Source organism: Cornus florida, unplaced genomic scaffold (assembly GCF_030987335.1).
Source record: "Cornus florida cultivar Cherokee Brave unplaced genomic scaffold, ASM3098733v1 CherokeeBrave_3.0.0_Hap2_Chr03, whole genome shotgun sequence".
In the NCBI taxonomy this organism is placed as follows: Eukaryota; Viridiplantae; Streptophyta; class Magnoliopsida; order Cornales; family Cornaceae; genus Cornus; species Cornus florida.
In genome coordinates, this window is record NW_026775573.1 from 15061764 (window position 1) to 15205942 (window position 144179).

Genomic DNA, 144179 nt, shown 5'->3' on the forward strand with positions numbered 1-144179 from the left:
AGATTTTCATAACGTGTATTGCAGCTGTGGTTGGGAAGGGTTTTGTTGCCATAAACATAACCTTCCGCAACACAGCCGGGGCAATCAAGCACCAAGCACCGGCAGTGAGAAACGGTGCAGATCTCTCCACATTTTTCCGATGTAGCTTCGAAGGCTACCAAGACACCTTGTATGCCCATTCTCAAAGACAATTCTACAGAGAATGTGACATCTATGGAACTGTGGACTTCATCTTCGGAAATGCAGCAGCTGTCTTCCAAAATTGCAACATTTTCCTGCGACTTGGAATGCCAACCAACGTCATCACTGCACAAGGCAGGACACACGCAAACCAGAACACTGGCATATCAATCCACAACTGCAACATCAGAGCAGCTAGTGACTCGGCTAGTTCGAGCAAAGGCAAGACGAAATCGTACTTAGGGAGGCCGTGGAAGAAGTACGCTAGGGTGGTTTTTATGCAGAGTTCCATTGATGGGTTGATTGATGCTGCCGGTTGGTTGGAATGGAATGGGGAGGTGCCGCCCGCAACGTTGTATTATGGTGAGTATGGTAATAGGGGAGCGGGCTCGGCGACCGGCGGGAGAGTGGCATGGCCTGGTTTCCATGTGATGAGTGCAGCGGATGCGGCTAAATTCACTGTGGGCAGCTTCATTTCAGGGGATGAGTGGTTGGCTGCAACTGGCGTTCCTTTTGCTGCTGGTTTATTGTGAACACAAACCATCTCGAGCTGAGTTAACCATCTGGAGCGGATGCGGCTATAATAAGAGCGCAAACATAGCAAAATTTAAGTTACACCGAGGAAGTGTGCGGGAAGCGCGAGAATAACACTCTTTCAAACGAAAATTGTGTGACTTAGATCTTTAAAACTCTCCAATTTTTATTTATTTCTTTTATTAGTTGTGGAAATTTTGTTGATGATTTATATTTTCAAATTATATCACGGTAGTAGAATGACAAGCAAATGTGGTATTTGTGAATTTTTTTTTTAAACAATTTTTTATTGTCAGGATTCATATCTAAATCTGATTCTAAAAGGGATTCAATGGACATGGCTCTTATGAGATCATATAATTTGAATATCATGCTAAAATAAATTCCATAATAGATTTAAGTGGAGTCTCAATATTTAAGAATCACTCGTATATTTATATTCAATCATAATTTACATCTGATTCAAGGAGAATTTATATCCGACTCACTTTTTATATTTTGGATTTAAATTGAAATTTCAAACGTGCTTAAAATAAACTTCGAATTTAATTAGATCTAAGTCAAACTCGTTATATCTCAAACCCTGTTCTTTGATTTAAAAATAAGATAGGAGGACTTTGGCTCGGCTTTCAGTAAGCATCAATATCAACATTAATACTTTTATATGGTTATTTATGGAGGATTTTTTCTTTAGTTCATAAAAAAATAATTTGTTCCACTCTTGGACTAATTCGAGTATTTTATGAGTGGTGAATGAGTCATACAATCATTCTCAAAGACATCGCTCTCACGTTACGAGTATGTTCTTACTCTCACGCTCTACGCATGCTCTTGCTTAAATTCTCACTGATTACGACTTAATTTTGTTGCTTTTCAATTTCTGCTATCGTTTTATATGACTTAGGAAATAACTTTATTATTCTCCGCTTACAGTAGTATCACACTAACAGTAGTATTACTTTGCGACCCTAGATCTCCAACTCTAATTCATATTATTATAGGCCATCAATCTATCCACTTGTGAAGATTGATATGTTGTCCAAAGTCTGAAGAACTCTCAATCCCTCTCTCTTCTTACTATTTAAATTTAGGACAAAAGATAATTATCCTTGTGAATAAGGACTAATTATAATTAGGACCACAAATAAATCAATCCATTCACAAAAATAAAGTTTGTGCATTAAAACGAGTTTGTTTCTTAAACAAGTTAAACTTGAACAAGTTCCAAATTTTAATATGAATTTGTTTGTTGAATTAAACTTGAATAAGTTTTAATATAAATTTGTTTATTAAGCAAGTTAATCTGGAACAAATTTTAATATAAATTTGTTTGTTTAACAAGTTAAACTTGAACAATGAGTTAAACATGTCTAATAAATTTACTTTTTTTTTTTTTTAATTTCAAAATATTTTGTCATCGTTAAAAGTGTAATAAAATATATTTTCCTCCACAAACTTAATTCATATAAATTAATTCGTCTTAAATTAAGAAAAATACCTTCTTTGAAATATCAATAACATGATTTGACAATTAAATAAAGTGCTCGGTTCTATTCGATTTATTTGCACATACTCCGTATTTAATTTTTCAATCGCATTATTGCATGATGTTTTTTACATTTTTTTCTTAGAAATTTTCATTAATTTCTGAAATATCTAAAAAAAAAATCAATATTTGGAGTCACTCTCATTCCATAATTTTTCAAACAATATCAGGAGATATTTGAACCATCCGATCTCACTCTCTCCCTCACACACACAAAAACACACACATCCATGGCGGCCTCCTCGTCCTCTGCGTCACTTTCCTCATCCTCCGACTCATCATCTCGCCGAGACCGACGTCAACGTCGCCGACGCCGCCGAGACAAAGACTCTCTGAAAGTCCACAAAAATAGTCGCTCACACACGAAGCGTCGACGCAGGCGTCACTCTTCCGACAGTCACTCTTCATCATCCGACGATCGCAGGTCTAATCGAAATCTCTCCATCTCAATTCCACTCTAGATATATGTTTATATTCTGCATATCGTGTGAGATACATCGTTCATGGATCTTTGAAGTTAGGGTTTGATTTATTTTTTTCTTTTAATTCTTCGAATTTAGATTTTGGGATTTGTCATTCTAGTTTGAAATTTAGCGTTTATTATGTCTAGTTATTTGATTTATGCTCGTTTAGGTGGTCAATTGTGTGTTCTGCTTCAACTAATTTCACAAAAGTGACTAAATGGGTTCTTGTGTGCAAATCACAAAAGTAATTAAAAAAAATTTTTAGATGAAATTGTTGGGCCTCAAAGAGTTTAGGTTGTTTTGATATTTTTAAATAGATGTTCTTATATTTGTTGCTTGTTCTGATCCTAACAAGTACTTACATATGCAGATATTTTATGTGTTCTCTTTCCAGCTAAAAAATTTGAGGCGATAACGAGTTTTTGCTCAATTGATGAGCCCTGGGACTTCAAAAATTAGTTATATTAGGTTGACCATGCTAGTCTTACAAGACATTTAAAACGATAGAATAATCAAATTGGAATCTGAGTACTGCAATATGCTGAAATTATTACAAAGTCTTAATCAATTCACAAATGTTTTGAAAGCTTAATCAATTCACAAACTTTTAGAACCTCTTAAACAGCCTATTGAATATCTCGTGTAAGATGTTGGTGCTGTCATGTAATTGTTTTTGCTGTCTTTTTGTCTTTGAGATGTATTGGAAGTGGTACTTCTCTGTTTTCTTGTTCTTCTCTGTTTTGTGAGGGTATGCCCTTACCTCTCAATTGTAGTGATTGCCATATCCTTTGAGATTAATAGAATACCTGCTTATGAAAAAAAAAACAAAAAAACAAAAAAATAGCCTATTGAATATGTCAAAATAAAGAAAACATCCCATAGTTGTTAAAGGCGTGCTTAGGCTCTGAAAAAACCCTAGGCTTGTCAAGGCTCAGGTAGAGCGCCTCAACCTAGTACAAGCTAAGCCCCTTCAATCAGGCTCACGTTTTGTAGTAGGCTCCAGTCTCAAAATGGCATGACTTTTATGTTTTAATCATTTATTCACACTACTTTATTTTTTACTTAATGACTACTAAATTAAAATGTTCTATATCATATATAGTATTGCTTAACCTTATGAAATATCTGAAAAAATTTATGGTTCACTACTTACATTAATTGCAGTTAGTGATTGATTCTGAATATATATTATTATATATGTTTCACTATGCATTATTATTACACGTGCCTTACTTGAATCAGGTCTGCACCTTATATTGCGCTTAAGCTCAAGAAGACCTTTGGCGCCTTATTGCGCCTTGAGCCTTTAACAACTATGAAACATCCTATGTATAAAAAGTCAAGGACTAGTTATAATAGTGATTTTAGGCATAATTAACACTTGACAGAAAGTGTTCAAGGGCCTCAAGCACCAATTCCTCAAAGAGGCAAGATTAAGTATATAAAGGATATTCCCAGTATAAGGGGGCGGATTATTGTCTAAATATTGGTGACAACTAGAAACGAAAGGGTTTGTAATGATGTTAGAAAGCATATGGATTTAGGGCAAAAATAAAGTCAGGAAAGACAACTTTGGGGTTAATTTGGGCTGTGAATAGTAACTGGAGGACCAGTCAGTGTTCTTTAGGTGCTAGAGTATTGTTAAAGCAAATGGTTGAGGTTATAAAATAGGATTTTTTAGTGGTTGGGTTGGGGTAAACTATTGGTGATAAATTTTTGGGTTTAAAAGCTAATAGAGATGGAAAATCAAACAGAATAAAAGTGGATAAAGATGCTTGGCACTGCTTGTAGTTTTTCTTAGGCATTGTATGTAAGATTAGAAGTGCATACAATGCCTAAGAAAACTCTTATAGAGAGTTGCAAAACCATTTATGGAGGGTTGCTTATGAATTGAGCTATTTTAGAACAATTTGGGTTCAGCTTGATAATGGGCTGATTTGATTGCATTCATTTTATAAACTAGCGCGTACATTTTTTCAAACTCTTATAGTAATTTAGGGACACCTGAATAAGACCCAAATTGCCTTGTTAAATGGGAGGATCCAGTCTATAATTTTGTACTAAGTTTTATGGCTATTTACTATTAGTTGGTCTCGAATCAACCGTTTACTCGTGTGCTGGCTTTTATATTAAAATATTGTACCTGTTCATTGGAAATGTCACCAATCATACCACCCAGTAACGTCTCTCTTTACGTTGCATCGATGATCAATTCATTGCTGATCTAATCAATGGTAGGAATGATTCTTGTAACTAGTACTAGATGATGAGCTACTTTAATTTAAAAAGTTGATTCTAGGAAAGGGATGTGTTGTAACTTGTAAATATTTTGAAGCACAAAATTTGGGGGAAAAAAGGTTGTGGTAATATAAAGAAAGCATGAATTGTGAGGTATCCAGACGTAGCAGGCTTCCTGCATCTGAAATGTTCCTTAAAAGCTTTTCAAATTTATTGATTCGTGCTTTCAAGGACAGAAGAGAGGTTCTGTTGTGAAAGGAGCTTCTTGTAACCTTGCCTTCGAAAATTCTGCTCCATATCCTCTAATTATCGGAACACCTGGAGGTATCGATTATATAGTATCCCTGGCCAATCATAAATTATCATTTTCTATTATTAAGGGAAATGGGGACTCTTGGTTGGGCGGGGGTACTGCATAGTAGATACCCCCGGGGTATTAATTTTTTTTCCATATTACTATTGATTGTAATATTAGCAGAACTATATTTTGCATATCTAACCTAGTCATGTTCCATTACACAATGTTCTTGGGTGTATTTTCTACAATATATTTACTCAACAAAAAATATGATTTATGAACCATAACAGACACACACACACACACACCCAATAAATAAATAAAATATATCTAGCCTAGAGTAGAATTTGAGGATTATTCGATTACTAACATCTTGTGTCTTATGGATTAATGTTGGAGCAACAGTTCTTCTGACAGTGAGCACGAAGTATCTACGCATGAACAGAGACGTAAATCAAATGACAGACCGAAGAAGGTTATTTTCGAACGTTCTTACTTCTTATTACATCTTATGCCTGTTTGTTAATGCTATGTTACTGGCCTTTTGCTTTTCAGAACAAGGAAAAAGACAAAGGGAAGAGTCATCGACATAAACGGCATAAGCATAAATCTAAAGAGGTAACTTTCATTTTCTTGCTTTGTCTGGCCTCAAATTATTATTATACACCTATATATTCCAACAATCTGGTATTAGTAGGAACTGAGTTATTTCAACTCAACACGTCCTTTTCCTAATAATCTGGGGCGGGTTACATAAATCATGTCTTCCACTCTATCCAAGGCTATAACCTTAGTCAAACTATGTAAAAAAGTCACTAAGCTGCACGTGGACGTCAATAATTTAATTCAAGAAACAAGTCACTGAACTGTCTTCCACTCAAAAATTTAATTCTACTAATGCCGAGTAAAATTTGTGAAGAGAACTGTTAATTTTTATATTCATTTTGAAGCTGTGGAAATTTCATGTGTGATTTGCCTAAAAAGTATTATCATTAGTCTACGAGATGCTTATATTTTTTTCTGCCTGTTTGTGAAATGGCTCTTCGAAATTGGAGCTGGGGTCTGTGACATGATGTCTGGGCGCTTGATTGAATTGTCTGGATGATGATTCTGGATTGGGGTTATTCCTGGCAATGTGAGCCACATACAGAAGCAGCAGGACAAAAGATGTAGCAGCCCTGTACAGCTTTCCAAGGTTTTTTTCATTTTACTTTAATTGATAAAAAAATTGCAGTTATCAACTTTCCCCTCTTTTCAGTAATTTTTATTATGCATATTATCCAGTTTTTGGGGCGTGACAAGGATGACGGTGCCCGTCGCAGTGTTGTCTCTGGAAAAAAGGTGAGTCTTTCTGGAAATTGACCAATGACCATGTGTAGTCAGTATGGAAATGATCGGCATGCATAGGTTGTTATTTCTCTTTCTATTTGTTTGTAGATTCTATTGAAGGTTGAGAAATCAAAGGAAGACAAAATGGCAGAAAATAAGCGAAACGAATTGCTGAAGTTCTTGAATGCTAGCTATGATTAATTATGTGAAGCTTGAGGTTTCTATACGATTGGAGTGAATGGATTGGGTGAAGTACTGCATCTCTAATGAAATTTTCACAGTTCTGTGGCGTACTTTTGACGGAGTTTTCTTGCTTGGAATCACATTTTGTGAGATGCACCGGTTCTTTGCAGTTTTCAGTTTATGTAACGATTGGATAGTTTGGTGTTGTGTTATGTACGATGAACTTTATCATCATTGTGTTAAACTTAAAATTTTCGATTTTCTTAGTTATCATTGATCAGAACAATATATAGGTTTTTTTTAGTCTCCGTGATATATCTGGTTTGGCTTGCCATCATCAGCTTCTTTTAATACAATGGAAAGCTTTATATGTGTATGTGTTTGGGTGTGTTGCTACTCAAATTTTCCATTTGGTGGTAGCATTCTCTAGGATGAAAACTGGTCTTCATTTTCAATTGAAATGACGACTAGAGAATTTGGTTGTATACCCAGCACCGATATACAACATAACTATTTATTAAATTCTGAAACCTAAACTGCATTTGAAAATCATTTTTTTGTTTTGGGTAATTATTTGAAAAGCAATTGGTGACCTAGAGTTTTTTTTTTTTTTTGGTCACCTAGAGTTTATTAATTGCTTTTGGTTTTTGCCAGTCTTGAAAACATATTTACCCTTCCTTTTAATCAGGCAACCAGAAATAGAAAATAGTTTGAAATTGGTGTGAAATTCTTTTATAATCTGAAAATCAAATTACAAATATACTTGGGCTCCGTTTGTAAAATATTTTTTTTTTTTAGGTAAAATAATTTCTTTTATTTTTAATTTTAGGTGTTTGGCAAAGGTTTAGGCCAAATCTATTAGCCGGCCAAAAATTGATGATGGATATCTTATTTTTGTTATGTTGATGGATAGGTTATTTTTATTAGGTTTTATTATTATTGTTATTATTTTTATGACAACTGGACTCGGAGCCTTCATATAATTGTACACGATTTTTAAAAAAAAAATTATAAACAAAGAATCAATCCACTCGTTGCCCATTATGAACTAAATCACCCAATATTAATTAAATTTTTTTCTCTCCCCCACTATTTTATAGTTTTAGTTTACCATTAGTGGCCACTATTGTATCCTGTCATCAATAGGAAATAAAAAGGAAAAATTACGTATAAGTGGTCTTAGCATAGTTATGTTACCATTACATGAACGTAGTTTGCGTATTTACGAAAATATGAACTAAAAGTCAAGGCACTTTATTTGACCCTTTTAGTAAGTTTAAATTATATTTTCACCCCTAAACGTTTACTCTATGCACGATTTCCCCAAAGAACAACTTGTTCAAGTCTTATAATTTTGTCAAACAACACTTAGGAACTACTATATAGCACTAGAATTGGGAGACACAACACGTGGTCTACAAAGAAGAATCGAAGAACTTAGATCTAGAATTCTATTAATACAAAATATTTTAGAACTTAGACGGCAACGACTTTAGTTTATGAATAGACTCGACTTTAATAATTTAGATACTTCTATAAAACGACTCGGAGAAAATCTTGATTATATTAAGAACAAGTAGTACAAAATTCTAGTCCAAATAATTTAGATAATAAGATAATATTAGTCGCTATTAAAGATATCAATAGTGATATTAAAAATATTGCTGAAAATTAAAATCCCTTAAAACCGATATCCAAAGGTCATTACAATAGTTTTATGAGCACTAGTAGTCCTGATTATTTAACTGCGTTAGCTGAACTTTACAAAATTGATAAAGAACCCATAGGATTTACAAGTTTTAAAACAGATGTACAATCAACTAATACACATATTAGACAAAATAATTTTTTAATCCAGTTATTACTCTAGTTATTTGATAAAGTTAATAAACTTGAAGAGAAATTAGAAGTGATACAAGAAAGTATTCCCAAAGAATCTTCTAAAGAATTATTTGAATTATCAGAAAAAATAAAAGAAATAAAATTGTCAACTAATAACCAGTCCTCTCCTGCAATAACCAAGCGTGTAAATCTACTACAACCTCAACCTCATAAGCGAATACCACAATGGCCATTATCCTTAGAAAAGCTAAAGAAATAATGAGAGTAGAAGATTTATATGATAATGAACATAATGCTAAAAAATATACAGAACAAAGAATAAAGAAGGTAAAAAATAAAGTTAATCTTTATTCCAATAATTTATTAGACTTCCAGAGCAAGATATATAATCATTTTAGTCAAAGAAAAATAAATACAGTTAACAATCAAGTTATTTTAGACCTTATAACACCTGAAACATGTCAAGAATTAAATGATAATAATTTAGAACCCATGCATTTAGGTGTCATAATGATAGGATTAGTAGGATTAAACAGAACAGAAATAGGAACTAGAGCACTTGCTTATATTTATGATGATCGATGGAATAACCATCAACAAGCACAAATAGCCAGCACCGAAGTAGATTTATCTGACAATGCAGCAATAGTAGGATGTATTCCCAATTACACGATGACTACTAGAGAATTCAGTAAACATATTAAGATAGCTATATCTACAAAAGGATACAATAGGATAGAACAATTTGAAAATCTATTAGTTAATACTTTATTTATGGGAAAGGCAGTTAATCAGTACAACTTAAAATTTAAAGCCCAATTTAGTGAAATAGTTAAACCTTTTAGTAGCAAATATGTCCAGATAATAGAAGCTAGAAAAGTAAGTAGTATTACTCATGAAGGAACAGAATGGAAATTACCTAAACTTACTACTACACCTAAAAAGATTCCCGAAAATAATATGATATATGTTTCAAATAGTGGAGAAGCTAGCATAAGGTTTAGTAATTATAAAAGACAAGACAATTTAGTAGATGATACCCAAGAAGATTTTTTAACTACACTGATAGAGATTTAATCTCCTGAAGATATAAATGTCCTTTATATTAGATTAGAGGATGAAATCCTAGATAAAATAACGTACGATTTTGATAATTTAGAGTTAGAAGCGTTGTAAGACAAGTATCCAGAACCTAGATACAAACTCTTAGAAAGTATTTACTTAGGGCAAGGAAATAATGATGATATTAAGAAAAATATTCTAAGTGTAGGATTTGAATCTTTCTATACAGCATCAGAGTTAAACACAGTAAAAGAAGAGTTAAATGTAATAGAGCATAGAGAAGAAAAAGCACCAGAAGGATCAGAATCTCAGTCAATTAACCAAGAAATGACTAATCAAAGAAAGACTAACGCCTCAGGTAATAATACCATAAATGACGACTATACTACTGGATAAAGATTAAACCCCTCACGTGAAACTTATGTAGAAAATCGAAATATACCAGATATGTATTCATGGACACAATATCGTAGAAATTATGAGAATGTACCAGCACAACAAGCAGGTACAATATTAGACATAGCAAGGCACGATCCCCAAGATTGGGCAAAAGTAATTAAAAATTGGGAACAAAATTGTATTCGGCAATCTATTTTGACAAATTTTGACAATAGAACTCAAGCCTTAACCTATTGTGAAACCTTATTAAGAGGAACTATTCATGACTGGTGGCAGGCTTATAAAGTAACTTATCCCAATGATTATGCCTTCTTACGAGATAATTTTACAATTCAAGGCTTTACCAGCCTAATTAAAAAGGTATTAGTTAGCGAAAATAGATTATTAGATGACACCTTAATAAAACAAAACCAAACTTTACGTAATTTAGAATTATTGCAGATTTGTGATTTTATATACATAAAAGACTACACCAATAAGTTTTTTTAGTATTTTGCAGCCACTGGTAAAACACGAGATAAAACATTACTGAATAGATATCTTCAGAAGTTACCCGGAAGCGTAGGAACTAAAATATAGGACAAATGGTTAGAAAATCCTAGACGCGATACGCTAACCATAGAAGATAGAGTTAATAATGTGTATAACATATTAAAAGCAGAATATCGACAACGTAAAGAATCTAAACAAATCAAAAAACAATTTTATTATACGTGTAGACAAATAGATTTCCACCCCAGTATGGTTGTATGCTTCAGAAAAATTATAATTATAAGCACAATAAACCTAAAAAATATAATTTACGCAGAAGTAGGACCTACAAGAACTTTTGTAATAAAAAACCTTATGTCAAAACTAACCCTAGGCAATTCAGAAAGCGGCCTTGGTATAAAAAATAAAAAATAAATAAAGATAAAAAGGATAATAAAGATAATGATAATAAGGTAAACACTTTATCCACAAAAGAAAGACACTGCAAATGTTTTATTTGTGGAGATTCAGGACACATTAGATCAAATTGCCCTGATCGATACAAGCAGAATCCTATCAAAAGGATACAATAAAAAATCAACATACTTGAAGATATTGAAGAACAGATAAAAGAATTATATGAACTATAAAGTATTTATGACTCTGACGATGATAATGAAAGTATATATAGTATTGAGAGCTTAGATAGCAACTTTGATAATGATGAAGACTTTGAACAAGGGCTTCATTCAATAGAAGATTTCGTTCACACTATAAGTAATTCATCATGTCAGTATAACTTAGTTAATTTTCAATTTTCTTCTTATAATTGTAAACAATGCAATACATTTATTACAAAAGGTCATTACTGTGAAAACCATTGTAAAACTTTATTATATTATAATTGTTATACAAAATATTAAGATAAGCAAGAAGATATTTTAGTCGAATCTATAAATTCAATATATAAATCATCTAGTTTAATTCAATTCCCAGTAACATTAGAATTTAGAGAAAAATTAGTTCAAATCTCAGCTATGCTTGATACTGGAGCATCCAAAAGTATAATTCAAAAGCATTTAGTACCAGACGAAGCCGTAGTAAAGTTAAACTATAATGTTAACATGAGCCAGTATAATAATGAAAAACTTTCAATAACCCATCGTGTTCAAAACATTCCTATATTAATTAATAATGAAAAGTTTATTTTACCTCAGACTTATGTAGTTAATAATATTCCTAGTACCTATGATTTTATCTTAGAATTAAATTTTATAAACTCACTCACCGGAGGATTTACGTATACCTTTAAGAAAGGAACCTTTATTTCATCTAGAGATCCTTATATTCCTCAAAAAGAAAAAGAGTCATTACATATGTTAATACTTTACCTATGACAGAAGAAACTATAGAAAATTTATTTGATGTATCCGAATTTTTGGAAGACGTTTCTAAAGCCTTAATGTTTTTTAGTCATCTAGATGAACAAAATATTTTCCTTAATAATAAAGTTATGTTAAAAAACCCCAAACTAAACATTGATAATCTTATAAGACTAGCTGAAACCATAGAGATTCTAGGCGAAGATCTCCAGAAACACTGGTATAAAAATAAAATTAAAAATAATAAATCCTTTTATAACTATAAAGACACAAGATAATCCTCATACCCTAGATGATCAAGACGAATTCCAAAAACAAATTAAAGAACTTTTATTACTAAAAGTAATACCAAAAAGTAATAGTAGATATAGGAGTTCAACTTTTATGATTAGAAATCATGCATAAATAAAAAGGGGGAAAACTCGTATGGTTATAAATTATAAACAATTAAATGATAACACATATGTTGACAGTTATACGATTCCTAATAAAGATGTGTTACTAAATCGAATACAATATAGAAAATGGTTTTCTAAATTTGACTGTAAATCAGGATTTTGGCAAATCCGTATGGCTGACGAATCCATCGAATGTACTGCCTTTACATGTCCCGAAAGACATTATGAATGGTTTGTTATGCCATTTGGATTAAAAAATGCCCCACAAGAATTTCAGCGCAAAATGGATATTATATTTAATAAACACTCAAAATTTTGTTGTTTTTACATCGACGATATTTTAGTCTTCAGTCAAACTAAAGAAGAGTATAGAAAACATCTTGAACTTATATTCAACGACTTTATAACACAATGACTCATTATAAGTAGTAAAAAGATGATATTAGAAAAACAAGATATTGAGTTTTTAGGTTTATACATAAAGGACGGAAAAGTTGAATTACAATCTCATATTGTCAAAAAGATTTTAAACTTTCCTGATAAATTAGAAGAAACCAAGTTGTTACAAGAATTTTTAGGATTATTAAACCATGGTCGCAATTTTATTCCAAAATTAAAACAATTAGTAGGACATTTGTATTCAAAATTAGGAAAACATGGTCAAAAATATTTCAATACCCAAGACATAGAGTTAGTTAAGAAAATTAAATCTTTAGTCTCTCAATTAGAACCTTTACAACTCCCCCTTGAAAATAGTTATAAAATAATTTAAACAGATGCATCAACTCAAGGATGGGCAGGTTTACTTCTTCAAAGACCTACAAAAGAATCTTCTAGAGATGGAGAATAAATTTGTCGCCATACTAGTGGAATTTTTAATAAAGCACAATCTACTTTACCTTCAACAGATCTAGAAATTCTAGGAGTAACCAACTCTATCGACAAATTTAAGATATTTCTTGACAAAGAATTTCTTATAAGAACAGATTGTGATAACATAGTTAAATTTGCAAACAAAGCAAAGCAACAACAGATGTCTGCAAAATGATGGATTTCCTTTATTGACTGTATTACTGGAAGAGGTTTTAAACCCATATTTGAACATGTTAAAGAAAAAGACAATTATTTAGCAAATATTCTATCCCGTTTACTAATTGATTGTTAAATTTTGCAAGAATGGAAATCAAAAGCAACAACAGCTATAGCCTTATACCAGACACTTCTAATCCTCTTTTGATTATCCAAAACCCAGCTCAACAGTTCCGCGCTAAACATAATCTTTTTCCTGACCAAAAACTTATTTTAAATAATATTTGGTTTTCTAGAAACAACCCCAATAGAACCCTCGTTAGAAATCTAAATACTTTAAGTGAATATTTTGTATTATCTAATAAAGCATATCCGAATTTACAGTAAGAACATGAGACGCTTATATCTCATTATAAAAAGTTAAATTTAGCTTATCAAAAAACGACAACAAATCCCACAGAGCTAACAATTTCTGAGCAACGGACTGATGAAGATGAAAATCTTCAGAAGGTTCAATTTCTGTAGGTATAAACCAAGTATGCCAAATTATTACCTATGTTTTCTCCCACATACATAAAAATCCTGAGACAACAAGTTGAGCTATTTCCTGAAGACATCAAAGAACTCATCCTTGAAGAAATTAAGTCAGATGGGCTCAAGGAATGGGTTGATATCCAAAATTACCTCAGAAACAACAGTCCACCCAAAGGAACCCGTTATAACTGTTTTTTCCTACGATTTATATAGACAGGCAACCTTACACCTATGGCCATTATCTTGTTAGATGTAGACCCTATTTTCTTTATTCATTTTGAAATAACTAGAAAACATTTTTCTCTACTAAAATAACCATTTGTTATTTAAGTAAACTGTTAGAATTAGGAATGATCTACAGTGTCACCATACCAAAGGACACACCCTTAGAATATCTAGATTCTTTATGTAATTTTCCCAACCGTTTAAACCAAGCCATTACCTTCAAACAGAAACTAACCCAAAATTTTATGCCAGAAAGTCTTATTCTCCTTCAAATCCACAGTATTCCCCCAGAATGGGTAAAAGTTGGAGCTATAATTCTGGGACAGCATAGAATTTACATTCACTCTGATCCCACAGAAGTCAAAGTTTTTACCCGACACATTGATTTTGTAAATAACTTTTGAAATAAGATAGAATCAGCTACCTTTAACCATCTGGTATACTACAAAGCCTATCATCAAGTTAACCTAAGCTACAATATTAGTTTCAGACTCTATGATCATAATATCAACATGAAAATTTTTGTTAAAGCAAGAATTCCTCATGTCCTTAAGTCTCCTCCAGAGATTAAAATAGCCCTAGAAGTTGAAGAAAAAATAAATGAAGAAAAAATGTTATTGGAACAGTTCGATCTCGCCAACAGAAATGAAGAACTAGCTCACTAGACAGTACTGATGAATACTTGGCCCGCAGGCATGCAAAAGCACGAGTTGACAGTCTAACAGATAGCACTACTGACAGAAATTTATCCAATATGCAAGATTTCTAGAGGAAAAACAGATTCTCCACAATGAACAGGAAAAAACAACCTCAGCATTCAAGAAAGTAGATTCTTAACAGCGTACAGTTAAAAACAGATCCACCGAAAACAGATTCTCAATAGTAAAAGTAGATATAATTCTCCAGAAGACAACATCAACAATTCAGCAATAATTCATGTCATCTTATCTCTAAAGTATCTTGAATCTTAACCATCTATGCAGCATCTTCAAGCTTAGCCGACTATTCATCCATCTCTTCTTCTATAAAAGGAACTTCTCTGCTCAAATAATGATCATTGAGTTTTAGAACAATCAAGTCTAGAACCATCAAGCATTTCTTCAGTTTCCAGTGTGTTTCTTTTGTGACTTCTTTCAGTTTTCTTTATTTCAGAGTGTTCTCTTTCTGTAAAATATTGTGTGAGTAAATATCCATGTACAAACAGTGTGTATCTATGTATATATTTCTTATGAAATAAATCATCCAATCTGCTTTCATTCCAAGAATTTTCTTATCCCTATTTAGTATTTTAAGTACTTTCGAGCAAAAGACTTCTGTCAACAAAAGATCAAATATATAGTTTTATTTAGCCAGACAGTGTAGATCCTAGAATTTTCTTGAATCCAACTAGTACAAACAGCCTTAGTTTTAATTTAACAATTTCTTCTGTGAGTTGACTCGAACTGTTGGCTTGTTAGCCTGTTCTTTGCCGGTGTTCAGGCGTTTCTACAGGGCGTTATTAGAGCGATATCAGGTTCGGCAGTCATTTCTGTGACTTAATTGTTATTTTATTTCTATGTTATTTTGCTTGCTTCTATCTAGTTAGATTCAACTCAATTTTGGTACCAATCCGACTCAATTTTGGTATCAGAGCCTATACTATTTCGTTAAATTTAATTTATATATAAGATTTTTTGTCTAAAGAAGTCTCTAAGCACATATTAATATATTGTGAAATTTTACTTTATTTCTTAAAGTAAAGGATCTTTTAGCAAGTTTATTCCAAAATCTAAGGTCAATATAATATAAAAGTATTGTTAGGGTCTCTTATAATAATATAAGTTGTTGTGTGGTTTAAAATAAAACGTAGTCATTTTAGAGAAATATTGTGTTGGTGAAACCAATAATTGAAACTATAAAACCTTGCTTTCATTTTAAAGTAACATTTGAGCTTAAGCCCATGAATTTATAAAAATCCCAAATAAAAACTGAAAAGCAGAGGATCCATGTCCAATTTAAAGATTACCAAGCAAAACAAGGCTTTAATGAAGCGAACAAGGGCATTATCGTCATTTTAAAACTAGACTACAGAACAAAAGAGGCATAAATTAGGTCACCCAGGCGGCCCTTCCTCTATATAAGTGGAGAGTTATGGGCTTTAGGGTTTCGTAATACTACTACGATTTAGGGTTTTGGGGGCTCTTCTTCTCTCTTTCATTTCGTTGGCGGGTCTTATTGGTTTTTCTTTATGCATTTTTTGATTTGATTTTTCAATTTTTGTTGGTGTTTGATTTGATACTCAGAATGATCGCACAAAGTTCTTCTTGGGAATCTTCTTTATCATATAAATTGATGAGAAAATGATATTCAGGATTTTATTTGTGCGTATATCGAAACAAATATTAATCCTTTCTGCTTGAGACCTCTCCACTTTTCACATGGAGTTGCTCTCCAATGTAATTGGATGACATTTACCTCCCTGAGGATTTTCATTTTTAGGGGGCGTTTGTTGATTTCATAGTGTATTTTCTTTTTCTTTCTTTTTTTTTTTAAAAAAAAAAAAGATTGCAGAAAAAAGAGTGAAAAAATTTGTAGATTTGAGAGATGTTTGCAAATCTGTTCCCTAAGACAAATTTAAGAAAAAAAAAAAAAACTTTATGATAATTGTTTCTTATGTGGGTTAGAATGGATTTATTTGATTGATAAAGTACAATTTTCCATCCGGTGGATTTCGTGTTTCATATAATATAGTAGTATAATAGTTTTAAAAAATTCAGAAAACAAAAATTCATTTAAAAATTAGGGGTCTGAAAAATAATTTTTCTAATAGAGAATTGGAAGTTAAAAAAGTATATAAAAATTATGTTTGGTTTCATATTGTGAAATTTTCAGTTTTGGTCTGAAAAGCACGAACACTCTAGGGAAAAAAAATCCGATAGTTGTATTACAATCGGACTTTGATAATCATATGAATAAAATTATATATATATATACATATATATATTAATATTCCTATCAAATTTGTATTAGAGATAATTAAAAAAAAAACATAATGTTACTTATTCATGTACTAATAATCTATTAATATGAATAATAGTATCATGCTCTTTATTCATTAACAAGATTAAATAAATTTTTTTTTTTCCTTTTATATTTTACTTATTTATTGTTTTCTAATTTTTTTTCATATAATTATTATTTTTTTTATTCTCTTTTGACATTAATTTATTATTATTTTATAAAAAAATTATATTTTTGTCTGATCGAATATTTGTTTAAAAATAAATTACATTCAAATTTATTTATAAAATATTTATCAAATTATCGGATCCAATCAACTAAAATATTTATCAAATCAGATTTGATTATGCCTGAATCCGATCAATTTACCATTCTACTTTCAAAATACGGTGGGATGATATTATAATTTACGAGGACAAAGATAACAAACATTTGACTCCAAATTTCAAGCCTGTGATTTTATTAATAATTTTATGGATAAAAGGAGTAAAAATGCCGTATCCCGTGTCCATAGGTTATTGTCTTATTGTACGCGTGTCCATAGGCTATGGTTAACTTTTTTTTTTTTGTTTCCTTAAAAGATCGGTTGGAATATTAGGAAAAAAATACTCATGAATGCTATTAAAGCTAGGTTAATTTTATGAAATTTGTCTTATTGTACGCGTGTCCATAGATTATGGTTAACTTTTTTTTCTGTTTCCCTAAAAGATCGGTTGGAATATTAGTAAAAAAACATACTCATGAATGCTATTAAAGCTTTGTGACAGCTGTAAACCTAGTACACTCGATCTCTTAGATAACCTAAGTATCAAAAAAGAAAAAGACAGAAAAAGGGAGAAGTAATGGTGATCAGAGTCTCTTCAATGCTAGTATCAAAGCTTCTTCTTATCAAGGATAGGAAAGTTAATGGAACAGTTTTACCTTAAAAAAAAAAAAAAAAAAAGTTAATGGAACAGTTGTATCCAATTACCAAACAACCTAAAACAGGGGGAATTAATGGTGTGGGGTTCCACTGTGAAAAAAGGGTAGAAGCAACCTAGTGTAGATATTATTGTCCAGTTGGACGATGTGGATTGACCCATCACCATCGGGTTAATCTATACCGTTTGCGGACTCAAGTACATCGAACACACCAAATATGTATCACAGTGTCAGTAAATAACGCCAACAACGTTGACATGTATTATTAAAGTACTGGTGAAAAAGATTACTATAATGAGGTCGCCATTTGATCAAGAGTGTGGAATGACAAGTTCTTGATCCAAATGTTAATAAGTGTGACAATTACAGTGTACTTTATGGACATGGTACTTTGAGAGTTGCGACTGGACTTGTAATGGGTTTTAAACTTTAGGGTGCCAATTTATTTTGGGTGGGATTTGGAAAAAAGTTTTATTAACACGAAATATCATAAATTTGGGGGGGGAAAAAAAAAAAAATCTACTTGTAAAATGATACGAGTAGTTTTTATTCCAGATCAAATCAAATCAAATGTATTTAGCTTATTTGTTAGTGAGTTATTAAAATTTAGACTACCCGAGAAATTCAAAAAACACATGAAATTTATGCAATATGGTTAGGGATGGCAACGGGGGTGGGTTTGGGCGGGTGTAGTCTCCCCTGCCCCTGCTACCGTTTAAAAACTCTGCCCTTGTCCCCGCCCAAACTTGCAAAAACGGGGGAACTTTTCATCCCATCCCCGTAACAGTTTAACATTTTTATTCCAGCGAGTACCCGCTCCGCCCCGTTTAAAACTATAATTTAATTATTGTTGAAATGAATTTACTCTTCTTTTTTTTCCCCTCATCTTCAATTCTTCACCATTGCAACTTTTCTTTTAATAAAATTCATTTGTTACTTTTAATATTGTTATACAGGTACTTGATGTATAATGAGAAATATATATACTAATGAAATAAGGGTACTTAAGTAATTTGTCTATCTAAACGGGGCGGGACGGTGCGGGACAACTTCCCCCCGTCCCCGCACCAAACCCGCGCGAGTTTTTATTGCATCAAACTAATCCCGTCCAAATAAGTAAAACGGTTCCCCAAAATTACTAAAAACGGAGCGGGATGGGGTGGGTCAAATTACGATCCCTAAATATGATGCTTGTTAAAATGCGATATATTTTTAAACATTTAAATTTGGTGCAGACCGAGATATTAAAAACTTAGATTTGACATGGCTAATCATTCATCCTGTCCAACCAAGTCACACCCCTAGTAATAATTGTATACTTGACATATATGCATAAAAGGATCAAATTTTGCGAAAGTTTGCCAAAATGAACATAATACAATCATTTTAACAATTTTAAAATTTGCAGCCCTTATGATAAAAGAACATAAATAAATAATAATTACTGTGCATTTTGTTGCATTCTTATTTTGTTATATTTTACATTTTAATTCCAACGCTCTCTAAATGATTCTGGGCAATATCCGTTTGCAAAAAAGATTACAATCTCCCTTATTAGAGGGGTTTTCACAAAAGTTAGAAACATATATTTCCTTATTAAAGGATGAACTTATGAAGCTTAGATTAAATAATTAATCCCTTATTAAAGAGCGAGCTAAGTAAAATCGTAAAATTTATTCCCTTATTAAAGGGCGAGCTAAGTAAAACTTATAAAATTTCTCTTATTTAAGGGTGAAAACAATACCCAATACATGTTTTTGTGAGCCTGTAAATATGTGACAATCTACAATATACTCGTCGACAAATAAATAAAAAAAACTCCCCTTTAAAAGGGAGAAAAAAATAACTTCTCACATTCTCAATATCCCACAAGCAACCAGGAGAATAGGGGGCAAATGATGAAAAATGGGAGGCTAGTATGAGTCAATCCAAGATTGACGAGGTCTTTCAGTGACAGAGGTCTTTGCACGTTGTTATATTAATTTATATATAACCATGATCGGTGAAATGTACATGGTGATGAGATAGCGGTGGTATTCACAAACATGGGGTGAGTCGACTATTTACCAATTATATTTGGTAGTTTGAGTTGGTGAACGCAATCAATATTGGCATTTACAATTTCTGCCAATTGTTGGTGAAAACCATTAATGAGTGGTAGTTCCAACATACAATTAACTTACATTTATCAACACTCTTAAGTCGAAGTCTGCTACCTAATTAATTTGTACATTTATTTTATTTTTATTTGTGGTGTCACGCATGTGATAGTGAGTCACATGCACCTGTGTGTCAATGACTCACTTTCATTTGATTGTCGAGTTGGTAGACCAAATGAATGTTATTTAATACATCTGTCACCTTCAAAAAAGCCATTTTGTGTTTTTCCATCTGACTTATGCTAGAATTGGGGAAACCTGACTTATAAATTTATAATACTGTGTGACACAGAATTAATTAAGTGTAGTCTTATTTAGAGATAAAATTAGGTACATCTAATCTTACTTAAATCTTTGTAATAGTGGGAATCTATGGAATTTATTCTACAGCTTTGTGTATATTGAATCTTTTCGACCAAAAAGAAGGAAAAAGAGGAAATGGATCTTACTTATTAAAGGTGGTAATATTTGACATAACACGAGATAAGAGGGTTTAAGTTTAGGCTAATTGTGTTTATGTTTGACCTTACTAACACGATTAACTAGACGTGTCAGATAAATGTGTCGTATGTGTGTCAAAAATGACCTACTTAGCTAAACGTATAGAATAAATGTATCGTATTTGTGTCAAAAATGACTTAAACATCTCTTTTCGTATTATTTCGTATCGCGTCAAGTTTTGATCCATTTATTGAACAGGTTACGCGTGTCGTGTCGTATTATACGTATACTAATCGTGTCATATTCGTGTCAAGAGGTCTTGACTCGATTAATAATCGTGTTATATTCATGTTAACTCTAACGAATGCGACCCATCAACCTGAATTGTCACCCCTAACTGAATCTGAGTGTACAAATAACGTTAATTTTTGAAAAATAATAGATATAATAAATATTTCTATAAATCTTTTCGACCAAAAAGAAGGAAAAAGGGGAAATGAGTCTTACTTATTAGGGGTGGCAATATTTAACACAACACGAGATAAGAGGGTTTAAATTTAGGTTAATTGTGTTCGCGTTTGACCCTACTAATACGATTAACTAAACGTGTCAGATAAACGTATCATATGTTTGTCAAAAATGACTTATTTAACTAAACGTGTAAAATAAATATATATAATTGTATTGTATTCGTGTTAATTTTAACGAATGCGACCTATCAACCTGAATTGTCACCCCTAACTGAATCTACGTGTACAAATAACGTTAATTTTTTAAAAATAATAGATATAATAAATATTTTTTTTGTAGTTTTAATTTAAAGTTTTGCTATTGTTACATAAGTCTTTCATCAACAACAAAATAATGACTTCGACATTTTGCTGTCATGGACCCATGGTGCCTAGCCCATATTATAGGTTCCACGTCAGCTCACACAAGGTTGAACAGTCCTATACCCTTTAAGTAATGGTGCTGACCAAAAAGGTAACTGAGGAAGTTTCACATTTATGTCTACCTCAGCGTAGGACACAAAACTAATCATTCTTAACACAAAAGAAACAGAAATAACAAATGAAAACACACAACTATGAGTTAAGAGTACTTCTACTGTGCGATTGATCTCATGACAATGACAATTGTCATGAGTTCTTTAATTTGATTGAATTTTTTTTAAAAAAAATATATAGAAATTTGATTAATTGGTATAGAATTCTATCGATAATTCTTATATCAATAGTTGTATATCATCACGAAAAAAAAAAAAAGTAAGCTTATGGCAACTCACATGAGATCTACCTCAGGGTAACATTACTTATTAAATAATTGCTAAAACCATGTTATTTTTATTTCTTTAGGAATAAATAGTCTGTCCTTTGTTTGTCAGAAGCCCATGTTCAGGTGTCATGAATCATTTACTATAGGTTCCACTCCACCTCACTGGTATAATTGGTATTACCAGTATTATTATTATTATTATTATTATTTTATTTTCATCTCGAAAGGGATTCATAATTAAGAGAGAAGATTCATTTTTGTGCATGGCACAATGCTGTCCATATGTGAGGGTGAAAATTGGACAAAGTCCACCTCCAGTTATACAGTAATTTATTTTTTTTTATTTTTATAAATAAAAATATATTCTAATATTTTTGTAAAATACATTTCAATATTTTTCATGCATCTGAATATTTTTCTACTATACATCTCAAATATGGATGACTTGACAATTTTTAAACCACTCATTTTAAAATGAAATAAATAATACATTATTTCACTAGAGGTGATTTCAAATAGAGTGTAATTTTTATCGGGTAATTTTTACTTTATATGGGATGACCTCCCTCAACTTTTATACAAAATTCTATTTCATTTGGGATGATCACTACACTCTCTCCGCATAACATCTAAGTCGCATTATTAAATATATATTTGTCAGAAGCCTATATTCAAAAGTCACCCTAATCATTTATTTCACTTTCTTATCAAAATTTATTTAATATTTATATTACGTAAACACTATTTCATGTGAGATGATTTTCATTCAACCTCTGGACCACTTATTTCAAAATAAAATAAATAACACACTATTTCACTAGAGGTGATTTTTATTTCAAATAGAGTGTAATTTTTATCGCATAATTTTTACTTTATATGGGATGAACTCACGTTTATACAAAATTCTATTTCATTTGGGATGATCGCACTACGCTCTTACCACATAACATCCAAGTCGCATTATTAAATATATATTTGTCAGCAGTTTATATTCAAAAGTCACCTGAATCATTTATTTCACTTTCTTATCAAAATTTATTTAATATTTATATCCCGTAAACCCTATTTCATGTGAGATGATTTTCATTCAACCTCTGTATAAATTTAATCACACTTAATGAAAGTGGTCACCACACCCTCCTACCATAGCATCCAAGTCGCATTATTAAATAGATATTTACCAGAAGTCAGCCGAATCATTTATTTCACTTTAGCTCAATTAGTTATCAATAAAGAGTGTTGGAAAATAAGCCAATTTTATTAATGAGCATTTAAGCGAATAACTTACTCATTTTACATATCAAAACAATAATTTATTTCAATTAAAAATTTTAAAAAAATTTGTTCGGCTAAAATTTTGGACCAAGTCTTAACATACTGGTGACAAATTCGAAACAAAAAAATAATCTCTATGTAAGGTCAGTCTGAACATTTGACCTGACCTCTTCAAAAATTCGAAACGGTGAGAACCAGTTGCACTAAATTTGCCCCCTGCAGTATACATAATGTGTTCAAATATTTCGATTGTCAAGAAATAAAAAACAATGATTTTGTCTTGAGAATCCAAAGAATACGATTCCCAAAGCACTGAAACTACACACCGTTCGAATTGAATGAGCTCCATCAATTAAATTTCCCATCCATCACTTTTTAAAGGAGTTAAGTTTGGTAGTTGTCATCAACTCAAATATTTTTATAAATTAACACATTTTGAACATGTAAAATAGTGCAGGTTAAGTTATCACCTAGCCCAAATTAAAAATGGTCTTGTTAAAAATACAAATTAATTCAAAATATCTTAAAATAAGATTATACTAACCCAACAAAATTAATTAGTGCCTCGTGAAATATTTTTTCTCAAATTCGAATCCTTTCGAGTGCGAACGATCAATTCTTTAGAGACCACAACCCCAAACATAATTCAAACTTTATTCGATTCATATAAAGATGTTGTTTTGCAAGGTCCCGTTGATTAGTCAAGGCGAACCCCCCGACACCCCGTTTATCAAAAAAAAATAAAAATCTTTTAGGGTTTGAATATTGTGCAAGATCAGAGCAAAAAAGCATGGAGCCCTCTCATAACAATTGTAATGAAATGCTGCAGTTCGTTGTATGTTTTCCCTTCTAAAACCCTAATCTGGCTTCTCTATCTTATAGTTAATAACTAAAGGGTTTTAACCTAATAATATTTTTAAAAAAAATTATTATATGGTTCCAGCCAATGATAACTTGACACATTAGCAAATATGACAACTTTATCGAGTTGTGATTGCCGAGAATCTCAAATCCAGACCATGTAATAATTTATCGTATTTTCTCTATTTCATTTTGAGAGGTGAGGGTTTAAGTTTCAATAAAATGGTGTGAGCCTTTTTTTTTTTTTTTTTCTTTCTTTTTCTTGGAAAAAAAGAGAGATTAAAAAATGAGTGAAGAGAAAAATATACTAGTAAAAAATGGAAGGCCAAAGCATAGGTCCCAAGTTCCCATCATCACACTTTATATATAGTGACCACCTTCTAGTACATTTTGCAAGTAAGTTCACAGAGAGATAGTGTGTTTGTGTGTGTGAGACTCGTGAGAGAGAGAGATGAATGGAATAGGGCACAAGATGATGAACGGCAATGGGAAAACTACAGAGATGGATGGAATAGAGCACAAGATGGTAAACGTGAACGGCATAACCATGCACGTAGCCGAGAAAGGCCAAGGCCCAGTGCTGCTCTTCCTCCACGGCTTCCCTGAGCTGTGGTACACCTGGCGCCACCAGATTCTAGCCTTCGCCGCCCTCGGCTTCCGTGCCGTTGCTCCGGACCTCCGCGGCTTCGGAGACACCGACGCTCCAGCCTCCGCCGCCGCCTACACGAGCCACCACGTGGTCGGCGACATCGTCGGCCTCATCGACACTCTGGGAGTGGATCAAGTGTTTGTGGTGGGACATGACTGGGGCTGTATGGTTGCATGGTACTTGTGCTTGTTTCGGCCTGATAGAGTCAAGGCCTTGGTGTCACTCACCTTGCCATTTCGGCCTAGGCATCCTAAGATGAAGCCCATAGAGGGCATGAAAGCTTTCTTTGGAGATGATTATTATATGTGCAGATTTCAGGTTAATTTTGTTTCTAAATTTCTAGGCATTTAACTAACTTTGGTCATGTTTAGTTTTAATTAATTAGTTGAATGAAGTTGCATTCCTCTTGCTCTGCAACAGAGACGGCCGCAGTCACTCACACGTCTGACACGATCACACGTTTGAGTGATCCTGGTCGTAACAAAGGGGAAGTGGTTATTAACTAATTATGGTGAAGGGATGTGATTGGTTGATTGTGTTCTTTCCTAAATTTTGGGTTGCAAAACTCTAAATCTAATTACCATTTTACACCAATCCTACTTTTTTTAAGGAAATTAAATACTTTTGTTTGTTGCTGTTTGATGGGGGAGGGGGCCAACAATGAAAGACCCTTCGAAGGCTTACGTGGATTAAAATCCTCTCCATTCACGTTTTTTTTCAATTTTTTATTATACTTACTACTGATTTAATTTTGTTTATAATAGTGAGATTCACCAAATCGTCGTGGTGAATTTCTAGGAAACTATCGGGGAGAATTTAAGTCTTTCTTTACTTATTCGTACTCATTTGTTTCATTGGGAAGTTAAATTCTCAATCTTTTATCTTGTAAGAGGACGTACAACTTGAACCTAATTATGATTATAATATAGTGAAAATTGTTTCAACTAATCTAACATTTTATGGTTTTAGAGTTTCCCCATATATAGGAATAATAATTTCCACTACATTTTTGTTTTACTTGCTGTTTGTTATAAGATCTACAACATGAACTACTAAATTGAATTACATAGCTTGAGTTTTCAATTATCTATCAATTGGTGCACATGAAAATAGTTATGTAATATTGTAGGAACCTGGAGAGATTGAAGATGAGATAGCAAAGTGTGGAACAGCAGAAGTGATCAAGAAAATCTTAACAGATCGAAAACCAGGTCCACCATGCTTGCTGCCTAAAGGGAACGCTTTCGGAATCTCTCCCAACACTCCTACTAAGTTGCCATTCTGGTTTTCAGAATCAGACCTCAAATATTACACCAACAAATATGATCACAAGGGCTTCACCGGAGGGTTGAACTACTACCGAGCTCTCGATTTGTAAGTACTGCCTGTCCTTAATCTTATTGTCTTACCTCCGCGTACAGAGACGCTATTTTTTTATAGCACTGGTGCGTGTCACATCAGGGTTGTCAGTTGCGTGCATAGTTATACATGACTGCCCTCTAAAAAAAAAACTTTTTGTAACTCCAATGGTCTGACCGAATCACTTATAAACTTACACCCAGAGACATGCTTTAATACATCTGGTGGTAGTAATAGGTCAGACAATTCGGCCAAACTAATACGCCTAAAAGTATTGTCTAACAAGATCTTCTAAAACAGTTTTATGTCTGCCACTATTTTCTTTTTTTCTTGTGTTTGAATCCATGATCTCCGGGTCAAAATTGAGCAGCCTTACCGTTGTACCAAGGCTCGTCTCAACACTTATTTTTGCATTAAATGAAACGAAAGAACTATGACAAAGAAATCTTATACATTGTTCTTTTCTATTCATTGCAGAAATTGGGAGCTCACGGCACCATGGACAGGAGTGCAAGTTGAAGTGCCAGTGAAATTTATTGTGGGTGATGTAGACATGATATATACCACACCAGGGATGAAGGAATACATACACAATGGTGGTTTCAAGAAAGATGTGCCATTGTTGGAGGAAGTTGTCATAATAGAAGGAGCTGGTCACTTCATCAACCAGGAAAGAGCAAAGGAAGTTAACAATCACATTCATGATTTCATCAAGAAGTTTTGAACTGCCCATTTGAACTTCTTGTGCTGTGTGTTTCCGTTCCTATCAAGTCTAGTGTGAATTCGTACGTCGATTGTGTCTCGATGAAGAGTGTCTGTTAGTGTAAACTGGCTGTAGATAACATCTCAGATCCTTGGAAGGCTAAGAAATAAAGGATGTAGTTTTTGCAACTTCTGTTGAATCAATGTTGGAACATGTGTATGGTTGTGTTTTACAGTGAAAAAAAAACCTCCTTTTCTTTCAATATCAGTAGTCATTGGAACATTAGAAATGCACAGATGCAGTATTCACTCCGACCATCATTACAAATTGGTGAAATAATACATTTGGTAACGAAATTATAGCTGATAAACTACACTTGTGATACCATAGTAGCAGAGGTTCAGACCTATATGGAATCAGAATTGTTAGATACCATCCATGGCAAAAACAAGTTTTGGAAGATCCTTTGAATCCAATATCCTTTGTGCATGTGGTTTTTGTTTTGGATGATTTAGGACCTCCCATAGGTTTGACCTAATTAATTACTCTATTGGTTTATATGGGACAAGGACCATCTCCAGTGAATTCAGTGGTTAAAATTGCATAGCACTAATAGGTTCTATTTATCAATTCAATCTCAGCTATTAGATTCTGTGTGTAGGATCTCCCCTGCGCAGGAGAGAATCCTTATCCGTTTCTATGAGATTTGGTCAGTGTACCTCTACTTAATTAAAGGTCATAACCATTAATTTTTTTATTTTTTTTTATTTTGCTTCTTTGTATAATGACATAGTTGCCATAATTCTGCTATGGCATGACCACCATCCTATTCACACATTCACTTAAATATCATTGACTTGATTCATAATACTAACATGTACTCTCTCTAATATACAACTACTTCATTGCCTCTCATTTCATTCTTCAACACATCAAGAACCCCAATTCCCATTTTCGTCTCCACAAACCCATATCCATGACCTCAATTTGCAGGGCAAACACAGATCAAGTGACACAATGGACCTCAAAGAAACCACCATGGATGGTGTCACAAAGGTTCAGAATTTTCACCTTATTCTGGCACTTGGTCACACAAAGGTTAATTGAAAGGCACAAGAGACAAGGCACACACTTGATTTCCAACCTTCTTTTGGCTCACAAAATGGTACAAGGAACAAACTTAGTGTCTGCCCAAGCTCAGAGGAGAGTATTTTACCTAATAATTTAACATCCTTTCACACTTCATCCACTTGACAAGTAAAAACTTATACTTCCTCACCTTCTAAAATAAACAGTTGACCATTCAAGTTTCCATGGGAGCAAAATAAACGAGAGTTTGTGACCAGTAAAAAACTTAAAACCTTGGCATTTTTCAATGTGGCAGATAACCGTTGCAAGTCAATAACCTTCCTGCTCAAAAACCACAAAAATGATTCTGCCGCAGATTGATAACCTATTCAGTTCAATGACTCCATGAATTACTAGTAATTCATCTGCAACATCCTCACAATAGTCCCTCCAACCATTATTCAATCACAACGATATGCAACATACGGATATAAAAATAAACCAAACATACCACTTTCTAACAATAGATAATCTTCTTGCTTCTTAAAGCCACACGTTGATTAATCCAAGTTACTATTAGTTCAAGAAAATCTCAGAGAAACAAAAAACAAACATAAGCAACTGATACAGATATCTATGTGTCTTGCAAAATTTGGATTGCCAACATTGTAACAATAAATCTGCCTCAAAATAAAGCATGCAAATAACTCAAACCCTAAATCCCCTGCTGTTCCTCCTTCCTCGAGCCCTCTCAAACTTCCTCCCCTTTGACCTCACATATGGTTTGGTGTGACTGTGTGGCACACCAGGAGCCTTGCCGAAGTGCTTCACAGCCTCACGAGCATTCTTTGGACCTCTGAGGAGAACCTGCATTATTCACCCAGCAGAACATATCAAAATTAGACCTCTCATCCTTCTGTATGATTTCTTTTTGACAAACAATACGTTACATTTGCAGGCAAATCTGCATTTCATGACAGTTATTCACAAATTTGTGAAATATTTGTCACCACCTTCAGGAAAGAAAAAATTAGCATAATCTAATTTAATATCACTATAAACAATCAACATAGATTCAGAAGGAACATTCCGCAATGCATGCTCCTCCAAAATATATGTGAAGTAACAGAAAGATATTTTCATACACTTCAAACAATCCAATCCCTTTTCTTTTGCTACTATTTGTAGACATATACAATCATTCTAGAACCTTCCTCCTAAAACTCTCTCTACTGGGGCTGATTTCGAGTCAGTCTTTCATTTGGGCCGTATATTGAGGAGGATTCTTTCAAACCTCCTCTTGTGGTTGGGCTTTAACGTAGTCTTAATGACTATTGGGCTCACTGGTCCATTCTGCGTGTGGGCTGATGACCTTTCCCAGCTTTGGGCCCATTGAATTAGTCCATACAAGGCCCGGTTTATTTTTGGTAACTTCAATATGCACATCCTAAAGTTTTACTCTACTAAAGAGATATCTCGAGCATCAAATGAATATTCAAGGAGACATCCAATTTGCATCAATGCACCAACAATAACCTTTAACACAGCTAGGTTAAATAAACTTCTCAAATGTTCTCAGTCAGTCCAAAATATCTTGATAAAGACTAGTATTGACCTATGCTACCGGACTAGCCAGAACCGGTGAAGTGTCCGTGTCGACACGACACGATGCTGACACAGACACCGGATACGAGTGGGACTCCTCACTTGTCTACCGGACACGGCTGCCATTGATGATGGTGCTAGAAAGCTGGTTCAAAAAACGAAAGGGGTAGGCTGCCATTGACGATGGTGTTAGTTCTTCAAAGGTTGAAGATGCGTCTCCGCCAGCTATCTCTTAATGCTTTTTCTATTTTTACGGTGCCACTTGTCCATGGTGGACATAACATTTTAGTTAATGGGATCCAGCTGTGTAATGGGTTACAGCTGTAAGCCAATAATTACTGCTCTAACTAATAAAAAGTAATAGTATATATTTACTTACAAAAATACAATACTCATTAGCTGTAACTAATGGTTACTTTTTCTTAAACAAATTTAAAAAACATCTGGCATATTTCTTTCAAATGGTATTCAAAAGGTATAGCTAACATAAATAAGAGATACAGCTATGGCATGAAAGCTGGTTAATATTTATTTTTTATTCACCTTCCGAAAAAAAATATATATATATTTATTAGAAAAATGATGACTCATGCATTAAAATTTTATACAATTTTCATTTATAGAAGTGTCCAAGTACCCGTGTCTAGATATTGGACACTTTTTAACCGAGTCCCTGTGTCCCTTAATTTGATGAACTGATGAATCCGACCTCTAGACACGCACCCGTGTCCGACACCCATACCCGAGTCTGGGTAACACAGGTATTGACATCGTTTTTAAAAACCAAAAACTCACAAACAAGAGCCAATGTATCATCAGTAAATCTATATATATGTGAAGATGAAAGGAGAACTGGAAAATCATCAACTCCATGAATTAATTACATACAAGAAAGATAAGAATCATAAGATAATGAAAAAAAGAATAGCCACCGCTCCTCCATCTGACATGCATTGTAAGAATACAAAACATATCAAATAAACCATGAGTCACATAGTAAATATGAGTTCCTCTTTGAATGTATCATAACATGCAAGATGCTCAAGACACATCCATGGTATTGTCTACATGCACAATTTATCAATTTTGGCAATTTGATAATGAAAAAATTATTTGTTATTTCATCAACTAAACTATTCAAATATTTTTTTTCACTAGTAAGATTATTCAAATAATTTGGAAGCCATTGCTTAGTAAAGCAAGCTGCCAAGGGTGAGAATGCAAGTTCAAATTTGAGAGTATCCACTTCGTGCAAATAACACCAAAAGTTAGGTTTGTACCCAATCGTACTCCCTCAATATTTCTACACACTGCGTGTATCAGCCTTTATTTAAATATTCTTAAAACAATTTAGAATACACAAAGTTTGCAAGAGATATGAGAAACTCATTTACTTTTTCCTTTAATTTTTCACTCCGGGATGCAAATAAAAAGGTTTTTCACCCTTCATTTATCAATTCCCTAATCCATCATTTTATACATCCTACCAGGGCACCCTTTAAAAAAAAAAAAAAAAAAAGTCACTAAAGGCAATTAAATATTAATTAAAGGTTTAAAATTTAAATGTTGCAATTTTAATAATTTGTTATAATTTGATGGCTGTCAAAGGAACATGCTCATTTGCTTAAATCATGTAATGGAACTTATAATTCCCCATCTGCAACACTTAGCCAACCAATTAATGCCTGTGTAAAACACGCAACAACCATCCGATTGAGTCCACTCTGCTCAGTTAACCTTGATCAAGTTACCAATTAACTCACCGTGCCAGATAAGGCAAGGATAGCCAGCCATACAACTGATCCCACCATTCCAAAAGATTCTTCACCCACTCTACAATTTGAAATTGGGACAAATCTCACAAGGTCAGTTTATTTTAGTGGCAAAAGGATATGAATCAAGACCCAGAACCCTTCAATATTGATATTTTAAATTTTAACAAGTGGCTTCCTCATATTTTGGGGGCTCACGAGTTCTTCGCTCATCTTCTCAAACATCAATTTCTGAATACAATTATTTAGGTATACATAAATTCCTTTCAATATTTTAAATACATAATATATTTACTCATTGTCAAAACTCTCCCACCTTGTGTAGATATTGTATGCTTAGAACATTGTCCGTGCCAACGGTTTTCAAAACGTATCTAAACAATTGGAGATGTCCACACATGTAACAACCTCTTCCACCAGGTGATGCGGGGTGTCACAATCACCCCCTCCATCTTGGGACCCAACGTCCTCACTAGCGTGGCCCTTATGGACTTGTGCACGCTTCCCCCATTTCTAGTGCCTCTAATACCATATGTCAGGACCCTTGTGCACGCTTCCCCCATTTCTAGTGCCTTTGATACCATATGTCAGGACCCACCCACCATGTGTAAATATTGTCCGCTTTGCGCACTCTTCATACCCAAGGTTTTCTAACGCTCCTTTCATTTTATCCACAACTCGGAGATGCCTCAATCCAACTCCACACCTCACAAAATTATCAATAAAAATCTCATTATCATTTCAGAACAAGCAACAAAGCAGAAAAATTGACTTCGCATCAACAGGCTCTAGATAGTTGGAACTCAATTCTGTATGTGAATAGAGTTCCCCAAGCATTCTTGCAATGTTATCTGCTGTGAAATTTCTCAATTGTGTAAGTGCATTTTCCCATACCTGCTTACTCTTTGGTGTTCCTCTAACAAGTATTACCAAGGGTAAACGTGCACATTCTTTCCACACTGCTTTTGTTACAGAACGCATTTCATGATGTTTGATTGAATCTCCCACATTCTTCTCGAATAGAGACCATGTGTCAGATTCCGATAAGATTCCAATTTGAAAGCTTTCATCTTCAGGAACCCTCATCTCTTTGCGCGTCTCTTGTCACCGGGAGGTCAGTAAAATTTTGCAACCCCTAATATGATCATTCATAACTGGAAATCCTATGCCTCCAACTTAATTTGATCATTACAAACGTCATCTACCATTACAAGAATTGTCTTAACATTTTTCAACCTATTGCGTAGCAAGACTTTCTCGCATCTTCAATCTCTTTATCTAATGTCAGATTCATAACTTCTGTAAGTCTTTAAAATTTAAATTCTCGGTCTCAGCGATCTCATAAAAAAAGATTATAAGCTTAGTAACATCAATCAATCTTCTTTTCCCCTTCCTTGGCCAACCAATACCATGAGCAAACATCAAGACACTTGAGATTTTCTTTGCCTTCATGTAATCTATTCTTGTTTTCTTGTTCTTTTTTGATCTAATAGGGAAACTTGCAAGTGTTGCCCCTTTCATAGACACCCTCCTAGCTTGTCTAGGCACCATTTTCCATGGTTGTCCATGCTCTAGATATTCGTCAGCCACTCCGAAACATCATCCTGAATGAATTCAGCATTGTCCAAGGCTGCACATTGTCTCAACACTTCCCTTCGCAAGAACAAGTCTGTCAATTTCATCTACAAAATCTTTAATGTTTTTCTTTAGTGAACCATATAACCAAATTGACAACCGATGGATGCGTACAAGTGGTGTCTGATCAGCTCCAACACCGTTCCCACAACATTACTAGCAATATCGTCACCCAATTGAAAGAAGGAATTTTTAAAGAGATTGTTGAGACTGTTATCGCCACAAATCCAAATTTGAAATAAATTCAATAAAAACTTACAGAAGCTTTGCATCTGACATTAGATAAAGAGGCTGATGCAAGAAAGGGTCAACTATGCAATAGATTGAAAAATTATATGAAGATCCTTGTAATGGTAGATGACGTTTGGAATGATCAAATTAACTTGGAGGACATAGGATCATCAGCTATCAATGATCGTACCAATGGTTATAAAATTTTACTGACCTTTCGGCAACAAGATGTGCGCAAAGAAAGGAGGATTCCTAAAAGTGAGAACTTCCAAATTGGAGTCTTATCGGAAGCCGAAGCATAGCCACTATTCAAGAAGGTGAGAGATTATATTGAACATCATGAAATGCATTCTATAGCGAAAGTGGTGTAAAAAGAATGTGCATGTTTGCCTTGACAATAATTGCAATTGGAAGGAAAGATGCACTTACACAATGAGAAATTTCACAACATATAACATTGCAGGAATGCCCAAGAAATTCTAGAGCATGTTGATGCGAAGTCATTTTTTTTTGCCTTCTTGTTTGTTTTGAGAAGAAGATACTAAGTTTTCTATTGATGATTTGGTGAGGTGTGGAGTTGGATTTAGACTTCTCAGGACGTGGATAAAATAAAAGGTGCGTTTTGAAAATCGAGAGTACGGGGGGAGTGCAATGTGAACAATACCTGCACGAAGTTAGCAGGTTTGCGTTTACCTTAAAGCTCCATTTGGCATGCGTTTTGTTTATGCTATTTTTTTTTTTTTTTTTTTTGGCTGCAACGATGTCGATTTTGGCAACAGAAGAATGTTTGGTGCGACCTTATTTTATTTTATACAATGCTAAAAACACTTCATGAATAATGGCCCAAAATCAAAACGCCAAAAAGATGTTTTTTCTTGTTTTGACAACTGTTCATGGCCTAAAACCATAACTGTGCATGTTTCTGTTTCCGACATTTCCACAGCAAAACATTTTTCCCAAGCGCGCTTCAGATTTTTTCCCAAAACACTCATACAGCAAAAACACTGTTTTTGTTTAGCCAAAAACAAAGCACATGCCAAACGGGTCCTAAACATGTTTGTGTCATAATTGTGCCAACCCGTTTAACTAATCGTGTCATGTTCGTGTTTTGGAGTTGAACCCGTTTTACTCGATTAGAGCCATTTAATTAATCATGTCATATTCATGTGCCGTCAACCCGATTAACTCATAATCTATTTTAACCAATAACTATTGACATTTCTATAATTTCAATATAAATCAAATATGGATTTTGTGTTTGGCCTTTTTTGTAATTGTATTATTCTATTTTCAAGAATTTAGTAATCCATTATCTCAATTTTTTCCATTATATTTGCAATTTATACTAGGGGTGACCACGGATCGGATGGGATCGGATCGGATCGGATTAGATATAAATTCTAATCTGATCCGCTCGCAACGGATTGGGAGATTTTGAATCCGCCACCAATCTGTTAGCCTACGGATCGGATCGGATCGGATCGAATCCGTGAAATAACGGATCGGATCGGATCCAATCCACGGATCTCATCTTCATCTCCATCTCCATTTTCTTCTCCAATCTCCTCTTAGGGTTCATGTGGTTACGCAGTCTTTTCGCATGCGTCTAATCCACCGATTTTCTTCTTCTCCGATCTCTTCTTAGGGTCATTCTTTCTTCTTCGACTCTCTCTCATCATCATCATCATCACCAAATGAGACCCAGACCTTTCCATCACATTGATTTTCTTCTTCAAATCATTCTCAATCTCATCGATTCATCATCAACGAGAACAAGAACAATCAACTGTTGGTAGTCTCTGATTTCTTCGGTCGCAACCGAACCCTAAATCCGAAAGAAATTCAAACCGATGCGACGGACTCTTCACTAGCCATGTGACCTTGGTTCGCTGTGATCTCCCTCTCGAGAGAGGACTTGTTCAATTCCAAGCAACACTGTGGTCTCCAGATGCTTATTTTAGATCCAGATGCTTAAAGATTATATCAGATTCAATTCCTAGGGACTTGTTCTAACACTGAAAAGATGAAGCTAATAGCTAGGCTAATAGCTATGTGTGCTTAATGAATTGTTTTTCTGATTTCTCTTTGCTCTACAAATCTGTCGGTGATCCACTGGTCAACTCCCAAAGTAATAAATAATTAATTATATTGTATAATATATATATATATATATATATATATATATACGGATTAGCCACGGATCGGATCGAATTTTTGACAGGATAATCCGTAATCTGATCCGTGAACTACGGATTCACATTTTTTGAACCCACCACCGATCCGTGGGTTTAGCAATCTGATCCGATCCGTAAGGATCAGATCGGATCGGATCGGATTCACGGATTCACAAATTTTTTGCCCAGCCCTAGTTTATACTTGAGTTGATAAATGGGTCATATGGCCCATTTAAGTTCAGCGGGTTATATAGATAGTGAAACGAGTTGTGTCATTACTTGACCCGTTTATTAGACAAGTTACACAGGTAATATTCTGTCACCCATTTAATAAACGGGTTGTGATCATGTTGAGGGTCCCTTAAACGAGTCGTCGGGTCATGTTCAGATTGACCTATTTGGCAGAATACTCATAGGTGGACTCGACACGGTTATGACCGCCAACACGAATTGCCAGACCGCCAACACGAATTGCTAGATTAGATACATATACCTGTTGTACCAGACTGCCAACTCTAAAAACCTATTATTGCGACATCAAAATTACAGTTTTAAATATATTTTAATTAACCAATTCAAATTCATTTCATTCTGAATAGACAAACCCACATAAGTCACTTCCAAAGCATTTCCATTTTAAAAAATTTAAGGTGATACACTAGCAATTTTATATAAACAATTGCTAACTATGTCCAGCTAATACTTATAATGAGCTGAGCATATGACAAACAATTAATAGATAACAAAAAATAATTAGCTGAGCATATGACAAGCAATTAATAGATAACAAAAAAACTTTTCAACTTTGCACAAAGCTGCACTGTTTCTAGTATAATCTTTTCAGATCTATACAGTGCTAACACTATGTATACCCTACACAAGACAGTTCAAACAATCAATTCATCAAACTAGTCACAACTAGTTCATGACAGATTTAGAAACACACCAATCACTCAATTAGAAAGCATTAAAATTTAACAACCAAAACAAGTAATGGTGTTAGAACCCAATACCGTGTTCTGTCCCAGTGGAGCTCTGAGAGCAAGCTGGTCAAACGTCAGGCACTCTCCGCCAGCCTTCTCAATCCTCGCCCTTGCGGTTTCAGTAAACCGCAGCGCAGTCACCTTCAACGCCGGAACTTTGTCAATCCGAATATCATCAGTAACAGTCCCCACAACCACAGCAATTTTTCCCTCCTAAACACATCAAACCACACAGAATTCAAACAAATCCACAATTCAAAAACAAAAATCTCATGTACAGAGACAATCACTGACCTTTCCCTTTGTGAAGCGGATCAATCTCGACAGAGAAAGTGGAGCCTTGTTGACCTTGCTCATGAACAGACGCTTCAGTATCACTGCGTTGAACTTGCTTCCAGTCCTCCGCACCAGAAAACGGTACAACTGTTCATGATACAACCATCAATTCAAGCCATCAATAATATATATCTATATATACATATATATAGTGAGAGGAAGAAGATTATTCAGACCTTAACGAGAAGTTTGAGGTAAATATCATCAGATTTGGGTGCTGTACGCTTGGTCTTCTTGCTCTTCCCACCAGCGACAAGATCGATCCCCTTTTGGAAGTGAAAATGAATGAAGTTTTAGACAGAGAAAGAGAGAATAGATACATATAGATAAGGTATATACGTATAGAGAGAGAGAGAGAGAGAGAGAGAGAGAGAGAACCATTGTTGATGAGTAGTTGTTGTAGCTGCGCCTGCCTCCTCGATTATCGATGAAAGAGGTGCACTGGTCTCTGTGACGACGCTCTGCAGCCAAATGCGATTAGGGTTTTTAGAGAATTTAGAGGACTACTTTCTGTTTCTGAGGTCTATTGTCTCTCATGGATCTAAATCTCAGGACGTACACGTGTTTCGTCTGATGATGGGTCCAATACCTCTAAGTAGTTGGGTTGGGCTCAGCCCATGTCTCGGCTTTAATAATCGTGAAATTGGACTCGAAATATATATATATATATATATTTATTTGCCAAATATATACATCAAACTTAAAGAACTTGTACTTTTTACTCAACTCTTACTCACAAGAACAAAGATTATTTGTAACTTATTCAGATTTATAATCAGTTTTTATCCATCTCAATAATAATCTGAATCTTAATCTCAGATTGAGTTTAAATTCGAATTTAATTTCAAGAACAAGTTTAAAATCAATTAAATGAATTAAATGAGTTGAATTGTGTTTAACAATTAAAGGGTTTTCACTGTTCCATTTTGCAAATTTTATTTCTTTGGCTCATAATAAATTATTCACTTTTTATTTTGGCCGCTGAAATTATTTACTTCCAAATTCCAAACTCAACTCAAAAGTTGTGTAAGGAATGAGAAATTTAAAGTCAATTTACAACACATGAAATGGTTGCAACACTATCAATGTGACATCAAATGAACAAAGATGTAATCACTATGACTTTGTTTCTGTATACCCTTTTTTATAAAAGTAATGATTCAGTGATACACTGTCCGAAAATAAGACGCATCCGACTGTTTTTATGTTCCCACTCACATAACACAGTCAGCCCGAATTTCGGATTCTATATCCAACCTTGATGAAACTGGTGTACGGATTCTGTAAGTAAAGTTAGGTAATTGCATTGCTTCTAACAAATTATATCAAGACTGGACCAATTTACAAGATAAACAAAATCCAGTTTGAACTATCAAATTTCATTACCCATATGGTTCAAATGCTTAGTATCTTACATATTGAATGTAACACAAAATACCCAGAAACTCAACTTGAATGATTGTCAAGTGCCCTCCATATAAAAATGAAGGAACGGAAAGAGAAAATGTTGCTTGTAGAAAAAGGATGAGGAAAGGACCGGGTGGAAATCCTTTAGCTCGAAAACTGTTGCACGAGGATGAGAATATATTTCCGGCGATATCTTCTTCTTTATATTGCACGAATTGTACTGCAGTTGCTCAAGGCACCTATTCAATCTAGACGCTCCATCTACAAATGAAGACACAAGTTACTCAGAGAGGTGAAATATTCATGAATTGCACTGTTTCTAGGGATACCTTGTGAATAATATCCAATATGATACACAAACATGTCTGAATAAATGAAAAGACATCCCAAAGGACACCAAGTGTCTTTCACACACTATGAACATGCTTGTTAAGCAATCTATTAAAAAGAAAAAGGAAATTGAACGCTTCAAGAGAAACAAATAAGCAATGAATTAAATAAAAAATAATAGTAAAAAAGAGGCAAAAGGATTGAGCATGAAATACCTTCCAAAGGCCATCATTAAGATAATGCATGTTATCCACACCAATTCCCTTGTTGATTGCCCTTCTGCAATGAGGAAATTATTTATGTGGTTACAAAGAAGCATATATTTACATCGTACATGATTTAATCGGTATTGAAGGAGAACGAAGTCATACATGCAAAATGAAGAAGATATTAATAAAATCCACAAGCTGTTAGTTCCATTTTTGAAATTTCTATTGCAATTAATCACGTGAAACCACTAAACTAAAGAATCTTTAACAGGATGAGCTGATGATGTGCTTATGCCATCACCTTAATGAAATTCTTTTCTAATAGAATTTTAATCATAATCCTTGATGTTTAGTATTACTTATCGGGGGAAAAAAATCCTGGATATATGGTCTTGTAAAGACAAATTGTTCCTTATTTAAGTCACCAAAGAAAATGTTAACCTTGTTTAAATGATAATGAAAAAAAAAAAAAAAAACTAATTCATGTATATTTGAGGAGCATAATGAACAATGTCCACCAAGAAGGTAATTTATGATAAATCAGAAAATATCAACTATTTATAAATGAAGGTACTTACATATCTTTTGCTGACATTTTTGTAAAACCAATAGCAAGGGCATGTTGCTTTCCTTCAGCCATGATGGCCTGATAAAATTTAGGTCTACATCAGACAATGAAGTGGTAAAATGAACTACAACAATTTCATCCCATACTATTTTAAGAACATATTAGAACAGGAAAGGAACTAATACTCCAATAATGGCACTATATCACAATAACACAATAACTTTATAAAACAAATTGTAAGTACAGCAGTATGATATGGTAGTGGTTATAATTCGTACCACGGGAGTTTCTTCAGCCACTTCATCATCCAAGACACCACCAGGAGAAGTAAGCCCAGGACACATTATGTTAGCACCAGCAAGGACAAATTTTATTGCACCCCTATCAACTTGCAGTTTTTTCATTATATTCGGATCTGAAAATTGCAAAAGAGATAAATGCATGGCATACATATAGAATTTTAAGAATTAGATTTCAAAAGGATCTGGTTCACTCAAAAGATGGAAAATTGTGGGCAATGAAATAAATAACTGAAGAACTTCTAATCTTAATAACGTCTTCACAAACCTAAACATCATAGAAGGCATCCCACCCCTAAAACAAAATCTTGTGAAGTCCTTTATTCATCTGGGAAGAGCTTCAAAATACCTCTCTATGCTGTTTTGCATGGACAGAAAAGCTAGACACAGATTTGATACAAGACATACCTATTCTTACACCTTTCATGTGTCAACAACTTTCTGTAGGACTCATATTTTGCCAAGCACACTGTTGTATTAAATAAACTTTCCATCTTTGTCATGTAGAAATGTACGATAAATATCAGATTTCTTTCAATGAAAAATTAATATGGAGCTACGGTTTGGACAATGGTATGAAAGTGAGCAACCAGGCAGGTTTGGGACAGGGACACTATGAAGCATGGACAACACGACAACTCTTAAAGAAGTTGGTCACGGAGATGGTGAAGTCACAACAACAAATAAATATAAAAAATATATTATGTAGAACACTATTTTATGATAGTTGACAGCTAAATCTAATATTCAATGACTACTAAATTTATAATATATGAATCATAATAATCATTTTTTTTTATAAGTAATAATCAATTATTTCCCTGTCACAATGAAAATAAACAGGACATAGCATGTGTATGTCCGATTGCATGTGGATATATACATGTATATGTACATATAAAATTAAGACGAATCTTCTCCTAGTCATATAACTTAATTGATAAAAAGTTCCTATATCATGTTTTTTTAAATAAAAGCCTTGCATTTATATTTTCTTGCAATTGTACATTTTTCCATGCTACAAGAAAGTCAAATCCAACGTCCGAGTTTCATACATCACAAATCGGTAGTGTTCAATAAGAAGAGCGCATTTTCCCGAAACTAAAATTAAAATTTTAATTTTAACTAGACATATCCAGATCATGTAGGGTATTTGTCTGGAAGCATCTAAGACATACTCTGTCAAAGACATGTCAGATATTGACGAGTCAACTTGTAACTGTTCCTACTTCCAAACCTCATATCCCTTCATAGTAGAAAGACTCCCAGCTCGTGCCATCCCTTTTAATTATAATTGACGATGAATGTTAGGTTGATTCCTTGCTGACCAGTTTCCATCATTGTACTACTTTATCAAATATTATATTGTAATTCACACATTTGCTACATATTTTATCTACTGCACCTGCACCAACATATCCCATAACAGTAGCACCTTATTTTCTTTTTCCAGTTCTCACACCCTCTTATATACCTCATCAATAGCGGCCCCTACCCTTAGTTCGAGTCAAGGGACTGCTACTATCATAGTTCTTAAATGCTGCCCAACCATACATATAAAAGAATCACGCCCCCATGTAATGCCTGATTTTGTCCATACACATTTATTTATGTGTTGATATTGTATAGTTGCATTAATCTATTAGTGTTTATAATCAATATATCAATCATAGAAGGGAAATGCATGTTTAGGAGTCGAGTCCTCGCATCGATCTTATAAGTTCAAGACTCTTTACTTACAACTGCAATTTTTTTTCCTACCAAAAAAAAAAAAAGAGGTAAATTAAGAGGACCACTCTTACAAGTTCAAGACTCTTTATGTACAACTCTTATTTTTATAAAAATGTTGGTACTTTTTCTTCTTCTTTCTCAACCCCCTCCCCCCACCCCCTTTTTTTTTTTTTTTTTAATTCTTTTGCAAGTTTATAATTATCACATGAGAGTAGAAAAAATAATCCAGAGAATGCATCGCATCATAACATAAAAACCACAAGAATCAATTTAAACACACGCCAGTGCATGTGGAAACATACACACAGACACTTTGAGATGATGTTGCATAAATAAGGCAAGACATAAACCATCAAACAATACTTACATTGATGAAGAAGTCGAAGTGTAGGCATATAAGGTCCATCACGTACATTGAAAAACAGAGGCACGTTGTTAACCACGACCATATTTAGATGGTTTTGACTAAAAAGACAGGGAAAAAAAAAAAGTTTGTCAAAAGCATAATTAAGATATTATTAAAGTATACCACTGTGAAAAATTACAGGTAAATATCAAATACAATAAAATTTGGAAGCAGTAGAGAAAACATCAAAGCAAATAAATCATTGAGAACCATTTCACAACAATGAGAGGGGACTTTTTTGGAAGCAAATCCTCCAATACTGGTTCCAGTCCTGGGTACTGCAACAGAAGCAAAGATGTATCAAATACCAAATAATTCCAGACTAAAAGCTCTCATTTATAAAGTGAACAAGAATAAAGAAAATAGAATTGCTACTAGTAATTGAAACCTCTTCTGCAATACTTTGCCGAATTTTTCGTTGCACAGATGCCTTGACTTGATTATGTGCAGACACATCTTCGGAAGAGAACCTACAAAATATTTTTGTTAAAAAACATTAAATTCTAAAGTAAATTCAATAAATATAAATCTATAGTTAAATATATATTAAAAAAAAAAAAAAAAAAAAAAAAAAAAAAAAAAAACAAAAAAACAGTATACAAAATTGAAGGGAGCGCTAGGTAGGTAGAGTAGCTGGCAAAATTCAATAAATATGTCCATCAATGAAAGCTAGCATACAACAAGATCCCAAGCTTAGCATTATGCACAAAAAATTCTTACAATAGGAAAAGTACAGTATTTCCACTTCAAATATCACAGAATAGATAAAACAACAGACTCACTACGAATGTGGCCCTCCAAGCATTGACCTTCATGCAGTAAAGACCTTAATCACTTATGGATTGCTAACAAAAAGCCAGCATTAACCAAGAATAAACATACAAATAAAGCAGGCATGGCACCAACACATAATATTAAACACGCAAATAAAGCAGGCATGGCACCAACACATAATATTTACTTCGATTTTGCTGCATCTAAGCTACAAAGGGTTTCGATAGGGATGGCGTTGGAGTTGCTTGCTACGATAGCCGATTGGTAGATGTAGCAGGTGAGCCAAGCCCAGGCTTAGCAAAGGGTACAAGGTAGAGAAAGAAAAATGACACTCAAAAAATAATATTCGAGACACTAAGGAAGATTTCTGAAGCCAACTGCCCAACAAAAAAAAAATTGTGCATGCCTTCAAATGAGCATTTGAAGCTAGAGGGTGCAAAGTCAAGCACTTAACTGGCAGATGAGAAGAATATTTCGCGAGGATGGTGGGGCAAGTTCAGAACTAGCTTCTGTCAATGCCTGGATGTCTCTAGATATTCAAATAGGCATCAAAACTAAATACTAGAAAGTCAGGTCTTTGGGCCTGTGATGGCCTAAATGTCATTTCATATGAAAAGTGGAAATTATGTTATTTTGACCATCAGAGGTCTTCAAATAGTAGCTCAATGTTAGTTTTGAAAAAGTCAATATTTGTACTCATAAAGGGACCTAATGTTATCCTAGGTAGGAGTGTAAGGCCTCTTCAGAACACATACCAGTTTGGAGTTTAGCTGTCTTGATGTTTGCAAATAGACGGTGAAAACTGAATTTTGAAAACAAATCCAATAAATTAAATAATTGAACATGGTGGTTAAGGTTCCAACTTTACTATTTAAATCCTAGTCGTCCTGGTTAGGGTGGTCTATGAGAGTTAAGGGCAAAATGGGATGTCTACACGTGTCTCCAAAGTGGTAGCCTACATAGGACTTCGCATTTGGCCACATGACAACGTCACAATGATCATGTGACAGTCATACAACTAACCACATGGCACTCTTCCAAGAGACAATTCTCTATTCCCCAATTGGCATGTGGACACAGCCAAATGAAGCACATGTTCCATTAAATCATGATGCATGTTGGATCTTCATGCACGTCAATTCTATGGTCAACAAGTGTGGTGTGTTAACGTCGGATTCAACAAATGGGAAAGCAAGGGCTATCTCCACCACAACAAATTATTTGACTTCATGCAAGGAAATCCTAGATCGATCATTACGCACTCTAATTGCATGGCTCTATATCCGTATGTGGTTCAACTGCGCACTCTTTAACCGCATAGTCAATTTTCTCAAAATGATATTTACCTTACTCCGCCTATCAAGGAACTCTTTAAGCTCAGCTGAAGCCTAAGTTCACCAAGTTGTCTTTCTCGCGGCCTACATATATCAAGGCACACTAAGACACGTTATTTTAGCAAGAAAGACTCATATGTGATCTTCAGATCCTTGATTTCTTACATTAATGCCACTTCCCTATACCATTGGAACTCCATTTTACTTGTAGTTCTTCCATCACCCACAATCCACACAACCTATATATCTACGTATTCTTTCAATTCCAGAAATCATTTAAAATATATATATATATCAGAAGCACCGAAAGCACCCCCATAATTCCTATTCTTTTAGCTAAATGAAGTCCAAAATTCTTACATTCACTACACCTTTTTAAAAAACCCTAAACTTAATGCCTCCACCAACCTTTAGTCAAACCAACAAACAGTCCCGAAAACCACTCATCCCCGATGTCCACATCAAAGTTAATGTCATAGCTTGTAGGAAAGTGTTGATAATCACTTGTCCCACAGCACCAAACTAAGTTCAGTTCTGAGGCTTGGAAGTTGTTTCATGTTTGTAATATCTTGGAATTGCATATTTGTACTGACATGAAGAGAGAAATGCATGAAAAGAAGGTTAGATTGATTTGAGTGGCATAAAAATGGTAATTGATGTATCTGTATCGAGAGATTCAATTTTTAGTGCAGTCATTATTTTTCACTTTTTTAAAGTGGCTACAACGGATTTTAGTGTGGTCATTATTGAAAGTTATTCATGGATAATATCACAATAAGCAAGTTGTATGGAATGTGACACGACAAATATGCTAAAATGACAAAATGTCAGCTAGTAACAAAACAAAATAAAAAATCTCCATCAAATTGTTAAAGCCAAAAGAACTGTGAATGATATACACCAACTGTGGTCCTTAATTATTTCAGGAAAAGTTGGCAATAATTTCACCTACAAATGAATGGTACAGTTTGTGGAGAGTACGCTTGGATCCCCTAAGCAGAGGAGAATTGACTCGACTATATGATCTTCATGAAACTGCAAAGTACGTGTCGTGAAATTTAGAGAATACATGAGGTATTAAAGTTCCACAATGCAAGGTTGAGAAGGTTGATTGTTCATTGTTAACACATAATTTGAATTTACAATTTGAATTAAGCAGATAGACCTAGTACCGAAACCATGTGAAGCTCAAAATACTGCTCATAGAACAAGAATAACAGGTCAAGGTGTTGGACAAACTGATGATGCCAATAAAGGCCATTTCAAAATGTCAGAAAACGAATTAGTTCTGATCACTGGAGGGAGTGTAGAGAATGGATGTCTCTATGAAAAAATAAAATGCTTGTAGGAGAGTGGAAAGATTTAATTTAAGCAAGATGGTAAACTAGAAAAGTGAGTGGTAACAAAGCCACTGTATTGGGAAAGGAAGAGAATGATTTTTACGTTTTGCCAAGGATAAATAAAACGAATTAGTTTATTTATTTTAAGTTTCGTCAAGGATAAAGAAAACTGCAAAAACTAGGGGTTTCAACAAGTTTGGCCTGATAGTAAAAGAAACCGATTCAATCCTGGACGGGGATGAATCTGATTATCTAGAAGAAAATATAAGTAACAATTATCAACTAGTGGAGAAAAATAGTCAAATTTTAGATAAGCAAGCCTCTGCGAAAGTTGTTGAATTTATGGCCAAGTCCGAAGAGGATTTTGATAAGGTGGATGTGATGGAAAGTGAATAAGATTCAACACACCGAAGACACTGATCCAAACTCCGAAGGGTCCTCAAATAGGTATTAAGAATAGAACAACATTAAAATATACAGGGGGTGAAAAGAGATCTAGTATCAAGAAGATGGTTAGGTCTGAAAGCAAAGACATGGTACAAGGATGAAGGGTTTCGAGAGTACAAGATGATGGGTGAATGACACAACAATACTTCCACTATTCATTTTTTACGTATTAGAGAGGGCTATCAGATAGCAAGGTTGCCATAGTTTAGGACTTACAAAGTATATTTTGCTTTAGATCAATTTATGAGTTGAGTGATTGATTGCCAGGTTATGAAGCATGTAGATAGATACGAAATACAGACATGGCCCTATACTGACATCACAATACTACAAATTCTTTTAAAATAGAATATAGTTATGGCAAGGACACTTCGCGTAAATATATATTATATTAATGTACATATGTATAGCAATGAATAAATTAGTCATGATATGTATCTCAATACCTCTTTTTTGAAGAAATTCCGAACTTTTCTTAACAATTATATTATGATATTATAGTTGTAAAAGTTACATTTTAATGTTCGAAATTTGTTAAATATGTGATCAATGTATCCTAGAAGTATCATATATGTGGTTGAAGTATTAGAGAAGTATCAGATACATGGTTGAAAAAAGAAATAATTTTTAAAAAATAAAAATTATGGATGCGTTTACAAAGTATTGGAGTGTTGGTATCCGACATTGGATATGCCCCACTCCTCTTAAAAGCCTTCACGCTTCATAGTTTTTAGGACTATGTTTAGCTTTCCATCTTCCAGCCCTAGGAACAGCAATAACTTTATTTAACAGTACATGATTGGTTCATTTACTTCCAACCCAGAATTATAGTGTCATAATGCCACTAGTAAAAGTCTATGTAAAGAGTGATTGCCAGCGTAGTTATACTGCTCTAACCGGAGGTTTAATGCATGAGAATCGACTGTTTTTACCATGACTTAAGCGAATGCAATACTGTAGAGAGATGAGCATCACAAAACAAATCAGCATTTGAGATTTCTTTCTTTGGTTAGTGTGGCAATTAATGGTATTCCCTCTCATTCACCCTCTTCTCTCATCCATTTCGACCTATGTTCTTAAGTACCTGCTATGGGTTCTTGCCTCTTGGCCATGCCAAACTTATTTTGTCTATGCCCAAAACTTCCTTCGGCTGTATAGTACTAAAATCTAACAAACCAGTAAAATGCCCAAGATTTACTACAAAATCACCAACAATTGGAACCCTAAAAATCAAAGTCCCAAACTATACTTCCAACTCCCATCTCTCTTATATAACCTTTATTTTGTTTAGAAAAATAAAATGTATAAACCTTTCATCTTGTATTGTTTCTGGAATTCCAAATATTGAAATACCTAAACTCAATCAATCCTGATAATAAATTAAGGCACCAGTGAAGGTTACTTATTTTCTTAGCAAACAATCAGAGCACTAAATTTTGAAAAAAAATAAAATAAAATACAATCAGAGAACTAAACATAAACAAATAACATATATGGGTTTTGAACCAAATCATTGAAGAATATCATAAAGCAAACAAAAAAACATTCAATAGCGAAAATATAATAAATCCAAGACCCAAGCAAAAACTGGGAGAATGGAGAAAAAACAATGTCATCAACACGTGAATGTGAAATTCTAGAGAGAGGAAGAAGAGGTAGAACTTACTTCTTGAACATTTTGAGTGATTGAGAGAGGAACAATTTAGAGGGATTTTCTGAAGCGGATTTGGAACAAAATGGATTCACTAATTACCCGTGCTGCGTAGTTATCAAGCTATGCACTGCACAATTCGACTTGTCCCATAAAGGGTGTTCCAGGTTTACACAAAGCCGTGTTTGGGCCCTCAATTAAAATTACTGCGAGGAAAAGGAAAAGGAAAAGGAAAAGGAAAAGGGAAAAGGGAAAAGGAAAGTAAAGAAAGGAATCGTGTTAGCAAAATTTTATTTGCTGACAAGTTGGAAAACTTGTAAAAAAATTAAAGATTTCTTTTATTTCTAAAATTTATTCTCATGTCCTTCATATTTATTTTCCAAATAGAGCTACTCATTGTTTTACGAGACTGGATATAAAAATCATTTAAATCACCCTCTTTTTGTATATAACTTGCTGAATTCATGTAGAAAAAAAAAAATCGAGACTTAGTTTAGTTAGATGAAAATAACAAGAAAGAGAAATAAATAAAAATTATTTTAATCTTGTAAGAATTTGGATAGTAATGAAATTTTTATGAGAAAATAACTTACTATAGTCACCTAATTTTTCCTAAAAATTGTCATACAAAAAAGACAAGAAATTGTAAACTTACAATTATACCCCTTTATCTCTAAAATAAAATTTTGTTTATGCATAAATTTTTATAATAATAGTATAATAATCTATATCGCTCTCTAATTGTCCTACAAAATTGTTTATTTATTATTTTTATTGTTTATATTAAAAAGACAAAATATTTATTCAATACAAATTTATTTAAACTCTTATTTAATTTAATAAAAGTAAGAAAAATTTAGGTATGTAAATCATTACTTAAATATCAGTAGGTGAGGTGGCAAGATGGAATTGAGCATCTCACCCAATTAAAAAATCTCTTTAGAATCTTATTCTTTTCTTTGTATTGTAGGAAAACATTACATGCTTCATATACTTAGTCAAAAACTTCACACATAGATAATCCACTCAATTACTCTGTGGACCAACATCTGCTACTTAGACAAGATTGGAGAAACAGTTTGGGAAAACAAGTGAAACATGTTGATCGATCCCTTGTCGGTACAAAGATCATTTTTTTAAGATTATATATGTGTGTATTAAAGTATTTTACTGTCCTTGTCCTGTTGTTTTGGAAGACAAAACTTACTCTTGTAACAAATGCAAAACTACTTAAAAAGGCAAAATTAAGAACATTAAGAGTACTTGGCTACTTAAACTGGAATCAAAATCAGTACAAACTCCCATTAATAATAATAATAATAATAATAATAACTTCGAAAAAAATACTAATACTAATAATAATAATTATTATTATTATGTGATAAACATCCAACAAGTGGTATTCATTGGGAACCCTATAAAACCATCACTTAACTTTCATTGTCACCAATACCACATAGGCACCAACATCTTCCTATTTTTGGTTCTCCACCATCAATATTTACTTCAATCCTTCAATAACCTCACTTTAATTCCATGGCCACCTCTGATTTAATCATGGGCATTTTAGGTTTTTCTCTCATCACTCTTATGAAATTTCAATACCTCATTCTCTAATATCAGATATATATTTTCGAATAAATTTTTTTTTAAATGTTTTGCATCATTATTTTCTGCAGGCAATATAATGACAATACTTGTTTTTGCTTCTCCAATGTAAGTTTACCTTTAAATAAGTAAATGCTATAGTTATATATATATATATATATATATATATACACACGCGCGTATATGTATATTATTAGGTAAATACTCACACACACTTCACAAATAACTCATGGCAGGGCTTGAATCCGACACTAACCAAGAAGAGTTTTATGTTGCTGAAACTGTAGAACTCTAGCTTATAATAAATAATAAGCAACAAAATTTGATACTCAAACTTGGATTGGTATGCATAATTTAATTGGTCTATAATTAAGCTCGGGTGTACTATTAATTATTTCATTAATTTCTTTATGATTTACCAATTAATCTTAATCCTAATTACATATATATATATATATATATATATATATATATATAAATGGGTATTTTAGGGGAACATTTTGTCAAGTGATAAAGAAGAAATCAGTGGAGAACTATGATGGACTTCCATATATAACTACACTATTGAGCACAAGTTTGTGGACTTTCTATGGATTTCTTGACCCAGATGACGGTTTTCTGATTATAACAGTAAACAGTGTTGGTATTGTTTCACAGCTCATCTATGTCACTATATATCTAATATATGCTCCCAAGGATAAAAAGGTAAAACTCTCTCTCTCTCTCTCTCTCTCTCAAATGGTGCTTCATGTCTAAATTCAACTTTGAAATGTTTAAGTTAGTCATATATAGTTTTTGAAATTCATGTCCAATTTCTAACAATGCTATTAATGTTAGAAAATCACTTGCCAATGTGTTTTTTTTTTTTTTTTTTGTCAGGTTAAATCTCTAGGTTTGTTGGCAGTGTTGAATTTGTTGTTTCTTGGACCAGTAATTGTCATAACTCTTGTAGTGTTGGAAGGAGGAGCGCGGCGTACTTTGATCGGAGTTCTGTGTGCAACAGTCACCATAGGCATGTATGCAGCACCTCTATCAGTCATGGTAATTAACCTATTTCATCTCATTATGTTCTATTAATTGATTTTAAAGTCATCATTTCATTCAACTTTAATATTTTGAGTAATAATTTAAAATTGTTCTTTTTTTTAATTTTTAACAGAGAATTGTTATAAAGACGAAGAGTGTAGAGTACATGCCATTTCTCCTCACATTTTTCCTGTTCCTCAATGCTGGGGTTTGGTTTACTTTTGCATTGATCCTCAAAGACTATTATGTGCTTGTAAGTTTTCTCTATTTAATTTCTTCACTCTCATCCATTTTCTTTTCAACAAACATGATTTGGGTAGTTTTTTAATGAATGCCAAAAATCAAATCTTGACCTAATAATTTGCAGAAATAAAATTTCTGAAACCTGAAAATTATAACATTAATGGAACAAGCTTGGGTTTTTTTTTAAAAAAAAAATTAAAAAATTAGTAGACTTGCGTTATAATCCCCATTTATAGTAACTCAATAGAAATGCAAATATTAATAGAAACAACTTGAATTAAAGTGACTACTTATAAAAACTGAAAATTGCAATACAAACTAATATTTGTTTAATTTCTAGTATAACACGTCCATTTAATAGTTGGTTATTTAAGGTTGTCTAAACAACATTTTTTCTACCCATACCATAAGAAATATATAAGAATGCTATGCAAAAACATAACATAAACAAAATATCCAACTGTTGATATATCTATCTATATATATATATATTGTGATTTCAGGTACCAAATGCAGTTGGAATTGTGTTAGGCGCATGCCAGCTGATCATCTATATCATCTACAAGAATAAGTCACCAGTACCAGAAAAATCAATGGAGTACACAATGGAAGAAGGCTCAGCTCGCATAACTAAAGAAGGCATCAAATTGCAAGATTTTGACGAAGACGACGACGAAGACAAGAGAAAAACTCAGAGCCTCAACATTAATAATGTCACAAGCCAACCCGAGCCATCTATGTCGCGAAACACCAGCACTCGGAAATTCATGAGGACACTAACTATGAGTCCATCTCAATCAAGACATGTTGAAAATGGAAGTGCCATGAATATTCACCCTTGATTTTGGAAGCATGATATGCATGCAGGCCCTCTAGCAACTAATAATCATGCATGCTTCATCAATTTAATTGTAATGAGAACTAATCATCTATTTAATTTAATTCTTTTGTAATTGTTAAATTTGGTTAAATAAAATGAAAATTTCAAATAATTTGGAGAATTAATTAGTTCATTTAAAAAGTAAGTAGTAAAGCTAAATATTGTTACTTCTGAATTTTATCAGTGGAGGACCAAAATTTTGTTTTGGTCACATAATTAAACAAGTGTGATGGAAAAATAAAATTAAAGGCACTTGTTACTTGGTCACAAGGTTAGATCTTTAACTCAAATTAGGTGATTAAACTAATCACTAAACTTAAAAAAAAAAAATAATAATAATAATAAGACTTATCTCATATATATGAAGAATATCTTTGAAATTATATAATGGAGAGTCTGTTTAGTTTGTAACTCTAAAAACAATTTTCAAAAATTTAGAAAACAGAAAATATTCTCTAGAAACAGATATTTTTATAAATGAGTTTTGATAAAACAGTTTTTAAAAAACTGAACCAAGCAGAATTTTTTATATCGTTTTTAGTTTTCAGTTTTCTGAAAAATAGAAAACTATTTTCATAGTTACAAATCAAATATGCTCCAAATTCTTTTCTGTTTTTAATTGATAAAGCACTCCGATAATCCACGGTTACTCACTAGTAGGTGAAACAAATGAAGTGAGTTTCAGTCACTTGTAGTTTGGTTCTTTTCTTCCCCAACCCAAAGCGCACACACACAAATCAATACCTTCACTTTGAACTTGAATACGACCAATATATATTCATCATCACGGAATGTTATCAACCAATCTTTAGTATCTTCATCTCATATTTTTAAGTTTAATAACGATCTCGAGTCAAGAAACAATCTCTCGTGATAAGACTACTGATTGCATCTAAACATGACTCTACAATTTCGAAAATCTCGTGCAATGATATGTACACTTCATCTACTAGTTGATATATGATGTACAAAAAGTCAGTTCCAATATTAAAAAAAATCAATTTCAATTCTATATTACATTAGATTGAACAATTTTCAAAAATTAAACACTTTCTTAGACTTCACATGAATTGCACTCCGTATTGCCCAAGGAAAATGATGTTGAAAATGGGAGGTAAATAGATAATTCTTTATTTGATTTTAGAAGAAATATATATAATTTAGATGATTTATTACATCATCACTAATTGTCAGGTAGTGTGAGACTCGCACTTTTAAAAGGATTATATGACTTGAGAATACTTTATAGATTATGTCATTATAGGAAGTATTTTTGGGGTGTTAATTAAGCAATAATTATTTTTTTTTTTTTTCTTGTTGGGTGATGTTTTTTAATGATAGAAATTAATGGGGAGTTCTCGAACTCATCATCTATATAAAAAGAAAAATGATTTTCTTTCCGGAAGTTAGAAAACAAATGGGGAGCCGAATCAAACCGAAAGCTCCTCATCCGTGAGATACAATGTCGTGTCATTGGAAAAAAAATTCAAACCACGTATCACAAATCCATCCTATATACATTTTTTTGAAATAGCTGTATTCATAAGGAAAAAAATAATTCTATACTTGCATATGTATGAAATTAAGCACACAATTACAAATGGCATGTAATTGAATTGAAACAAAATTTGCCATTTTCTTATAGCAAAACAACATTGCCTCCATTGCGTGCTCTTATTGTGAACTTCAATAGTTTTATATAGATTCTATTTCACTCCGACAGAGAAACATCATGTACACCATGTTAAGTTTAACATGCTACATTACTTGCCTAAATCCTGTTTTAGCAAAGAGAGAACCAAAAGTAGGCATAGGTTTAATCTATTTTATCCTTCTTCAATTAAGATGTCGCAATTTTTTTTATTCTACAATTAGGCTTCAACGGCAGCCACGTAAATAAGAATGGAGAATCGGAGATACTATTTCTATCACAATCAAATATATATATATATATATAAATGACAGGAATGAACTCCTTTGCAGGTGCAAATGATTTTACAACACTTTATTTAATAAAAAAAAAAAAACTCAAACTTAAGATGGTAGGGGTGGGGTGATCTGGACATTTGAAAAAGATAAGATTGTCATTCCCCACTCACCGACGAGTGTAGAATTAAATGTGCAATCATTTACCAACGAGAAAATTCAAAAAATTCAAATGAAGTACTGTGAGAAGGGACGTGAACCAACCCACTGCACATGAATGCCCTTTTTAACTTTAGTTTTCCTATCAGTACTATTAGGTTGTGTACTATTAACTTTGTTTCTACGTAGTATATTAACATGCCATTGTGAAAAAAAATATGAAAAAAATTAAGTATTACCCCCTCCTTCCTTAATTAATAGTCTATTTTTTTTTTTTTTTACATGTCTCAAATTAGTTGTTCTTTTTAAAAAATTAAAATATTTTTTTATTATATTTCCATCATTGTCCTTTATTTTTTAAAAAAAATTCAAACTTTGTAACTATATATATTTAAATTAAAAAGGACAATTTGGTAATTTTAAAAGGAGGACAATACATTAGTTGCATGTACCTTTAAAAACTCCAATTTCTAAACATGGACTACTATTTAGGGACACAGGTAGTATTTACATATAAATGGTAATAATGATTTATATTTATTATTTAAAAGAATCAAAGTCACATAGTTTTGAAAAACTAAAAATATAAAAAAATATATTATTTACTCTTACTGAAGTATCACTTTTAGGCACATATGTATTACTTTTTGTACATGCGGGTATCACTTTTTATTCATATATGTACCACTTTTTATGCACATAGATACTTCTTTTTGTGTATGGGATATCACTTTTTGTTTAAAATAAAAGTGGTACCTAATGACAAAAAGTGATACTTGATTCACAAAAAGTGATAACTCAGTAAGGATAAACAATATTTTTTTATATTCATGTCAATATTTTGATTAATTTTATTTTTTTAAAACTATGAAATTTTAATTTCATTAAATAATATATATGGATCGTTAGCACTATTTGTATGTTATAATCTCAAAAATACTATTGCCATTTTGAAAAAAAAAAAAAAAAAACTGACTTTTTTATATGAACATGCCACGTAGTACTAAAAGGATTGCAACCTTCCGTGACCGGGGTCTATTTTTGTCGAATCTAGACAAAAGTCCTTTCGCCTTTACTAGAGAATCTAAGGTTCAACGAACGCACTAAGACACACAAAGTAAAGCACACAATAATGAAACCTAAAGCAATGTAGAGGACAGAAAAATCAGCATGTGTCAAAGGTGGTCCACATGTCATCATTAATCTAACAAGAAAGCGACAAACTACCCATAATTGAGACGTGGCAAACATCCAACGGTGGATATTCAAATAAGATATCACAATCATGATTCAAATCACATCATCTCACCACCACTACATTCACCCCCCCCCCCCCCCCCCCCCCATCCATCCCTTCCTACACATGCTTTTACATTCCCTCAACGCCTTCTCTTTAGTTCCATGGCTAGCTTCAGCTTCATCATTGGCATCATTGGTCAGTCTTTAATTCCTATTCAACTTTGATTTTTTGTATATTTCTATATTATCTGCGTGTGTGTGTGTATATATATATAGATTGTGAATATATTGTTCCCAATTGTGAATTATAATGATTTTTTTGTTGCAGGCAACGTGATCTCCTTGCTAGTTTTTTCTTCTCCCATGTAAGTACAACTTTAGAATAATAAAATGGTCATATTTCTTTCTTTATATTACTTATGAAAGTGTTTAGAACTTGATTAAGCAGCATATGGATGATGTTTTTCTATTCAGATTTAATGTATATTAATAATGAAGTAAGCATAAAATAATTAGTAACACTTTGTGTCTCAAAGCTTTTAGGGGCAGTCAAATAGTCATGAATGACCAAATCAAAGTATGGATTTCATTGAAATAATATAACTACAACTATTCAATCTTGCCAAATAGATTTCTTGCCCAATTTTGAAGTTTTTTTTTTTTTTTTCTTGACAAGAAACTCACACACCTGTTTGTCCTTACGGGACTTGAACCCACACCTCTCACTTTGAAAGATAAAGGAAATACCAAGAGGCTATGATGCCTTCAGTTAAAAATAATAATAATAATAATAATTAATTACCATTTACATGTGTAGTTTGTTGCCATTAATTGACTTGTACTATAGATGATACTTGTATATTGTGCCAACCAAAAATGTAGCAAATTAACCCTTGAGAAAGTTTGTCATGTATTGTTGATTGACTCATTTTCTAATTTTTGGATATTTATAGAAAATTGTAATGTTAATACAAATTTAATGCTATATGTTATAGAGGGACATTTAGGAGAGTGGTGAAGAAGAAATCAACTGAGAATTATAAAGGACTTCCATATATAACTACTTTGTTGAGCACAAGTTTGTGGTGTTTCTATGGACTTCTTAAGCCAGGAGGTTTGCTTGTGGTAACAGTCAATGGCGCCGGTGCCTTCTTGCAGTTCATCTATGTCACTCTGTTTCTCATCTATGCTCCCAAGGACAAAAAGGTAACAATAATAATCCATCTTCTTCTATTTTTAACCTACTAACACATCCATTTATTATATATGCTTTTATTTGTATAGTTAATCCAAACACTAGTCACTTCATGCTAGCTCATTAGTCTCAACTAATCAAAGTGTTTAACAACCTATAGTTCATAGAATTCCCAATCTTCTTTCACTTAAAAAAAAAAAAAAAAAAAATCTATAGTTCATAGACTGTCTAAGTTGTGACGAAACGAGATTCGTGAAAATTCACAAATAAATATAAAATAATTTTGAATTCGCAAAGTTTAAGAAATGAGAAAACTAATATGATTGATATATAAGAAATGTATAATCTGCTTTGCAGTAAATCTATTTATATTAGAAAAGAAATCATAAAAACAAAATGAATCTTCAAAGCAGTCCGATTTGGCACTGTATCTAATATTACGAGAGAAAAAAAAATAGAGAAGTTAATACAACAACAACAAAAACAACAAGCATTTTATTCAACTACACCTAAATGAATCATATATTTCCATTCCGCTTATCTAAGGCCATAGGTCAAACCACATGTTATCATATCATTTTTTACTAATGTTCTGACGTAAGTTGGTCTTCCTCTTTCCTAGTATTACCCTCAATGTGCATTATGTCACTCTTTAAAAATAGAGATAAGTACTTCATAATCTCAAAATTACAATAGCTACCAAATTTCAACTCAATTCGAGTTTAATTCGGCCACTAACAAAAATCTCAAAAAAATTAGTTGAGATTTTCACAAGACGGATTAGAAAGTTCAGTTACATCAAGTTAATCACGTGCTTTACTTTAAAAAGGTAACTATTTGATCAATGCTGGTAAAATTTTGTAGCTTTTGATAATGAGTCTAATTTGCTCATGTGTTTTCAGGTTAAAGCTATGAAGTTAGTAGCAATATTCAACGTGGGGTTTCTTGGGTTGGTGATAGCAGTAGCTTTTCTTGCAATTCATGGCAATGTGAGGCTTACCTTCGTGGGAATTATATGTGCAGGACTAACTATAGGCATGTATGCATCTCCTCTATCAGCCATGGTGAGCCTTTCCACTTCATGAATTACTTTGATCATTAATTTAACGTACCATATATCTAACTACACTAAATAATGTGCCTCTCCCATATGTTTTGGGAATACCGAATCAAGGACTTTGATTTGGAATTATAACAACTTTAGTTCAAAGTTTTAAGTAAGTTCACTCCAATTCCAAATTTAGGACGTTGATTCAGTGCTCCCAAACATAGCATGACAGTAAACATATTAAATTTGTTGGCAAGCAAAAAAGAGAAGAGCATGCCATAAGATGTGTAGAAATTGAGAAAATGAAACATGGGTTAAAATCAACATGCACATGGTGCAAGTATTTGGTGTTGCAGGGATAAATTTATGTATGATTCATCTTTCTCAATTCAGTCTAGGTTATATACTTTACCGTGTTTGTCTACTTAACGTAAATTTATTAGGATTAATATTTGTTCATATTTGTCATTATCATTTTTGCCTTTGTTCCATAACTCATTATTGAACTTCAACATCAATTCCTTTTTTTGAGGAATTTTTAAATATTATAATTAATATATTTTTTAGGTTGTTGATGTGAGTGCAAAACTAACTCATTCCAACACTAGCAATAAAAAGATTACTCCATCCTCCATATAAAAGGTATGAAAAAAGCATAATCCATTAGCTCTTTGTTTCTTTCTTTTATGACCTGGAAATCAAAATGCGCACTTCTCACGTTTGAGTTAGACTCTTATCTTTCTTAGTTTTGGCCAAATTGGTCTAAATTCAGTTGTCGTCATTTTTCAGTTCGATTTTATTCTTATTATTTTATAATGGAATAATTTTAATATTGAAAAAAAGATGATGCGACTTGTACCTTATATTTTCATGCTCGGAATGTGATAAATTAAGAAAACCATATAATAGCAACAAGAAGAAAAACATAACCCTTTATGGTTAGCATATACTATGGTAATTGATGAGGCTTTAACTATGTATGGCAGAGAAATGTGGTTAGGACAAAGAGTGTGGAGTACATGCCCTTTTTCCTCTCATTTTTCTTGTTCCTCAATGGTGGTGTTTGGTCTGCCTATGCTGTTCTCGTCAAAGATTTCTATATCGGAGTAAGTTTTCACACCCCAATCTTCCTTTCCATTTTCTTTTCAACTCGTAGAAATCATGGATTAATTTCATGTATCATTTAAAATTTGAATTTTTTACCATCAATTAATTAAGTTTTAAATTTAGTGAATATTGATTACAACAATTTTGTTTAGTCTTTGGTCACTAAACATGATTAGGGACATTATAATCCATGGTTAATATTTAATTTCCAGAACCCTCCGACAAAATATATACATATTTACAAAATCTCTAATCTTCTAAAATCTTCTTCAATATACCAATTTCTACAAACTCTTTAATAAATTAGAATCTTCCTTCACTTTACAACACTCCACACTTCCTTATTATTTATTTATAGTCTTTTATATTATTGAAATGAAAATGTATAAGCTATATGAGAAGAAAAACAGTTTATACATGTTGAATTTTTAATAACAATTTTTTTTTTTTTAAAAAAAGAATTATTATACCCCAACATATTCGCATTCGTATTTTTTCATTGTCATTTTATACCTAATTTTTAACATTGTTAAAAAAAATAAAATAAAATAAAATAAAAAATTTATATCTTACCTTCACAGGTACGTACTTTTCCACCGTATTTTACTACGATACAAACAAGAGTTAGATCGGAAATTGTAACATTACTCTTAGAATAACTGATCAGATTGATTTTGGATGTGTCATTTTGATTAAGACTTGGAAAATTGATATTGGGTCATCTTCAGGTGCCAAATGCAATTGGGTTTGTATTGGGCTCGGCCCAGCTGATCATCTACGGATTTTACAAGTCGTCATCCGAAAAATCATCAGAGGCCAGGGAAGAAGAGGGCTCGGCCCATCTGGTTAAAGGGGCTATTGAAATGCGTGACTTTGATGAAGCCGAAGAAGCCCAAATAAAGAATAGAAGACTCAACAAAGGCCGAAGCCTCCCGAAGCCTTCTGTTTCCCGGCAATACAGCATCCATAAAATCGTGAAGGCACTTTCTTTGGATCATCCTTAGGCCCAAAACAAATTTAACAAAACAGTGGGCCTCTTTTGATACATATTGTAGTATGAGACCATTTGGAATTTTTGAAAGTGCCATAGGGGAATACTCAATTAGTTTACTAAGTAGGTTTAGATACAAAGTTTGTGCCATTTCAGCAGATGCTAGAACTTACGAGGAAAAAGGAAATCTAACATTTTGCATATCGACAAGAAATGTTCCTCATATCCATTTTTTGTATGTCTAATTATTTAGATTTTAACTAAAATGTTCTGTATACATCTGAACCTGTTTTGAGTAGTGGACTGATTTAATTTGACCAAAATGGATCAGGAACTGATATACATATATATATATAGTTGCATTGGTATTGACACTCAATATCTCCAATATGTGTTCCTTCTCTTTTGCACAGGAAAATAATTATCTTATATGAGAGAGAGAAAGAAAAATAATAATTAATAAAAAATATATATTAATTAACAATTAGAGTTTCGAACTCTGATTTTCAAACCCTGACCGAGTAAAATAATTCCAAAACCCAGCAGGACCCGAGGACGTGAGACTATGGTGTCTTTTTTATGAAACATTTTCAAAGGAGTCTTTTTGAAAAAAATAATTTAAATTAATAATAATAATAATAATAAATCAATTTAAGAGGTTGTACGACACCCAAATAATGTATTTATCATGAAATAATTCGAGTGTACCAAATAGGAAATATTATGGATGAAAAGCATTCAAAATACATTTAAACCGTGTACAACAAATGAGTATATATTGTGAAGAAAATGCTACAGAAATTACGAGGACGATGTGGTCCCAACAAAGTACAAGAGCAGAATGGTACACCCATTCTTGAACAAAAGAATACTACGTACTAGAGAGAGATAGCTAGCTCTAAGAGTAACTGCAGCGGGCTTTTTTGAAAGACCATTTTTCACAAGCTGAAGGGTCTTTGGGCGTGCAATGCTGTAATTAGTGGGGCGCAGTTTTACTTGCGGACTGGCTCGCGGTAGTCAGTGAGCCGGTCCGCAATTGCTGAATTTTTTTTTTGTTGCAAAACGGTGCCGTTTTGGTTGCCCTTTTTGTTTTTTTCCTCCCCGGGGTTATGCATAGTGACTAAACAAAGTACAAAAATATACTAGAGAGAGATAGTTAGCTTTAAGAGCAATTGCAGTGGGCTCTTCAAATCCCATTTTCTGTGAGCTGAAGAGTCTTTGGCCGTGTAGCGGTGTAGCCAAAATTGGTGGGGCCCAGTTTTGCTCGTGGGCCGACTCGCAGTATTCAGCGAGTCGGTCTGCGATTGCTAAAATTTTTTTTTTTTGGTTTTTGTTTTTGTTGCAAAACGGCGCCGTTTTGGTTGACCTTTTTGTTTTTTCCTCTCAACGGTTCTGTACAGTGATTGAACAGTCCCTTAAGGCACTGTTTGGTAGAAAATTTTTTTAAAAAAAACCTACAAATAAGTTATTTATAGCACCTTTTTTTTGAAAAAAAAAAAAATTCATTAAATAAAAAATATATTGTTTAGGCATTGTTTGTCCAAAAAAATTTATTTTTGGGCCAAAAATAAATTAAAAAATCTTCCCCCCCCCCCCCCCCCCCTCCCCCTTAAAATTTGGTTTTTAAAAAATTTTTTTTTCTTTAAATTTTAGATGTGTACCACAAATAGTGTATTCGGCCGTTAGGGCACTGTTTGGCTGACACAAATAGTGCCTTAACGGCTATAATTTTAAAAAAAAGTTTAAAAATTCAAAATTTTTTAACTTTATTAAAAAAAAAAATTAATTAAAATTTTAAAATCTCTATAAATACCTCAACTCCTACCATCACTCATCACATCTAACATATCTCTATTATCTACCATTCAACTTATTTCTTCTTCTATTTAATTTCTCCATCTTAGCTATTATTTTCAAAGTCATTTTGATTCCATAGATCCTCGACAACCATTTTATTACAACACCCAATTCAACCTATCAAACGATGAGTTTTTGCTATTTTCCGAAGACAATATCAATTATTATGGAGGAGATTCTTAATTTCCTTCTCATCAACCATCCCAACCTAAACTTCTAATCAATATTGTGGTACTAGTGTTCCACAATCAAGTAACTCAAAACCCCCGCCAAAACAACCGGCTATCCGACCTAATAATTGGACCAAGGCTAAAGATGAGACTTTATGTTGGGTGTGGATGTCCATTATCTCTGATGCGGTTACGGGAGTAGACCAAAGTAAGAAGAAGTTATGGGAGCGAATTCTGAAACAATATAAACAACATATTGGTGTTCCAACTGAGCGAAATGATAGAGGTTTGATGAATCGTTGGTCGGTGATCCAACAAAAAATCAACAAATTTTTCAGGTACATGACTACCATGGAAATGAATTGTCCCAACGGCTTCAGCAGTGATGATATGGTGAGTTCTTTATTGTTTAAATATAACTCGTAAATATTTAAATAGTCGGTTTTTAATTTTTTGTTAATTTTTTCGTGTAGATGATGGCAACTAAAGACCTGTTTCGAAGCTAAACAGGTGGTGAATTTAAGTTAGAAAGTTGCCGGGAGATCTTGAAGCATAACAATAAATGACATTCATATTGTGCTGAACAAGTAGGAAAATGAAAAAAGAAAAAATAGCCGAAGAAGAGGAGTGGTTTGACTTTGACATTAATGAGTCTGTTGGGCACTCATTACCATCTACTCCGTCAAGTCATGCAGCCACGACAGATGGAACTTCAACTGAAGAATCACCACAAATAGGGGAAAATAATTCACCCGGCGTGGAAGAATATCAACAACTACAAAGACCAGCAGGAAGAAAAGCTGTAACGACCCGAACCCGAGGGTTCGAATCGCTGACTGGGTCCTTACCCGAACCCGAAGTCAACTAAGAGCTCTACCATCCTTTCCTATGTCAATACATAATATGCGTGTCATCCCAGGATTTATAAAAAATAATAATAATAATAATAAATAAATAAATAAATAAATAATAATAAAATGAGATCATAGCTATAAATGATGTCAAAACGGTCTACTAACCCATCGAACCCTATGGAGAAGCGTCGTCCGCTACTTCCCATCCGTGTCCTGAAAAATATTAAATATAAGGGGTGAGCAAATTGCTCAGTAGGAGGTAAGACACACCTCTTATGACCCCGTGAATCCACATAGAGAATAGAAAGTATGAGAACATGATCATATCTCGGGAGTCGAGTAAAACCACTGTATCATTAACAAACATACATATACCAACCAACAACCAAATGCACCAAGTATGCCAATGATGCGCCATACCATGCAATGTTACTCCTTATTTTCGAAATAATACCGTTTTAACTTCCAAACCGTTAGTATAATCCGACCCAAGGCGTCATGAAAGGGGGATTGGCTAACTATCCAAGACCATAAGGCACCTCCAAGACGTCGCATCCGGCCTATTTAACTCAATCCCTAGTCCTCTCTAGACTACACTAACACCACGGACCACTAAACGCCTCCTAAGCGTCTGATTTTCACAAACACTTTCTAAAACAAATTTTCAAAAATTATTTCATTTCATTTCAAAACAAATTTTCCCTTTCTTGCCCAATGCAATGCATGAATGCTTCATACTTTGATCACCATACCATGTCAAGTTCACAATTCCATACAATTCATCTATATCTCATTTGCATGCTTTTAGGAAAATTAAATTAATAAACTCTCAATTAACAATTTTGACAATATAGTATTTGACATTCAAGTATTCAAGTGCATATAATCAAATTCAATAAACAATACAAGCAATTTTTATCACATTCAACACATTATACACCTTGTCATGCTCATTATACATAAAATGTCCATAACCTTAAACAATACTCATAATTTAGTAAACAATTTAACAACTTTTATAAAAAAACTCACAAAATTTAAAGAAAATTGTGATAGAAACCCCTACCTCAAGAATTGCAAAAACCCCCCAATTTGCCGAATCTAGATCCTAGAATTTAAAATTCTTAGGGTGCACCAAAACCACCTTTGCTCTGATCAAATCGAAGATCTCACTGTGATCTCTAATTTGCCGTAAACGGCACTTAAAAACTCCAAAAATTGAAGGAGAAATCTAGGATTGAAATCTTGTAAAAAGAAATAGAAAAAAAATAGAGAATGAGAGGGGTGAGAGTGAGCTACGGGAGAGAGAGGAATAATGAGACCAAATGGGTTTCTAAGCCACACATATATGCTAGTAGTGGGTCCCACCACCTTTTTAAACAAAATTTTCCTTTTTTTTTTTCTTATTAATTATCACCACAAATTTGTATATATGCACCAACTATAATATAGTCACATACAACACATTAAATAAAATGAAAATGATGTAAATAGACCCAACTGTAACTCTTGTACATGACAATTCCGGTAACGGGTCCCACCCGGAATCGTTCGGCTCAAAAAAATGGAAAAATACAAAAATGACAAATCTTACATTTCAAAGAGTCTTGAACTCAATGAAATGCCCTAATAAACTCTCTGACACATCCGGCACACTTCATGGTGTTCAGCATGCAAAACGAGAAAAGACAAAAATGCCCTTGCAACGACAAAATTTTTGAAAAAATGAAAAATGGCGAAAAATGGAAACACTATAAAAGCGACAAAACAGTGTCGAACACAAATTAATTCAGCGAATGAATTGCAAACTTCATTCGTTTCGAAATTTAATAATATAACCAGTCGTTTTGAGAATTGTTAGGAGAAAATGCAGGATGCCTAAGTGGCACGAAAGGTAAGAAAAATAGAGAAAGAGAAGACGAGACAGCTAGAGATTCTAGAAAAATAGAGACTTGAAGCGAAGGATATCATGTTAACAGATCCAAATTCGGCACCAACAGAAGCGGGAAAAACTTGGATTATTGCACAACAAAATGAGATATTGGCATCTTTGAATTAATGGTCCGCCCCAAAGTTCCCATAGGATTTTGTAATCCTTGGCCAATTTATTTTCTTATTCCAATTTAGGGTATTGTATTGTTTAAGTTATTTTTAATTGTTTTGTTTATTTATTTTTTTTTAATCCATAATGGATAATGTATTGTTTCAAGTTATAATATCAATGGTAGTTTTTTTAAATAATTTGCAAAAAATATTGTTTGATTGAAAAATATTGTCACTGAGAAAATATAGCTGTTACAAATATAACCGTTAAAAATATAGCCGTTAGGAAATTTTTTAAAAAAAATTATAATTTTATATATATATATTTTTTGGAGAGCGAAAATTCGGAGAGCTTGATGGAGTGCATGTTTCTGGAGAGCAAAATTTGCTGATGTGGCTCTTCACAAAATTGATGTGGCATTTTTAGAAAACTAAAATCGGGAAAGACGGGTGCAGATGGCCTAAGGGTTAGGGTTAGGGTTAGGGTTAGGGTAAGGCGCCCTCATTCAAGAAAGAGGAGGAGGAGGTGGTGGTATTGTGTGCAGAAAGAAATACATCAAACAAACCTGGCCACCGGCGGCGACCTTTTTTCAAATGTAGGATCCATAATCGCCAGTTTCATGTTCGTGTGGGCAATGTTTCAACAATACTTTCCTCATGAACTTCTAAACTCTGTTGAGAAATATTTTCAGAGATTCGTCACTTTCTTTTACCCTTATATTGAAATCAATTTCTCAGAGTTCATCCGAGAGCGTTTCACGCGCAGTGAAGCTTATTTAGCCATTGAGAACTACCTTAGCTCGAACGCATCTCTGCAAGCGCTAGCCAAGCGACTCAAGGCTGATATCTCTGCGCATGGACGAACACGTAGAGGTTGCTGAAAAGTTCCAAGGGGTCAAGTTTTGGTGGGCTTCTGGGAAAAAATCTCCCAATCTCAGTCCTTTTCTTACTACCCCGTTAGTGATGAGAAGAGGTACTACAAGCTCACTTTCCACAAGAAGCACCGGAATTTCGTCATCGCTTCCCATTTGAGTTATGTACTCAAAGAGGGTAAGGCAATTAAGCTCAGAAACCGGCAAAGGAAGCTTTACACCAACTATGAATCTTCGTGGGGTCATGTGGTTTTTGAGCATCCAGCAACGTTTGAGACAATAGCCATGGAGCCAGATAAGAAAAAGGATATATTATGGATGACTTGATCACATTCAGTAAGGCAGAAGCCTTCTACAAGCGAATCGGGAGGGCTTGGAAGCGTGGGTATCTCCTTTATGGGCCTCCGGGTACTGGCAAGTCCACTTTGATTGCTGACATGGCAAATCTTTTAGGTTATGATCTCTATGATCTTGAATTAACAGCTGTGAAAGATAACGCTGAGCTGAAGCAACTCTTGATAGAGACATCAAGCAAGTCTATCATTGTCATTGAGGACATTGATTGTTCGGTAGATCTTACCGGACAACGGAAGGAAGAGGATAAAAACGAAGATGACGAGAAAGATGCAGCGAAGAAGCTGAAAGAAGAGAAGGAAACCAAAACCAGTAAGGTTACTCTTTCTGGTCTTCTAAATTTCATTGATGGGCTTTGGTCGGCTTGTGGGGGAGAAAGACTTATTGTCTTTACAACCAATCATGTTGAAAATTTGGATCCAGCACTCATCAGGAGAGGACGGATGGATAAGCTCATTGAATTGTCTTACTGTGGCTTTGAAGCTTTCAAGATGCTTGCAAAAAACTACCTTATTTTTAAAGGATTATTACATATAAATGGGGTTAGGGTTCCATATTTACTAAGAGACTGAGTCAAAGTCCCATAGTTTCTTTAAAATGGGTTGACCTAAAAGCTGAGGTGGCATATGAAAAAAATACTATTTCGTATTTCTGTTGTCTAAAATACCCTTCTTCTTATTTTATGTGTTGTCTAAAGTACCCTTTCCTACAATGACCTAATTGCAAGCCCTAATATCATAACCATTCGTTCAGTGCAGCAGCCCTTTTTCTCCGCCTCTCTGTAAAACAGCGCCCTAGCCATATGACGACTTTCGTGCGACGAAGAAGACGATGAACATCGAGTAACGATCAGTGAGCAGCGACCAAAGGGGAGTGACGAAGGCCAACGACCAGTCACTGTTGTTCAGTTCTACCAGCGAGTGAGCAAGGACGAAGGTACCTTGTTATAATCGCCTATTTCTGTGATTTTAATCGTTATGATTTTTGTTTCTATCTAGTGAATTCCCCTCTTCTCTTCACCTATAGTATAGTCGGAGTGATGAATCCTTTAGGACTTCCATGATGAAAGTCAGTTTCCTCAAGAAAATGGGCATAATTGGGCTGGAGCAGTGAATGTCTTAGAGATAGGTTTGGTGTTGCACCAAACAATACGTGCTATTTTCATAGATTGCAGTTTCTATGTAGTAGTTGTCATCTGTGGCCTCTCTCTGGTGTAGCTTTGGTTGTGCAATGTGAGAGGTAATTGCCCTAAAAGCTTAAGCATGTTAGGTCAACTTGTTTAACAAAGATGATCAGCGCCTGCTCCTTGGGTCTCTGAAATCCGGTTAGCAAAATCTACCTTGCATTTCGTTTTTCTTTATTTGTTTTATATTATTTTTTCATTTATTCTTTGCCAGATTTGATTAACATGGTATTTTTATTTTGCTTGCAGTTGAATTTCCCTTTTTATTCTTTTATCTGCATATATCGTTGATAAAAAAATACTATTTGTTTGCATGAGGAAATAGATAGCATGTTGATGTTGTGACGAAATTGGTTTTCTGATTTAGTGCTTCCCTGTTTGTTTAAATCTATTTATGCTTTAGTTGTTAATTGAGTTCAATATTTATCGTCTTACCTTTTCATAGTTACTCATGTATTCAAATGTGTAGGTTATTGTGAATCTCTAATTATACTGTTTTTTTCCCCCCACAATACGAAAAATTTGTGAATCATTCATGAACTAAGAAGCTATAATTTGTGCTTAGCCAAAGCAAAGGTGGTGTGATTATTCATGGTATAAGGTTGAGGGCCTGAGTTTTTATAAACTGGTGTTGCCATTGGTTGGTTCGGGGTGTGAAATTATGGTGGCAGTCAAGTGTGAAGCGGTGGAGGTATTGAATACTTGAAGACTAGATCTATAACGTGTTTAAATATAATATACAAGAATTCTACTGCATTGTCATATTGTTGCTTTCTATCAAAGAACTTGAGGCTTAATTGTCTGATTTCAAACTTAGGCACATGAACTGTGGTTACCATGCTAATACTACCCTTCTGTGTTCTTCAATTAACCTGGGTTTTCATACATCTAGATTGACGAACCCTCCCTTGACTAGTAACATTCCACTAGTTTGAATTTGACCCATGAATTAGACTGTTCTGTTCACTTATTGTTTTATTTATTTTCTTAAATATGTCATATTCCTGGCGCAACGATATGACTTTTCACTGATCCTTTTTTTTTAACCAAAAATTCCCTAAAAAATTTGCCAAAAATACTGAATGATATTGTTTTTAGGAAGTGATGGAAGAAAATACAGGTGCTTGATTGTTTCCATTTTTTTTTTTTTTTTTTTTCGACTCTGAAATTGAGAGTATATGATTGTTTTTCTAAAATATCAAATCCGATTTTTTAATTTGAAATCTTTGATTTGAGACAGCATTTGGCAGGACATGATCTGGGCGAGGCTTCAAGCGGTGTAGACCAGATCTAAACAAATCCACAGTACACATGAACGATTACCTTAGCAGCAAAGTGGAAAATGCAAAAGGTATAATTTGACTTGCCTTTTGATCCTTGTCTTTACTGATTTTTAGCATTGCGAATTGGACAATTTTGTTTCATAGCTGGCGTTATGGCTGTCTTTTAACATTTCTCTTCAGTCATCACCTTGTTGCACTTAGTCTTGCTTTGTGGTTCCTTTCTTCAATAAGCGCTTATTTACAAAAGTAATAGGAGTTAAGGTGGTTAACATCATAAATTTTCACTATGACCTCAAAATCAGTTGTCAATCTAATACTAGAAAAATTACTAACATCAAATGTTGTTTTTCTACTCGAGAAGCCTCATACTCGCAATAATTGCTGAAGACTTCCCCTTTTAGTAGTATTCCCTCATGGTCTCTTTAACTAACTTCCATTTAATTTGTTTATAGTGATCTGCTGTTAAGGTTCACATGTTTATTCTTGTTTCTAACTCACTATTCTAGTCATAAAGAGTTGATGTCACGGATTTAATTACTATTAATTAGGTCCAGGGGAGGAGAGACAAGCCTTCCATGTAGTGGTTGGTTAGATACTCAGGTCCTATAATCCATTTTATTTACCGAAAATTATATACAATCCATTATAAATTTCTATGATCAGTATGACACATGGTATAGTTTTTGCTCAAAGTGTTGTTTATTGTTTTGCTTGCTAATGACAATACAGATGAGCTGGTCTCCTGGCATCTTAATATCCCATTTCCTTTATAGTTTTTTTTGATAGCTAGGTCATTTCTTTAATAGTTTTAAACAGCCAATTGTTCACCATTCTCTTCAATTCAATTTATTAGCTTGATTATCAAGATAATGATGAAACCAAGTTTTGGCTTCATTGACAAAATTAACGATGTCCTATTGAAATTAGCTAGGTCATTTCTTTAATAGTTAAACTTTTTTTGTGCTTGATAAATAGAGTGAGCAGAGAACACCTAAGAGGAGTTAGAATCTTTTTGGATGTTGCATTTGACAATGTAGGCATAGTCAAGATGATATTGTGCCCATGTGTTATGTTTTGCAATTGGTTATGGAAGTGCCATCAAGATGCATTAGATGATATTATTGTTGACGGGTTTCTTAAAATTTACACACATTGGGTGCTTCATGGGGAGAGAAACTTATGGTGTTACTAATCAAACGGTAGAGAATGAGGACATAGACGAACAGGATGGCGTGCATGAGATGTTGCATGACGCATTTGGAGTAAGAAGCCCTGAAGATGATATAGATGATTCGATGCATGAAACTAGAGAAAGGCCTAATATTGATGCATGAGATGTTGCATAACGCGTTTAACGTTTCCTTAAATTATATGGGGGGCATGAACTAAAACAATATACTTTTTATGTTTCCTTAAACAAAAATATTTCCTCTATTTCTAATTAATATAGGATTAGTATTAACCTAATGGCTTAATTATGGTGATTATTTGGATTTATAAAATTATTATAATACTAAGTTTTACCTGGGATGGGTTTTTAACATAGTAGAGTGAATGAAGGGGGGGGGGGGCATTCTGGGCAAAGTGACCTTTCATTCCCTTGTAACTTGTTATCCTTGTAACTTAAAATTGACTAAATATCATCACTCACTTGTTATCCTTGTAACTTAAAATGAATTTTCTTGTTCGGACATTAAAACATTTTACTAACTTTAAAAGTACTTTGAATAAGGTTATTTTTAACTCAAAAGTCTCAATTTCATGATCTAGTGAAATTAAAGATTTTGTGCAATTTAAATCCGAAAAATAATATCCTAAATTGAAGACACAATGTCCATGCAAAATCGGTATTACATTCGTGAACACATTTACTTTAAGGATGCAACACTCATTCAACATATCGTATTTAATTTAAAAAATTTTTGTCGTTTCATATTAGATTTCATAGTGTTACATCCTTGATTTAATTGTATACTAAAGTACACAGAGGCCTTCTTTGCACTTCACCTAAACTACGCAAAAAAGCCTGTACTAGCGAGGATCCAGATTTGTGTGTTACCTACAAATATAAATATGTGTGTGTGTGTGTGTGTGTATGTCAAAAGGGACATAAGAAGTGGGACACTTAAACTAAATACAATAAGAGATTGCAAACTTGAAAAATAATAATCTCTCACACACATACACACGAGGCTGATTTATATTTGAGCCTGTTTCATCACTAGCAACATAAAAGGCAATGTAACCTTGTTCTATTTACTTGAATTCTGTCCATATATGTGCTCTATCCTTCCTTTTTGTATCTAATGTGCCTGTGTTGGTAATTTATTTGTAGATGTTCAATACCCGATGTTCTCCAAATAAATTCAAGGAAACAGTTTGCAATTTAAGTGAAATCAAAAAGGTGTCGTACAAGAGGATTGGGTTTGGGTCCCTTTTAGATATCGAGTGTACCATTTTGAAGCGCAACCTGTGCTTCTGGTTGGTAGAACACTTTGATCCTAGAACATCCCATCTCACCCTTGAATCTGGCACTCAGATCCGTGTTATGCCAAGTGATGTGGGATATAGGACATTTGTAATGTTGAACAGTGTCATTTTTTTGGGCATGTATTTTGCAATCTGTTGGTGTTAGATATTTTTTAAGTTTTAAAGAAAAGTAGCTTTGCAACTTTTGATTGTGGATTAGGTTGGTCTGTTTTTGCAACTATTGTATGGCTTATTATACTGGCTTCTACCTTAGATGGAATCAAATGAAGTTATTTTTTTGGTTTTTCATGAATTAGGATTGTTTGGCTTATTATATTAGGGTCTCACTGAATTTTCTTTCACTATTATATTAATGTACTAATTTCAAATTTGATGGAGTTTAAAATTGAAGCAGTTTAATGAATGGAAAATTGGTCTGTTGTTTCCTTGGTTCCATGGTGCCGATAAATGGATAATTTAATCTCAATAGTTGTCAAAGAAATAGCACACTATCTCAATAAACATATATGTGTAATGTGATTAAGTTGCATATTACATCCATAAACAGCTCCATTAGCACCATGATGAACACAAAATATTCTCCAAGCTAGCTAAGCGAGTGTTTAGAAAACGTGGTACCTTGACGCCAAAAAGTAGTACCTTCAGTTCAACCACGTGGTACCTTTGGAAAAAAATGGTACCCTCGCAAAAGGGATTTATTTTTGCAATTGAAAATGGTATTACAACCCACATCGGTAATTAATTTGCACATTACATCGTAGGGTTTTATTTTCTTTTAGGGTTTCACGTATTTGACTGAGGTAGAGAATATCAGTATCTGTGTTTCCTTCTTGGATAGAAATTTTGGATTAGGGTTTTAGTTTAAAACCTATAAATATATCATTAAGACAACTTAGGGTTTTAAAAAGTCTTTATACCACTCCTATTCACGTATCAAAGACAAGAAAGAAACACAGAGAGTAAACAGAGACATGAGAGAAACAGAGCAAGGCTTAAGGGGAATTTTACAGGAAGGACCAAGGAGGTTGATTGAGGTTAGATTCGGAGCCATAGAAGGTTTACCAGTATTCAGTAGTTGCTGGAAACTTAGAAACGACGCCTATATTTCATAACTGAAATCACAGGCAAGTTCTTCTCTTTCTCCTTCTCTTTGGCTCGTGTTCTGTGCACCTGTATAATCTTTAGGGTTTAATCAATCAGTAACTAGAATTTACTTGTTTAACTCATGCTATATTGATGATCTGTGGTGTTGAAAATAAATCTGTTACAGTGCATACAAGTTTCGTTCCAGTTTTCTGTCCTTCAAGCATGTTGTTTCTGTTGTAACTTTAGTCTCTGTATTTGATTGCAACTACTGTAAACAAAATATAGGAACAAACTAGGGTTATATAAAACTCATAGGGTTGTTATTATTCTGTTTTAAATATGTGCTGCAATTTGTTTTGTTTCAATTCGTGCAAATAGTTTTTGATTTGTTCCTATCGCATGTTAGTTCAGCAGCAAAATTTAATCTCTGTGATTGGGTCTAATGGTTGTTATCAAACCTTTGGGATGTTCTTGGGTGTTAATAAGATGCTTAAGATTAGTTTAAGAAACCAAACAGAAGGGTTGTAGTTGGCCGGAGTTGGAACAGAGGTCAGAACAAAGCTGAAACGGAGAGGAAGCTCACAGGGGGAAAGAGAGCCGGCTCTGGAATGCCAAGAGCCGGCTCCCACCTGTTAGAGCCGACTCCAAGGTGTGGTAGAGCCGGCTCTATGTCACCTTGAGCTTGCTCCACTTTTCTAGAGCAGGCTCTTTCTTTGTTTTGTGCGTAAAAGTGACTTTCAGTCACTATTTGGGCATTCGGGGTTATTGAACAGTTTTAAAATTTTAATTGGGTTTTTAAATAATAAGTTTAACATGTAACTAAGGTCTTGAATTGCATAGATTTACCCCTTAGTTTTATTAGAATTAACAGTACGCTATTTGACAACTTTGCGTACAGTTAACGACTGAAAGGAGATTTGTTGATTAATTTTAATCTAACGGTTTAGGGTGCTATAAAATGATTTTAAATTTATTTTAGATGCAAAATGAAGTCTTTTAAAGTAATATATTGGACTTTTGGCATAGTGGGGGCTCTGTGCTAAAGGATACAACAAAATATAAGTATATGACTTAGTACTCTGTTACCGGATGGAGGGAACTAAATCGCTTAAATTAATTTAGCGATTTATTGGACTATAATATTTAATTTTAGAACTAATTTTAAATACATGATAAGGTCATTGTTTTATTAAATTTTGAACTATGCATGTTTTGGATGTTAATTGTTAGAATATTTAATTCTTCGATGCAATTACATGGATTAATATTGGATTTTAATTGCTAGATTGTTAATATTCCTTCTGCAATTATTTGGATATTAATTTTGGATTGTAAATTACTAAACTGTTATAGATATGATGTAATTTACAAGGATATGGAGGATTGTATGCACCGGTATGGAACGGTGACATACTGGTGACGGTTTAACTCCAAACACCTAAACCTAACCTAACGGATTTAAGAAATAGATCTATAAATATTGAATCATAATCTTGGTTAAGTCATATCAACTACAACTAAGTTGAGTGGCTTCCTAGATTAATGGACAGTAGTTAAGTCACATCAACTGAATAAGTTGAGTGACTAACTAGTTGGTTTGTTGTATATCAGTTTATTAAATATTTGAACTACATACCTTGGATTTGGACGGACTTTATATATATGTTTATGGTACCACGAGCTAAGCTTGAATCTCAGACTCATTGGTTAGGGTGCGTATATGCGGTGGATGCGTAGCTAGTTATAATAGGTTGAGGTGTACCCTGTTAGGTCTAGGTACTCATGCCCACCTTTGGGTGCGTATTCGCATGTTGCCTTCTATTCAGGTTGAGACCCCTATTATAGACTAGTGAATGTCCCTTAGTATGGATATATTTATACATATGGACTAAATAGATATTGTGAGGTGTCTACGGTGTATCTGCGTATCGGGTCACTATATGAATTGTAGTTAGATTAGAATTTACTCGTGGGTCTGACCCACTCCTTTATTATTCTTTTCAGGTACAGAACGGTTCCAGCCTTAGAGCTTGATCGTGCTTGTCGAGGACAGTCTCACATTCATCTGATTACGTAGGACTTCTCTCGATGTTTCTAGCATTATCTATTTTCAGTTTTCAGTTTCAGTTGAACCTTTGGTTAAAGGTCCACCAGTGGATTCCCAAGTTGTAACCTTGAAGTTTTGGAGGATTGGAGTTTCATTTGTCAGTTATACATGGAGGGTTTTATTATTATTATTTATTTCAGCTTTAATCTATCTTTATTGTTTCTTTTTGTCATCTATGTTCGCTTTAAAATACTTTAATTGTTTGATATTCCCTCGGGTTCAGGCCTGGGCCTGATCAACCCGTGTCTCGGATGCGAGGAGTATCACAATCCACTAGGCCAGAAGGGTTACCGGGTTTATGATATCACCACTAAATTTTTTCTCTCTAGCCGTGATATGGTCTTTCATGAACACATTTTTCCCTTCTCTCATCTTCCACCTGATGATCAGCCAGACACACCTGTCTTACCTCTTCCTCAGATAGATGACCCTCTTTTCCTACCTATTTCTGATACCGAAGCCCCCCATGAACATGGTGAACCAACCCCACTTAGCCCACCTAGTCCATCTAGTCCATCATCTCCACAACCAGCAGTTCCCTTAGCACCACCAAATCCCACGACTTCATCACTACCACAGCGGCAATCTGGTCAAACTCGGTAACCGTCTGTCCTCCTATGAGATTTTCATGTTTACCAGGCCCATAAATTGCTCCTGGTGCTCCATCCTCCTCCAAGTCAGGTACTCGTTATCTTTTATCCCATTTTATTTCTTATTCTAATATGTCGTCTTCTCACCATTCCTTTATGAACAACATTTCGAGTATTGTGGAACCTGTAACTTTTGAACAAACTGATAGTGATCCCAAATGGAGGGAGACCATGGACTCAGAAATTTGTGCTTTTGAACAAAATCACACATGGAAGTTCACTACACTACCTCCGGGTAAGAAAGCTATCGGTTGTAAGTGGGTGTACAAGCTCAAATACAATTCTGACGGTACCCTTGAGTGTTACAAAGCTCGATTAGTTGCCAAGGGTTTTACGCAGAGAGAAGGCATTGATTACAAAGAAACTTTCGCTTCGGTTGCAAAACTTATCTCTATTCACTGTTTATTGGCTGTTGACGCCATTCGGAATTGGTCCTTGCACCAACTTGACGTCCAAAATGCTTTTCTCCATAGCGATCTCCATGAAGAAGTTTATATGGATCCACCACCAGGCCTTCGTCGACAGGGGGAGAAGGTTGTGTGTCGACTCAATAAATCCTTGTGTGGCCTCAAACATGCCTCTTGCAGTTGGTTTTCTAAATTCTCTATCGCTATTCAGCAAACGGGTTACCAGCAGTCCAAAGCCAATTACTCTTTATTCACTCGGGTGTGTGGAGGTTCTTTTACAGCTATATTGATATATGTGGATGACATGATTATTACAAACAATGATGATTCAGCTATCATTGCTCTCAAAAAGTTTCTCCACACCTGTTTTCAAATTAAGGACCTTGGACCCTTAAAGTATTTTCTTGGGGTAGAAGTTGCTCGTTCCAAAGAGGGCATCTCTATATCTTAACAAAAATACACACTCGACATCTTAGATGAAGCTAGTTTAGTTGGTGCACGACCGGCAAAATTTCCTATGGAGTAGAACTTAAAGTTAACCCCAACAAATGGTGAACTCCTCAAGAACCCGTCACACTATCGAAGACTAGTTAACCGCCTTATATACCTCACAATCACAAGACCAGACATCACTTATTCAGTTCATGTCCTCAGTCGATATATGCAACAACTGCAAAAGCCACACCTTGATGCGATTCATTGATTTTTGCGTTATTTAAAGGGAGTCCCAGGTCAAGGTCTGTTATTTCCATCAGAAGGGACATTGACTGGTTTCTATGATGCAGACTGGGGTGGCTGCCCCACCACAAGGAGGTCCATTACAGGTTATTGCATTTTTCTTGGAGGTGCACTTGTATCTTGGAAAACCAAGAAACAATCAACTGTATCTCAGTCTACCGCTGAAACTGAGTATCAATCCATGGCATCAATCACATGCGAGTTTACTTGGATAGATATCTTTTACATGATTTAAAGGTTTGCCATTCGGAACCTACAAAATTATATTGTGATAACAAAACAGCTTTACACATAGCTGCCAATCCTGTATATAATTAGCGCACCAAGCATATTGAGCTAGCTTGCCATACGGTTCGTGAACGAATTCAATCTGGTGCTATCAAAACAGTTTATGTACCAACTGGACAACAGATTGCTGACATGTTTACCAAACCACTCGGACAAGTTGTATTCCATTCTCATCTGGGCAAGTTAGGCATTCTTGACATCCACGCTCCAACTCGAGAAGGAGTATTAAGTGATAGGATATTCCAGCCCATATAATGCCATGATCGCAGGATTGTATTAAACAATAAATCCTTAACTTTAGGCGTCAATGCTTAATTTTAGGATCAAGTAAATTAATTTTCTTTGTATAGCTTTCAGAATTTAGTATAAAAGCCATAATACCATTGTACAAAGAAATACAGAAAAAGAGAAGTTTTCTCTACAATTTCATCTTTCCCATCTCATATTTTTACAACAATGGTAACAAATTTGCTTTGTCCTTTTAGAATGAGAGAGCAACCTTGGAGCAAAAGAAGGTGGATGAAAGTGTGTTAAGATTGGCTGATGATCAAAACGTATTCTACTCATTTTTTTGTTTTGACTCAAATCACCTGGGAGAAAAAATTATGATCGTCTAGAATCTTTTGAACTTTATCATGTGAATGTGACTTCAATTGCAGAGGGAGGAAGAAAAACTCCACAAAAGAATTATTGACCTAGAAAAGAAGCTTGATGCCAAACAAGCATTGGAGTTGGAGATAGAGCAAATGAGAGGGGCTCTACAAGTAATGAAACACATAGGAGAAGGAGAGGAAGGGGATACAGCAGTCAAGAAAAAGATGGATGCAATCCTTGAAGATCTGAAAGAGAAGGAAGAGGAACTTGAAAGCCTAGAAGCATTGAGTCAAGCTCTCATTGTCAAGGAGCGCAAAAGCAATGATGAGCTGCAAGAAGCCCGAAAGGAGTTAATTGATGTAAGTTGTGGTTTTCTTTCTTCATATTTCTCTTGCAGGTGCAAATATTTCTATTCAAAAAATGCAGGAATCCTTTGATAGTAACCTTTGATTTTAACCTCCCAAGGATCTCTCATAACTCATGCACTCTTTTTCTTGACCACATTAATTGTACGCATTGCCCAATCTCCTTCTGTCATTTATCTTAATTCAAAGGACTCAAACACGGTAATGATACATGTTCACTTCAAAATGTGATGTGAAAATTTGAATGAGATGTGTGTGATAACATGCACACATGATTTTGAACACGTACTCTGTGTGATTGTTTTGACAATTCATAACGAAAAAGAGGAGAAACTTCCTAGCTCAGTAGAAGTTATTTAGGATACTTATTTTGTTTCTCTGTTAGGTAACACTTTGAAATATCCATATCTTGCATGGTGCTATATAAAAACGTCACGTGCTTGAAGGTTCACGGTGGAGAAAAGTTGGACAGTTGAAGAATTCAGCTTGTTTCCTCTATCCTAATATTTTGGCATTTGAGAAGTCTGAACTGAAATGCACACCTGCACCCAAAATAAGGAATTTAAATTTGGTTTCTATTATTAGTCTGTCCAGAACACAGCCTTGAGGATTCTGGACGACCAGAAAACTGAAGATAGAAAGAAAGAGCTAGAACTTTGTCTTGCCTTAAACACCAATAGTATCATTTCAGGTTTACTGATGGCAGAACACCCCTAAGACAGTTTTCTCTTTTACTTTCGTCTTCATCCTTTTTCCTCTCTCTCACGGTCGAACTACACAGCTAGCAATGAGTGCTCACTGTAGTGATCAACAAACAAAACAATAAACTAAGAAAGCATGGGGAACTTGTGCATGAACTTGCCTGGCGGCTACTTCCTACTTCTCTATACTCTGCTAAGTGCATTATACCTGAAAATGCATATTTGCTTAAATTTAAGAATAAGATGCCAGAAAAAAGCATGCAATGAGTGCCTTTATGGGATTATCCTGAAAGCATGGTGTAAAAACAAGTTGATAAACCATCTATAGAGCACGATAGGCCTTAGCTTGATAAATGATGCCTGATGAGAATTTAATTTATGCAAAAGATGCCGTCTTTAATGAGGCAGCCGTTCAGGTAATTGGGATTTTCTGGAGAAGACAGTCTCTTATGGTATGTCACAAATGCATATATTCATTGGGTTAATGGACTGTAGATATGTTCTGAGTCTTTTCTCTGTGAGATTTTTCTCAATTTCTGACGAAGCTGTCACTGACAAGATTGTACAGATTTAGAGCTCATCTGCCGCTTTAGTTGCTATCACTGAATCTTCATATCTGTGACTTTAAACTTTGAAAGATTTTCAGTTTTGCTGCTTATGTCAGCACCTTATGTGAAAGAACATTTGCGAGGTTGGAAATTGGAACCGCTTTGATGAATTCTATAAACTATAAAGTGGCTTGCAAAGCTATTTAAAAGTTCTACCACCTTTTCACGATTTGAATTTACCGGTACTGATTCAAAAGGTGTCTTTCCCAAAAGACAATGGTGTTAACATCTTACTAATTATGAATGGAAAAGAAAGGTGAATGTGTTTTGTTGTCCTTAATTTGCATATGCTGAAAAAAGAGAATCATTGAAAAAAAAATGCGTGTGAGATACCTTCTGTTATGTGGCTTACAAGTTATTTCCTTCCCTGGCAGTTCTTCAAGGACCAGTCTTCCCGTGCATCTATTGGTGTCAAACGGATGGGAGAGCTTGACAGTGCTGCATTCCAACTTTCAACCAAGAGAAAACACACTCAACAAGAAGCAGCACAGGAAAAGGCTTTGGAGCTTTGTTCATTGTGGGAGGATTACCTAAGGGATCCGAACTGGCATCCATTTAAGATCATCACAGTTGAAGGCTGTGAGGGCCATAAGGTATGTGTTTCTGAGTAACATTTGCAATTATGATTTTTAATTACCGTAATATATATTTCCCTCTTCAACATGCTTATTCATTTCAAGTAGCATTGTTGGTTGCCAATTTTCCCTCTGCGGCTGCACACTTGAAAAAACATTGGATATTCCATGTAGGCACATAGTTTAAAATTTAAATTTATTTGATCATTCCAATAGATAATGTTAAAATTTTAAAGGATACTTTTCTTTCACTTATTACTATTTATTAAAAGATAGGAGGGATAAAAACAATAGTACATCCTTAAATGGAATTAATATGAGATTAAGGTTCAAATTAGCAACTTGCTGTGTGTTATGGAAATTATATGGAAACTTGTGTGGCTGATTAGGAAATTATCAATGAAGAGGATGAAAAACTGAAAGGTCTGAAAAATGAGCTTGGTGATGAGGTATACTCTGCTGTGACAAGCGCCCTGATGGAGATGAATGAGTATAACCCCAGTGGAAGGTACACAATACCAGAGCTATGGAATTTCAAACAAGGAAAGAAAGCAACATTGAGGGAAGTACTCTCTTATATTCTGAAGCAGTGGAAAATGCACAAGAGGAGGAAGAACTAGAGGTTGGTAATATGCATTGTTGAATGTTTATTATATCTAGAAAAATCTCTGTTATGAGGAGAACTTACTTTTTATTTTTAATTATTTATTTTTTATCATTAATATTTGATATTTAATGTTATGTGGATAAACCTTTTCTATCTCTCTAATCTCTACTACATAGTGTCGGTAATGTTAAATTGCATTTCATGGTGACACAATTACTAATTTATAATTATATTAGTGGATATCCAAAATAATTATTTCCTTGTTGGGACCTCATTTTTGTTGCATCCCTTCCCTGCAGGATATCAGTAGCTGGCTTTTTTGGACATGGAGGTGGCATCTTTTGTTGGGCTTTGGGAGCAACTTCAATTTATCTGTAGTAATTTTTTTTAATTAAAATTTAAGCCCTCATCTTTTTATATTGCTCATGGGATTAGTTGTCAGGCATGTACAAGACAAACCTTAACACTCTATATTACCTATATATTAGGTTTCTTTTTTTTTTTCCTTTTTTTTTCTTTTTTTACTTTTTCCTTTGTCTATGTATCAGTTGGATTAGTAGAAGAACATACAATATATAGTTTAAGCACTCGTTTGGTTGATAATTTTATGAAAATTGTTATCGAAAAATAGAGTTAAAAAAATTCAAACTTTAGAAAATATGTTATTGTAGTTCTCTTAAACCAGTTTTGTTTACAAAAATTTGAACCATGTAGACAGTAAGAATCTTATATATATGTTAAGGATCCAACTAGATATCATGAATCACATCAAAACCAAAAGTTATGTTTGAATGGAGTTAAATTTAAAATTAGTTAAATTAAATATTCTATTTTAAATTTTAAAAATAATTTGAATAGTTGCTAAACATAAGCAAAGATCATACTTAGATTGTCTGAAGTTAATCATCCCGTTAATCATACCAATCACACTGGTCAAAGCTCATGTTATTATAAAGTCCATTAATTTATTCAGAGAGTTGATCTGTACGCTCTATTTGTTTGGATGTAAAATATTTTTTAAAATACATATTTTTATATTTTTTGGTGTTTGGTTATTATAAAATATTTATGAAAAAATATATATTACGGAATAAAATTTAATAAAAATAATTTATCCATCAATTTTCGTCAAGTTATCTCAATCTTAATATATATACATTTGCCATATATAAAAAAATAATAATAAATAATCATTTTAACTAAAAATCGAAAAAAAAAAATACTTTACACCAAAACAAATGGCCATGGTGTAAGATCAAACAAACCATTTTAGACAAAACATTGCCCTTACATACACACATGTGAGATTTTTTTCCTTACGATATGAAGAAAATTAGATTGACTCACGGGCTAGGAGTACAATTGTCTTTTTACACAAACACTTATAAAAGAGAACTGTACAGAGACGGCTGTTGGCCCAAATAAACCCAAGGACTTATATCAAAAATAATAAAAAATAATTATTTTATCTAAAAATCGAAAAAAAATATTTTACACCGAAATAAATGACATAGTGTAAGATCAAACAAACCATTTTAGACAAAACATTGTTCCTACATACACACGTGTGATTTTTTTCCTTACGAAATAAAGAAAATTAGATTGACTCACGAACTAGGAGTACAATTGTCTTTTTAGACAAGCACTTATAAACAGTGTCTTGCTTTGGTTTTTTTCTCCAAATGTGAAGCTAATATATAAATTAAAAGAGAACTGTACAGAGATGGCCTTTAGCCCAAGCAAGTTGGGGAACAAGAAAGGCCAAACAAATGAGATGCAACATTTTAACGGCCCAAGGCCCAGAACCAAGACAAACAAAAGACCTCTTGCTTGCTTGGTTAGAGTGGGGTAAACTATTAATTGTTCAAAACACAGGAGGGGTAAATGTAATAGACCTTAATTAGCGGGGGATAAGTGTAATTTTCCCATAATATAATTGGGTGTTCATATTTTTTGTGGTGCCCTACGGTCACGATTACATAAGGAGACGTCGCGCCGCGCCGCGCCGCTGGATCTAGGGTTTGAGGATAAAATGTCTCACCTACTCTAATTAGGTGGGCTATATATATCGATATACGAGTGGCTCTTCTCTTCAACTTTTACTTTCGATGGGGCGTTAGGGTTTCTCCGAAACACCATTAACCTAGATCTTAGCCCAATTCTCTCTCTCTCTCTCTCTCTCTCTCTCTCTCTCTCTCTCAATCAAACACACAAACACACTCTCTCTCACACAATCAAACGAACACAGTGTTTTCGTTGTGTGCTCTATGGAAGGAAATCAATTGATAGAGACAAAAACTGCAACGATTCGTAGTATTTAAGTCTCTGATGATTTCCTTCTTCTTCTTTTTTTGTTTTTATTTTAAAATTTCCTTGTATGTATGATATCCATTGATTTGATTAGTTATTATTTTATACGGAAAATTATATTTTATGTTTTTGTGGCGAAAGAAGTGGCTCAATGATGCCTAATTTTTTTTGGCAGTGTACGCTATTCTGAGCATGAGAGCCATTTTTTCCTAATTAGTTTAATTTTTTAATTTGTTTAATTTTCTGTTATAATATATGAACAGAAGAGTTCAACGTGGATTGTTGACGATATTTGCTTTTCATATTAATAAATCAATAAACAATAATTTTCTGCCAATGGGATATTGTTATAATTTGATGGTACTCGTGAATGTGGCCGGATAACAATTTAATCTGGGTGTTTAGAAGCTTTTTGTTTTAGTTTACACTTAATGTTCGAATTTGTTTGAAAGTTGGTTTTTAGGCTCATTTGGACAATTAAGAAGCTCTATCAAAAAAGGAGAATAATTTTATTAAGTTTACTATTTGAGTATTTTTTAAGCAGTTTCCATTTTATTATTATTATTATTATTTTTTTTTTTTTTTTGTTACTCTCATGTTTTCTTTCTTCGGTAGGTTTTATGTTTTTATTTTAAAATTTCCATTGATTTGATCTTCATTGATTTGATTACTTATTTTTATATTTATGGCGAAAGAAGTGGCTCAATGATGCCTAATTTTTTTTTGCAGTATGCGCTATTCTGAGCAGACATTTTTATTGCAATATCATGAGAGCCATTTTTTTCTAATTAGTTTAATTTTTTAATTTGTTTAATTTTCTGTTATAAGCTCTTCTGTCGTGATGATCTATGAACATGTCGGACTTAAAAACAATTTTGGGTTCGAATTTGCTTGAAAGCTGCATTTGGACAATTAAGAATTTCTCTATCTTGAGGAAAAAAAAAAAAAAAAAAAGGACAATTAAGAATAGCTCTATCTTGAAAAAAAAATAATAATAATGGATATCTGTAATTCTATAATAATTATAGACCATTTAAACGTTAATAGATTAAACGCCTTTCATTTAATTTTTATTTATTTATAAAATTTTTAAAATATTATTAAAGTGAATATAATTTCTCACAAAGATACTCCCATATATTTGATCGATAAACAAGTCTGTTAAAATAATGAAAAGTTAAAATTATGTGAGAAATAAAGAAAAATTATAATTAATAAAAAATATAAATTTATATATTAATTAATAATTATTTTTAAAACCCATTTAAGACGATGTTGTCTTTTTTCATGAGACATTTTAAGAAGTATTTTGGAAAAAAAAAAATAAATTAATAATAAATAAAATAACAAATTAATATTATGGGAGAAATACAAATACATTTACTATCATTCAATAAAAAATAAAAATAAAAAGGCCACAACAAAATCAGTTTGGTAATTCCATTTTAAATTTTCTTTTGCAATTAACGGTTTTAGTTTTCTGTATGTCAATAACGGTACGGAAAGTAGAATCAATCTTTTAAAAGTGTTCAAAATATTTTTCATTTCCTACCATTTAACCAATTACTCATCCGCCAAAAACCTTTATATATTGCGTGTTTCTTGCACTGCACCGACGAGAGAGGCGAATTTGAAGAAAATCCAGAGGGGTTTCGCTTTCTTTGGTGCGCGATCTTATAGTTGTCGATGGGTTCTTCCAAAGAATCCTTGCAGTAAGTCTCTTCTTCTTCTTTAGTACTGTATTTTTTTTTCAATTCTAGTATTTTGATTTCGATTGAAATTTTGGGTTTAGGGTTTCAATGGAATCAATCAAGAGGGAGGCAATGACGAGTTGCGGTGACATCAATCGACTGCCTGGCGACATAATGATAGACATCCTCTCTCGGCTGCCGGTGAAATTCGTCATTCGGGGAAGCGCGGTATGCAAAAATTGGCACTCCATGGTGAAAACCCCTAGTTTTGTTTGTAAGTACTTCAATCACTGCACCAACAGTATCCGTCTCTTTGTTTACCATTTTGACGCCCATGCCGGGTCGTTTTATTTTTCAATTTACGATGATGAAACCTTGGCCGGTTCGCCTCCGGCGTATCGGGATGTGGTGGTGGATATGCCCCACCATCTAGAGATGAGTCTCTATGACGGCATTTTTTGTATGTCAAATCGTTCCAGTCGATGTGCTCTCTGGAATCAAGCCACCAGAGAATTTAGGGCCCTCCCCATTCTCCCAGAAGTTCTTGGTCGGTGTGTGATGGATACTTTTGGGTTTGGTCTGGATCCTACTACTCAAGATTACAAGGTGGTTTTGATTTGGGTTACTGTGGATGAATATGAGGAGAAGAGGTGGCTGGCTGCTAAGACTGCAGTGTATACCCTGTCATCTGATTCCTGGAGGGATCTTGATGTTTCTATCCCGTGTCCTTGGATTTTTCCCCCTGTTTCAAACACATGCATTGATGGGGTTTTTCACTGGTTTGGAGTTGACAATGAACGCAAACCTCTTATCCTTTCATTTGACATGGGCAGTGACTCATTTGGCGAGATACGTGGTGGTTTTCCACGTCCAAACTGTGCATCTCTTACTACCTGCAACAAGTCTCTTGCTCTCTGTTATTATGATATCGCAGATATGTCTATATCTTCTGTTGACGTATGGGTGAGGAATTGGGATGAGAGTTGGACAATGCATGCCAGAGTTGAAATCCCCTACATTACAGTGCTGGGGTTTTGGAAGGAAGGTATGATTTTCATGAAAACTGATGAGGATCGTCATTTGGCTCTGTACAATCCAGAGACCCAGGAAGTCAAAAATCTTGGATACCGGACGGGTCCCCATCCATTTCTCTACAGGGAGAGCCTAGTGGCAATAAGACGCCGAAATGGGATCATTGAGCAACATCAGACAACTGATGTTGCTCAAATTTTAGACTTTTGTGAATGAGTTCAAACAAGCAAGCTATAGTTGGTCATTCTGGAGTTTCCGGAATGTGTCTGTTTCTTTCCCGCATGCTAGAGATAGTACAGTAGGTGGTATGTTAGTCCAACAACCTTAGCTTGAATAAAAACCCTTCCATTGGAACACCCATGGAATCGTGTTCTTCACTATCTTGTAGTGAAGATAGACAAACAAGCAAGCTATGGTCTTGTGATTGAAGTGAGTTTCCAGAATCTGTCTGTTTCTTTCCCGCGGTAACTGAGACAGTATCCAACCCTAGCTTGAATAAAATCCCTTCCATTTGAACACCTATGGAATTCTTGTCTGTAGTTAGCTCAAGCAGAGTCCTATTTTCAAGGAAATGGAGAGGCTGCAAATCTTTTTAATGCAACACCTACATCATCTTTTAATTGTTAGCAATTGCCTTTTTTGTGTGAACTGCGTCAGTGGTGATGCAGGTTGAAGAATGGAAACTTTCATATTGATGGGCAAGTGAAGGAATGAGGCCTCTGTTCAAACTATTGTTTGCCATTTTTCTAACTCCCCGTATATCATGACGCACACCTACTTACTATAAATTGTTACCCGATGATGTGTTCACAAACCAAAAATTTTCAACTGTTCTAATTTTTTTCATTTCCTTTCTTTTTATTGGCTATCCTATTTGAGGCTATTTCCTTTTAACCAATTGGATAAGTGTTTTTTCTTATAAAAAAAAAATATTAATACTATAATTAAAATATGATTATGCATAACTTTTCATAAAAATATTATAATATTCTATATCTCTCTGTATGTCTTACAAATTTATTTATTTAAATACTTTTATTTTAAAAAAAGAAACTAGAAATAATTAGCTAATATAAATTTATTTGCACCCAGTACCTTATTTATTTATTTATTTTTTATTTTTATTTTTTTGTGAATTATCAAAACCATGAAATAGTACTTTACTACAATTTTTTTATTATTTAAAATTCATGCTAAATGCATCTACAAAAAATTCAATTTCCTTTCCTTCACTTTCACTTGTTACTAGCATGTTGGTTATACAACTTTATTATATACCCACTTATGTTTGTTTTTGCCTAAATATATACAGTGGGACTCAAACCCTGGACCCTTGTATTTTGAGTGGTGAGAACCTACCACCCCTATGCTCATTAATGTTGGACAAACTAAAAATATTTAATTGATATAAATTTATTTACACCTGTTACCTTATTTTAAAAAAAAAAAGAAAAAAGAAAAAGTAAACGGTAATATTTTATTCTGAATTATCAAAAATCATGACATAGTAATTTTTTTCAAAAAATGAAAAAAAAAAAAACATGCTAAATGAATCTAAAAAAATATTGGAGTAGCAATTTACACCCAATGCCATTAAACCTCCCAAACATACATACTCTGTTTTCTCCTCTACTCCCCCGGTTTTTTTTTTTTTTTTTGCTCTTCCCTCCTTTTCTCTCTCTTCCATTTTGTTTTCTCTCTCCTCCATATATAGAATCTATACTACGGTTTTTTCTTTAGTTTTTAAAACTGAAACTGGAAGTGCAATGATTTAGTTTACATGCCTTTTTTCTAATACGGAGTAATAATTTTTTACAGCCTACGTTATCCATTCATTTTCTGTAATTAATTATTTACATGCCTTTATCGCCATTGCACGTGAACGTGTTTTTATTCCAGCAGCTTAATAATCCAATTCATTTTATTAATACGTGTATCCATACAAATAATTTTCCTTGCCCAAATTTAGACAACATATTGTCATATTGATACAAGGACTATACTTTATTATAAAAATAAAAATAAAATGTAATTGTAATTAAAATAAATTAAAACAGTACTATGAAAATTATTATTTTTTTTTAAATAAAACAATACAATATCCATTTAAGCTTTTAAGTAATACAATATTCAGAAGTTTTGCAGAAAAAAAAATAAAAAAATTTGAATTTCTCCTCTTTTTTTTTTTTTCTTTTTACTTTTTTTTGCACAAAAAAGCTTGACAAACAATACATTAACGACTCTTTAGTTCAATTTTGTTTTGAAAAAAAAAAAAAAATGATTTATGGCATTCTTGCGCCCTACTATGACTCTCTTGCCCTGATTTGTTATTGTTCTAGTGGTTGAGGTGTTGACATTTGGGTGACGAGGAAGGAAGGGTGTTGGACAAAACAATTTAGTTTTGAAATCCTTGAAGGATTCGAATGGCCACTTCGGTTTTGGAAGAATGATAAGCTTTTTCTGTATAGTAATGATGCTCGTATAGCCTTATATGATCTAGAGACTCGTGAAATTAAGGATCTTGGATTCCGATATTATTCCGAGCCCTTGCTCTACAGGGAGAGCTTAGTGTCACGCCCCGCCTATGGAGGTTGTGCCACGCAGGCGACACGCAGACGCTGAGGAGGACGCTGTATGGCAACTGCATGGCAAGTGGAGTTTCTAGAGTCTTCCGGAGTAGTCTAGAGTTGTGTGGAAGATTCTAGATATGTGTAGTATATTCTAGAGGTGTGTGGAAGGTTCTAGAATTCTCCAGAATTGTGTGGAGTAGTATGGAGGGTTCTAGAATGTTGTAGATATGTATGGAGATGTGTAGAAGGTGGAAGAAGATTCTAGAGAATCAATCTCCACCGTTGGTTAAAATGCATCCTAGCCATCCATTAGGGATGGGGATGCCTATAAATAGGAGTAGGACTTCATTTTGCAACCAGCAAGTCCTAGAGTGAGTCTTGAGAGCCTTGTAGAGAGCTTGAGTGCTAGCCTTGTACAAAGCATTCTTTGAAGTAATAGAAGTGTTCTTTCCTTGCCAACTTAAGTGTCTTAGTGTGTGTGAGTGTGCAAGCCAAGTGAGGAGAGAGCGAGTGCAACTACAACACTAGTAAGCGCACGAGGGGAGTGTGTTGACTAAGGTGTGCACGGGAATTAGGCTGACCAAGTACTTGCGAGAGTGGAAGAAACATCTTGGTGCCGCACGGGAGCAGCTAGAGTGGTGCTGAAACTCTAAGCCCGTGACATTAGCCCCTATAAGAGGCGGAAATGGGTTTCTAGAACAGGATCCGACAATGTCTGCGTAGATCAAGTTTTAAACTTTTCTAAATGAGTTCACCTACGGGTCACTCCATCCGATAAATTGTGTGTTTTGGTGCAACAACAATGACTAATAAGGAAAAGGGGGCAAACTAGATGCAAAACTAAAAGGTAATGGCATGTTAATTTATCATTTTTGTTATTGGTGAGTGATAAACTAAAATTTTACTTTATTCCTTTTGTCTCATCAGCTGTGTTTATTATAAGCATTTGAACCACCTCGAGTTTTCTTTGGCTGACAAGTTTTTTTAATTGAATTCTAAGTTATAATTACAATTTGTAGAGTTTAACCTTTCTTCTTCTTCTTTTTATATTTGCATTCTTAAGTTATAATTACAATTTGTACAACCTGGTTGAGTCACGTGGTTTGTTGTGGGTTCACGGTTTACTACCATTTTGGAAGCATGTTAACTATATATTTTTTAACAAATGAGTGGGAGCAGTAAATGTCTTGGAACTTATATATTTCATTTCTTGAAGAGCAATACTGTAAAATTTCAACTTTTTCTCTGACCAAACGAGTCAAATGACAGGTTTTATACAGCGCAACTACTGTGTTTGATACGGAAAGTAAGTCCTGTCTCTATATATTATATATGTCAACTGTAATCTATACTTTCTGATTCTTGTATAATCATTTTTGTCAATTTCATATTAATCATGGAATTATATGGAGAATCATCTTGTAATATACTAATATGTATGTTTGTAGAAATAGCTTGAGTTCTTTTTATTGGGACTTCTTTAGCAATCCCATGTTTGAATTTTGACGGAAAGTTATTTTTGATGAAAATTTTTATGCGGAGTTGGGAGATAAAATAAATTTTAGATGTATAGGGATTTAATGATTTATCCCATATTGAGATTTTTTGATCTTGAAGACCTTGCATAATAAAGATATAATTCTTTACTTGCTCTCATTTTTAAGAAATTTAAAGATGGACTGTTTTTAAATTCAAATTCTCAATTTGTCATTTTTTTTTTTTTTCTTTTTTTTTAGAAGTTAAAACAAATACGCACACACCTTCCATCGAGGTTCGAACCTCCGACCTCCCCTTTAGAAAGAAAAGGGTGATATTGCCATCTTCATTTCTGTATTGATTTGTGGAAATGACTTTTTTATATATAAATATTTATAAAGATTTATGCATGCAAAGTTAATGAATTTAGGCTTTTAGAAATCTTTATTCCACATAGAATTTCTAATCTGTCCTAATTCATAACTTAGCATGCTTCAATTTTTATTGTTTTTTGTTTTCCCATTTTTGTAAATTATTTATTTATTTATTGAAATTTAAAGCAACTGATATAAATTTAAAAATAATTACATAAGGTGGGTCATTCGGCCAAAAACAACCCAAAGAAGGGAAACAAAGCCCAAAAAGCAGCCCAACACAGGATAAGCCCAGCCATGATATACAAAACTAATAACCACAATTAACGGCTAATTAGCCATTAAGTGAGGTTGTTAGTGCTCGATCCGGTGAGGTTGTTAGTGCTCGATCATCTGAGTGGAAATTAGTCTGGCGATCTTGGAGGATGGCAACAATGAGCCGACGACAAGTTCCAATCCATGAGAATTTGCCTAAAAGGTTGATTGTCTTTCAAGAATCCCGATTTAAGCAGAGCTGTGGCAATGGAGGTGATCTTTGCAAGCACCACTCTCTGTGTTGATTTCTTCTTCTTGAAGATCCTCTCGTTTCTTTCTTCCCAAGTATGGTAAACCTTGGAAGAGAAGTATACTTTTCGCAACAGGTTCATGGGCAAATTCCTTTTCCATTGAGTGCTTATGGAATGAATCAGGTCCTCCCAATTTGTAATTGCAGTACTGAATTTGCATTTGATTTTGATGAAACGCCGTATTGGGGAGATGAAGCTACAATTGAAAAAGATATGCTAGGGTGATTTAAGGTGGTTTTGACAAAGAGATGGTCCGGTACTTGTTAGTAGCATTGTTGCATGCCCTTAGTGGCAGAGGGAGCATGTGCCTAGGGGGGGCACATACCCCCCCGAAATTCTGATTTTTTATACTATCATATGCATAAATATTCGAAAGTTCAAATATGCCCACCCTCAAGGAAAGAAAAAAAAAAAATCACACAAATTAGTGATAGGATGGGGTGATTTTGTCATTCACCAACCAAAGCTTAAGGAATTACGTAGAACTATTTTCTGAAAGTGTCATATAATATAAAATATATTATTTTGTGTTTTTACAAAGTTCAAAAGGTGGATTGTCAAAAGTAAGTCTTTGAGGTCTAGCTTTCGAGCCGCACTCCTGATTTAAATGGTGTGTGTGTGTTACGGGCCGATACACTTACTATAAAAAATAAATAAATAAATAAAAAGGGAATCATTTACATAAACCCATTATCTAAAAATTAGTCATAGCCTATAACAAATTTGCCTCGCTAAAAAACCAAATGAATCATCTCCTCCGGTGGTGCCTTCATTCAGGCGAGGCAGAGGTTGGGAGAAGCTCAGGCCACTGCATCTAAAAGCGTCTAAAGCTCCTTACTCCTGGTCCTCTTTGTTACACTCTATGCAATCAAAGAATCGTCATCTCTGTTACACTCTATGCAATCAAAAAATTATTGAAGTGTTTGATATTTCCGGCGGGGGCCCGCATATCCCATGCTATTGTGTCTTTGCATTGATTATGAAAACAAAACACCCCTTGTTGTGCGGATGGTGCCCTCAATCTTACCAATATTTGAGATGACATAGAACATTGAACTTGACTCCTTCAGAGCCAGAAGTATTTTTGTTTTGCATTGAAGGGATAAAAATGGTTGATTGATGCTGCTTTCTCCTTGCAGAGGTTCCACTTGAGAACACAATTCCGAGATGTATTTGGCAGATGCTTCCGTTATTTTTGTATTGGTAGTCTGGGAAGAGGAAGTGGTGAAAGGATTTGTTTAGATGTCTGAAGCAATAAATTCTGTAGAAAGGATCTCTTTCTCTCCTCTTGTTTGTTTGGATTTAGGAACAATTAGTATTAATAAATAACCAAATATAAGTTGAACCATCTAGATCCTAGACACACTATAGGGGATCTAATTGTGTGAAGTATATGGAAAGAAAAGTTAGAAGAGTCCAGATAAATAACTAACAAGATTATAATAGAAAACTAAATCAGTTTTTTAAATTTTTTATTACTCAGAAAGTAGAATTAAACTTTTAAAGTGTTTAAAAAAATTTCATTTCCTATATTTTTTTTAGCTATTTCCATTTAACCATTCAAATAATTTTTATTTTTATTTGAAAATATTATAATATTATATTATCTCTCTAAATGTCTTACAAAATTATTTATTTAAATTCTTATTTTATTTTTATTTTTAAAAATGAAACCAGAAATATTCAGCTAATATTCACACCTGTTATCTTATTTAATAAAAATAAGAAGTAAATAATAATATATATTTTTTGAATTTTCAAATTTATGAAATAATAAAAGATTATTGCTAAATGCATCTAATAAAAATTCACTTCACTGTCACTATTTACTGAGAATTTTCAGGAGACAAAGAAATAGCTAAATGAAAATTTTAAAAAGTTTAACGGTAGGATTTATTTATTTATTTATTATTTTTCGAAATTTAAGCAATTGATATATAAGTAAGGGTAATTACAAAAGGTGGGCCATTAGGCCAGATACAACCCAAAGAAAATTGGCAACAGAAGCCTAAAAGATGGCCCAAACATGGGGGCAGCCCAAAACGAAAGATCAAAACTAATTACCGCAATTAAATTTTAAATTGCATTTCATGGTGACACAATTACTAATTTATAATTATATTAGTGGATATCCAAAATAATTATTTCCTTGTTTGGACCTCATTTTTGTTGCATCTCCCTGCAGGATATCAGTAGCTGGCTTTTTTGGACATGGAGGTGGCATCTTTTGTTGGGCTTTGGGAGCAACTTCAATTTATCTATAGTAATTTTTTTAATTAAAATTTAAGCCCTCATCTTATATTGCTCATGGGATTAGTTGTCAGGCATGTACAAGACAAACCTTAACACTATATTGCCTATATATTAGGTTGTTGTTTTTTTTTATTTATTTTTTATTTTTTATTTTTTATTTTTTATTTTTTATTTTCCTTTGTCTATGTATCGGTTGGATTAGTAGAAGAACATACAATATATAGTTTAAGCACTCGTTTTATGAAAATTGTTATCTAAAAATAGAGTTAAAAAAATTCAAACTTTAGAAAATATGTTTTTATAGTTCTCTTAAACCAGTTTTGTTTACAAAAATTTGAACCATGTAGACAGTAAGAATCTTATATATATGTTAAGGATCCAACTAGATATCATGAATCACATCAAAACCAAAAGTTATGTTTGTATGGAGTTAAATTTAAAATTAGTTAAATTAAATATTCTATTTTAAATTTTAAAAAATAATTTGATTAGTTGCTAAACATAAGCAAAGATCATACTTAGATTGTCTGAAATTAATCATCCCCTTAATCATACCAATCAGACTGGTCAAAGCTCATGTTACCATAAAATTTATTAATTTATTCAGAGTATTGACGAATTATAAAATCTGTATGCTCTATTTGTTTGGATGTAAAATTTTTTTAAAATATATTTTTTTATATTTTTTGGTGTTTGTTTAATATAAAATATTTATGAAAAAATATATATTACGGAATAAAATTTAATAAAAGTAATTTACCTATTAGTTTTCGTCAAGTTGCCTCAATTTCAATATAGACCTTTGCCCTATATAAAAATAATAATAAAAAATAATTATTTTAACTAAAAATCGAAAAAAATACTTTACACGAAACAAATGGCCGTAGTGTAAGATCAAACAAACCATTTTAGACAAAACATTGCCCTTACATACACACATGTGAGATTTTTTTTCCTTACGATATAAAGAAAATTAGATTGACTCGGGAGTACAATTGTCTTTTTACACAAACACTTATAAAAGAGAACTGTACAAAGATGGCCGTTGGCCCAAATAAACCCAAGGACTTATATCAAAAATAATAAAAAATAATTATTTTATCTAAAAATCGAAAAAAATATTTTACACTGAAACAAATGGCGTAGTGTAAGATCAAACAAACCATTTTAGATAAAACATTGTTCCTACATACACACGTGCGATTTTTTTCCTTACGATATAAAGAAAATTAGATTGACTCACGAGTTAAAAGTACAATTATCTTTTTACACAAGCACTTATAAACAGTGTCTTGCTTTTTTTTCTCCAAATGTGAGGCTAATACATAAATTAAAAGCCAACTGTACAGAATGGCCTTTAGCCCAAACAGACCCAAGCAAGTTGGGGAACAAGAAAGCCCAAACAAATGAGATGCAACATTTTAACGGCCCAAGGCCCAGAACCAAGACAAACAAAAGAACTCTTGCTTGCTTGTTTATATATGTCTGTCAGGTGGGTAAACTAATAACCGCAATTAACGATTTATTTGGGATTTAAAATGTTTTAGTTTTCATTACCTTGTCATTTTCAATATATGTCTGTCAGGTGGGGTAAACTAATAACCGCAATTAACGATTTATTTGGGATTTAAAATGTTTTAGTTTTCATTACCTTGTCATTTTCAATAATGGTACGGAAATTAAATCAGTTTTTAAATTTTTTATTACTCAGTAAGTAGAATCAAACTTTTCAAAATGTTCAAAACAACAAGAGGGATAAATGTAATAAACCTTTATTAGAGGGGGATAAGTGTAATTTTCCCATAATATAATTGGGTGTTCACGATAACATAAGGAGACGTCGCGCCGCTGGATATAGGGTTTCAGGATAAACTGTCATCACCTCCTCTATCTAAGTGGGCTATATACATCGATATACGAGTGGCGTTAGGGTTTCTCCGAAACACGATTAACACACTCTCTCTCACATTCAAACACACACTCTCTCTCTCTCAATCAAACACACACAGTGTTTTCGTTGTTTCAATTTGTATGTGCTTTTACTGAATGGAAGGAAATCAATTGATGAGAAAAAAACTGCAACAATATGATTGGTTAGTTCCATGATTCGTAGTATTTAAGTCTCCGATGATTTCCATTTTTTAAAAAATTTTAAAATTTCCTTTGTATGTATTAAATTATTTTTTCCAATCAATGGAGAAATTGAATCCATGAATCACATATGATGAGCATTCAATTGGTGACCGACAAATCTGAACCAAACTCTGATCTCCATTAGTTTATTTTTCCCGATTTGAAGTCAGGGTTTATTTTTATTTTTGGCGAAACAAGTTGCTCAATGATTACATGCCTAATTTTTTGGCAGTATACGCTATTCCGAGTATCATGAGAGCCATTTTTTCCTAATTAGTTTAATTTTTTAATTTGTTTAATTTTCTGTTATAAACATCTATGAATTAAATTCACATGTCTGACTTCAGAGATTTTATAAAAATCTATGAGAAGAAAATTCATGTTATCGGAAGAACAGTAGATTTCAACGTGGACATATTAATAATTACTAGTTAGAATTTGAATATAAAATTTTTAATTCCGATATAGAGATTTAACAAATCTTGACTTTTCATATTAATAAATCAATAAACAATAAGTTTCTGCCAATGGGATATTGTTATAATTGGATGGTACTCATGAATGTGACGATCAATTATTAGGGCATAATTACAATTTAATCTGGATGTTTAGAAGCTTTTTGTTTTAGTTTACATTAATTTTGGAATAAACAATATTCTTTGTTCGAATTTGCTTGAAAGCTGGTTCTTAGGCTCATTTGGACAATTAAGAATAGCTTAAAAATGAAAATCAAGGGTATTTTTTTTTTTTCGAAATAATAAAAATTAAATAATAAATATTGTTATAGTTTTAGCTCTGTAATAATTATAGACCATTTAAACGTTGATAGAAGAAACGCCTTTCATTTAATTTTAATTTTTTTTTTTTATAATTTTTAAAATATTATTAAAGTGAATATAATTTCTCACAAAGATACTCCCAAATTTCTAAGTGGGCTTTGCGTATAATTTGATCGATAAACAAGTCTGCTACGATAATGAAAATTTAAAATTATGTGAGAAATAAAGAAAAATATTAATTAATAAAAAAATATAAATTTATATATTAATTAATAATTATTTTTAAAACCCCTGACCCCCGGGATGGATTAGCAATTCAAAACCAGAGGTCGTAGATGAGCAATTTAATTTGATGGCTTTTTGAAAAAAAAAAATTTAAATTAATAATAATAAAAATACATTTAAACCGTCTACAAATTAATATTATGGGGGAAATACAAATACATTTAAACCGTGTACAAAAACCACAACAAAATCAGTTTGGTAATTCCATTTTAAATTTTCACATTTGAGTTTTTGTGCTTGTTTGGGATTTAAAATGGTATGGTTTTAGTTTTCGTTTCCTTGTCATTTTCAATAACGGTATGGAAATTAAATAGGTTTTAAAATTTTTTATTACTCAGAAAGTAGAATCAAAATTTTCAAAGTGTTCAAAATATTTTCATTTCTTATATTTTTTTTTAGCTATTTGCATTTAACCAATTAATTTCTTGGTGAGCAAGGATAAAATTTGGAACCACCTCTCTAAAGTTTGCTTCAATTAACGAAATCGGCAAGTTTGAGAGCCAACTGTCGAGTATACGCACGGTCCCACAGGATCAAATATTCCATCTCTAAAAGGGTAACAAATCGCTACTTGCAATCAACTTCTTATATCAAACACTCGCTGCGATATGTCGCCACGTGTTCAGGATTTCGTGTGAAACGACCCCACTCAACCGCGCGTACATTATACGTGCCAAAATTGTACACCAAGAAAAGAAACACAGAGCGTCGTTATCGCGCCACTCCACTCGTTAGCAGAGCAGCAGGCGTACTCGTTCCTGCATATGCAAGGAGCACAACCTTCTTCTTCTCTCTCTACTTACTCTCTCTCTCTCTCAAACCCTCAAGAACTCTCTCTTGCCAGTTTTTTCTTGCAGGTGACTTTCCAGATTCAATATTGCTTTTCCTGCTAATATTTACACTTTACTCACATATATTCGTATGTTGTTTTTTCTTTTCTCGATTTCCGATTTCGTTTTTGGTGTATATTCATTTTTTTTCCTGAGTTACATTTTCTGTTTGGTTGAAGAGAACTTAAATTAGAGGGAGTAGATGAAATGAGATTTCTGAGAGAGGTTATATTCATTTTTTCGCAACTGAAATAAAATAAAATTGTTGATAAATGATACTAATACTTCTATATAGCTTATTTTGGTACTTTCAATTTTATTTTCTTCTTCGTTTTATCTTGAGGACCAGAGGAAATACAGTTTTGCTTATCTTCTAACACTGTTCACGATTTTTTTGGTTTAAAATGATTTCATTGCAATAAGAAGCTAAACGGTACAAAGTTTATGTGGTTGAGCATAATCTATGAAGCTATTCGATGTTATTTTACTTTCTGATAGCATCTTCATGTGTATTATATATGGTCTGCTTTGTAGATTTGAATATGTGGTTGAGCATCATCTATAAAGCTATTCGATTTTATTTTATTTTCTGAAAACATCTTCATGTCTATTGTATCTGGTCTGCTTTGTAGATTTGAATATGTAGGGAAGAACAGATTACTATGCTTATGCTAATTATTTCGTTTTCATTTTCATTTTCCTATGAAATTTATGGTTTCGTATCTTTCTTCTTTCCATTTTTTTCGCTCAATGAAACAGAGGATTAATGTAAAATAATTCAGTAATGTGAGTTAAGCAGGACTGATTAATTTATTATTAATAGATGATTCAAGCTTATAAAAGGGATTAGAATAAACATATGCTGTGACACGGATTATTTTCATTTTTGGTGACCAAGAGAAAATATAAATGTTAATCAATGATACTAATACTTCTATATAGCTTATTTTGGTATGCTCTGTTTTGGGGGGACTGAGACACTGTGGTTAATGAGTCTTATATATTTCTTAGTATTAAGTATCATTTTACATTCAACTGACCCTGAATAGGATTAGCAATTCAAAACCCAGAGGACGTAGATTAGCAATTTAAGATGATGGCTTCTCTTTTCATGAGACATTTTCAAAGAAGTATTTTTGAAAAAATAAAATTAAATTAATAATAATAAAAATACATTTAAACCGTGTACAAATTAATATTATGGGGGAAATACAAATACATTTAAACCGTGTACAACTATATATATTTTTTTAGCTATTTGCATTTAACCAAAAACCTTGGTTTCTCTCTTACATATGTTTCTTGCACTTGCTCTGGTAGCCCAAGAAAATGCAGACCATTTGAAGAAAATCACAATTGGGTTTTGCTTTCTATGCAGAGCATTTGAAGAAGGGGTTTGACTTTCTTGGTGCGCGATCTTATCCTTGTTGACGGATGGGTCATTCGAAGCCATCAAAACAAATGGAATCAATACCAAGGGGGCCAATGACGAGTGACATCCATCGACTACCTGACGATTTGATGATCGACATCCTGTCACGGCTTCCTGCGGAATCAGTGATTCGGGTAAGTTTCGTATGCAAAACTTGGCAGTCTATGGTCAAAGCCCCTAGTTTTGTTGCTCGGCACTACAACCACCCCAACAACAGTGCCCGTCTCTTTGTTAGGCATCTTGACGGCCATGGCGGGCTGCGTTATTTTTCACTGTATGACGATGAAACACTGGCTGGTTCTCCCCCAGTCTATCGCGATTTGGTGGCGGATATGACCCACCGTCTAGATATCAGTCTCTATGACGGCATCTTTTGTATGTTAAATCGTCACTTTGCTCTGTGGAATCCGGCAACCAAAGAATTTAGGTCCCTCCCTGTATTCCCAGAAACGCAGCTGGACGGTTTGGATACTTTTGGATTTGGGTTGGATCCCATTACTGCTGATTACAAGGTGATTTGGATTTGGGTCAATGGGGAGGAGTTTGGGGAGAAAAAGTGGATGGGTGCTACGACCGCTGTGTATTCCCTATCATCTGATTCCTGGCGATACGTGGATGTTGGTCTTCCATGTCCTGATATTTATACCCCTATGTCTAACACTTGCATTGATGGTGTTTATCACTGGTTTGCAATGGAGAATGGCCATCCTTTGATCCTTTCATTCGACCTGACGACCGAGTCCTTTGCCAAGCTACCTGGTGGTCTTCCACGTCCACAATATGGAGTTCTTACCACCTACGACAACTCTCTTGCTCTGTGTTACTATGATCTTATGGATTGTTATACAACTTCTGTTGACGTATGGGTGATGAGGGGAGATGAGGGTTGGACTCAACATGCAAGAGTTGATATCCCCCACACTACAGTGCTGGGGATTTGGAAGAAGGGTCTGCTTTTCATTAAAGCTGATGGTGATGGTACTTTGGGTTTGTATGATCCAGAGACTGAACAGGTCAAGGATCTTGGATCCCGGATAGAACCCTACCCCTTGCTCTACAGGGAGAGCCTAGTTGCCATAAGACGCCTAAATGGGATCAATGAGCCAGATCAGTTGTCTGATGTAGCTCAAGTTATAGACTTTTCTAGGTGAGTTCACTTACCTGCCACTACATCTGATGAAGATTTTGAAGAAATTGCGTAGATAAACAAACAAGCAAGCTATGGTTGTTTCTTCTGATTGAAGTGAGTTTCCGGAATCTGATGCTAACGGTAACTGAGATAGTACAGTATGTGGTATGTTAGTCCAACCTTAGCTCCTATTTTCAAGGAAATATGAGAGAAAAATTTGAAATTCCTGGTTTATATCTCATCTGGTACGGTTTGTTTTGGTGCAACAACAATGACTAACAAGGAAAATGGGGGAAACTAGATGCAGAATTCAAATATAATTTTTGTTCTTGTGAGTGGTAAAACTAAAATTTTACTCTATTCCTTTTGTCTCATCAGCTTTGTTTATTATAAGCATTTGAACCTCTTCACTTTTCTTTGGTGAAAACTTATTTTAATTGCATTTGCAAGTTATAATTAGAATTTGTAGGTTTTAATCTATCTTCTTTTTCTTGCTTTTTAGATTTTCTGCCTGATTGAGTAATCTGGTTTGTTGTGGGTTTTTACGGTTTACCACCATTTTGGAAGTTTGTTGACTATAAATTTTTGAACAAATGTGTGGGAGTGTCAAATATGTTGGAACTTATATTTCATTTCTTGAAAAGCAATATTATAAAATTTCAAAAAACAAAAAATTCTGACCAAAAAGGCAGGTTTTATACAGTGCAATTCCACTACTGAGTTGGATACCGAAAGTGAGTCCTATCTCTGATTATCTGATTCTTGTATAATCGTTTTAGTCAATTTCATATTAGTCAGGGAATTAATTGGGGAATCATCTTGTAATGTGTATGTTTTAGTCAATATCAATCTTCAAAAGGGAAAAAGAAACAAAAACGAGAGAGAGATTGATCTTTCACCCTGTTCTTAGTGTTGTTGCTTTTGTATACTACTTCTTCATGGAGCTGGTTGGCTCCAAACTTTAATCATTTACAACTTCAAAACTCTGTTCGTCCATGTACATTCTCCTGTGTAAGTTCCATACAAGTAGTATTCATTTATTGAAGCCCACTGGATGTCCTTACTTTAATTATTCCTTTTCTTTTTAGTTGATGACTACTAGTGAGAAAATGTGGTACCACATTGTGGTGAAAAGTACGGCATTGATGCTGGTGATTTCTGTGTGTATGTTATGACCTGATTTGAATTAAGCTACTTTTCAAGTGTTGTTAGTGCCGAAACCATCAATTGGAGAGGCTGCAAATCTTTTTAATCATCTTTTAATTGTTAGCAATTGTCTTTTTTGTGTGAACTGCGTCAGTGGTGATGCAAGTTGGAGAATGGAGACTTTCATATTGATGGGCAAGTGGAGGAATGAAGCCTCTGTTCAAACTATTGTTTGAATCCAAAAATGTCTCTGCCATTTTTCTAACTCCCCGTATATCATGACGCACATCTACTTACTATAAATTGTTACATCATGATCTGAAAACAAACCAAAATTTTACAAGTGTTCTAATTTTTTTTCATTTCCTTTCTTTTTCTTGGCTATCCTATTTGAGGCTATTTCCATTTAACCAATCGGATAAGTGTTTTTTCTTATAAAAAAATATTTATACTACAATTAAAATATGATTATGCATAACTTTTCATAAAAATATTATAATATTCTATATCTCTCCATATGTCTTACAAAATTATTTATTTAAAAGCTTTTATTTTTAAAAAAGAAACTAGAAATAATCAGCTAATATAAATTTATTTGCACCTAGTACTTCTTCTTCTTCTTCTTCTTCTTCTTCTTCTTCTTCTTCTTTTTTTTTTTTTTTTTTTTTTGTGAATTATCAAAACCATGAAATAGTACTTTACTACAACTTTTTTATTATTTAAAATTCATGCTAAATGCATCTACTAAAAATTCAATTTACTATCCTTCAATTTCACTTGCTACCAGCATGTTGGTTGTACAACTATATTATACACCCCACTTATGTTTGTTTTTGCCCAAGTATATATAGGGGGACTCAGACCCTGGACCCTTGTATTTTGAGTAGTGAGAACCTACCACCACAATGCTCATTAATGTTGGATAAACTAAAAATATTTAATTAATATAAATTTATTTACACCTGTTACCTTATTTAAAAAAATAAAAAGTAAACTGTAATATTTTATTGTGAATTATGAAAATCATGAAATAGTAATTTTTTTTTTCAAAAAATAAAAAACATGCTAAATGAATCTAAAAAAATATTGAGGTCATCGGGGTTGGGTATGGGTTGACTCACCCATTTATGACAATTTATAAATGAGTTAATAATGAGTTATTGTTTCATGGAGCCTCTCTTCAAAATAGTTCTCAGGTCGTTACGCTTTTTGTGGGAGTCGGAACTTACCCAACAAGGGATTTCACTATCCTAGGACTGTTATAGTTACGACGGTCACCGGGGTTTTGGTCGCCAACTCCCCAGTCATTAAATCACCAACTTCCTTTATGCCAACTTCCTTTATGTCGGTTTAATTAGACAGAAAATTATTTTGGAAAGTGAAGTGAAAGAAAGTAAAGTAAAATAAAGGAAAATCAAGTTTTTTTGTATGCATTTGGTTACTAGGGAATTTTTTTAAAAAAATTGTAAAAAAATATCGTTTTGTTAGTTTAAATATCATTAAAAAGAAAAGAAAATAATTTTAATTATCAAAACAAGCCTTATAATTTTAAATAGTAAAAAAATAATAATAAACAAATTTATGTTAGATGAATTTATATTCATTTTTAGCAAAGACATAGTAAAATGTTAAACTATTAAAAATAATAATATAATTACTTATATTTAGCCATAATATTGGACACAATTATAAGGCTAACGGGTTAATAGAGATAAATATTGTTTACATGTTTGCATTTAGGAACAATTAGTATAAATAAATAAATAAAGATAAGTTGAGTCATCTAGACACAACATAAGGGACGTAATTGTATGAAGTCTATAGAAGAAAATTTAAAATAGTCCAGATAAATAACTAACAAGGTCATAAAAGGAAATTAAATCGGTTTTTTAATTTTTTATTACTCAGAAAGTAGAATCAAACTTTTCAAAGTGTTAAAAAAAATTTCATTTCCTATATTTTTTTTTAGCTATTTCCATTTAACCAATCAGTCATCCGTCAAAAATCCTAGTCTCTCTTATTGCGTGTTTCTTGCACCGTCGAGAGAGAGGCTGCAGTCTGTTTGTTTGCTCTGGTAGCCAAACAAAATGCCCTATGTACACACAAATTTTGATTTCGGGAAACCTGGAACTAAAATAAATGCGATAACAATAATTTTATTAAATAAATGTCAGAAAATAAATGAGTATAGTTCTCTATTGGCTATTCTATTACAATATAGAATCTCTCTCTGATTGAATCTCCTTAGAACGTCTCAATGTCCCTTTAATAAATCTATATAAAATGAAAATCAATAAAAACCAAATAAATGAATACACAATATAATTCTCAAATATATATATATATATAGCAGATAAATTTAAAGAGAAAAACCTAAATTTATATTGGTATGAAGGCTGAATGGAAATGAAAATATAGTATAAATAATATAGTATAAGCTTATTGTGACGATCTTGTGGGCGGGTGTGCTGTGGGCGAGTGCGAGAAACACTGTCAGGCTACCACACTAGCAAACTACGGGTGCACAGTCCCACATCGCCTGGGTAGAGGAAAGGTGAAGTGCTTATATGTAAGTGTGTCATCTCCAATTGGTACGAGGCCTTTTGGGGTAAAGCCCAAGAGCAAAACTGTGAGGGCTCAGGCCCAAAACGGACAATATCATACCATGTGGTGGAGAGGGTCATTACAAATGGTATCAGAGCCTGACCCAGCCGGAAGTGTGTCGACGAGGACGTCGGGCCTCCAAGGGGGTGGATTGTGACCACCTTGTGAGCGGGCTACCACACTGGCGACCCTATTGTCACGGACTTGAACCTTTTCAAGCTACCGTGCGGCCTTAGACACTTTCAAGCCCCCTTGAAGCGCTAAGTCAGCCTACCCGAGTGTGCTAGCTTAGTGAAGACTAAGGCTAGACAAGTGTTTTGCTTACTTGGGTGTGTAGGAAGAGGTTAGGCAAGTGAGCAAGAGAGTTTGGGAATGTATAGAACTTGTATTACTTGAGAGGAGAGATTACAACTTGGTTGCTTGGTGAGGAGCAAATGAACTCCCACCTCCTATTTATAGGCCTTTGGCCTTACAAGAACATTCTAGATGTGTACAAATGTGTGGCCTAGATTTAGTGTCTAGAATCCTCCAGAAATATCTACACAACTCTAGAACTATCTACTATGTACAAGACAAGTCTAGAGAATTCTAGAGAATTCTATACAACTCTAGACAAGTCTAGAAAAGGCTAGACAACTCCACACTAATCTAGAGAATTCCGGAAAGTTCCATACTTGTGTAGAGAAGTCTAGAAAGCTCCAATCCATGCAGGCTCCATGTCATCGTCTGCTGGGCGTCTGCGTGGCGCCTGCGTGGCATAGCCTCTTGGTAGCGGGGTGTGACATTCTCCCCCACCTAAGCTCGCGACGCCCTCGTCGCGTCTTCTTGCTTGAACCGCTGGATATGCTCTGCGAACTGCCATAGTGTATCCTCATGCTCCCAGCTCGCCTCGCTATCTGGCAGGTTCTTCCACTTCACTAAATACTCAGTATATTTGGGCACACCTCTCCTGCTCATCACACGATCTGCAAGGATGCAATCAACTTCCTTGTCAAAGGATGTGACAACGGCCGTGGGTGCCCTATGCGATATGCTCCGAGTAAGGTCTTCCGTGTCTTCATGATAAGGCTTGAGCATGCTGACATGGAAGACTGGATGTATCTTCAACTTGGGTGGAAGCTCCACCATGTAGGAGACCTTGCCCACCCGCTTGACGATGGGGAACGGGCCCTCGTACCTCCTTACTAGACCCTTATGCACGCTCCGAAAGGACTTAAACTGTTGGGGTAGTAGCTTAACCATCACTTGGTCTCCTACTATGTACTCCACCCGCCTTCGCTTGGTGTCGGCCCACTTCTTCATCTTCTTTGCCGCCTTGTCAAGGTATGCCCTAGCCAAGTCGGACTGCTCATGCCACCTCTTGGCAAATTTGTAGGCCGCTGGACTCTTACCATCGCAAGTTGAAGCAATGGCGTTGGGTGTCATAGGCTGCCGTCCGGTGACAACCTCAAATGGACTGTGATTGGTAGCCTCACTCCGCTGCAAGTTGTAAGAAAACTGTGCCACCCCAAGGAGTTTGGCCCAATCTCGCTGATTAGCACTCACATAGTGCCTCAAATAAAGCTCCAGGAGAGCATTGATGCGCTCTGTCTGCCCATCTGATTGGGGGTGGAAACTCGTAGAGAAGTTAAGATCTGTCCCCATCTTCTTGAAGAGTCCCGTCCAAAATCTACCCGTGAAACGCGGGTCTCTATCACTGACAATATTCTGCGGAACTCCCCAAAGCTTGACCACATGGTCAACAAATAACTCTGCTGCCCTCTCTGCTGTGCAGTCTGCTGGTGCGGGTATGAAGGTGGCATACTTGCTGAATCGATCTACCACCACTATAATACTCCCGCAACCCTCTGACTTGGGTAAGCAAGTGATGAAATCCATAGAGACGCTCTCCCATGGTCTCTCTGGAATAGGCAGTGGCTCTAGTAGGCCTGCAGGATGCTGTTGCTCAATCTTATCTTGTTGGCACACAAGACAAGTCCTCACATATGTCTCCACGTCATCTCGCATCCGAGGCCAATAGTAAGAATCTTCAAGGAGTGCTAGTGTGCGCCGCATACCTGGGTGACCAGCCCATTTGGTGTCGTGGCACTCCCGTATTAGCTCCTTCCGCAAGTTGCCCCACCTGGGCACAAAGAGTCGGTCCCCCGTAGTGAGAAGTAAATCATCCCTTAGCCAAAAGCGCCGAGTCTTCCCTTCCTTAGCTAGCTGAATAAGGCTTTTGGCTAGAGGGTCATGCTGCAACCCTTCTTTGATTCGCTCCACAAGAGAGTGTTGGGGCCGACTAATAGCTGCGAGCTCGGCCTTACGACTAAGTGCGTCCGCCACAACATTGGCCTTGCCCGGCTTATATTCGAAATGGTAAGTGAACTCCGCTAAGAAGTCCTGCCAACGAGCTTGCTTGGGGCTAAGCTTCTTCTGTGTCTGGAAGTAGCTGGTGGCAACATTATCCGTCTTGATCACAAATTGTGCCCCGAGCAAGTAGTGCCTCCAAGTACGTAGGCAATGGATGACCGCCGTCATTTCTTTCTCTTGCACAGTATAGCGCCGCTCAGTGTCATTAAGCTTGCGGCTCTCGTAAGCTATGGGGTGTTCTTCCTGCATCAACACACCTCCAATAGCGAAGTCTGATGCATCCGTGTGCACCTCATATGGCTTGGAGTGGTCGGGCAAGCTAAGTACCGGCTCCTCCGTAACTGCCCTCTTCAAGTCATCAAATGCCCCCTGGCACGACTCTGTCCAACTCCAAGCACGCGCCTTCTTGAGAAGGTCTGTCAATGGGGCTGCTCTCGCCGAGTAACCCTTGATAAAGCGGCGGTAGTAGTTGACAAGCCCAAGGAATGAGCGTAGCTCTGTCACCTTAGTGGGCGGCTCCCACTCTTGAATGGCCCTCACCTTTGCCTCATCCATCATCAGCTTTCCATCCCGTATCTTATGCCCTAGGAACAACACCTCCTCTTGGGCAAATGAGCATTTCTCCATCTTCACATATAGGTCGTTCTCCCGTAGGACTTGGAAGACCGCCCTCAAGTGCTGCACGTGCTCCTCTAGAGTGGTGCTATACACAACAATATCATCCAAGTACACCACCACAAAGCGATCCAAGTAGGGATGGAAGAGCTTGTTCATCAAAGTACAAAAAGTAGCAGGTGCATTGGTGAGGCCAAACGGCATAACAAGAAACTCATAGGAGCCATACCTCGTTACACACGTAGTCTTAGGCTCATCCCCGTCCGCTATCCGCACCTGGTAGTACCCCGAGCGCAAGTCAAGCTTAGTGAAGTAGCGTGCTCCACCAAGCTGATCAAAGAGATCGGCAATGAGAGGAATGGGGTACTTGTTTTTGATAGTCACCTTGTTGAGCGCCCGGTAGTCGATGCACATGCGCAAGGACCCGTCCTTCTTCCTCTGGAACAACACCGGTGCGCCATATGGGGCCTTCGATGGTCGAATATAGCCCGCATCTAACAGTTCCTTAAGTTGCCTCCGCAACTCCTCCAACTCTGGGGGTGCCATCCGGTAGGGCACCAAAGCAGGGGGTTTAGAACCAGGTTCCAGCTCAATCTTATGATCCACCTCCCTCCTAGGTGGAAGCTTCTTGGGCAACTCCTTAGGCATCACGTCCGTGTACTCGTCTAGCACGGCTCGTATCTCCTTAGGCACCTCTTCTTGTGGGGAAGGGACTAGCTCATCTTCGGGTGTCTCCAGTAACGTAGCAAGGTAGCTAGTCTCTCCCTTCTTGAAGCCCTTCTTGAACTGCATAGCTGACAAAGCTTGGGCTTCCAACTTGGCGCCTCGCTCCACCGGCACCATGCATGCTGTGTTGCCTTCCATAATACACATAGTGTTAGCAAAAGGGATGGGGAAGGCTCTCACCTTGTCTAAGAACTCCAACCCAAGGACTAGTTTGAAGTCGTCCATGGGTACCACCGATAGATCTATGCGGCCACCCCACTCGCCAATGCATGCTTGGACGCCGTGTGCCATGCCATGTATAGCCTTTGCCGCCGAGTTAACTGCCTTCATGGAGCCCCCTTCTTTGCTATACTTGAGGCCCAACCTCTTGGCCTCGTCAAGGCTCACAAAGTTGTGGGATGCACCCGTGTCCACCAAAGCACGTGTGGGTGTCCCATTAATGCTCGCCTCCACGAACATTAGCCCTTTAGCTGCCGCCTTAGGGATTTCAGTTTTAGCCTTGATGGCATTAAGGATTTGCAATGAACCCATCTGCGCCTCCTCCTGTTGTTGCTCTTCATAACGGCTCGTCATGGCATTGAGGGTCTTCCGCTTTGGGCAATCTCGTATCCAATGTGGTCCATCACATATGAAGCAAGAACCCTTAGGCTTGGGTGCTCCTTCCTTGTTCTCCCTTCCCTCTTTGCCTCCATGGCCACCACCTGGCTTACGGGACCAATCCTTGTGGGGTGCAGCGCCCTTGTCTCCCCCACCTTTGCCGGCATACCTCCCCTTGTCCTTGTCTTTGTCTTTTGGCTTGGACAAGGGTTCCTTCTTAGAGCTGAAATCAATAAAGGACTCCGCCTCTGCAATAGCTGTGGCAAGGTCTTGCACGTTACGCCGCCTTAGCTCCGTCTTAGCCCACAACTGCAATCCATCCATGAAGAAGAAAAGAGAGTCCTTGTCGGATAGATCCGGGATCTCAAGAGTCAAGTTAGTGAATTCCTTCACATAGTCCCGAATCGACCCAACCTGTTTTAGCCTTCGGAGTCTGCCCCTAGCTTCATCCTCGGCATTCTCAGGATAGAAATGCTTCTTAATTTCCCTAGTGAAATCAGCCCAAGTATCAATAGAGACCGTACCTTTGCCTATGTCACCATACTTTTTCCTCCACCATAGCATGGCATGGTCGGTGAGGTAGTGGGTCGCCGTGCGTATCTTGATGGTCTCGTCGGTCATGCCCGTAGCCTCAAAGTATTGCTCCATGCTGAAGAGGAAGTTCTCCAACTCCCTCGCTACCCGGTTCCCACCATAGCACTTAGGCTTGGGAATATCAACCCGGGGTGCTACTACCCCCGTAGTAGCTGTGCCGGACGCCACCGCCCGTTTGCACAATGTCCAGTCCGCTCGCATTTCCTCCACTTGCTCGCGGAAAGTGCCAAGCTCCTGATCAACATAGCCACGTAGGGTGGCAAACTCCCCCAACATAAGTTCTCGAAGTGCTTGGAGCTCCTGCCGAAAGTCACCACTTAGGGCATTGAGTGACCCTTTGACAGCATTTTGGACCTCAACGTCCTCCGACTCCAGCCCATCCATGCGCTGGTGAGCATCCTCAAGCTGCTCCAACACGTTGGCTATGGACCCCTCCATGTTTGCCATACGTGCCTCTAAGCCCGCCATAATGTCCTTCGACCTAGCCCTCGTCCTCACTCCGCCTGGAGGGGGATTTGCTTCCCTTCCACGTAGAGTCTCCTCTTGGATGCCAGTCACGTCTGATAGCTCCGCCATAGCTTCCTCCACACAAGGTGTGACGCCTCACGACCTTAGCTCTGATACCAACTGTCACGGACTTGAACCTTTTCAAGCTACCGTGCGGCCTTAGACACTTTCAAGCCCCCTTGAAGCGCTAAGTCAGCCTACCCGAGTGTGCTAGCTTAGTGAAGACTAAGGCTAGACAAGTGTTTTGCTTACTTGGGTGTGTAGGAAGAGGTTAGGCAAGTGAGCAAGAGAGTTTGGGAATGTATAGAACTTGTATTACTTGAGAGGAGAGATTACAACTTGGTTGCTTGGTGAGGAGCAAATGAACTCCCACCTCCTATTTATAGGCCTTTGGCCTTACAAGAACATTCTAGATGTGTACAAATGTGTGGCCTAGATTTAGTGTCTAGAATCCTCCAGAAATATCTACACAACTCTAGAACTATCTACTATGTACAAGACAAGTCTAGAGAATTCTAGAGAATTCTATACAACTCTAGACAAGTCTAGAAAAGGCTAGACAACTCCACACTAATCTAGAGAATTCCGGAAAGTTCCATACTTGTGTAGAGAAGTCTAGAAAGCTCCAATCCATGCAGGCTCCATGTCATCGTCTGCTGGGCGTCTGCGTGGCGCCTGCGTGGCATAGCCTCTTGGTAGCGGGGTGTGACACTATGCTCATTAATGTTGGACAAACTAAAAATATTTAATTAATATAAATTTATTTACACCTGTTACCTTATTTAAAAAAAAAAAAAGTAAACGGTAATATTTTATTCTGAATTATCAAAAATCATGACATAGTAATTTTTTTCAAAAAATAAAAAATAAAAAACATGCTAAATGAATCTAAAAAAATATTGGAGTAGCAATTTACACCCAATGCCATTAAACCTCCCAAACATACATACTCTGTTTTCTCCTCTACTCCCCCGTTTTTTTTTTTTTTTTTTTTTTTTGCTCTTCCCTCCTTTTCTCTCTCTTCCATTTTGTTCTCTCTCCTCCTTATATAGAGTCTATACTACGGTTTTTTCTTTAGTTTTTAAAACTGAAACTGAAAGTGCAATGATTTAGTTTACATGCCTTTTTTCTAATACGGAGTAATAATTTTTTACAGCCTACGTTATCCTTTTATTTTCTGTAATTAATTATTTACACGCCTTTATCGCCATTGCACGTGAATGTGTTTTTATTCCAGCAGCTTAATAATCCAATTCATTTTATTACTAAGTGTATCCATACAAATAATTTTCCTTGCCCAAATTTAGACAACATTTTGTCATATTGATACAAGGACTATACTTTATTATAAAAATAAAAATAAAATGTAATTGTAATTAAAATAAATTAAAACAGTACTATGAAAATTAATTTTTTTTTTAAATAAAACAATACAATATCCATTTAAGCTTTTAAGTAATATAATATTAAGTAGTTTTGCAGGGAAAAAAAAAAAATTGAATTTCTCCCTTTTTTTTTTTTTTTTTTTACTTTTTTTGCCCAAAAAAGCCTGACAAACAATGCATTAACGACTCCTTGGTTCAATTTTGTTGAAAAAAAAAAAAAAAACCCAAAAAAATGATTTATGGCATTTATTTTACCGAAACACGCCCTTAAAACAAATTATGGGCCAACTACAGTGCATTGGGCCTTTTTTTAAAATATAATACGAGCCCGTTCATGGGGACTCGTGGATCGCTAAAAAAGGTGACCCAAAACAATTTAAAAATCGTGGCCCTAAAATGGCAACCCGCAATGGATTGGATTTGGTTGCCATTTTGGGCTTGCCTTGCCTAAAAAGGCCTGCCTCTTGTGCAGAAAAAATAATAAAAAAAGGGTTAAATGCAACAAACCCCTTTGGACTATTGGGGTTTTGCAACTAACCTCCCTAGACTACAAAAAACTCCCTCAACTTTGATTTTGTTGCATATTACCCCATCAGGTCACCGGAAAAGTAAAATGACATATTTGCCCTTACTGTGAAACGACACCGTTTGAAACATTGTCATATTATCTTGCTGACATGGCAACAAAAATCTCAACAGCCAATGGAAGCTCGACAGCACACCAAAGAGATTAGGTATGTTATCTCTTATACTGTATCACACCAACAACTCAACTTATTCGCGCCACAGACCCACAAACATCCATTTGTGGTGTTCATGTATACTCTATGTGCTCTGCAAACCGAATCAACAAAAGTAACCTATCACATATGTGAAACCCTATATCACGCTTGCATTAAAGAGCCCGACTTGTGATCAGTAACTCTCTTTCTCTAATCAACTGATTTTTTGAATTTATGTACGCATCAATTTTTTGTATCTCTTGTACAGTTTGGATAAGTAATTCTTTAAATGATTTTTCTTGTTTTTTACAAAGTCTAAATCGACATAATGAAGTATGGGACTAAGAATATATATTTGATGGTCTGTGATTTTATTTTTTTCTTTTTGTTTCTTTGTGTTGAAAGACCTTTGATAGTATCATTTTCTTTTTGTTGAAAGGTCATACTGTTTTGCTTGTTTTGTATCTTAGTCGACATTCGGTTTCTTTGTATGTTGGTGTTGTCTGCATCAAACTTTGTATGTTGTTGTTGTCTACATCAAACAGTAGAAAATGTCTTTATTTACTAACTTTATGTTAAATGGTGGTCCCTCTATGTTAGTCAAATGGCCTTTTATGATATGGAGTGGTCTTGTTGTGTATTTAATTTTGACCCACCATTATTGATTGCATTGTTTATAGTGGTCCCTTTATGTAACTAAAATTGCAATTGTATACTGACATACATACTGAACATGTGCTCTAATTATTTGTTGATACTGACATACACACTGAACATGTGCTCTAATTGTTTAATGATTGCATTATTTATGCTATTTGTGAATTTGTTACCTATACACTATTTGAATGTTGTACCTGTACCTTTTTTAAGTAAGCCCACTTGTTGTTGTAGATGGATGCTATGTTTATTATTGAACTTCATCATGGTGGTATCTTTAAGAAATCACCCCTAATGACATATCTAAGAGGAAATATAACTCAGTTTGAGAAAATAGACTCTAACAAGATGTCATTTCTTGAGATTCAAGGGATGGCAACTGAGTTGGGGTATAGGGTGATCAGTGAAGTATTTTACAAAGTACCTTATCAGTGGCAACAATTTAGAGAAGTGAAGTGTGATTTAGATGTGTTTAGAATGTTTTATGACCATGAAGCTCATATGAAAACTTTTGTTATAAAATTATACATTACTGCACCCTTGTTGAATGGGGCAGAGAAAGAGGTCAACTCAAATGTTGAGTTTGGGTGGGATTATCCAGTAGGGAAAACAGAACTTATTGCTCCTGTGTGTAGTGATTATGGTCCTAATGATGAGTTGATAAGTTTATGTGAATCTGATGATGAAGGTATTGATAGTGGTTCTATGCATCAGGATTACATTCCTTCAAGAGATTTTGGTGAAAAAGAACTTGAAATAAGAATGAAATTTGGGTCAGCTACTGATTTTAGGTTGGCTCTTAGGGAAAAAGCATTGAGAAACAAATTTGATATCATGTTCACAAGAAATGATAGAGATAGGGTAACTGCAGTGTGCAAGGCTGAATGTGGTTGGAAGATACATGCAAGCAAATCTGGAAATGAAGATTGCTTGATTATTAAGACCTATGTGCCAGATTATACTAACTATTTATGGTTTCATACAAATAGACAAGCCTCATCATCCTACTTAGCAAACAAATATTGTGAACAAGTGAGGTTGAACCCTAAGATTCCTTTGGATGCACTTAAGAGCACCATTGCAGGTGATATGGACATTGATGTGTCCAAACACAAAGTCTACAGGCAAAAAGAAAGGCATTAGAAATGATTGAGGGGAATGATGCTGAGCAGTATGGTAAAATGAGGGATTATTGTAGTTTGATATTGAGAACTAACCCTGGTAGTATAGTTAAACTGCAAACTGAGCCCACTGGTGTTGAAAATGTTAGAAGGTTTCAAAGATTTTTTATTTCTTACTCTACAATGATAGCTGGTTTTAAGCTAGGTTGTAGGCCACTAATTAGTGTAGATGGATGCTTCCTAAAGGGACCATATGGTGGCCATCTACTTAGTGCAGTGTCCATTGATGGTAATGGTCAAATGTTTCCAGTTGCATTTGCAGTAGTGGAGTCAAAGACTAGAGATTCCTGGGAATGGCTCATGTGAGAGTTGATGGATGCTGTAGGGCCATATCATGATATAACCTTCATATCTGACAGACAAAAGGTTCAATTTATCTAACACACTTGCTGTCACATACTTATATCCACATACACTTGCACTCACACACTTGTATCCACACACACTTCCATTCACACACTTGCAGCCACACATACTTGTATCCACACACACTTCCACTCACACACTTACATCCACACACACTTCCACTCATACACTTGCAGTCACACACTTGTATACACACGCACACACTTGCACTCACACATTTGTATCCACACACACAATTGCAGCCACATACTTGTATCCACACACACTTCCACTCACACACTTGCACTCACACACAATTACAGTCACACACACTTGCAGGCACACACTTCGACTCACACACTTGCAGGCACACACTTGTACTCACACACAATTGCAGGCACACACTTGTAGCCACACACACTTGCACTCACACACTTGTATCCACACACACTTGCAGTCACATACTTGTTTCCACACACACTTGCACTTACACACACTTGCAGGCACATACTTGCAGTCACACACAATTGCAGTCACACACACTTACAGGCACACACAATTGCAGTTACACACACTTCCACTTACACACTTGCACTCACATAATTGCAGTCACACACAATTGTAGGCACACACTTGTAGCCACACACACTTGCACTCACACACAATTACAGGCACACACTTGTAGCCACACACATTTGCACTCACACACTTGCAGTCACGCACTTGTATCCACACACACTTGCACTTACACACACTTGCAGTCACACACACTTGCACTCACACACTTGCAGGCACACACACTTGGACTCACACACTTGCATTTATTGACATTTTGATGTCTAATTTACAGGATTTAGTAGAAACCTTTAATTCACTTATGGAAGGGTCAGATCACAGGTTTTGTGTGAGACATCTTTATGAGAATTTTAAGCTGAGGTTCAAAGGCCAGCAACTAAAGATAGAATTATAGGAAGCTGCAAGGGCATACACTGAAGTAAAGTTTCAACAACATATGAGAAAAATCAGAGACTTGAATGTTGAAGCTTATGATTTGTTAACAAAGGTGCCAGCTAAATTGTGGGCAAGATCATCCTTCACTGAAACTTTAAAAAATGATGTGCTTATTAATAACATTTGTGAAAGTTGGAATGCTGTAATTCTTGAAGCAAGGGATAAACCAATAATCTACATGCTTGAATGAATTAGAAGACATCTAATGCTAAGGTTCCAGTATAAGAGGGAGTGGATGCATACACAATTTGGCTTCTTATGTCCAAATATACAAAAGGCATTGAACAAAGTCAAACAGCAAGCTACCATGTGTAAAGTTCATTATGTTGGTGAAAACAAGTATGAGGTTCAATGCTATGGCATTAGTGAGGCAGTTGACATTGATAAAAGAACCTACAGTTGTAAAGTTTGGAACTTGACTGGTATCCCATGTAGGCATGCTGTGGCATGTATTTTCATTAAGAGGGACTCTCCCGAGGCATATGTTCACCCATTTTATCAGAGGGAAACCTATATGAAGTGTTATAGTGGCATGATCCTTCCTATTCCAATGGAAAGGTTAATGAAAATTGACACCATTGACTCATTGCTTCCACCACAATATAGGAAAACCATTGGTAGGCCAAAAAAGGCTAGAAAGAAGAAGAATGATGATCCCAAAGGTTCAACCAAGTTTAGCAGGTCAATGGTTAGTCTAAAATGTACCAAGTGCAAAGAAAATGGGCATAACTCAAAGACTTACAAATTACCTGAGCCTTTGGTCATTGACAGACCTCCACTAAGGAGGGGAGGTAGACCACCAAATGTTGGAAGAGGGAGAACAAGAGGACCTGCTAGGATGCCACCAAGAGGAAGAGAAAGAGGAAGAAGGGCTGGAAGAGGGAGAGATAAAGGAGTTGAAGTTCTTGCTCCAGCACCTACAAACCAAGAGGTATTGTGAAGGTCCAAGTTTTTCAACCCGGTGCGTCAGTGATGAACCGAAAGTTGACCCGATAACAAATCCGAAATGCGGAAGTAAAAGATGAAATCAAAGTCTTTTGAGATATAAACCATCTCTAAGATACCAATGTGACCTTCCAAGAAGTCACGAAGCTCAAAGAGAACGAAAGCGGAAATAAAAGGTCAAAACGGGTAAATCAGTGAACCAAGGGCAAAATGGTCAATTCATAAATAAAAAGATAAATTTGACTCTAAACAAATCAAACAAGGTGAATACAACCTAATCTAATTATTTCACAACATTCCAAGAGGTTCTAAGAACATTGGACAAGAATCCCACAAAACGTCATTTCCCGGTTTAAACGAAAACTGACACTACTTCACTAAAATACGAAGAACTCTCACTATGTTTGGAATCTGATAATAGAATTGGTACCATTAGAAAGCTAACTCAAAATTCATAAATTTAGGCTCAAGAATCACCCCATTTGGATTTAAAATGAAGGAGTTATGACCATTCAAAGTCGGAAGAACAGTGCTGAAACTGAACTGAAGCTATGCTCGGGATCTAGCTATTTTGGTCGACCGAAATGACCCATCGGACGACCGAAATGAACATGCTGAGAGCTGAAAACATGAAGGAAGGTGTTGGTTGTTTCGGTCGACCAAAATGACCCATCGTTCGACCGAAATAGGTCCAAACAGTGCAAAAGCCTACTGGAATGTGATGTTTTTGTAACGACCCAACTCCTCATAGATCCGGATCATTAAACGGGTCCTAACCGGACCCAAAAACATCCAAGGGTGAAACAGTAATTTTACGTTAAATTGAAATGTTGAGTTCCAAAAAGGGCAAGATGGTAATTTGCCATATTTCAATACATTAAAACCCAAAGGACGTCATAGTCATTTACGTGCATCACACAATAATTAAAATGAGGTCCGAGATAAAATAGTCCTTTTGGGGCAAAAATATAATTATGGCATTTAATTGGGTCATAAAAATAATTAATTTCAACTTCAAATGATGCCAAAGTGTAATTTTGAGAACTTAAATTGGTAATTACATGAAAAGACAGAACCGGTCGACGTATACTCCTTATTCGTCGACCGGTTTGGGATATGAACAGTGAGAAAACCCACTACCATGATACCGGTTGACTGGTTTGGGATACCGGTCGACGTATGGGATGCTATACGTCGACTGGTTTGGGACGTCAACAACTCAAACATACTGTGAAGATACAGGTCGACCGGTTTGGGTTATACGTCGACCGGTTCTTGAAAATCTTCACTCCCACTTTCCACTGTCCTCAATACACCCACTTCTGATCGTTCAACCACCCACGTCACAACACTTACGTGCAAAATTAATACATTTCAATATCAAATTATAATAACAATCACCACGTCGGTAACGTGATTTACAACACGTTACTTAGAATACACAAAACTGATTTTGAGTGAGTAATACTTGATTACATTTTCTCAAGGATCATTCACAAACTTAATTACATTCCCAAAACTATAATTACACATGAAATAGCTAAATACAAGATAGTAAAAATCATCTTCTAACAACTTTCAATTTTGAGGTGGATTGGCATCCGCCGGTTCTTTTCCAAGACCTGAAAAAAAAATAATATATAGTAGGGTGAGCTATATGCTTAGTAGGTGACACTTAAGACACACATCTTGTGTCCTTGTGAATCTAATCAAAGTATAGGCCAATGGGAAATGGGGATCATGCAATGTAGGGTTAAAACAACTTCAATATCAATTCCAAGTGTAAACAATGCAATGTAATGAAATGCAATGCATGATATGTCACTCCCCATTTTCATTTCTCAAAACCATACTTTCCAACTGTTAATACAGCCCGCCCTTTGGTAACCCCGCCGCAACATGAGAGGAGGATTGGCTAGTGTCCCTGACCCTTAGTAACCCCGCGGCGTCATTATGGGGCCCAGCTAGCTCAACCACGCTAGGGCGACTCCCTAGTCCCCTCTAGGCTATATTAACCTCCGGCCGGTTGGTAACTCCGCAGCGACCGGGTTTATCAAAACCATTTCACAAAAACTCTTCTCATAAAATTTCCGTTTTCATTTCAAAAACTGATTTCTCCCATTTCATGTAACCCAATGGCATGTACATGTATATGTGTCTCAAGCTTACAATATTATGGCATATAGAAGTTTTACATTTCATAATTACTTCACAACTAAGCATATATCATATTCAACATCATCAATTGAGTCATCAACACATTAAACACAACAAAACTATCACCACAACATGTTTTTCACATAGAACAAATCATAATCAAAATCATGAATTTCTCTAGACATCAATTAGACAACATTGAAACAATTAACTCTCAAATTAAGCATGTTTATCACACAAAGGAAATATAACTCACAATGGAACAAGAAGGAAGTGGATTAAGGGCCCTTACCTCAAGTTTGCACCAAAACCCTAAAGATGAGTCTCAATTTCGAATTCCCTAAGGAGGCTCAAAGCTGGAATTGATGGTACTCACGCGTAGAGCTTGTCGTATTCTCCGTTTTACCTCAAACGGCACCTTAATCCGCCAAGAATTGAGAGAATAATCAAAGCTTAAAGATTGCCTTTCAAGTGGAAAGAAAAAGAAAAGGAAAATGAGGGAGGGAGAGAGAGAATGTGTGGAGCAAAGAAGTGTGGTCTCAAGACCATTTCAAGTGTGAGTGGTGGGCCCCACCAGATTTTATTTTCTTTTCCCTTTTTCTTTTACTTCAATTCTTACACCATACACACAAGTGCACCACATGCAAATACTACTTAATCCACATAATTTAAAATGCACAATGCAAATGGACCCAACCACAATCCTGAACACAACATGCGAAAAGACAGAAATACCCTTGTCTCCACGAATTATTGGAAAAATGAAAATGCTGAAAAATCATAAATATCACAGTTTTTGATTCTCAAACAAACTCAAAAGGGTTCGGTCGACCGAAATGGCATTTCAGTCAATCGAAATGACTCAAAATTGTGCATATGAACCTGCTATGCACAAAAATGGAGAAAAGCTTCCAAGTCCCTCATGAATTCCCCATTTCATGATCAAATTGCTTAATATACAAGTAAATGAAGATGTGAACATACACGCAAGTGTAAAATAAAATTTTAAACATGCTACAATGACCTACGGCCTTATTACAATTCATTTACAACATTTGACATGTTAAACCTCCAAGTTAGAAAGATTACATTTCATAGACAAATCGTAACATGCTAACACTTGCATGTGAACAAGAATGTTTCTAAAGAAACTTTAACTCTCCAAACCATCAAAGATAAATGCCAATCTCCATATCTTGTAACCTGTACCTGAAATATGCCCCAGTAATGTAGGGGTGAGCAACATAAAGCTACTCGTAGGAAATTAGCATGCATCGACCTACGTTTTACAAGTTTATCACCTTAAGGTGAAACATGTTAAAGGAGTTCATACCACCTAACGTCTATGTCAAGATAAGACTCTGGGAACATCCTAAGCTACCCTAGATCATTTCTAGCATAAACCACATCATTCATGCCATTCCAACAACATAGTAGCATGCTTACACAAAGCAACAAAATGTAGATTCTCAAGGTTATCAACTTGAAATCTAAAATGCTATAATAACCAAAGTGGGTCATGCCACCTAACGTTTATGTTCCTAATAAATCTATAAGATCATTCCTAAGTCACATTTGAACAGTAAATCACAATCACAACATCTATGCAATTAACCAACATAGAAACATGTTATACAAAGCAACTAGATATAGATTCTCAAAGTTATCAACTTGAAATCTACAAGTACAAAAACAATTAAATATAACAATTTAGTACAATTAGAATTTCTACTACTACACGTCAAGACATAGATTCTCAAAGTTATCAACTTAAAATTTAAAAGTGTGAAAACAACTAAATATAATAATTTAGTATGGATGTACTTAACAACATCAAATCGCCAATAGCCAAAACCACAAGTCACAATTAAACATGATTGTTAACTGGAAATTGAATGCGAAAACAAATAGTGGAAGACTTGGACATCAAAGTCCCGGATTTTCGCTAAGAACAAAATGATTATTCCGGGCACTAACCCGCTGGGAAGACCACCCTAGTGCGCACTGTCTTAACGACTTAGAGGACTTAAGTCCCCATACTAGAGCCAAACTCTAGCCATCTCAGCTTAACAATGTCCCAAGTAACTCCAAAATAGTCCAAATAAGTTCACAACTTATACATAATTTATATAATGCATGAAAATCACCTTCCATGCACAAGTAGGTTGAAACCACACAATCCATGCCTTAGAGTTTCAATTCTAAAATGGCATACATAATGTCAACACAAAGTGTATAATTCATTACACAAGTCAATCATATATTCAATATTGGAATCAAGTTCTCATGAATATAAATTTAACAACAAGGTGATCAATACTTAAAACATAACCAAGTGACTTCACGACAAGTCCAAATCTATGATTTAAATATAGAAACAACTTCTACAACACATTTAAAATCTATGGAGCAATGATATAGAATTTAATTAAATCATAATAATTAAATCTCTAATTTCCAAATCAACTTTAAATGGTTCCAAACTAACATATGCTAGTACACAAATCCTAGTCATCACAATTATCAAGTTAAAAACTTAATTAAGCCAATGGAACCGCTAAATAGATTTTAATTAATTCTTTTAATTAAAATCTCTAAATTTTCATACTTATCCAAATGCTCTCAAATTAAAGTATGTTAAACAACATGCCAGAACTTAATTTAAAAGCATATCACATGTCAATTTCACGCAAGTTATGGCCATGGGAATAAACCTTTCACAAAATGTAAATATTTAATAAAATGTGCAATTCTTATTCAATAATTCTCAATTAAATATATGTTAACAAACATATTAAAACTAAGCTTTCTAGCATGCCACAATTCAAATCCAAGTTATATACACCTTTGAATTTTAAATCTTATACAAAGAAATAAAAATTACTAACTTTCTAGATTTGATACAAGGCATGCATATAAGTTGTATAATCATGAGAAACACTCAATATAACACATACAAAATCCTAAAATATTCTCTACCTCAATTTGATATGAAATCTCAAATCCCTACAAAAATGGAACGGCTCCGAATCCGGCGAAACTTCTAGGTTTTGTCGGGGACAACACCACGAACATGAATCCCTAAGAAGCCCCATGAAAAACATGACTTGACTATAATCTCGAACTCAAGAAGTGGCCAAAACGAGATTTCAATTGGTTGGAATCGAAGACTTCGCCAAGGGGAATAATAAACATAAAGGTACTACACATTTTCAACCAAGGGAAGTGGCCGGAAAAATGAAGAAGAAGACCGGCAACCATGGTTGCCATGGTTGGCCGGCCAAAAGAGAGGAGAGAGAGAGAAAAATATGATATTTTTTCTTAAGTGCTCATATTTATAGAAAACCCCTAAAAGTGTCCCGAAAGGGCCCCGCCGGGTCCGGAAAAATGGAATTTGAGCAGACGCGCTCAAACGGCAAAACTCCATGAACGAAAAAGACTCAAAATGAGAAAATAAGAATAACGGAAGAAACAACATCAAAAACTAAGTCCTGAACAGAAAGTTATGCCCCAAACAAGTTTGGCATTAACCGGGGCCAGAAACCCTGAAACTGGAAAATATCGACCAGAAGGGAATTCCAAGAGTACACGACTCGACGAAAAGTGTAAATGAATCCCATATGAGGATCCAGGCTCAAAACAAGGCATTTAACAATAACTTTCATTAATTGCACAATGGCCCTTCCAAAAAGTGAAAACTGCACTAATGCCCAGAATGAAAATATCTTCCAAAAATATTTTCTTAAAAACCCCTGAAATAAAATATCTTCAAAAGATATTTACGAAAAGCACCCCAGGAAAAAAAAAAAGATTCCAAAGAACTTTGCATCCATGCCCCTACGGACACCGGGAGCAACCAGAGTACTTTCTTGCAAAAGTAAAGATACGTATTTCATGGAAACCACTCAAGATGAAGATACGTGAAGTCTAAAATCAACTCCGAACACAAGAAGTGTGGTTACGCCAACAAAGTGACAAACGAGGAAAAGACAAAATAGGGAAAATGACGAAATAGGAAAAATGACGAAATGTGAATAGTGTCAATAAGTAAAAATATAGAAATGACTTGGTCCTTAAAAGAAGTTGTCAATCCAAAGAAAAGAGTCTTGGAAATCATTCTAGAGCACTCGAGACGACACTAATTAACGAGAAACCAAACTTAGAAAGAAAAAGACAGCGGAAAAAAATATCCGTAAAAATCTAAGAAAAGGAAATGAAGGAAAAAAATCGGGTCATTACAGGTATGTCCAATGTTATGTAATGGACACACACTTGGTATGGTTTGTTTATGTTCAAACTCACTTGTTTCTCAACCAATTTTATTTTCAGGTTCAAAACATACCATATTCTCAGCTGTCACAAACTCAGCTATCTACTTCTTATAGATATAATTAAATTTTCAAGTTCAAAGCATAGCATATTTTTTCAAGTTCTAAACATACCATATTCAGATTTAATGCTATGGTTTGTTTGTTGTTGTTAACAAAATGGTTAACAAATTTCTTGGTTGATTGACAGCTCAATGATGGATAGTGAGTATGCATGTTGGTAGTTAATATGGCCACAAAGTTGATGATGGTTTTGTTGTTGCAATTTATTGTAATACCCTCTAATTTTCAAAAGGATAGTCTCGGTATTTTGTTTAATTGTTTTCTGTTCATTAATTGTTTTTGGTTCATTAATCGTTTTGAATTATGTTTTAATATGTTATAATTGACTTTTTACTTATTTGATTTACTTGACTTATTTGTGTTATTTGAATTAATTAGTTGGTTTATTTGTTTTCTTTGGTTTAATTAATTATTTGAATTGTTTACATTAATTGTGATAATTGTGATTATTTATTTTCTGTAAATTGTATGTTATTTTCTGTTTTACATTAACTTGGAATTTTATTGGTTCTTTAATTGAATTAGTAATTACATGTTTTAATTTATGACTAGGTATAAAAGTGTGGTTAGGGTTTTAGTTCTGTTTAGGTTTAATTTAATGCGCCGACAGGGTTTATAAATTAGGTTGTGTTTATGGGCCGCGTTTCAGACTTTAGATGTAATTGGACTTAGGGTTTTGGTTGCCTATAAATATATAAGAGAAGTCTGCTTAGGGACAAAAAATAATAAAACCAAAACACGTCTGTGGAATTAGAAACGAGGAACAGAGGAAGTTGTAGGAGGAATCGCCGGAGATCGTAGAAGACAACGTAGAGATTTTTAACAAAAAAATCTCAAAAGGCAAGTTCTAACCTTACTCTCTCCCTTATACTCATGTTCTTTGCATACTCAATAGTTCCAGGATGAGTTACATGTTTAAAAATAAAAACGTTAGCTGTTTCATGTTTAGAGTTTCACTGAAACTGAATTTGTTTTAAAATTGTAAACTGTTTACCTTTGAACTTTCTTGTTTAATTCTTGGTTTAATCCATATTAGTAGCATAATAAAGACTGAATTAAGGGTTGGAATCTTCTGGGATTAAGTTAAACTCTCTGAAAACCTATACTGTGAAGTGTCGGAGGCGTAAACGGCGACTGGAGAGGAGAACACGAAGAAGAAGAGGGAGAGAGCCGGCTCCTATTGGATTGGAGCCGGCTCTCCTTGGACTGGAGGCGGCTCCAATGGTCTAGGAGCCGGCTCCAGGGCCATTGGAGGCGGCTCCAATATTCTGGAGCCGGCTCCAGGTTGTTTGTTCGTGGATTTTTTGGTTCTGTTGGTTGTTTTTCCAATTTTCCGTGATTAGGCTTCCTAGTGATTGTTTTAATGTGTTTTAGTGGAGAATAAATACTGTAATGGATGGTTTAGGAGTGGTCTAGAGTAAACATAAATATGCAAAGATCAGATTAACATAGAATTGGACACAAAGCATTAATCATTAGGATTACATGGAGTTAATTACGAATGTCTTGTAGACTTGTGTGGGTTTGGAGTTTCTAACTTCCAGATTATAATGTAAAATTTCTTGTGAGAGTTTGTGCACTGCTAATTGCAAATTCTTAGAGTATACCTACATACAAGGAATCTGTATTTTTGCTAAAGATTAATTGATGATTAAACTTAGCATTTAATTCGTCAATTTTGTTGAATAGGAGCTTAACAGTATGATAAATTGTCTAGATTTATTATGCATGCCATGGAAATAAATATTATAACATTTGTTTAAGCTCTGTTAATTATGGATACCGGGAATAAACTTATATTTACAGACACAGTCCTGTGGGGGATCAGGTAACGGATTACTGTTGGATTAATTAAGCATGTTTTTCTGGTATACTTTAATGTGCTTAGTTTGGAACTGTGGGTTTTGACACTGATACTGTTAGTACTTAATCAGTGGTTGGATTTATTAAAGCATGATGGTTAATCTATTCTAACATGGTTAGGTTGGAATTGTTGGTTTTGGCATTTATAAATTATTTAAATGCGTGGAATAGAGTAATTAATATTGATATTTATGTTTCCAATGTTAATCAATTTGTTGGGACTATTCAAGAACGGTTGTTACTACGTTCTGATATGCTTGATATGGACTCGTTGATATTGTTATGTACTTGTATATGCTTTATCAACTATCGGACGGATTGGATTGTATGTACCGGTATGGGACGGTGACATACTAGGTTTGGATTAGCTCAAATTGCTAAGTCCTACCTATTTTGGAGTAAGGGCACGGGTTATAAAATACAATCCTCCTTATATATATAAATCGGTACGGTTGAATACGCCGAGTGACTTACTGGATTTCTTGTGGATGGTTAGAAACGGAGTTTAGATATATTTTTATGTTACCGTGTCATGAGCTTGAGTCTCAGTGTCGACGGTTAGGGTGCGTATATGCAGTTGGATGTGTAGCTGACTGTGAAGGTTGAGGTATACCCTGTTTAGGTTTAGGTACTCATGCCCACTCAGGTGCGTATTGTGTGATGCCTTCTATCCAGGTTGAGACCCCCTTCATGGCCTAGCGAGAGTCCAGTAGTGTGGATATATTTATGTACGGATTATTAGTTATTGTTGAACTATTTAGTATGTACATGCGTATCGAGTCTCTGCTTGGATTGTAGTAGGATAGAACTTGTTCGTGGGCCTGACCCACTCCTATTTTTCAGGTGTACGTCAGTTCCAGGCTTGAGCTTGTTCGTGCTAAGCAGAGACGATCTTCCATTCTACCGACGATGTAGGATTTCTTTCCAGATCTTGGATTTGGTTTTTATCTTTCAATTTACTTTCATTCAGTGTGAGATTTTTATAGGGGTCCACTAGAGATGGATTCCCGAGTTGTTCAAATTATGGATATTTGGTTTATCAAATTTAAGTATTTAATTATTTAAGGATTATCTTTTAGTTCTTTTCAGCTTTAAACTTTCATTTCTTAATTCATTTTGTATTCCGTGTTCGTTATAAAATATTAATTGTTTGATATTCCTTCGGGTTTGAGCCTGGGCCTGATCAACCCGTGTCTCGGATCCGAGGGGTATCACAGTTATGACATTGTTTTTGACTTAAAGACTCCCTTTTTTTGGTGTTTGCTAAAGATAATAGGAGTTCAAACTACATGTAAGGGTTTTTTTTTTTGCAGTTGTCACTCTACTGTTGCTGACTTGAAAAGTCTGATTTTTTGGTGATTGTTAAAGATAATGGAGTGAAGACTACACATGTTGGCTTTTTTGGTGTTGTCACTCTGTGGTTATGTGAAATACTAGCTCAAAACAGTCTTCTTATGTAACTTTAATGAATGTATGGTTATTTTATCAGTGTAACTGTTCTAAACTTTTCTGAATGTATGGTTGCTTTATCAGTGTAACTGTTCTAAACTTTTCTAAATGTATGACTGCTTTATCAGTATGAAGTGTTTTTATTTTTTATATTTTTTTGCTACAATTGAATGTATGATAGGCTATGTATGGCTGTTTTTATATAATAGGTACTTTGCAGTGTTTAAAGTTTTGCATTCAATAGGTGCACATTTTAAGACAAGGTCGTGCAATTGAATTGAATATGATAGCACTAACTGCTTACCCACAGTGACTGCAGATATTTCAGTGACTGCACTAAGTGCTTCACCAAGTATGACATTGCTTCCCCATATTATAATAACACTAACTACTTCCCCACAATAACTGCAGATATTTCAGTGACTGCACTAAGTGCTTCACCAAGTATGACATTGCTTCCCCACATTATAATAACACTAACTGTTTCCCCACAATAACTGCAGATATTTCAGTGACTACACTAAGTGCTTCACCAAGTATGATATTGCTTCCCCACATTATAATAGCCTGCATTGACTGCACTAAGTGCATTGAAAACAATTCTGTATACAACATGCAACCAGAAAATTAACTAAAATAACTGCATTGCTTATCACTCCCTCATGACAGGTTTTAGAAAATTGTCAAAGTATTGATGAATATATTGAAGCTTAAGTCACTCTATACACACATGTATTCAGTCACAAACACATACATGTATTATCCTGCTTATCAAAGTCAAAACAGAGCAAATGTCATAAAAGAATATTTCTTTGGTATAGAATGTATATAGATGTGATTATACAACACTCATAGTTCTGATAAAATGAAAAATGTTCTTTTCACTTGTTGCTTTATGTTTCGAAGGCTGTAAATCTGTTATTGAGGAAATTTTGCAAATGCCTTTGGTGCTTTTCTCTACTTGTTGAATGTGAAGAACATAGTCTTTTGGCTTTAATTGTATTATCTTTAGCTGAAATGTTTTTTTCCAACCATTTACATTTTTTGTCATTGCATTGCACAACACATACAACCAAAAAATAGATACAATTGCATTACACTGTCATTAAACAAAATATACACCATTTTCATTCAACATACTAAAACTATTACAAAAGGTTTAAATGATACATAAAGATACAAGACTACTAAATCCCAACCAAAAAATTCCACTCCTAAAATTGATCTTCAACATACAACACTATCAAGTCCTAGCCAAAAAACTCACTTCATAAAAAGGCAACCAAATAAGATTATAACTGACAACCCAAAGAAGAACATGCTTCCAATAAAGATTAACTTAGCAATTGCAATGAATGAACTGAGAGGCACAACATGACCTACTCGAGCTTCATCTTCATCTTCAATGGCTTCACCGAAACCTGTTGGAGGAGTCCACCATTGGAAAAAATTACATTCCTTATTCTTGCAATTGAAATAGAGCTTGCCAGGATTGTTAGTTGATTCAGATATGAACACAGCCACCCTTTTGTCACAACAACATTTCCTATTCCTGAAAGGACCCCTTCGCACCACACCTCGAAAACTACGACTTACAAATGATTCAAAACTCATTTTCTGCAAATAATACCATATAAATGAAAATTAATAGAGAAAATAATACCATATATATATTTACTGAGAAAATAGACCATATATATACATAGAGACAGAAAAAGAGATGGATACGCTTACAACACGATGATGAACAAAGTGAAAAAAATTTGTTCGCTCTTTCCAAACTACAGACCTAGAGAATGATAACAACCCTTACCAAGATGCACAGCTAATAGGCACAAAAGCACGATGATAGTATCTTGTTTCTGACCACCAAATTCAGCAAGATGCACAGCTAATTGAAAACGAAGACAAACCTAACCCTAGAAGGTTGCAGAGTTGTCAATTTAGAGAATTTTTCATAAATGTTTGTTTGGCTTGGTTTAATTATAAGGAATGGGCTTTGGGTCAACGGTTGGAAATTAGGGACATTATTGTCCTTTCATACTTCTATGAGTAATATAGTCATTTAAAATTAAAAGACCAATTTTAACGATCATATATCACCGGACATTGGACGGATGGGGTCATCTGCAATAATTTTGCATAGTCTAGGGGATTAGTTGCATTTTTTGAAGTTTAGGGGGTTAGTTGCATTTTTTGAAGTTTAGGGGGTTAGTTGCAGATTTCACAATAGTCCAGGAGGGTTTGTTGCATTTTACCCTAAAAATAAATTAAAAAAACCAATTTTTGGTAAAGGCCCTTAAGACCATTGCCCAAAACAATACTAATTGGACCGTTGAAATAAAAGGGCCCTACAGTGCAGTCCTGTGGTTGAGGGCTTGCTTTCAAAATTGGCCCGCCTGACCTAGGCCCTGTTTGGTAATACTTTCAGTTTCGGTTTTCTGCTGAAATTTTCATTTTTAAAGAAAAAAAACCGCAACAAAATCAGTTTGGTAATTCCATTTTAATTTTTCACATTTGAATTTTTTTGAAAACTAGTTGTCATTTCATTCACAATTCTCACAACTCCAAAATTAAGTTTTGATTTTAAGTTTTAGTTTTCAAATACTGCTATTTATTATTTTACTATTTTCCACAATTAGAGAAATATTATTTTATTATTTTTCAATTATAATTAAATAGTAAATAAAATATTATTATATTATTTTTCAAAGTATATAAAATATTATTTTATTATTTTTCAATCATACTTGAATAGTATATAAAATATTATTTTATTATTTTGCAATCATACTATAATAGTAAATAAAATAAAATAAAAATATTTGTATACACTCTAATAGTAAAATTTAAAATATTCTCTTATTATTTTTCAATTATACTATAATAGAAAATAAAATAGTCATTTAAAAAAAAAAAAATAAGAAACACAATTTCTCGTTTCTGTTTTAAAAATTCAACAATAAATGTACGTTAACAAATTATTTTTATTTTGATAGAAATGAACACACATTTTCAAAATTTGTGGTTTTCACATACGGTGTAAAAGTACAATAAAAAATAAAAATCCCAACTCGCATTTGTTTCGCAAGTTTTCAGTCCCACCTTATGAGATTGAGTCGGAGCATGCCCTGAGAGCAAAAAGTGGACTTTGAGCCCGCAAAGAATGAATTTGGGGGAGTCCAATTGAACTTCTTTTAGGTTATACTATAATATTTTATCTATAATTGAAGAATTTTTTAAAGTTAGCGTTAATAAGGGTTACCCAATAATTTATCCCGTAAATAAATATTGATGGTGGAAATTAATACTGTAAAAGTTTAACGTGTTTCATTTTCCTTTGCCCAATTTGCTTGTTTATATTGGTGGCAAATAGTTTTTTTCTCTCTCTCAAATAGCGTATTGTTTGCGTCTCTTTCACCGAGTATTGAGTTTCAGAGAGTCTGCTGGCTGCTTGCTCTGGATGTCCCCACAACAAGAAGTGCGTAGCCTACAGATTTCAAAGGGAAAAAACAAGAAAATCACAGTTGCTTTCATTTTCATGCTGTTCTTACTCGCCAAAAGGTACGAACAATGATTCTTTCCCAGATGTTTTCACCGTCCTCCTTTCGTGTTATCTTGAAGATTTTTCTTCCTTCGTAGTTGAAGAAAAATGGTAGTATTTTGATTTCAATTGAAATTGGATTTGGGGTTTAGGTTTTCAATCGAATCAATAGAAAAGGGGGCAAATGGCGACTTGTAATGAAATTCCCAAGGATGTGATTATTGAGATCCTCTTAATGCTTCCTGTGAAATCACTGATTCGGGCCAGGGTGGTTTGCAAAAATTGGTACTCTATCATCATAAACCCTAGTTTTGTTACTAAGCACTTGAACCACCACGCCAACAGTGGCCGTCTTTTTGTTAACCGTTATGACAAAATTTCCCACAAATATACATTCTCATTGTTCCCTGACCAAACACTAGCCGGTTCTCCTCCGGTGTGTCAGGATGTGGTGGTGGATATGCCCTACCATCTTGTTGCCAATCTCTTTAACGGCATACTGTGTCTGTGCGATCCCTCTTATCGTTTTGCTCTCTGGAATCCGGCAACCAGAGAATTTAGGTCCCTCCCTGAACTCTCTCCTAACTTTCTACCCGATATGGTGAGTGGCCAAGAAACTTACGGATTTGGTTTTGATCCCATTACCAATGATTACAAGGTGGTTTGGATTTGGAACACTTGGGATCCTTGTAAAGAAATAAATAGTCCTTATGAGGCTGCTGTGTATACCCTTTCCACCGATTCCTGGAGATATCTTGATCATGTTGCTTTGCCTTATCCTATCATTGACACCCCTCTGTCTAACACATGCATTAATAGAGTTTATCACTGGTTTGCTATGGACAATGACCGCCATGCTCTAATCCTTTCATTTGACATGGGCAATGAATTGTTTCATGAGATAAGTCATATTACTCGATATTCAAAACATGCAGTTCTTGCAGCCTACAATAATTCTCTTGCTCTGATTAATTATGATTCATTTTCTACTGTTGACATATGGGCGATGATGGAAGAAGGGTGTTGGACAAAACAATCAACTCTTCAACTCCCTGATTTCATAGAGGGACTGCTTGGGTTTTGGACGAATGGTCAGATTTTTATGGAATCTGAAGGTGGTGATAGTCACGTGGCGTTATATGATCTAGAGACTCGTGAAATTAAGAAATTTGCATCTGAGATTTGGGCCGAATGTTTGGTCTACAGGGAGAGCCTAGTCTCAATTAGGGGCAGAGATGGGTTCCTAGAACATGATCAGTTGTCTGATGTAGATAAAGTTCTAAACTTTTGTGAATGATTTAGTTCAGTCAATGAGGATGTTGAAATTTCTTGCTCAACCATTTTTTTTTTTTTTTCTTTTTTACTTACAGTTGTCTTTTGGTTTTTAGATTTGTCCTTGGGTAAGACTGCCAGGTTGAGTCATCTGTTTTTTTGTGGGTTTATGGTTTACGAATTTTGTTGGCTATGAATTTTTGAACGAATTTGTGGCAGTGGCAAATGTCTTGGAACTTATATTTCATTTCTTGATGAGCAATACTACTATAAATTTTCAAATTTTTTTGGGTATAAAGATAGGTGGGCCAAGGTATTGTTCAAATAAAAAGTAAAAAGAGTGATTAATTTGCTTGTGCTTCTTCAGCCGGCCTAAAAATTGGATCAAATATGATTTTCCTAGCTTGAATTTTTTTGTTACAAGATAGGTGGCCCAAGTGTAACCCATGTTAAATATTTTGTGGTTGTTAACAAAGCAGCTTAAACATAGGGCTGAACCCTTGCCATATTATCCTAACTTCGCTCTTCTTTTGTGGTGTAAACCATTGCCCGGTGATTATTTAAGCTTGCACTGTTATTTTTGAGAATTTTGAGTCACTTTTTATGACAATCTTAGTATACCTACCCTAATGCGAATTTAAATAAAAGGGATTATTTAAGCTCTTTCCTTTGCTGACTCAAGGTGGATCTGTTGCTAAATCTTCCTCTTAAAGGAGTCCAGTAATCTGCTTCTGGGGTTTGTCATTTTATGTTGTTTCTGTCCATTCTGTCTTCCTGTGTTCTAAAGTGAATGTCTAGCTGATTACTTATCAAAAAAAAAAAATCATATATATCTCTACTTGATTGCTTCGACTCATAAAAGAAACTCTCTTTTTACCCGGCTTTAATGGCAAATCTCAAGTGAATTCCATTCTACGAGTTAGATATTGAGTCCAGTAAAATGGAATGGAATGAATTGAAGATTTATGTTGTAATATGTATGCTTGTAGAAATGGCTTAAATTCTCTCTATGTAGACTACTTTAGCAATCCTATGAATGGCTTTCCGCTAAATATGATTTTCTAGGAACAAATTTATGTGGATTTGGGACACTACTAAATTTTAGATGTATAGGAATTTTATGATTTATCCCTTTTGTTCGGATTGCATAAAGAATAGTTTAACATTCTATATGTCTCTAAATGTCCAACAAAATTATTTATCTAAAATTTAGGTAATATAAATTTATTTAAATTTATTACCCTATTTAATAAAAATAAGGACAATTTAGGTCTAAACCACGAAATAGTACTTCGTTACAATTTTTTTTTTTAAGAAAACTTTTAATGCTAACTAAAATGCATTAAAAAAAATTCATTTTACATATAATATTTTTATATTCCTATAAATGTCCTGCAAAATTATTTACCAATTTTTTTATATAAATTATATTTTTATATAGCTTTTATATATACACACACACACACACCCAGCAGGAACCTAAACGAGAACTTTTGCTCATTGGATAGTTGGAGTGCGATGGATTTGGTACAGGCGTAACCTTTGGAATTTTAGTTATTAAGGATGCACACAACCAACTTATATTTGACCAGATAGGCCCGTTGTCAATCCCATTTGCAGGGAACATTTAGATTAAAATATACAAAATGGAAAATAATACCAAATCACAAAAGCTAGCTCATTAATTGAATACTTTTTTGTATATAAATTCAATTCAATGAGAGAGAGAGAGAATTTCAGTTTCTACTGTCAGCACCACAAGACCACCTCATTTATCTGCTGCATTTCTGTAAACCAACATCAAACCCCAACCCCACCACCCAAACACCCCCCCCCCCCCCCCCCCCCCCCCCCCCCCCCCTAAAACCAGTCACAGAAACACACAAACATCACGACCCTAAAATAAAATAAAATAAAATAATTCTAATTTGAAAAAATGACAAGTTACATGACAAAGATCTTGTTTACTGTCTACAAGGGAAGACATGATGAGGACTGCATGAACTTTTTAGACTTAAACCTGAGTTCTCATGCTTAACAGTCCAAAGTTACCACCAAGTAATGACCACTTCCAAATTAGAAAGTAAGAGTTAATAATCAAACAACTTACTATGTCTTCTTTGTATACACCGAACTGTTGGGATTTATATGCTCTGACATAGCAAATTCCTATTTGGATTAAAGTGACATAAGTTCATGACGTTTCTAAAATATTTATGTTTTTATACAATTGGTGAATTCAATGTATTATGTTTCGATTCATTATAGAATTGATAGTGTCCACTTGATTACAAGAGATAATTATATATGTATGTGATGACGATCAATACATGAATATAAATAGTAATCATAAATGGTTCATAGTCGGTAATTATGGATAGACTCATAATTAATTAAGACTTGAACTGGATCCGCGTTAGGTTGAGATATATTGCGAGAGCCGTCGTATGCAATTGCTCCCTATCACCGTCATGGCATTTGACTCTTAAGTATGAGAAAATTATAGACTCTTTTATTAATTAATAATTACTTTGATTTGTTCGGCGGATTCTTCGGGATCCTTAGACCGACATTTTGGATAGTTATGTAATTAATAGTTAGAGAGTTATATTTTCAATATTTGCATCATTGCTACTTGTATTTATTTTGTATTGATTATGGTTAATTACAAAGTAAATTCGAAACCCTTCGTATGTTTTTAGACAAAATGATTTATTATATATTTATTTATTTAAATTATTACTTTTGTCAAACAAATGTTTTTATTATGATCGAGCCAGAAATAATCAATGGTACCAAAATAAATATATTAATTAAGTAGTCGGATTAATGGCTTTATTTATCCGATAACAAATTATGCATAGAGGGGTCAAAGTGCAATATTGACTTAGAGGTTATTTATTATTTAATTGGAGTTCAATTAATTTCTTTTAGTGGAGTAGAAATTAATTTATGAATTAATTGAATTGGGTCCATGGACTGGGCCAATTATTAATTCATTGTAACCAATAAAATAATAGACCCAATGGATTCTCACTCATAGCCCAACTTGATATTGGAATCATATTAGATTTGAAACATGTGAATTAGAGATTGAGAATGATTTGTTGTTTCCTTTTCTTTATTTTTATTTTGCCTATAAATATACATGGTCTATGTATATTTTAGGGTGATTTTTGGAAGAAGGAAAAAGGAAGCTATTTTCTCTCTCTAGAAAATTAGGGTTTATATTCTCATCTAATGGAGGCTCCCACAAGCCTAGTTTTCCAAGGTCATTCATGGAGGCTTATAAATGATTCCTAAAGGCAAAACAATTACCAAGAAGATGAAGATCCAAAGAGAATGCATCTTGCTAAGGAATCTATAATAAGTGAGAACATTCACTTTAGAGGAAAGTTTTAAAAGTTTACTCAGACCTTTGATGTAAGTATTCAATCTGTTAATTGAATGATACATCATGTTTTATTTTTGCATAAAACTTGTCTCTATGTAATGAATCAAGATCTATGAATTAAAATCCCTCGAAAAGTTTTTAAAACTAACACGTTTCCCAACTGTGGTATCAGAGCATGATTTGATTCATCACTAGAGATCATGATTTTATGAAAATCATCATTCATGGATCCAAAGTTATATATGCATATGTATATATTTTTTTATATGATCATGATGTATGTATATTTGTGATTGGATGAATGTTGATGAATGTTTGGGCCATGGATGAAGCTTATAGGTTATTGGAATGTAATTTTATCTTTGGATGAATGTAATTAAGGCTTTGATTTAACCGTTTGAAAGTTCAATGATGTAATTTAATTTTTTTCATTGTATTTCAAATTGTAAATTTATTTAAAGCCATGTGATCTTCATCAAAGGATGCTATGAAACTTCAGGAAGGTCCAAAAGGGTTAAATTAGGCTTCAAGAATTTTCTAGAATTTTTTCGGAATTTTTCAGAATTTTTCTGGAATTTTTTGGGCTTAATTATAATTTTATGGGATTTTTTATTAATTTTCTGAAATTTTTCGGCGATCGGAGTAATGCCGGCGGCGAGGGACATTGTCGGAAGGTAGATGGATGATCCGGTGTAGCGCAGTGCATATGCACGCGCACTAGCAGCCTTCAGATCAAAGATCAGAAACAAAAAAAGATCCCATGCAGCGCATTCCATGGTGCGCTATATGAGCGCCCAATGGGAATGCGCGTGAGATACACGCGCCGAGTGATGCGGCGCAACTACAAGACAGGCGCATGGAATCACGCGCTGCAGCATCTACAAAGCGCGTGCAGGCGCGTCTCACGCGCTGAAGCGCACACCTAGCGCGTGCAGGCGTGTGCCTGCGCGTGGGGGCGCGTGGAGGCCCGTGCAGTGTTCTGCTGCTTGCCCCCGGTGCGTGTGAGCGCGTGTGGGGCCCTCCGGGCGCATTCCAAGCGGTATTTTACTTCTCCAAACGAGTACCAGCCTCCTGCGGGTGTTTACAAGGCGTTGAAAGACACTCATGCAATACATAGAGCAATTAAATGTTAAAAGCTGATTTCATTGGCCATTTTTATTTGCTTGATTTGTCATTAATTGATGTATGTGATGCATGGAATAGATAATTGTTTATTAATTATTATTCATGCATTGGATCCATGATATTTATTTAAATGGCTTGATTTATATTAATTAAATTATGAAAATTAATTGGATTTGATTACTAATTAATTAGAGGGCACTTATTGGGAAACGAAAAATTATTTTTGAAAATTATTTTTAAAGTGTGCCTCCAATTAAATATTAGTGAATCATTTAAAAGTCCAATTATTTTCTAAATTTAATTGGATTAAAATCAAGACGTTTTGCATACATTATATCATGTAAATGAATAAAATGAAAACCCTAATTATGAATGATTAAAAATTGAGTGGGAGCGGGGATTTTTATACATTACCCCATGGCCTTAGTTATTAACACTATTGTAATTAGATCTTCAAAAATAAGGCCCCACGCATGATTTGAAGAGTCTTAATATTACAAGAATGGTTGTCTCATGAAAATAATAATATTAAATGTTCATTGTAATTAGATCTTTAAAAATAAGGCCCTACGCATGATTTAAAGAGTCTAGATTATAATGACAAGATATTTAATGTTTTATTTTTTATTAGAGCATTAATAACGTTATACACTCAATCTAAAATCAATAGTGTTAGCTCCCCAAAGGAATGGTCTACACTAGGTGATTTTAGACAGGCTAAACATAATCGGGAATCATTTCATATAGATAGACAAGGCATTGTGATGAGTACTAAAAAGTGCGCATTTAAACCCGTTAAGCTTAAGCATTCTAATACCTTTATCTATCTTACTTTGCCGTTTTAGACTTATTACGTGTTATTTATATTTTCAGGCACTAATCCCAAAATTGAGCTAACTTAGCCAAATAAGAGCTTAATTAAAGCAATCCTGAGATAAACCAAAGGAGGGAGCAAAGTGGAGAAAGAAATGAGCAAAAAGGAATCAAGTTGTGCAGCTGAAAAATTCGATCGATCCAACTTAGAGTTCGATCGATCGAACATCTATGATCGATCACAGTACTTCTCGATAGATCCAACCTTGGCCTTTGCTGAAATTCCAAGTTCGATCGATCGAACATCACCTTCGATCGATCGAACCCTATTTTGTCCTATTCAAATGATTGATCTTATCCACAGCTGTACGCCTACCAACCACTTTTGTCTTTTTCCCCATAAATATCTTCGAAATATCTCAGCCTTGTCCTTATCCAAAGGAGTCAGACCACTTCGATCGATCCAAGATGCAGTTTAATCGATCGAACCCATTTTCGATCGATCCAAGTTAAGGTTCGATCGATCGAACTTCCTCCAGCGAGAAAAAGTTAAAGTCCAGCTCATTTATTCCGTCCTTCATCCAATGATTGGAGAATATGCCTTGCACGACCACAGCTCATCATGGGGTGTATTTAACCTACCTATATAAGGAATATGATACACTTTTTGGAGAGAGTCTCGAGTCTCTTGTCACACATTGAAAATCATCTTGGAGGCTATTCTTGGAGAGGAAGAAATGAGGGAAGCTAGAGCACCATTGGAGGAGATCTTCACCAACAAGGAGCAGCCATGGAGTTAGCCCTTGAGGGTTAGATCATCACTACCATGAGTGGCTAGACATCCTCTTGGGGCTAGAGTTAGCCCCAAGCATGTTTTTTACACTCTAATCTTGTGTATTATTGAGGGATTAGTGTTGTATGATACATCTTGATATTCATGTATATATAAATCTTGATTATTTCATGGTTTGTATAGTTTAATGCTTCCAATTGACTATTCTATTATATCCATATGTCTATGTATGCTAGAGTAGGATATTCATGTGCTTATCTCTAGATTTAGTGTTTTTGATGCATGTCTATGTGTATTGATGCTATAGATCTAGAGATTATCAAGATGATATGCTTAATGAATGCTATTTTGGTTCATTTGATGGTTTATGCCTATTCTTGATGGTTTGTGCCTCTCCCTTAGTCTAGATAGCTTTATTTTCATGCTAGTAGTGTAGATTTAGTGTAGTGGTAGTGTAATGTTAGATGGGAGGACATTCTACTCTTGATGTTTGATGTTCCATGCTTGTGAGTCCAAATGGCATATTCCTCTAATATTGTGTTGTATGTGGATTGTGAGCTTAATGAAGGATTAATGACTTGTTTTGATCTATTGTGCTATCCCCATGTTGTCTAGACAATATATGCTCTATTGTTTAGATATATTGTGCTCTTCACATGATGTTTAGACAATACTTGCTTGATTTGTCATCCTTGCCAATTGAATCAACCTAATGCACACACACCCCTATCATATTGCAACACATCCATTACCCTCAATTGATCACTTGTTAGTAGTATAGAAAAGTATTGCTTGGTGGTGATCTCTACACCCCAAAACCTCTCTCTCTCTTGTTTACTTCATATTATTTTATTTAGTTGAATTCAATTTAGCTTAATCAACCAACCAATCAATTGTGTGATCACTCGACCTACTAACCCTAATTACCATAGTTTCACAATTCGATACACCATCAAATCCCTTGGGACGATCCCTACTCGCCCTATCTATATTTTATATAGAGAAAGGTAGTAGTGGCTTTCTATAAATGTAAAACTTGGCCACCTCCTAAATTCACAACTCTTCAAGCTTGACTTGGTATCGCGACCCTTGTAAAGGACCGGTCAGTTTTTGGCGCCGTTGCCGGGGATTTTAAATTGGCAACGTCGAATTGTGAAATTCAATTAGGATTAGTACTCTTTTGATCGTGTCTTTATTTTCTTTTTATTTTCTGTTTTTGATTGCTTATTGAATTTGTTCTCCATTGACTAGGTGCATTGAGCAAGGAGCTAGCAAAGTAATTCCAAGCTAAGGAGCAAAGCAAAGCAAAGGAAAAATACTTAAAATGAAAAATTGTTAAGTAAAATTGCTAAGCTAAGCTTTTACTTTTGGAGTTGAAGTGCTAAAGGACTATTGTGATACCTCTCGGATCCGAGACACGGGTTGATCAGACTCAGGCCCAAACCCGAGGGAATATCAAACAATTAATATTTTATAATGAACACGGAATACAAAATAAATTAAGAAATGAAATTAAAGCTGGAAGGAACTAAAAATAGAATCCGCAAAATATTATAATTATTAAAATCCATCAAACCCAAACTCCAAAACTCCATCAGTTTACAACTTGGGAATCCATCTCTAGTGGACCCCTATTAAACATCCAAACGGAAGATAGAACAACTGTAATAAACGTCCAGAAATAAAACTATAGAGAGAGCCCTACATCGTCGGAAAAGTGAATAGAGACCTCTGCTCAGCACGAACACGTCTAAGCCTGGAACTGTCGTGTACCTGAAAAAATAGAAGTGGTCAGGCCCACGCGCAAGTTCTATACTACTACAATCCAAACAGAGGCCCGATACGCATGTACATCCTAAACAATCAACAATAGCTGATAGTCCGTAAATATATATATAGTCACACTAAAGGACTCTCACTGGACTACAGGCCGGTCTCAACCTGAACAGAGGTAACATGCTAAAACGCACACGAAGTGGGCATATGTACCTATACCTAAACAGGGTACACCTCCAACCATCGTAGCCAGCTACACATCCCGATACATATACGCTCCCTAGCCATCGGTCCTGAGGCTCAAGCTCATACCGAGGCACCATAACAGTACATATATAAAATCCATCCAAAATCCCTGATATTGCCTCTCAACAAGTAGTTACCATGACAATACAAATCCACGGGACTTAACTTTTAGTTAATCCCATCTTTATTCCAAGTAGGTGGGTAATGGTATTGTTTTAAAAACCAAACCCATCCTTAGTATGCCACCGTCCCATACCGATGCCTACTTTCCAATCCTCCAGTAGTCAATAATACCAATAAATCAAGTATATATCAACTAAATTCCAACATCCAACATTCAATGTTAGCAGTGATAAAATAAGCATTAATAAACAGGGTCACAACAACAACATATACATGCCCAATTTAAGTTGTTCCCTTTAGTCTGATATAAAGACAGAATTAATTAAAACTTCCATTTAACACCTTACAAATGACATACAGATATGTAGGGTATGTATCACAAAATCTTAACCTCCACAGTTGATACTAACTGTGTTAATGTAAGCATCAAAACAATATTCACAGCATGTATGTAGACATGCTCAAATTATAGTGTTCCACAAAACCGATCTAGTGTTAAACTCAAATCCTTCTAGTATTTAAGTTCCAACAGTTGCTATTATAGAAGTTAAGATAGCTATCATCTAGACCCATTCTTCCAATAATTTATACTAGCAGTGGTAAGGAAAAACGTGAACCACAGAACCACAATGCATCCACAAACATGCTTAGTCTAGGTTGAACAAGCATACAACACTACTGTAACTACCAGTTTCATAGCAAAACAGATATCATTTTAGTTTGGTTTAATCTTCATTAATCCTAGAATCATTTAAGAGTGCAAAGAGTATGAAGCCTAAGGGAAAGAGTAAGGATAGAATCTTGCCTCAGAAACTTTTGTTCAAAGTTTCAACGTCGTCTTTTTAAAAAAAATCCCGGCGAGTTCCAAAACCCGGTTACTGTTCACGGGTACGAAACACTATTCCTGAACTCAAAATCTAATCTCCACCGTTCAGATTATGCAACATTGAGTCATGAACCTATCCTCCAAATTTCAGCTCGATCGGACCACGGACGAAGCGGGATTGGATGTTTGATGAAATCTGGGCAGAATGGAAAAAAACCTGTGCGACCCAGTTACTGTTCACGAGTACGAATCACTGTTCCTGAGGTCAAACTCTGATCTCCACCGTTCAGATTGTGCGTCACTGAGTCGTGAACCTATCCTCCAAATTTCAGCTTGATCGGACTACGGACGAAGCGGGATCGGAGCTTTGATCAAACCTTGGCAGAATGTGAAAAACTGCGTTTTTCCTTTTCCACTTCCACAAAACGTGTGCTTTGTTTAAAAAAAACCCTACACAGACGTCTACCTTATACTTATAGAGTTTTCCTAAACCCTAGGTTCATTTAAGTCCAACTCACAATCCTAACCGGCTCATCCAATTAACGTAGAAACCTACGACGGCTATAATATAAAATCCTAATTTATACTGTAATTAAAACCCTAGTTAGATGTATTTACCTAATTACCCTATTCACCATTAAATACTTAACAAATAATCTAATTGAACAAAATAATAATTAGTAAACCCAATTAAACCAAATAAGACACACATAAAATAAGACACACATAGAATAATTAAACCAATTACACTTAAACCATTAATGCCAATTAAATAATTAAAATACTAACAAGTAATTCCAATCAAATAACTAAACCAATTACACTTAAACCATTAATGCCAATTAAATAATTAAAACACTAACAAGTAATTCCAATCAAATAACTAAACCAATTACACTTAAACCATTAATGCCAATTAAATAATTAAAACACTAACAAGTAATTCCAATCAAATAACTAAAAATAAATATCATTTAAATAAATTAAATCACCACAAAAGAAAACAATTAAGTACCTAATAAAAAAAATAATAATGACACATAATCAAATAAAATGCACTTAAATAATAAATTAAATACCATTAAATACCAGGAATATCCTTTTTAAAATTAGGGGTATTACTACTATTGTGAAACCTTCTTACTCAATCTCCTTAGTTAAATCGGGGGCCCACGTGGAGGCATTGCATAGCATCATTAGATAAATCGGGGGCCCACGTGGAGGCATTTATTTGACATACATTGCATTTGAAAATTGTGGTTGTGAAGTTTAATTGCATTGTTAAGAAAGTTGCTTATTCGTGTTGCATTGTGCATGCATGGTCGTCGTTCATTGAGATCTACTCTTGTCCCTCTTGATTTGCATTTAGAATCCACTATTAGGAATCCAAGGGGAAGAGGAAGTTCACATAGAACCAATCTACCAATGGACGCTCTCAATGATGATCATGTTGAAGACCTTGGTCACATAGACCAACAAGGCATCCTTCATCCTAATGTGCAAAATGATAATATGCAAGTTCCATTAGGCATGCCTAGGCCATACATGCATCAACCTCCTCAACAACAAGGCCAAATTCTAATGGGAATTCCAAGGCCAATGTATGCACCACAACCCCCCATCATTAATCAAGCTCAATATAATCAAGGTGTCCATGTTGCACCTCAAGTTGCTAATCCACCACTCGCATTGAGAGATCATTATGTGCCTAATGAGTATAATGCATCCACATGCATTCAATTGCCACAATTTAAAGCACACCATTATGAGATTAAAGCACAAACTATCCAAATGCTACCTAACTTTCATGGACTTCCTAGTGAAGAACCTTACAAGAATTTGGATGAGTTTCTTGAAGTTTGTTCTACCGTTCGATACACGGACATGCCGGAAGAAGTTTTAAGGCTGAAACTTTTTCCATTCACCCTTAAAGATAAGGCGAAGTATTGGTTTAACAACCTTAGGCCTTTTTTTATAACTTCTTGGGCAGAAATGCAACAAGAATTTTTGAAAAAGTACTATCCGGTTTCTAAGACCAATGCTATGAGAACCGCCATTAGAGAATTCACACATGGGGAAGGAGAAACTTTCCACGAGGCATGGGAACGCTTCAATGAATTGCTTAGGAAGTGTCCTCACCATGACATGCCTAAATGGCAATTGGTCCAATTCTTTTTTGAAAGCTTATCGGACAATTATAAAGGCATGGTTGATGCTTCAATGGGAGATTCTTTTATAGACCGGCAAGAGGAAGACGTGTGGCATCTTTATGAGAGCATGAGTGAAAACTCTTTGCATAGAACATTGTCATCTAGGAATGGTAGAAATTCTCAAGGTAGGAAGAGTGTTGGCTTGCATCAAGTTGACCACTCAAATGATATAACCGCCGAGATGAAGTCTTTATCTCAAAAGTTTGATCAATTGATCAATCAAAACTTGGCGAATCAAGTGTCTTCCTTTCCTAACCATTCTCCTAGAGTTCAAAATGAATCATGTATGACTTGTTCTAGTGTTCTTCATTCTACTTCTAATTGTCCTCATGGACAAATTCAAAATGAACCCATTGAGCAAGTTAATGCAACATTTGTGAACCAAGGGAACAATCCTTATGGTAACCATTACAATCCCAGTTGGAGGAATCATCCTAATTTTTCTTGGAAAAACCAAGGGGAGGGCTCAAACTCTTCCCAAGGCGGTTTTCAAGGGAAATACATTCCACCTCCACTTCAAAACCAAGGATCCCAAGGTTCAAGACCATACAACTCACAAGGAAATCAATTTGTTAATTCTCATTTTCCTAACCAATCATATTCTCAAGGAAATTCTAGAGGTTCCGCTTTTGAGGAAAAGGTTTTAAATGCTTTGGGCACTCTAGAAGTAAATACTCAATTGTTGCATTCTCATTCTCAATCAATTGCCAAGCTAGAAACCCAAGTAGGGCAAATAGCTGAAACACTTAATGCTAGAGAGAAGGGAAAGATGCACATGAATGCCCCAATCAAACAACAATGTGTTGTAGAAACCAAATCCTCATTGGAAGGGCATAATGTTGAGCATGTCAATGCGGTAACAACCTTGAGAAGTGGTAGGGTAGTAGACAATCAAGTTAGAATGCCTAATGAAGAGAGTGAACCGGTACAACCTCAAGTTGTCACCCGTCCCGTTCCACACACTATTCCTCCTTCATTGCATGTGCATGATCTTGAGAATAAGAAGCCCTCAAATTGTGAGTTGAAAGATGATTTCCAAAGAGATTCATTGAAAACAGTGTTGAAAAATGTGTTTGAGAAAAGTTCTTTGAAAAATGTTATTCATGATTCTTCTTTGAAAAGTGATTTGAAATCTAATGAATTGAACAAGTCCAATGCTGAGAATTCTTTGAAAGAAAATGCTGAAAGAGTTTTTAAAAAAGCTTCATTTCCGGAAGCCTTGAAAGGGTCCATTTCAAAAGAAATGCAAAAGACCAAGAACAATGAGATAATGGATATGTTTAGGCAAGTCAAAGTCAATCTTCCACTTTTGGATGCAATTAAGCAAATTCCGGCTTATGCCAAATTCTTGAAGGACTTATGCACCCAAAAGCGGAAGAACAAAAGCCAAACATCAAAAAAAGTGGTCTTAACCGAACAAGTGAGTTCCATTCTACAACACAACACTTTGCCAAAGTTTAAGGACCCCGGTGCACCTACAACATCTTGTGTCATTGGTGAACATGTCATCAACCGGGCACTTCTTGACTTAGGGGCTAATGTTAACCTTCTTCCCTATTCGGTTTATGTCAAATTGGGCCTAAGTGAATTGAAACCGACGTCGGTGGTTTTACAACTTGCCGACCGATCCATTAAGAAGCCTAGGGGGATAATTGAGGATGTGTTGATTAAGATTGATAAGTTCTTCTTCCCGGTTGACTTTGTCATCATTGACACGGAACCGGTGCTCGATCCAAAAAACCAAATTCCGGTTATCCTTGGCCGTCCTTTCTTGGCAACCTCAAATGCCAACATAAATTATAGGATGGGGATAATGAAGATTTCTTTTGGGAACATGAGAGTGAAGTTGAACATCTTTAACCCCACACCCAATCCATTTGACAAATATGAAGAAGAGGTTAATGTGGTAGAGGAATATCATGATCTTGCTTGTGAAAGGAATGAGCTTTTGTGTATGAACAATATTTCAAAGCCTTCATCTTCATCTTCAGCATTGCATGCAAGAAAAGTGATTTCGAACTCTTGTTGTGAAAGGGCGTGGAAGCCCAAGGAAAGTTTTGACAAGGAACTCAAGACGTCTTTTGAGTTTACCCCAACAAGTTCTTCCAAGAACCACCCCAACAAGTTCTTCCAAGAACCATTTGTTAGGAGTGACTCAAAACATCTCTCATCCCAAAAAGGAGGGGATACATTGTAAGATCTTTGATCCGGGTTAAAAGAACCCTAGGTCTTGCTAGAGACGTTAAAGACTAGCACCGAAATTCGTAGGATGTCAAAACCCTATTCCTCCCTCATTTCTATCTTGCATTTTGATTCTTGCGAAGTCTAGATACTGTTTTTGTGGTTCATATACATTGGAAGGAACTGAGTAAGGGATTGCATGAGCATTCAAGTCATTTTGAGCATTTAGGCATAATTTCGATCGATCCAAGTTTTGGTTCGATCGATCAAACATTGGTTCGATCGATCCAACTATGGACTCGATCGATCCAGCTCTCATTTTGCACCTAACACTTAGAAAAATTTTGGACCTGCATCCAAATTCCAAAATGCATGCTCTCGGGATCTCCAAATTTTTGAAAGTTCGATCGATCGTAAACCATTTCGATCGATCGAACTATCTTTCGATCGATCCAACATGTGGTTCAATCGATCATGAGTCCCAACACTTAGAAAAATTTTGGACCTGCATCCAAATTCCAAAATGCATGCTCTCGAGACTTTTCAAAATTTTTCATGTTCGATCGATCGAATTCCAAGTTCGATCGATCCAAGGTTCCAACACGTGTCAACTCTTGAGCCCTTAAACTTGTACATTCTTTATCCTCTTCGATCAATCGAAATCTTTCTTCGATCGATCGAAATTTGCATCTCATTAATTTAATTTCCTTTGATTTTTCAAAATTCAAAATTATTTCAAAAAAAAAAAAAAAATTTAGAGTGGAGACCTAGGTTCGATCGATCGAACTTAATGTTCGATCGATCGAACTCTGCATATCATGTTTTTAAAAATAAAACCGAGTTGGATCGATACACTTGGATCGATCCAATTTCTAAACAAACCCTAACCCTAAGTCTCCCTCTCTCTCAATCTCAAGCTCAATACGGCCAACCTCCATTCCAATCATCTTCCTCATCTCCGGCGAGCCAATTCCGGCAAGGTAGAGCCTTATTTTCACCGCGGCTTCGCCCCCTCTCGGTTTTTAGGTAAACCGCGAGCCATTTCTTGATTTAAAAGTTTAATCGATGCATGATTCATGATTTTCTATATTGATTTATGTTGTATGTGTATTAATCATCCATTTTGAAGCATCAATTTCATGATTATGATATACATATACACACATGCATTCGGCTGAACCAAAATTGGGGATTTTTGATTTGATTTGGCATTTGGGGAGTGTTTGGGTGTTGAGGATTATGAGTTATTGACATATTGATTGGTTGATTTATTATACTACAGGGTTGAGGGACTCGCATTAATTAAAAGGGATTGTTTACTAATAATGATAATGATCTCTTGTTCGATTGAGATTTATTATATTATGTAGTAAACAAACTTATTTTAATTTTAAATATGCATGACAGTATTAATAATTCACCTTGCATATTTTATGAATGCATTTATATTCAGATTAATTATGTATAATCCAGTTTATCTGCTTGCTTACATATTCAATGTAACTAGACCTCATTTATAATGACTGGAAAAGGAACTTAGATATTTTATTCACAACGTAAGGGTACAAAATGTATTGAATACTCCTATACCTAATTCTTTTACTTTAAGATACTTAATGAGATGTTTTGGTGAGATTAGATAGAGCATATGCCTAAGTACTGTGTCAAATTTAAATATCATCAAGATAGCCTGAGGAACTCCAGTTTTGATATCAGATTTTGAAAAATGATTGTTTATTATTTAAAAATTGAACTGGAGGTCAATAGGGCTGACTTGAATGGTAAGTTTCAAATTGACATGATTATTGCCTTGTTACCAAACTGGTTCGGTTTTCAGAGTGAACTAAATAAGGAATCAGTTTGAGTTCACACTCGCAGATATTCTTATAGTATTGGTAATAGATGAAGGGATAATCAAAAGTATAGGCGTTCCTATCAATCTAACATAGTCTATACCATTTTCTTCTAGACTCAAGTGGACGGGCAAAGTAAAGAAGAAGGATGATAATAGGACTAAGTTAGCACAAAACATAGGTATTCAAAAAGGTTAAAGGGAATAAGGTAGTGTATGTTGAGGGCGAAGAAAACTATTTCTTTTGTCGTTAACTAAAACACTAAAGGACGAACTGTCTAAGCAATGACGCGGCATAGTAAAATATATATTTAATCATTGAGCCATGTTATGTGGTTGCGTCTATTAATTCCTGATGGATAGATTCTGGAGCCACTAAACATTTTGCAATTCGTTGCAAGGATTTTAGGAATCTAGAAGCCTCGATGATATGGAATATATTTGTACTTGACCTGATGTCAAGGTTGTAGCTAAGTCAGTGGGAGTATTACATCTAAAATTAGAGAGTATGAGGATATTAGTATTAGAGAACTATCTTTATGCACAGAAGTTAGACACTATCTTATTCTTGTTTCACTTGTGGTTTATAAAAACTGTGTTGTTATTTTGTAAAACTGGTTTTAAAAAATTGAATAGATATGCGATTGCTTCTGGTGCATTGAAATATGGTTAATATACTATAATCACAAGCTCTTAAAATTTGTAAGATATAGAAACTAATGTTGCATCTTCTAGATTGAATGTTAAGAGAAAATTTGTTATTCCTGACTCATTGTATTTTTAATGTCTATTTTTGGGTTGTTATCAATCAAAATGAGATTCAAAGATTGGTCAAAGAAGGTTTATTACCTAGTGAGGCAGAGGAGCCTAAACCAAACTTGTGAATCCTGTTTTGAAGGATAGATAACTCTAAGGGCTTAATCAGCCAAATGAAATAGACATAAAGAACAATTGGAGTCGGTACACGCGGACACGTGTGGTCTTGTGAACATCCAAGCAAGATTACTCACGTTTTGGATAAATTTACCTGTTGCGACACAAGTCTTATACTTTTGGTATATTTCGAGAGGGTCAAGACTGATGTGGAGCACAGATTAGGTAAACTTATCAAGACACTTCGATCTGATCGAGGATATGAGTATTTCTTTAGATAGTGCAAAGACTATATGGTCAATGAAGGTGTTGTGTACCAGTTTTCCGCAATTAACGCTAAATGCATTTAGGTGTCAAATAGGAATAACAGAATTCCATTTAACATGGTTAGATCTATGATCAGTTATGCCACATTATCTCTTTCATTTAAGAGTTTAGCGTTAATGACATCGATGCGCATTATGAACTGCATTCCATCTTAGTCTGTCTCAAGGATACCGTTGAGATGTGTTTTTGACTAAATCTTAGTTTGAATCACATACACATATGGGGTAGTCTTGCACATGTGCGCTTGATATGGACAAGTAAGTTGGAAACAGATCATACACATGATAGATTTGATAGCTACTCTAACGGTCACTAGGACGGATTATTTTATGATCTCAATGATAAAAGTTGATTGTTTTCACTCACTATTTATTTATAGGAGAATCATATTATGAATCACATACCT

General features: G+C 34.8%; 9 protein-coding genes, 6 non-coding genes and 2 pseudogenes across 16 annotated transcripts in view; 14 read left to right on the top strand and 3 right to left on the bottom strand.

The window, feature by feature from the left end:
* The window catches only part of LOC132301145 (probable pectinesterase/pectinesterase inhibitor 20), a 2287-nt gene extending 1574 nt beyond the window's left edge, over positions 1 to 713 (top strand). The window contains exon 2 of the mRNA XM_059798424.1: positions 25 to 713. Within this exon, the coding sequence (XP_059654407.1) occupies positions 25 to 713 (689 nt within the window). The remainder of the gene's footprint in view (positions 1 to 24) is intronic.
* Positions 714 to 2418: 1705 nt separating this feature from the next.
* LOC132299637 (uncharacterized) lies at positions 2419 to 7148 on the top strand. Its single transcript, XM_059796387.1, has 6 exons — positions 2419 to 2684; positions 5666 to 5735; positions 5816 to 5878; positions 6411 to 6455; positions 6545 to 6601; positions 6698 to 7148. The coding sequence occupies exons 1-6, from the start codon at positions 2491 to 2493 to the stop codon at positions 6788 to 6790; spliced, it is 522 nt and encodes a 173-aa protein (XP_059652370.1). The 5' UTR covers positions 2419 to 2490; the 3' UTR covers positions 6791 to 7148.
* Positions 7149 to 24457: 17309 nt separating this feature from the next.
* LOC132299638 (uncharacterized) lies at positions 24458 to 27019 on the top strand. Its single transcript, XM_059796388.1, has 3 exons — positions 24458 to 25013; positions 25825 to 26069; positions 26532 to 27019. Exons 1-3 carry the CDS (start codon positions 24498 to 24500, stop codon positions 26776 to 26778), a joined length of 1008 nt encoding a protein of 335 aa, XP_059652371.1. The 5' UTR covers positions 24458 to 24497; the 3' UTR covers positions 26779 to 27019.
* A 1303-nt stretch (positions 27020 to 28322) lies between these two features.
* LOC132299640 (large ribosomal subunit protein eL18y-like) lies at positions 28323 to 37086 on the bottom strand. Its single transcript, XM_059796389.1, has 5 exons — positions 36940 to 37086; positions 36738 to 36827; positions 36520 to 36648; positions 36256 to 36438; positions 28323 to 28692 (listed from the first exon to the last, which is right to left on the bottom strand). Exons 1-5 carry the CDS (start codon positions 36940 to 36942, stop codon positions 28534 to 28536), a joined length of 564 nt encoding a protein of 187 aa, XP_059652372.1. The 5' UTR covers positions 36943 to 37086; the 3' UTR covers positions 28323 to 28533.
* An 824-nt stretch (positions 37087 to 37910) lies between these two features.
* Positions 37911 to 47229, bottom strand: LOC132299641 (uncharacterized). Its single transcript, XM_059796390.1, has 8 exons — positions 47073 to 47229; positions 41900 to 41981; positions 41722 to 41789; positions 41473 to 41570; positions 39354 to 39490; positions 39086 to 39153; positions 38514 to 38577; positions 37911 to 38229 (listed from the first exon to the last, which is right to left on the bottom strand). Exons 1-8 carry the CDS (start codon positions 47081 to 47083, stop codon positions 38212 to 38214), a joined length of 546 nt encoding a protein of 181 aa, XP_059652373.1. The 5' UTR covers positions 47084 to 47229; the 3' UTR covers positions 37911 to 38211.
* Positions 47230 to 48593: 1364 nt separating this feature from the next.
* On the top strand, positions 48594 to 50776 carry LOC132301146 (bidirectional sugar transporter SWEET16-like; annotated as a pseudogene).
* Positions 50777 to 54242: 3466 nt separating this feature from the next.
* Positions 54243 to 58756, top strand: LOC132299642 (bidirectional sugar transporter SWEET16-like). Of its 2 annotated transcripts, XM_059796391.1 has the most exons (6): positions 54243 to 54334; positions 54467 to 54503; positions 55134 to 55344; positions 56236 to 56397; positions 57368 to 57487; positions 58217 to 58756. In XM_059796391.1, exons 1-6 carry the CDS (start codon positions 54301 to 54303, stop codon positions 58490 to 58492), a joined length of 840 nt encoding a protein of 279 aa, XP_059652374.1. In that variant the 5' UTR covers positions 54243 to 54300; the 3' UTR covers positions 58493 to 58756. The 2 variants fall into 2 exon arrangements, with proteins under 2 accessions (XP_059652374.1, XP_059652376.1); XM_059796393.1 differs by lacking the exon at positions 57368 to 57487.
* Positions 58757 to 61101: 2345 nt separating this feature from the next.
* On the top strand, positions 61102 to 65138 carry LOC132301147 (AAA-ATPase At3g28580-like; annotated as a pseudogene).
* Positions 65139 to 80426: 15288 nt separating this feature from the next.
* Positions 80427 to 85272, top strand: LOC132299643 (F-box/kelch-repeat protein At3g23880-like). The gene is made up of 2 exons (XM_059796394.1): positions 80427 to 82333; positions 82414 to 85272. Exons 1-2 carry the CDS (start codon positions 82308 to 82310, stop codon positions 83558 to 83560), a joined length of 1173 nt encoding a protein of 390 aa, XP_059652377.1. The 5' UTR covers positions 80427 to 82307; the 3' UTR covers positions 83561 to 85272.
* Positions 80767 to 80822, top strand: LOC132302104 (small nucleolar RNA U54). The gene has a single exon (XR_009480738.1). It is a non-coding gene; the product is annotated as a small nucleolar RNA U54 (small nucleolar RNA).
* LOC132302102 (small nucleolar RNA U54) lies at positions 81321 to 81397 on the top strand. The gene has a single exon (XR_009480736.1). It is a non-coding gene; the product is annotated as a small nucleolar RNA U54 (small nucleolar RNA).
* A 7365-nt stretch (positions 85273 to 92637) lies between the features above and the next one.
* On the top strand, positions 92638 to 92716 carry LOC132302099 (small nucleolar RNA Z199). Its single transcript, XR_009480734.1, has one exon. It is a non-coding gene; the product is annotated as a small nucleolar RNA Z199 (small nucleolar RNA).
* Positions 92717 to 92915: 199 nt separating this feature from the next.
* On the top strand, positions 92916 to 92977 carry LOC132302103 (small nucleolar RNA U54). Its single transcript, XR_009480737.1, has one exon. It is a non-coding gene; the product is annotated as a small nucleolar RNA U54 (small nucleolar RNA).
* A 39-nt stretch (positions 92978 to 93016) lies between these two features.
* On the top strand, positions 93017 to 93116 carry LOC132302105 (small nucleolar RNA R64/Z200 family). Its single transcript, XR_009480739.1, has one exon. It is a non-coding gene; the product is annotated as a small nucleolar RNA R64/Z200 family (small nucleolar RNA).
* A 2979-nt stretch (positions 93117 to 96095) lies between these two features.
* On the top strand, positions 96096 to 97193 carry LOC132301148 (putative F-box protein At3g21120). Its single transcript, XM_059798426.1, has one exon. It carries the CDS (start codon positions 96096 to 96098, stop codon positions 97191 to 97193), a length of 1098 nt encoding a protein of 365 aa, XP_059654409.1.
* Positions 97194 to 126146: 28953 nt separating this feature from the next.
* Positions 126147 to 127259, top strand: LOC132301149 (F-box protein CPR1-like). Its single transcript, XM_059798427.1, has one exon. It carries the CDS (start codon positions 126147 to 126149, stop codon positions 127257 to 127259), a length of 1113 nt encoding a protein of 370 aa, XP_059654410.1.
* An 11109-nt stretch (positions 127260 to 138368) lies between these two features.
* On the bottom strand, positions 138369 to 138477 carry LOC132302086 (small nucleolar RNA R71). The gene has a single exon (XR_009480728.1). It is a non-coding gene; the product is annotated as a small nucleolar RNA R71 (small nucleolar RNA).
* Positions 138478 to 144179: the final 5702 nt, after the last annotated feature.

Excerpts from the sequence above, each read along its gene's own strand:
- LOC132299637 (XM_059796387.1), top strand. The coding sequence starts at position 2,491 with ATGGCGGCCTCCTCGTCCTCTGCGTCACTTTCCTCATCCTCCGACTCA. Across the intron at positions 6,456-6,544 it reads GCCCTGTACAGCTTTCCAAG|TTTTTGGGGCGTGACAAGGA; the intron begins GTTTTTTTCATT and ends CATATTATCCAG. Across the intron at positions 6,602-6,697 it reads GTGTTGTCTCTGGAAAAAAG|ATTCTATTGAAGGTTGAGAA; the intron begins GTGAGTCTTTCT and ends ATTTGTTTGTAG.
- LOC132299638 (XM_059796388.1), top strand. The coding sequence starts at position 24,498 with ATGAATGGAATAGGGCACAAGATGATGAACGGCAATGGGAAAACTACA. Across the intron at positions 25,014-25,824 it reads ATTATATGTGCAGATTTCAG|GAACCTGGAGAGATTGAAGA; the intron begins GTTAATTTTGTT and ends GTAATATTGTAG. Across the intron at positions 26,070-26,531 it reads TACTACCGAGCTCTCGATTT|AAATTGGGAGCTCACGGCAC; the intron begins GTAAGTACTGCC and ends TATTCATTGCAG.
- LOC132299640 (XM_059796389.1), bottom strand. Across the intron at positions 36,439-36,519 it reads TCCGCTTCACAAAGGGAAAG|GAGGGAAAAATTGCTGTGGT; the intron begins GTCAGTGATTGT and ends TGATGTGTTTAG. Across the intron at positions 28,693-36,255 it reads CTCCACTGGGACAGAACACG|GTTCTCCTCAGAGGTCCAAA; the intron begins GTATTGGGTTCT and ends TGAATAATGCAG.
- LOC132299641 (XM_059796390.1), bottom strand. Across the intron at positions 39,491-41,472 it reads ACTTCGACTTCTTCATCAAT|ATCCGAATATAATGAAAAAA; the intron begins GTAAGTATTGTT and ends TGCAATTTTCAG. Across the intron at positions 38,578-39,085 it reads AAAATGTCAGCAAAAGATAT|AAGGGCAATCAACAAGGGAA; the intron begins GTAAGTACCTTC and ends TCCTCATTGCAG.
- LOC132299642 (XM_059796391.1), top strand. The coding sequence starts at position 54,301 with ATGGCTAGCTTCAGCTTCATCATTGGCATCATTG. Across the intron at positions 54,335-54,466 it reads CTTCATCATTGGCATCATTG|GCAACGTGATCTCCTTGCTA; the intron begins GTCAGTCTTTAA and ends TTTTTGTTGCAG. Across the intron at positions 56,398-57,367 it reads CATCTCCTCTATCAGCCATG|AGAAATGTGGTTAGGACAAA; the intron begins GTGAGCCTTTCC and ends TATGTATGGCAG.
- LOC132299643 (XM_059796394.1), top strand. The coding sequence starts at position 82,308 with ATGGGTTCTTCCAAAGAATCCTTGCA. Across the intron at positions 82,334-82,413 it reads TCTTCCAAAGAATCCTTGCA|GGTTTCAATGGAATCAATCA; the intron begins GTAAGTCTCTTC and ends TTTTGGGTTTAG.
- LOC132301148 (XM_059798426.1), top strand. The coding sequence starts at position 96,096 with ATGACGAGTGACATCCATCGACTACCTGACGATTTGATGATCGACATC.
- LOC132301149 (XM_059798427.1), top strand. The coding sequence starts at position 126,147 with ATGGCGACTTGTAATGAAATTCCCAAGGATGTGATTATTGAGATCCTC.